Here is a 144,179-nt window from a genome sequence, read left to right as displayed (position 1 = left end):
TTTTCAATAAAATTATATTTAGTATAATTAAATTAATAAATTAATTAAAATTTTTAAAATAATTATTGCTATATCTGTACTGCAACACACACGCCACACTCCTACATACAAATAAAACCTGATCAATGTGTAAAATGTTATGTGTATGGTTTTGATTTCAGTACTGACAACTTGGTATTAGATAACTAATTAGAGGATTCATCCCTAGGGAAGGCTTTCTCATTCACTCTCAGCATATTATGGTGCCCCATTGTTCTTTGTCTCTGGGCAGGCCCCATGAATTGACCCTTCCATATTACCAAGTGTTTTGTTGTTGTGTCTCCTCAGGCCTTGTTTAGGGAGACATTATTATGGAAGGATCATGGGTGAAAGATCTCTGTTGCTCGAGATGACACAATCTTGTTGCAGATTTCCTGGTCCTGCAGCTCTTGCACTTTTAGGTTTTGTTAGGTGCAGAGTTCCCTACCCCTTGGGTATAAGGCTTCTACTGTAGCTGTATTGGTTTGGGTTGAACAACTGCCACAGGGTCAGGGTCAGTTCCTTTTCACCTTACTACAAGGTTTCATGGGCGTTCAATGGAAAAGCATATACCAGAGCTGTTCAATGATACGCTAGGTCATACAATGTATATGTTCTATAGGGCTACTTTGGTTCTTCCCTACACAATTTTACAGTCTTTATTCTATGTTCTTGTCGGTACATAGACAAGTTTTTAAAAAAATCAAATAAAGTTTCTGTTTCTGATAAGAAGCAGATGCATCAGAATGCCTTAATGTGATCAACAATATTACATTGGATAGTACCTACCTCCCAGCTATGGTCATTCCTTATCCTCATATATAATTAGATTTACATATTCAAATAAAGGCATAATCATGAACTAAATATGCTGCACCCCAGGAACCCTCAAATCAAGAGCAACTATAAATCTTGGTTGGCATTGCAAGTATACGTATGTATAGAAATTCTGTATAGAAAGATGACAAACTCAGTCATTTAAATTCAGTAAGTGGGTCCTATGAAAGGCACAGGGGCATGCTAGGTAAAGGAAGAAATGTGTTAAGTGAACCATGCAGGGCTCTTTCTGAGGAAAAAAAAGTACCAAGATGCACTTACGGCTTTAAACCGGGACTGTCTCTTAGTGTGTGGCTCATTCGTGCTGAGAAGGATGGGAGTAAAAATTGGAAGGCTCTAAATTCTACAGCCCTGACTTTTTTGTGCAGGAAACACTCATCCACACATCAGCGAATTGATCACACATTGTTTCTGCCCACTGCTCTGCCGCTGAATTCGTCGCTAGCTGAAGAGCAACCAAGAGCAAATTCACTTGGAATGAATAATAGCGTGGCATCGCTAATTAATGCCGGTTCAATCTGAGCCTCTTAGGCAATCACGACAAATTGTACAGTGCGATCGCGTGATTTTTTTTTTTTTTTAATGTGACAGTGGTGTGTGAGGGATTGATCTGTGAATGGAAAGACGGCATCAGAATGGCAGAACCAGTACTCATTACTCAGCACTTCCGTCCTCAATGAGTTATAGGTTTTTGATCTGGAGAAACTGCCACCACTGTTAACATTCCTAAAATGCTATCATAAAATGGAATTCTATGGAAACAACTAGCCCATCAGTCTCTGGCATCCCATGCTGCTTCCCAGAATCTGAAACAGGGATGCAAATATTTTCAGTCTCCTTGGGTGGAGAAATCCTGTTTAAATACTTCAACTTTAAACAGTTAACAGACACTAGGTCCACAGGGCCAGCCAGGTAAGATGTCCTGTTTTTTAAGGCATTCATATTAATTGAGTGAAATAGTATGAATAAGAAGTATACTAACGTGGGTATTTTCTCATCATTAAGGTTATAAAAACTGGGTAGCATCTATTTTCTACTTACTCATTCTGAGTAAACTTTTTTCTTCCTTTCTAATTTTATGCTAAAACTATACAAATAATTTTCTATTGCTCATGGAAAGGGGACATTCTTTATTGGATGTATATTTCTTTCAACTCAGTTGTATTAGTTTCCTTATTCAGATCCTTACCCATTGATGTATATTTCATCTAAGGAACAATGATATTATATAATTGATTCATATTTTAAAGGTATTATTAGTTTTCATATTTATGGGAATGCCTTGTAGAGGTCAGAGAACAATTTTGTGAAGTTGGCTATTTCCTTTTAGTTTTTGTGGGTTCTACGGTTGACTTGAGAACACTAGGCTTTCATAGCAAGCACTGTTCCCCATTCAGTCATTGTACTAGTCCAAATTATTTTCTCATATATATGAAAAAGATCCATGAAATATTTGGTACCATATATTTTAAAGCATGTTAATAAAGGGTTATTTTCAGACATCATGTCTCATAAAAGTATTCTTCATCCAATAATTTATTAAAACCATCTACTACTTGACTGCAACCTGAGACTATGTTATCATGGACAGATAGCCAACTGAATTAGATCACTTGGCATAAAAACATGAGGACCACATTCAAAATCCCACCAAGCATGGCTGCATAATCACTGGCCCACCAGCCTCAACAGGATAGGAAGCTTCTCTTCCACTGAGAGATGTTGTCTCTAGGCAACAAATCAGAGTAACAGAAGACACAGTCTCCTGCTCTGACCTCCTTATACATGTACACATGTGCAGAGCTGCACATACCTGTGCATGCTCTCCACACACAGATAAACACACACATTCTAACTTTAATATGCTATATTTGTTTGATCTACCACTTTTATTCATTTTGTTTTTAATACTTTAAAGCAATATACACATAAAGTTGTATATATATACAACTTTAACCTTAAAAACAAAAAATAATTACCCTGTAACTACTAATTTTATCCTTTTATACAATTTTTAATCTCAAAATTTTTCTGTCAATATTTCATTGTCTCGTTCAGTTTCTTGGCTGTATAAATTTTGTGAAAACTAGCTCACAGGTAATTGTTCTCCCATTTCCAAAACAATAGAAAAATGACTTTTAGTTACTTTTACACATGAGGTATTTCAACTCCATGTTCTTTTCCTTGGGAATACTGCAAATTTGACTCCAATATAGATGGATTGCTGAAGGAAATCCAAGAATCTCTTATTCATTCATTCATTCATTCATTCATGGCTTTTCTTTTTAGATGACTTGAGATCATATATACATATATACACACACACATATATGATCTACACACATACATGCTTTTGTCATTTTCTTCTTCCCTTTTATAACTCAATAATTTTGTCAGGACATGTTTCTGGTTTGGAATGTTCTCTATTAGCATTTCTGGGAACAAAGTGAACCTTGTCAACGTGTCAATTCAGCTATTTTTTTCATTTCAGAAAGGTATTTTTCTGTTATTTTTTTCCTTACTCTATTTGTTCTGCTTTCTGCGTTGGGGAGGTTCCAATTTTCCATATGTTTTTATGCTGGAAAGCTAGCATTTCCTTTCCAGGCCTCCTTTCCTGCTTTGCTTTTTCTTTCTTCAATCAAAGTCCTAATCTCAGGCCCAATGTCTTCTTACAGAAATCGCTGGCCAGGACTTACATTCTGCTGCTACTCCATCCATGGTCACTGCCTGGCACCGTTCCTACCGTTTCCTCTCTACAACTAATGGTCCTAGAGCCTCCTGAATCCTGCACTCTCTAGTCATCTAGCCATTGGTCATCTATTCTTACCAAGGTCCACCTTTTTTTAAATTTGATATTCACAATATTTATATTTCAAATGGCTATCCCTCTGAAAACTTTCTATACCTTTCCCCCTTCCCCTGCTTACTAACCTCCCCCCCCCTTTCCTGAACTGGCATTCCCCTACACTGGGGCATGAAGCCTTCATAGGAGCAATGTCCTCTCTTCTCATTGCTGTCTGAAATGGCCACACTCTGCTACATACATAGATGGAGCCATGGGTCCCTCCATGTGTACTCTTTGGTTGGTGGTTTAGTCCCTCAATTGTACTGGCTGGTTTTGTGTGTCAACTTGACACAGGCTGGAGTTATTACAGAGAAAGGAGCTTCAGTTGGGGAAGTGCCTCCATGAGATCCAGCTGTGGGGCATTTTCTCAGTTAGTGATCAAGTGGGGAGGGCCCCTTGTGGGTGGCACCATCCCTGGGCTGGTGGTCTTGGGTTCTATAAGAGAGCAGACTGAACAAGCCAGGGGAAGCAAGCCAGTAAGGAACATCCCTCCATGGCTTCTGCATCAGCTCCTGCTCCCTGACCTGCTTGAGTTCCAGTCCTGACTTCCTTTTTTGATGAACAGCAATGCAGAACTGAAAGCTGAATAAACCCTTTCATCCCCAACTTGCTTCTTGGTCATGATGTTTGTGCAGAAATATAAACCCTGACTAAGACAAATTGATCTACAAATATAGCAGAATATCATTAGTAGTGTCAGGGGTGGGCTCTCTCTCTCATGGCATGGGTCCCAATATGTGCCAGACATTAGTTAGCCATTTTCTCAATTTCTGTTCCATCTTTACCCCTAAACATCTTGTAGGCAGGACACATTGTGGGTCTAAGGTTTTGTGGCTGTGTTGGTATTCCCATCCCTCCATTGGAAATCTTGCCTGGTTACAGGAGATGGCCTGATCAGGTTCCATTTTCCTAATATCTAAGATGTCTTAGCTAGGCTTTACCCTCATAGATTTCTGGGAGTTTTCATTGTTTGACATTTCTACCTTGTCTCAGAGATTCCCCAACTCCCCTCCCCCAGATTCCAGTTTACACTCCCAGATTTCAATTTACTCTCCTTCTGTCTTAGACCACACTTGATCATTCTTGATCCCTCCTGGTCTTCTCTCTACCACCTCTTCCATCCAGTTCTCTCCCTCCATCGACCCCCAGTGTCTATTCTATTTCCCCTTCTTAGTGAGATTCAAGTGTCCCCCTTGGGCCCTTGTTGTTACTTAGCTTCTTTCCATCAGTGGATTACAGCCAGGTTATTCTGTGCTTTATGGGTAATATCTATTTATTAGAGAGTACATACCATGCATGTCTTTCTGTGTCTAGGTTACCTCACTCAAAATCATATTTTCTAGTTCCATGCATTTGCCTGCAAATATCATAATGCCATTGTTTTTAATTGCTGATTCATATTCTATTGTATAAATGTATGACATTTTCTTTATCCATATTTTGAGGGACATCTGGGTTGTTTTCTGTTACTGGTTATTACAAATAAAGCTGCTATGAACATAGTTAAGCAAGTATCCTTGTGGTGAACATCTTTTGGGTAGATGCCCAGGAGTGGTATAGCTGGGTTTTGAGGTAGAACTACTGCCAATTTTCTGAGAAACCACCAAATTGATTTCCAAAGTAATTGTATAAGTTTGCACTTCAAGCAGCAATTTAGGAGAGTTTCCTTTGCTCGATATCCTCATCAGCATATGCTGGGGCTTGAGTTTTTGATTTTAGCCATTCTGCCTTGTGTAAGATGAAATCCCAGAGTCATTTTGATTTGCATTTATGTGATGACTAAGGATGTTGAACATTTCTTTAAGTGTTTCTGGGGCCTTATGACTCTTCTATTGAGAATTCTCTATTTAGGTCTGTACCCCACCCTTTTATTTGTCGTATTTGGTTTGTTGATGTCTATTTTCTTTATTTCTTTGCATAGTTTGGACATTAGCCCTTTGTTGAACATAATCAGTTTTCTTTTATTATTATTTTCTTTGTATTAGTCATTGCATTCGTTATGTTTCAAATGATACCTCCCTTCCTGGCTACCCCTCATCCCTTCCACAATCTCCCTCCTCTCCTTTGCCTCTATGAGAGTGCTCCTACACTGACTGACCCACTCCTGCCCCACCTCTCCAGCATCACTCTAATCTGGGGCATAAAACCTCCACAGGACCAAGGGCCTCCCCTCTCATTTATGCCCGACAAGGCCATCCTCTGCTACATATGTATCTGGAGCCAAGGATCCCACACTGTATACTCCTTTGTTAGTGGCCTAGTCCCTGGGAGCACTGGGTGGTTCAGCCAGGCAATATTGTTCTTTCTATAAAGACACATGTTTCACTATGTTCATAGTAGCCATATGTATTACATCCAGAAGATGGAAACAACTCAGATGACCCTCAACAAAGGAAATGATACAGAAAATGTCATATATTTATACAATGGAGTACTAGTCAGCTATTAAAAACAATGACTTCATGAAATTCTTAGGCAAATGGATAGAACAAGAAAATATCATCCTGAGTGAGGTAACTCAAGACACAAAAGGACACACATGGTATGTACTCACTTATAAGTAAGTATTAGCCCACAAGCTCACAATGTCCATGACACAACCCACAGACCAAATGGAGCTTAGGAGGAAGGAAGACCAGGGAGGGTGCCAATGCTTCAGTCCCGCATATAGGGAACAGGATGATTGTGGGAGGTGGAGGAAGGGCGTCATGAGAGGGAGAGAGGACGGGGAGGGAAAAATGGGTGGCAGGTATCAGGTACTAGCGGGGACAGGAGATAGCGGGGACAGAGGGCCAGGAAATCGAATAAAAATATGTAGCAGTGGGGAATGGGGAACTGGGGGTAGCCATTGGAGGGTCCCAGATACCTGGGAAGTGAGAAGCTCCCAGGACCCAATTGGAATGACTTTAGGCAAAATGTGCAATGAACGGGATATAGAACCTGTAGAGACCACCTCCAGTAAATAGGAATAGCCCCCAGTTTAGAAATGGGGCCATCCAACCATCTCAAAGGTTTTATCCCATAAATGTTCCTGTCCAAAGGAAAAACAGGGACAAAAAAATGGAGCAGAATGAGGAAAGGGCTATCCATGGATCGCCCCACCCAGGGATCCATCCTATCTGCAGACACCAAACCCTGACACTGTTGCTGTTGTCGAGAGGCACTTGCTGACCGGAACCTGGTGCTGGGTGTGGCTGTTCCCTGCGAGGTTCTGCCAGCACCTGACCAAGGCAGATGCGGATGCTCACAACCAACCATCAGACTGAGATAGGAGACGCAGGTGGGGCAGCTGGCAGGACTGGAGGGGCAGTTCTCTTAAGAGAAAAATCATCAATCATAAAAATAGGAAAAAAAAAACATGAGTTTACCTTCTCCCTTGGGAAATAATAGCAAGCCAATAACTGTGAGTTTTATAAGATATTAATGAGGTTCATTTAGAATGAATGTCTAGAATCTATAACCTTAAAATTACAAATAACAGCTGCATCACCTTTCTTTACACTCGATTCTAATGTCATTTTTTAAATTTTTATTTTAAAGGAATGGACATGTTGTTTATGTTCTTAATTCATCCTCAGCTGTACTTCCTTTGGTTTTGAATATGCCTTGATTTTTAGACTCTCAAGTATTTAATATTTCTAAAGTGCTTGCTAACAATAGCTCCAAAACTATGACTTTCTCTTTAATGTCTACTTATATAGAGAGGGCTACAGATCCCTTACCTAGGTACACCCCTAAAAATACCCCTCAACTGAATTAATATTCAGCATGCTAAATGACATAAGAAAAGCTAGACCTGTTCTCCAACTTAATTTGTGAAAAGATTAAAATAGCACAATGCTTGGTAAAGCCTTCCAGAGCAGATCTGTGACATCCCTCTGCCTACAATCCATACTGATTGCATTTTGTTTGGCTATTGTTATCGTAGCTCTGAAGCCACAGGTGCATCTAATAGAAAGCTTCATTTTTCTTCTTTTTATTCAGCACCTGCTAAGGTGTATCTATTTTCCTGAATAGCATAAAATGAATCAAAATGAATGTGAATACAATCCTATTTCTACCGTGTAATGCCATGCTCTGTGCTTGAAAATCCTCCGTATAATTTGTATTCCGTCTTTTTACAGATGATTGCTATAATGACACCCTTGTTTTACGTGTGTTTTTATACAATGCTCCTTGGATGCAGGATTACTGTTTCACAAAATCAGTTTTCCACAGCAATAAATTATAGCACAGATATTACAAATGCCAGAATTGATTTTTGGCGAGTAGGGTTCGTCTATATATGCATCAGATTTATGAATACTTGACATTATACCTGTTCAATGGACCATCTATTTATCTCACTGTCATAATTGAACATGTTAGGGACTTCACTTTAGTTAATGAAATGGAACAATGTGTCATGGTCTTTTAACAAGGCAGCAACCTTTTAATAGTTCTCTGAGGAGTCTTAGCTTTTGGGAGTGATTTTGTCAGCAACTGCCTTTACATTATTTTAGTAAGAGTGAATATGTAAACTTTTGTTAAATACCAAATATGTGCATATTTTATTGAAAAGCTCAAGCAGTCTGGACCAAGACAAATACAGGCCTGTGCATGGTAAACATGATACTGCAAGGTTGCCTCTTTCCTTTTCTTCCCTTATGAAACTGTTAGATTGCATTCCTAAAGCTAGCCACCATGGTCAATCTCCTTATCTGGCCACTGAGACTGATCACAAAATATCAAAATCTAGTAATCAAAATTAATTATTTTTTACTAACCTGTTTAAAGTACACAATCAAAACTTATCAACCTGCCCTAGTTCATAGTAACACAGACCTCCTATTTTTGCCTCTTAAGCCATTAGAAACAATGAATTCATGAAATTCTTAGGCAAATGGATGGAGCTAGAGAATATCATACTAAGTGAGGTAACCCAGACTCAAAAGATAAATCATGGTATGCACTCACTAATAAGTGGATATTAACCTAGAAAACTGGAATACCCAAAACATAATCCACACATCAAATGAGGTACAAGAAGAAAGGAGGAGTGGCCCCTGGTTCTGGAAAGACTCAGTGAAACAGTATTCAGCAAAACCAGAACGGGGAAGTGGGAAGGGGTGGGTGGGAGGACAGGGGAAGAGAAGGGGGCTTGCGGGACTTTCGGGGAGTGGGGGGGGCTAGAAAAGGGGAAATCATTTGAAATGTAAATAAATTATATCGAATAATAAAAAAAAAAAATTAAAAAAAAAAAAACCTAACACTTGCACCTCACACCGGTCAGAATGGCTATGATTAAAAACTGAGGAGACAGAAGGTGTTGGCAAGGATTTCGGGAAAGAGGAACACTCCTCCACTGATGGTGGGATTGCAAGCTGGTACAACCACTCTGGAAATCAGTCTGGTGGTTCCTCAGAAAACTGAGTACAGCACTTCTGGAAGACCCTGCTATACCGCTCCTGGGCATATAACCAGAGTATTCCCCCGCATGCAAAAAGGACACATGCTCCACTATGTTCATAGAAGCCTTATTTATAATAGCCAGAAGCTGGAAAGAACCCAGATGTCCCTCAATGGAGGAATGGATACAGAAAATGTGGCATATTTACACAATGGAATACTGCTCAGCAATTAAAAACAATAAATTCATGAAATTCTTAGGCAAATGGTTGGAACTGGAAAATATCATCCTAAGTGAGGTAACTCATTCACAAAAGAACACACATGGAATGCAGTCACTGATAAGTGGATATTAGTCCAGAAGCTCTGAATACCCAAGATACAACTCACATATCAAATGATTCCCAAGAAGATGGAAGGAGAGGGTACTGGTCCTAGAAAGACTTGATGCAGCATTCTAGGGGATTATCAGAACAGAGAAGTGGGAGGGGGTTGATTGGGGAACAGGCAGAGGGAAGAGGGCCTATGGTACTTATGGGGAAGGGGGAACCGGGAAAGGGGAAATCATTTGAAATGTAAACAAAGAATATAGAAAAAAAAATCCCAGCAACCACATGGCGGCTCACAACCATCTGTAACGAGATCTGACGCCCTCTCCTGGAGTGTCTGAAGACAGCTACAGAGTACTTACATATAATAAGTAAATAAATTTAAAAAAAACAAAAAAAAATGAAAAAGAAAAACCTAGCACTTGCAAAGCTATTTGCTGCTGTTTCTTCCTGATTCAGGTTCAGCCACACCATCTCTTTGCAAGGAACTACTTGCTTTTGGCTTGTGCTTAGAAATTGGTGTTTAGGTGTGTCCTGTGCCTACCCAGGGTCCAGAGGGGAGTACTGCGCAGTATGCAGGTCTCTTCACTTACTGTACTTTTTCAACATATCAGCACTATGGTCACACAAAATCTGCTACTCTCTTGTTCAGAGAGGTAGAATATAGATTTCCGTTTAACTTTTACACCGATAGGTTGATCGTGCCTAAAACCCACTATTGCACTGGAAGAGTTTCTCAGTCTCTCTTTTCTTCCCTTGGTTTAATTCTCTAACATCATTTCACTTCATTTGGTTTCACCTGATTTGGATGTTTTTTAGCTTGAAGTGTGCTGTGTGTTGCCTGCAGCTGAGGTAGAATGAGCTGACTCTCTCTGAGATGGAGAAATCCCTCACTTTACCATTTTCTACTCACAATTCACTTTTGATGTTTGTAAATGCAAAAACAATACTGGTTAAAGAAGAATCCATCCTTATATATTTTGTAAAAATCTTTGGTAATCATTTTTAAATCGTTTTATGGTAATCATTCCTTAAAGAGCAATTTAGTTTCTCCATGAACCTGTATTGAAATTTATGTTAAGAATAGAAGCCAAAAGTTATTAAAAAATAGTATATAATAACTCACTTCATTAGCATAAATGTGTTATAAATTAGTTGTAAATGCATCCTATGACTTGAATAGCCAGTTTCTATTTAAATTTAATATAATGGAATATATAGGCAGGATCACTTGTTTCACAACCATAAATCTGCAATCTGTATGTCATTAGGCACATTTTCATTCATAGCTCATTTGAAAGCATTGAAATATAATTATAAAAATATGAAAACACATGCAAGAAAGTAATACTACACACGTTTTGCAATTTTTATTGACAGATACTATACACAGGTTGAAAAAAACATTAAATTTTAAGCTTCCTGGTTAATGTGTTGTTTGAAAATATGTGACCTGCTGTCTTTTTAATAGAATGACAGGTTTCAAAACATAAACTTGGGACTTTTTCTTTTTTCTCTTAGCTGATGATTGGAACACAGTTGACTTCAAAGGAACAATCCAAACAGCTGCAATGAAAAGAGAAACGGGGCTTTCCAAGATGGCTCCCTCACTACCCTTTATATTTGCAGGGTGCTGTCTGCACTTGATAACTAAGAATAGAACAGCTAGAATAAAATAAACCTATTTGAATTCATTTTATGAATATGGAAATACATAAACGTTTCTAAAAGTTGACAAAGCTAATGAACAGCATTTCTCTTTTCCTTTTTTTTTTTTCTGGGACAGTCTAGGTTTTGTTTTAGTTATTCTTTTTTTCTTCAGTTGATGATGTTTGGATACAGCCTAACTTAGTTACTTGACTTTGCACCACTCTAAATAGTAAACATTTCAAGGCTATGCCCTCTCTTTGCTTTATGTTCTGTTCATCGAACAGAGAGCCTTGTGAGTTCTGTTTGTATTAAGAGAAAAATCAAGCAGGTACCTGGTGCTCTGTCTTCTTGTCCTGTGTCCGTTTCACTTTTACTGAATTATAAACAGTCCTGAGTATGAGTGTTTGTACTTGAGAACAAGTTTGTGAAAGTAAATTAATCCACCTGGCGATTGAGTGTATACATTCATTCCTTTACTCTAAAAGAAAGGAACAAGGATACGCTTGTGTTTTCCCTTGTGTCTACATTGATAGTAAGACAAAAATAATAACTTTGATTACCATAATAAATGTTTATCTTTCTATTAACCTCTGTTTGGTCTCAGAATTTAAGCTTTCCTATGACTTTTGGTAATAAATGCCGGTCAGGATAAGTAAATATTAATTATCCAGAGATAAAATTATTTCTCTAGAGAATACCTTCCCTTTTCAACCACTTAGAAAATTTTCATTAATGTCAAAGAGCAATTTTATATAAATTTTAAATTTCTGCTTTGGTTAGCATACTTGTACCCAGCATGTGAAGTAGCATTTACATGCTACTGGAAATATGGATTTATATGTTAAAAATAATTATTCCTGATCAGGACTACTGGCAGCACAGTTATAATTCTCTGTGATTCTGTGGAATTACTGGGATGAGTCTTCACATAGGGTACCAGCTATGGGTCTTATTGATTTCCATTGTAGAACTGCATATGGTTGTGGTTTTTCTGACAGTGTCCCAATATGGTTGAATTAAGTAATATTTCTTGCTGTATAACTGGTACAAATTCAATTTGACTGTCACGACTGAAATTGTGTGCTCCATTAGCAGTTTCCTACAGAAGACTTGCATTGAACCCTGCCTTGATTCACTGCATGTGTTCTGATGTCTTCCAGTGTGGCTTTTAAACAAGACCCATCTCATCTTTTCAGTATGTAGCCTTCTGCTTTGGATCACACTATTCCCAAGAACTTCTGGGGTTTATGTTCCAGTTTTTATCAGATTCAGTAAAGTATGCTTTCTTCTAACTTGCAATTTGGAATTGGAAAATGTGGCAGAAAGCGTATGATAGCAAAGCCCCTCTTCTATGTCAGGTCAAAGAGTCATGGTAAGGTGAGGATACTGTTCAGTGTCAAATGCCATTCATTGCCATATACTGTTGTGTTTTATAACATTTCAAGAAGCTTAGATATTTACATTGTAGATGCTTTAAAAAAATTATGTCCTCCAGTTAACATCCCTTTTGTCTTCATTCTAAGTGTGAAATTTATCACATCCTACGATTTAAATTTCATACCACATATTCAAGCACTTCCATTCTGTTTTCACAATGGCCTCTTGTGGCTAGTTTTATGTCTACTTGGTACAAGCTAGAGTCATCAGGGAAGAGGAAATCGCGACTGAAAAAAAAAAAAAGGGCCATAAGATTGGATGGTAGGTCAGCCTGTAGGGGAATTTATTAATTAGTAAGTGATCAGAGATTGCTCAGCCTTTGTGGGTGATGGCTTCCCTGAGCTGGCTGGTGGTCCTAGGCTCTATAACAAAGCAGGCTGAGTAATCTGTGAAAAACATGCCGGAAACTAGCACTCCTCCACAGCTCTTCACCAACTTGTGTTTCCAGGTTTCTTCCTGGATTGAGTGTCTGTATTCCCTTCCTTGAGTGGGCTATAATTCATGATTTATACACCAAATAATTCCTTTTCTCTCCAAGGAGCTTTTTTGTCATAGTGTTCCATCACAACAATGAAGAAAAAAAGAGTACCTAAAACATAGCCGTTGTTGTTCTTATCATTTCTCTCTGACATTTCCAGACTTCTCATTGTCGCTTCATGCAAAGCCACGAGGAGTGGTCTAGTTAACTGAGGAGTGGTCTAGTTAACTGAGGAGTGGTCTAGTTAACTGATAAACATATGGGTCAATTCCAGTATGGTAATGGGAATGAGAAATGTCTTCCACTGGCTCAGAGGTTTCCATACTTCATGCCAGTTGGTAATGCTATCTGGAAAGGTTAAGGACTCTTGGGGAGGCAGAGCCTCACTTGAGGAAGTACTTAACCAGAACAGGCTTTGAAGTTTTATAGCCTGGCCCCAATTCCCATTCCTCCTGTATGTGAATAGAATGTGAACCCTCTGCTTCCTCAATGGCATGGTTTTCCTGCCATAATAGACTAAATATTGTATGGAAATGTCAGCAAAAGTTAGCCTTGACTTCTATAACTAATTTACTGTTAGAGCATTTTATCAAAACAAAACCAACAAGCAAATGTACATCTAATACACTGTATATTTGATAGTGAGAAAATTCAAACCATAGAAAGCTCATAAAATGTTGAATTATCCATATGAAATTCAGACTTATATACTTTTACTCTTTGTGTGTAACATGTGTAGTATGCACATGTATGCACATGCTCATGTATATGTAGGTAAACATATACATCCAGGAATGTGTGCATATCTATGCCTATGCATGTAATGGTCAAAGGAGGCACCGCAAGTCTTCCTTTACTACTCTCAGCCCTGTTTATTGAGGCAGGGTCTCTCAGTTGAATTCGGAGCTCCCACCTATAACTAGTCTGCTAGTAAGCCCAACTGCTCTGATCCCATGTCTCCTCTCTTTAAGAACAGGAATTACAAGTGGCCCCTAAATCCACAAGCTGGCTTTTATATAGTCCCTAGAGATCTGAATTCTGGGCCTCATAACTGTCTGGCAAAAGCTTTCATTGCTGAGCCATCTTTCCATCCCTGACCTAAAGTCGCTAAGTAGACAAGGTGTGGTGGTTTAAGCCTGATGAACTGAGTTCAATACCTAGGAATAATTTTATTTTCTGATCCTCACATATTCCCACATACATATGAACATATGAAAATATAAGAAATGACTCAGTGAGGGAAAGTGCTTACTGTGTAAGAAGGAGTGCCTGAGCTCAGAATTATAAAAACAAAATAAAAAAAAAAAAAAACAGGGCTGGTGTCATCTGGAAAAAAGCAGGGACAGTTCTGTGATGGTTCGTATATGATTGGCCCAGGGAGTGATCCTATTAGGAGGTGTGGCCTTGTTGGAGTAGGTGTGTCACTGTGGGTGTGGCCTTAAGACTCTCACCCTAGTTGCCTGGAAGTCAGTCTTCTACTAAGCAGCCTTCAGATGAAGATGTAGAACTCTCAGCTCCTCCTGCACCATATCTGCCTCGATGCTGCCATGTTTCTGCATTGATGACATTGTACTGAACCTCTGAGCCTGTAAGCCAACCCCCATTAAATGTTCTCTTTTATAAAACTTGCATTGGTCATGGTGTCTGTTCACAGCAGTAAAACCCTAACTAAGTCAGTTCTGGATAGAGTAAGAGATACTAAATAAAAATTACAGTTTAGAAGAAATTGAAGATAGTATCAAGATACCTTGGCTTCCACATGCTTTATGGGTGAGTGTGCCTGGACTCACGTGCACATATAAATATACTCTGTCCTCACCTCTCTCATGCACACACAGAGAAGAAAAAAGCATACTTCTGAGTTAAGAGTTTAAAAATAATTTTCAATGTGTAGACTCATTGAATTCTTATTTGAGCCATTTAAAACTAATAGAAAATGAACTTGTGTAGAGAGTAAGTTAGTAATTATCTGTGTCTGGCAAGTTCCGTTTGTTAGAACAGAATGCAAAAGTTAATAATGCTTCTTAGCAGCTTAGCTTTAATTTTTATCCGCCTTTGAAGTGTGCACTCTTAATCCTGACCTGGCTTAAGTGCCATTGATCACAAGAGACAGAGATCAAAGAAGGTGGATGGATTCTTTTTAAATCATCATCACTATTGTATCAACAGTGACAATGGCAGTTTCCTCTGCCAGCAGGTCAGCACTGGTGTCTTTATTCTGGAGGAACAGCTTATGAATTAAGCAGTTGACCTTTATGTCAGTCAGTCACTCAGCACTGGGGCACCCAAGGCTGCCAAAAACCATTAACTTTGTTCAATGGCTACTTCAGCAAAGCACAAATGCAATATTTATAAACCTTACATGATCTTCTTGCCAAAATTTCAATGACATTGCCTATTTTTCATTTTGTCCCCATGCATTAAGGAGAAAATAAGAATCAATAGCTTAGAAGTTAAAGGTACACAAAATGTGCACTGTGGTGTATCCATCTCACACTTCTTCCTGCAGGAATAGGTCTAGCATTGTAAGGTATTAAATGCTGCTTCTTTCTGTTTTCCAAGTGCAGAGGAGCATACACAAGATCCTTCACAGCCAAAACATCTCCCTCTAGTCTCTAGGAGTAGTAGACTACTTTGTTTCTTGTTTGCAGGATCCAGTTAAATTTCCTCTGCCTTTTTTAATAGGTCCTAATAAGTTCTGAGTTAGATAATGTTATTTATTTATTTATTTATTTATTTATTTATTTATTTATTTATTTAGTGTGTGTGTTTGTGTGTGTGTGTGTGTGTGTGTGTGTGTGTGTGTGTAAATGTTTTAGCTAGAATATGATGTATAGGAGATATTGCCAGTTTTAAGCTCCTTCTTCTGACTTTTTCCAATAAGGACGTAGTTTGAATTTCGAGGGACTAGGACTAACTAGCATACACACACTCCCAACTCTGCATTTGGGATTCCAATCCCATTCAACAAACAACACTTGAAGAGGATTCTATTGCAGAGGATTTCCTATTAACTGGGACAATTGAGAAAAAAATAGAAGACACATTCAAATTACTCTAAGACTTAAGAAGGGCTATATTGTAGGTAAATCTATTATTAAATTAAGGATGTAGTGGATAAACTAGCCATCTCACAGAGGATGCTAATCAAAGTCTGATCTCCAAAGAATCACTGCAGCCTACGTAAGGAGAACTGAAGTCTCCATTGCATCTCTGTTAAGGCTCAGCTCTTTGTTGATTAATGGTGCATAAACACCCTAGTTAATCTCAAGAGCATTGCTTCATGAATGACCTTCAGAGGGTTTCATTGTCAGTAGTTGGCTTCTTGTGGATCCCAGCAGGAATAGCAGACACTTGAAAATACCTGAGAAAGCCATTCATGGGGAGACTTTGCTGCTGTGTCACTCTATGGCTTGTAGTAGATCCACCCTTGGGAACTGGTAGAGTTATGTATTGGTCCTGACCTCAGACTGTCTGGAAATTGTTAAAGCTTTTACCTAGTATGATATGATGAAAGAAATGAAGATACTTAGCTGATGCGATATGACATATCAGATATCTGAGAAGATGAAGGAAAGGTTGGGTGTAAATGCAATAACTGCATGGGCGTGTTAGGCATTATTGCCTTAGAAAAAGAAAAGGAAACATTCAGAGTAACTCACCAACAGCAAAGCTAACGGAACAATCTGTGTCACTTGTATCAGTTGGACATTTGCAACCTAAAGTCAGACTTAGACTATTCTATGTACTGGGGCTAAGACTTGATCCTAGAAGTCATCAAGATCCCAAGACTCTTTGGCTCTCAGACTAAGCAAATATTCTATGTTTCAACTAAGGCACTATTTAATAAAGAGTGAGCTGACACATGGATAGTGACATCGCAATTCAACTCTGAAACCTCACAACTCTGAATGCTAGAGGTTACATAAAAGGTTTACTTTAATCTGTTTATGTTCCTCCAAATGATTCAATTTGCTCAAGGATTCAGCAAAAGTTTCTGTTTGATCTCAAGTAGAAACTATAATTGATGCCATTACAAATACAGAGGCAGATGCTCACAGTCAACCATTGCACAGAGCACAGGGTCCCCAATGGAGGAGTTACAGAAAGGACTATAGGAACTGAAGGGGTTTGCAACCTCATAAGAAGAAGAGCAATATCAACCAACCAGAGCCCACAGAGCTCCGAGGGACTAAGCCATCAACCAAGTAGTCCACATGGAGGGATCCATGGCTCCAGCTACATACGTAGCAGAGGATTGCTTTGTCAGGAGTGAACGTGGAGGAATCCATGGCTCCAGCTGCATATGTAGCTGAGGATTGCTTTGTCAATGGGAAGAGAGGTCTTTGGTCCTTTGAAAAAGGCTCCCCTACCTCAAGCAGTACTACAGAGCAATTGTGTTAAAAAAAAAAAAGCAGCATGTTATTGGTACAGTGACAGGCAAGTAGATCAATGGAATAGAATTGAAGACCCAGATATAAACCCACAGAATTATGGTCACTTGATCTTTGATAAAGAAGCTACAACCTCCAGTGGAAAAAAAAAGATAGCCTTTTCAACAAATCGTGCTGGTTCAACTGGAGGTCAGCATGCAAAAGAATGCAAACTGATCCATTCTTATTTCCTTGTACTAAGCTCAAGTCCACATGGATAATGAACCTCCACATAAAACCAGACACACTGAAATAGAAAAGAAACTGGGGAAGACCCTTGAGGACATGGGCACGAGGGAAATTTTTCTCAACAAAACACCAATAGTTTATGCTCTAAGATCAAGAATTGACAAATGGGACCTCATAAAACTACAAAGTTTCTGTAAGGCACACGACATTGTCAAAAGGACAAAACATCAACCAACAAATTGGGAAAAGATCTTTACCAACACTACATCTGACAGAGGGCTTATATCCAAGATATACAAAGAACTCAAGAAAGTAGACTCCAAAGAGCCAAATATCTCCCTTAAAAATGGGGTACAGAGGTAAACAAAGAATTTTCACATGAGGAATATAGAATGGATGAGAAGCACCTAAAGAAATGTTCAACATCCTTAGTCATCAGGGAAATGCAAAACAAAACAACCCTGAGATTTCACCTCACACCAGTCAGAATGACTAAGATCAAAAACTCAGGAGAAAATAGATGCTGGCGAGGATGTGGAGAAAGAGGAACACTCCTCCGCTGCTGATAGGGTTGCAAGCTGGTACTACCACTCTGGAAATCAGTCTGGCGGTTCCTCAGAAAACTGGGAATGATACTTCCAGAGGACCCCACTATACCACTCCTGGGCATATACCCAGAGGATTTCACAACATGTAATAAGGATACATGTAACATTATGTTGATAGCAGCCCTATTTATAATAGCCAGAATCTGGAAACAACCCAGATGTCCCTCAACGGTGGAATGGATACAGAAAATGTGGTATATATACACAATGGAGTACTATTTGGCAATTAGAAACAATGAAATCATGAAATTATTAGACAAATGGATGGAACTGGAAAAGATCATCCTAAGTGAGGTAACCCAGTCTCCAAAGAACACTCATGGTATGCAATCACTTATAAATGGATATTAGCCTAAAAGCTTGGAATACCCAAGACACAAATTCACATATCAAAAGTTTCCCTAAGAAGAAGAAAGGAGAGGCTCTTGGTCCTGGAAAAGCCCAGTGTCCATACCAGGACAGGGAAGTGGGAAGGGATGGATTGGGGAACGGGGGAGGGAAGAGAGCTTATGGGACTTTCGGGGAAAGAAAAATGCTCAATAGATGCCCTAGTGTAGAAGAATCAAGGGCAGGAAGGTGGGAATGGGGTGGGTGGAGGAACACCCTCATGGAAGCAAGGTGGTGGGGGGATTAACAGGGATAAGGGATAATATTTGAAATGTAAATATAGAAAATATCCAATAAAAAGATTTAAAAAGGTAAAGCATAAAAAGAAAAAAAAAGAAAGAAAAAAGAAAAAAGAAGCTAATGTTTGTGGCCCCATGATCAGAATAGAGAGAGCCCTGTGATAATTGTGTCACAAACTTATATGAGTTCTTACATGAGCTGTCATGACAGACTGTTTCAGTCTATTTTGGAAACATTAAAATGAATAAAATTAGATACATTTCTTGCAGTTTTCAACATCAGGCATGTAATTTTCACATTCCATTTGTTTTATGTTTTCAGATTTTGTCGACTTCTCATTTAACTCTCATGGTTTTTATTCACTTGACTTTTGACCTAATTTTACTTTCAGTATTTCATAAAAAAAAAAAAAACAGAATGCTTACTTTATAGTTTTCTTTTTAACTTATATATGCATTCAACACTATATGTCCCTTATACATGCCACCATGTCCATATCTTTAGTATAATTTAGTTCAAAATATTTACATTTTTTTTATTTTAAAACTGAATATTTGTTAGACTATGAAATTTCCAGGTTCATTCCTGTTACTTATTTCTGGGTTAATGCCACTGTGGTCTGAGAATATAGTTTGTGTTATTTCTGCTCACTTGGTATCTAAAAGGAAATGTGACGGGGTCTAGGATATAGAAAATACACACTGTTATAAAATGAAATCTGTTGTCAGTGTCAATTAAAAATGTTTGACTGGTTGAAGTTCAACTCTGTAAAACTGTGTCCTAGCTATGTTTGTGCATGATTAATCTGTCCTTTGTAGGTAAAGTTGTATGTATTTCCAAGTCTACAGCAGTGGCTTCTTCTCTATCTCCATGTAGTTCTGTCATATTACTTAAGAGGAATGAATGAGAAGTAGAATAGTTGCAAGCATGGGAGCATGGCTGTGGGTTTATAGCTGAAAATGTTAGACTAGACTAATTCTTGAACCTTATTAACATCACTGCAGACACCAAACCCAGTCACTATTGCTGATGCCAAGAAATGTTCTGTGACAGGGGCCTTGTAGAGCTGTCCCCTGAGAGGTTCTGCCAGAGCCTGACAAAGACAGAGGCAGAAGTTCCAGCCAACCATCTGACTGAGCATATGAAACCCCATAGGAAGAGCAACAATATCAACCAACCAGACCCCCCCCCCAGAGCTCCCAGGGACTGAACCACCAACCAAAGAGTACACACGGAGGGACCCATGACTCCAGCTGCATATGTAGCAGATGGTGGCCTTGTTGAACATCAATGAGGAGAGGCCATTGGTCCTGTGAAGGCTCAATGCTCCAACTCAGGGTAATGCTAGAGCATTGAGGTGGCAGTGGGTGGGTGGATTGGGGTGTACCCTCATAGAAGCAGGGGGAAGGGGATGGGATGGGGGGTTTGGGGAGGGAAAACCTGGAAGGGGGATAACTTTGAAATAAAAATAAATAAAATAACCAATAAAACATATTTTAAAAGAATATATAAGTTGTGCTTTACAGATGTTGTCAGCTGACTGATGTCCTCCTTTAAAGAAGTGTCTAGATCAGACCTCAAGATATGATCTTGTTTAGAATAAGAAAACTCTTCACACATGTATTAAAAAGTAAAGATCATGTTGTTTGAATTAGTGAGGACCCCAAGTACAGTGTTTGATGTTCTTACAGGAGAACTTGGAAAGAACGTTTTTTGAGGATAGCAGCAGAGATGAACAGGATGCTCAACACACTGAGGAATTCTAGTGGTTGTCTATTGCCGCCAGAGCGCCATAAAGGGCGTGCATCTGAATTCCCTCAGAGCCAATGATGAAGCCAACCAGCCAACCCTGCCAAATAGAGCTCCATCCAGACTTCTGGCCTCCAGAACATTGAAGAGACAGTGTGTGAGTGTGGTTTTTTTAATCCATTTTTTGTGGCAGTTTGATGTAGCAGTCCGAACTAAAAAAACAAATTTGTTATAATTTTACAGGTCACGAAGCTTGCTTTTGCAGCAAGGGGTTTCCTTTCTTCATTCCATCCTTCTGTCCTTACCTCCTTCCTTCCTTCTTTCCTTCCTTCCTCCTCTTCTTCTGCCTCCTCCACCTCCTCCTCCTTCTTCCTTTCTCTCTTTCGCCCTCAAACTTTCTCTCTCTTTCTTTCTCTCTCTCCCTACTCTCTGTTTGGAAATTATAACATAATCACATTTTTCCCTTTCTTTCCTCCCGAAATCTTCTTGTTTAGCCTTCTCTGTTTCCCTTCGAATCCATGAGGTTTTTAAAATAATTGTTATTGCACATATATATACATATATATGTGTACATAAATATACATATATCCCCAAATATAATCCATTCAGTCTTATATAATGTTGCTCAAATATACATTTTCAGGATTGACTTCTGACTCAGGACAAGCAATTGATCTGCTCTTTTCTTGAAACTTTTATCTGAAGATACGCTGGAAAAAATCCTGAACTAAAGTGTATCCATGTATAGTTAGACTATAATAAAGTACAAGTACATTCACTTTGCATTTTTGAGGAAAATCCTTAAAACTATATTATAATCCATGGGACCTTGGAGAAGCAACTAAATTCTAATAGACAAAACAGAAATAACTATCATATTCTTCATACTTAAAATTTATTCTCATCCTTTCTGTGTTGGCTTATTGTCAGTGACCTCCACTAAACTTAAGCTCAGTGGTGCAGAGTTGGCATTGGCAATCTTGTTTCTATAACTCAAGCACTAGTGCATATCCTGGAACATAATAAACTTAAGTATTTTTTGAATGAAATAACGATTGGAATATTCAAAAGAGCTTTCTTACAATACAATTATGTGTAAAGATAAGAGTTAGTTCTTCTTCAACAACAAATGCAACCAGGGAAGGCAGCTGTGGGAAGTATACTGGAAGTTATAAGAAAGTTATCCTACCGAGACAGTCATGATTGTGACACTGGAGTTCACACAGCTCTTTCCATCAGATTTGGCTAATTTCTATCAAGTGACATTTCTGCATTGTTGTGCGTCATCCTGTATTAATCTATATTTTTTAAAAGTTTCTCTCTGCCTTGTGTCCTCACTGAAAGAAATATAGCTGAATACAATTGAGCATTCTGATAAAAAAAACAAAAACAAAAAAAAAAACTTATCCCAGAGTTTGGGGGAGTGAAACATTTACTGTTAATATTCATGGGAAAATGAATCATTTGTTTCCCCTCATTTCATGACAGAATTTACCATGACATCGGTGGGAGCTTTTTACAACAATAAATCTGTGCCAAATAATAAGTCACATTCTCTCATATTAAATTAAAATGTGCGCATTGGAGAGGCTTAATTTTAAATTTCCATGACAAATGGGAATTTGGACACTGAAGAAACAAGATTGAAATAAGAAGCAACTACCAAGAGCCCAGGCTATGGCTCTCTAGGGCCCTTTCTCTCATTTCTCTGTGTAAGGTAACACTTATCCCACAGCCTCTAAATAGAGGGCATTTCTGTCAAGACACTGAGGTTTTTTTCTAAAATGCTTCTCATTGCAGGAATGAGCATCTAAATGACTTTCCGAACAGTATTCATGAAATAGTCCCTTCATGCAAACAAAAATAAAAAATGCCATCAATAATAAAAATAGATTGAGCATTCTGAACGACTTCCTCTGAAGGGATGAAGAGAACTCGGAATCCAAAACGATTGTGTTTTCCCCCAGAATATAGGCATAGTATCTGAAATGGCCTAAGGCAGCAAGTTCTGACATTACCGATTGCCAGTTGCAACCAAACCCAACAGATACCTTATAAAAATAAAAAATTCTTGAAAACATGAGAAACTTTTATACTTTTTTAACATCACAAATCACAAAGCATAAGAAATGGCACGTCTCTATTCTTTTATTGGCATGAAGGTTTCAGGATAATCTCCACAGTGCATAGAGCATGATGAAAACAGCAGGCTCTCATTTTATCCCTAATAAGAATGGAACACATCAGGTGTTTCTTAAGTCCTATCTCCAGCCACTGCTGTAGGCATCACTGTGATTGATTTCATCCTGCTGTCTTCCGTTTACAGGAAATCCATATAAATCAATGAGAATATGGAAATTTCATATCTCCCAGGAGGAGCAGATTAACTGATTCTAAATTAGAGCACAAAGACAAGGTCAATAGGAAACCAACTCCAGGCACAGAGCAAATGTGTCCGACACTATGTCGTCTTGGAAAGTCTGCTGTGGCTTCAAGATAGATAGATAGATAGATAGATAGATAGATAGACAGATAGATATAGATAGGCAGGCAGGCAGGCAGACAGACAGACAGGTGGATGGATGGATAGATGGATGGATGGATGGATGAATGGATGGATGGATGGATGGATGGATGCATAGGCAGGCAAGCAAGCAGGCAAGCCGATAGATGATAAATAGATCTATCTATACTTAAAGCTGCAAATGTAGAATATGGCACCAAAATATGCCAATTTGGTAACCAATAAGGTAAATTTTTTGGAAAGAGTCTTCAGGCATTTTTGACTTATAGGCATGTTCATTATATGAGATGAGCCATTGTTTTCTTTCAAAAGTTGTTATGTTTAGATAGCTGTTCGTCCAAATGCAGAGAAAAATCCATTTGTCTTTTGAGTCAAAATAAGGAATTGGGGGCGTGGCAGGGGAGACTACAGATAAAAAAAAAGTCAACCAAACAGATGAGAAAAACTTGAACCAAATTTCTGACTGTCTTCCTTCGAAGTTCAGACGTTTCACCCTTTAGATTACATCTTTGGGTCATAGTGTCTCCCAAATGACTCTTTGCTTGTAAGTACAACCTGAGTGGAAATTTGGAGCACAGTTTCATAATTACTATGCATCTACAAAGCAATTAAATCTTGCTGTTCTTGGCATGATCTGCTATTGATCTTCGGACCTGAACTTAGTAGAATAAGTGATCAAAAGTATCCCAGAAGACATGGTGAGGTGGCTCAGATTTCTTTGGAATTTTTCATTGGCACGTGGCTTATTGGGAAACTAAGATGGCCATTGAGAAAGTAAACTGACAAAAATAAGTCACAAATATTAGAAATATGTTGAGGGAGTTTGTTTTTTAATTTGATGTTACTGAAACTATTTTTATGTTATCAGCCAGGATATTGATTCTCATGAGTTAGAGACTGAATTAACAACTAAACTAGACAGACCACTTGTAGGTACTTTACATGGTTAATGACGGCATAGCTAATATTGTTATTGTATTGTTGTTATTATTATTATTGATGGGAGTAAATTGAGAGATAATGAGTGTCAATATCCTGTCAATATATACCTCTCTGAAATCTGAGGGCATAGAAAACTTTATTTTCAAAGTTATTTAATGTCTGTTCTTTTAAGATGCTCATTCGATAATCCTAACATAACAGGACTTTTTTTTTACTATTCTGTTTTTTCTCTTCCTCCTTTTCTGCCTTTATTTCTATGCTTCTTTCTATTCCTTCTTCATTTTTTCTTTCTTTCCCATGTAAAGCTATAAAATGAAAACATTCACAGCAATAAATCTCCAAGTAGCAAAATTTTATGTAATATGTGAAGGGAGCTATAAGATCTAAATTAGACTAAAATAATAATTTTTTACACATTAACTTAAAATAATATTCCTACTAATTTGAAAATAGAAACTCCATCTAGAAAAATGATCATTTATGAATCTTGCTCATGAGTTAACAAAGAGCCTTTGATTTCTATAGTCATTATATTCTCTTCATCGATATGAAGTATAGTCAAATTTATTAATAAAAATATTAAGAGAGAGAAACTGAAACTCTGTGCCCCTCCATTCTGTGAGTAAAAGGAATGAAAGCAAGTCAAAGCACTAGAGCTCAGCATTCACGATCTAAACATGTATACCTTTCCCCAGAACAGCTGTAGAAGATTATTTAATATGCCATGCGTTCCAAAGTGTTCTTTCCTGAAAGAAATGACCCATCATGGGCCATTGAGGGAGCAATGGTGGATTTAATGTGGTGATTTGAGCAGAGAACTGTTGGTCTTATTGCTGTTCATACCACTGTGCAATCACCTCTCCCTTCTCTTCCAATCTGTGACTAAAGCCTATGAATTAAAAATGGGGGGCACCTGAGAGAATGTCTAACTACCAAGGAATTTTAATAAAATATCAATAATTTCTCTATCATATAACACGTGGGGAAAAGTTTTGCATAGAATAAAACGCTTTCAACTTTGTCTAGTTCCTGTCTATTTAGAGGAATGTCAGTCCAAAAGAGGATCAATGTGTGGTAAAGGAAGAATGAATAGGCACAAGTTTGTATTACTCATTGAAATCAAAGCCAAGATGTTAACCAGGATGCTAAAAACAATGCTGATCATGACAAGATTAGTGACCAGCACTTTTCTTCTCCTCTGACAGCTTACAGATGCCAAATAGATTTATGACTCACTGAGGGATGGGAACTATCAGCCACACTGACATAAGCTTCCCGAACTGCAGAAATCACCAGTTTAGATCATTGGGCCAACCTCAAATAAATTAGAATTCAAACCTTGATTGTGCAGTATCTAGCCATGCAAATGAGGAAACGTGACAGATCTCAAACATGCGTCTGAACTGTAACTCCCCTTACCCACAGTTTGAAAATTGCTCAGATAGGGTGTATTTAAAATGAGAAAATATGGCAAATCTAGCCTGTGAAACTGGGTGAATGAGATGGACTATTGGCACTAAGGTTTCAGGTTAAGTGGTAATACCATTTAATAATAATGAGCACCTCTGCTCACATGAAGACAAAAGCAGCTCTCCTAACCCCAAAGTAGCAGATGTATTTATACAGTGGAGTCCTGCCATGGCCTGCCTGGCAGCATCAGACTGACGGGCAAGCTGTGTTTGAGCTGTCAGCTGCTCAACTATCACTGTCAATTCTGCTCTTGACACCTCCGTTACGTCTGTATTTCCAGAAAGGGCAAAGACTGATAGTTCCTCAATCTGTTCCTGGCCCATGTTTTTATTTTGCATCCAGGGTTTGCAGAGAGAAAGATCTAGGTGAGCCATGCTTAAGTGCTAAGATAATCAGAATTATAATCAGCTGATTTCACTTGCTGCACTTGGCCTGGGTAATCATTAGACTTTGTTAGAGGGATTTATTCAAGGGATATGTAATTTCACATAGTAATTCAGGATGTCATTGTCTCCATTGTGATTGTACACTTCAAACTTAGAACACATATGTTTGGTGCTCTCAAGAAATGATCCATAGAAACATTACAACTGTAAACTTATTTGTCGTATTTATCCTTACTTACCACTGTTCTATGAAAATAGCTGAAATATTTAACATGTGAACTTAATATTTCTCCAACCAAGGTTTATCTTAGCAAAATCAACTGAAGTATGATGAATATCTATGAATTTAGTATTTTAACAAGGCACTAATAGTTATATTACTAACCAGTAACCACTATTTATTGAGAGTCTACTTTGTTCCAGAAATGGTGTTCGATAAAGTAAATAAAAAAACCTAAATTAGAGAAAAAATACCTAAGTAAGCTTTTAGAAAGATTTAAGAAACACTCTTTGTTCCTAAGCTCCATTGTATACTAAATGGAGGTTAAAATTTCTCTATTAGCTTTTATAATAATTCAAATATTCTACAGTCCTGGTGTTCATAATATAATTTCTAATTTTCACTTAGAAAGTGAAAACTATAGAGAGTCTTGTGTTGAGACTTTGTTTATTCTTTCTTTTTGTGGGTTTTTTTGGGGGGAGCTGGTTAGTTGGTTGTTTTGTTTGTTTGTTTGATTTTTGTATACTTGTTTTTTTAATTTTTTGGAGACAGGGTTTCTAGCCATGGCTTTCTTGTAACTCAATCTCAGAGATTCACTTTCTTCTTCATCCTTGTGCTGAAATTATAGTTATTTGCCACCATCACCAGGCTACGTTTACACTTTTAACAAGTATAAAACTTTAAAAAAGTTCAGGGAATAGAAATTTCCTCATTTGCCTCAAGGGATTAAAGCGCAGTGAATACTTACCTGATGTTACCTCTTAGGACTCAAAGCCTTAAAGACAGAGCAACAACTTTCACAAAAATATTAATTCTAGCTCAATGTTTTCTCTCTGTTTTCTTTTTTTTAATTTTTTATTCGATATATTTTTTATTTACATTTCAAATGATTTCCCCTTTTCTAGCCCCCCACTCCCCGAAAGTCCCATAAGCCCCCTTCTCTTCCCCTGTCCTCCCTCCCACCCCTTCCCACTTCCCCATTCTGGTTTTGCTGAATACTGTTTCACTGAGTCTTTCCAGAACCAGGGGCCACTCCTCCTTTCTTCTTGTACCTCATTTGATGTGTGGATTATGTTTTGGGTATTCCCCAAAATTAACCAAGTTTTCTAGGTTAATATCCACTTATTAGTGAGTGCATACCATGATTCACCTTTTGAGTCTGGGTTACCTCACTTAGTATGATATTCTCTAGCTCCATCCATTTGCCTAAGAATTTCATGAATTCATTGTTTCTAATGGCTGAATAGTACTCCATTGTGTATATATACCACATTTTTTGCATCCACTCTTCTGTTGAGGGATACCTGGGTTCTTTCCAGCATCTGGCAATTATAAATAGGGCTGCTATGAACATAGTAGAACATGTATCCTTATTACATGGTGGGGAGTCTTCTGGGTATATGCCCAGGAGTGGTATAGCAGGATCTTCTGGAAGTGAGGTGCCCAGTTTTCGGAGGAACTGCCAGACTGATTTCCAGAGTGGTTGTACCAATTTGCAACCCCACCAGCAGTGGAGGAGTGTTCCTCTTTCTCCACACCCTCTCCAACACGTGCTGTCTCCTGAATTTTTAATCTTAGCCATTCTGACTGGTGTAAGATGAAATCTTAGGGTTGTTTTGATTTGCATTTCCCTAATGACTAATGAAGTTGAACATTTTTTAAGATGCTTCTCCGCCATCCGAAGTTCTTCAGGTGTGAATTCTTTGTTTAACTCTGTACCCCATTTTTTAATAGGGTTGTTTGATTTTCTGGAGTCTAACTTCTTGAGTTCTTTATATATATTGGATATTAGCCCTCTATCTGATGTAGGATTGGTGAAGATCTTTTCCCAATTTGTTGGTTGCCGATTTGTCCTCTTGATGGTGTCCTTTGCCTTACAGAAACTTTGTAATTTTATGAGGTCCCATTTGTCAATTTTTGCTCTTAGAGCATACGCTATTTGTGTTCTGTTCAGAAACTTTCTCCCTGTACCGATGTCCTCAAGGGTCTTCCCCAGTTTCTTTTCTATTAGCTTCAGAGTGTCTGGCTTTATGTGGAGGTCCTTGATCCATTTGGATTTGAGCTTAGTACAAGGAGACAAGGATGGATCAATTCGCATTCTTCTGCATGCTGACCTCCAGTTGAACCAGCACCATTTGTTGAAAAGGCATCTTTTTTCCATTGGATGTTTTCAGCCCCTTTGTCGAGGATCAAGTGGCCATAGGTGTGTGGGTTCATTTCTGGATCTTCAATCCTGTTCCATTGATCCTCCTGCCTGTCACTGTACCAATACCATGCAGTTTTTAACACTATTGCTCTGTAGTATTGCTTGAAGTCAGGGATACTGATTCCCCCAGATTTTCTTTTGTTGCTGAGAATAGTTTTAATAGGGTTGTTTGGTTTTCTGGAGTCTAACTTCTTGAGTTCTTTATATATATTGGATATTAGCCCTCTATCTGATGTAGGATTGGTGAAGATCTTTTCCCAATTTGTTGGTTGCAGATTTGTCCTCTTGATGGTGTCCTTTGCCGTACAGAAACTTTGTAATTTTATGAGGTCCCATTTGTCAATTCTTGATCTTAGAGCATATGCTATTGGTGTTCTGTTCAGAAATTTTCTCCCTGTACCAATGTCCTCAAGGGTCTTCCCCAGTCTCTTTTCTATTAGCTTCAGAGTGTCTGGCTTTATGTGGAGGTCCTTGATCCATTTGGATTTGAGCTTAGTACAAGGAGACAAGGATGGATCAATTTGCATTCTTCTGCATGCTGACCTCCAGTTGAACCAGCACCATTTGTTGAAAAGGCTATCTTTTTTCCATTGGATGTTTTCAGCCCCTTTGTGGAGGATCAAGTGGCCATAGGTGTGTGGGTTCATTTCTGGATCTTCAATCCTGTTCCATTGATCTGCCTGCCTGTCACTGTACCAATACCATGCAGTTTTTAACACTATTGCTCTGTAGTATTGCTTGAGGTCAGGGATACTGATTCCCCCAGAATTTCTTTTGTTGCTGAGAATAGTTTTAGCTATCCTGGGTTTTTTGTTATTCCAGATGAATTTGTTAATTGCTCTTTCTAACTCTGTGAAGAATTGAGTTGGGTTTTCTGTTGGAGTTAAATTAAATCTAAAAGTATCATGAGAAGTGAATGATGACAATATATTTTTTTCCCTTAGTTTGAAAAATTCTTCAGGTTCTGATGTCAGTTTGGGGTGGCTATCATATTTACAGGACCTGCCAATGAACTCAGAAAGTGCTGTGGTCTAGGCTTGCCGTGAATTTTGATAACTCAAGTTCAATCCTTAACTCCATATGGGTTGTGTGTGTGTGTGTGTGTGTGTGTGTGTGTGCATGTGTGTGTCTAAAGAAATTATATTAGATCAAGAATGATTTCTTAACAAACAAAATCCATGTTGTATTATTGTATATTCTCAGCTCCTCTTTGGTCACCTAATTTCTCTTGTATTGATAACTTTGTATTTTCAGCTATCAGATTTTTTTCACATGCTATGTTTTTGACAGTATAGTATATGAACTTATAGGAACTGTAAGAAAATAGAAATAAATAGTGTCAAAGAGAGAAGGCTTATATAATGAAATTATGGAGGGAGGAAGATGTATACCAATTAAATCTTCAATCCAACTGCTAAATCCTGCAAAAATAAAGTTGAGTTCTCATGTAAGTCAACTCAATGTCTGTAAAACCCAAGGTTCATGCTGAAATTTTGAAGGCTTGCTCTTTTTAAATTATTTATTCACTCACTTTACATCCAAATATCTGCTCCCCATCACCTCTCAGTACCCCTTGTTCTTCCCTCCCTTTCTCCTTTGAGAAAGGAGAGCACCTCCTTCTAGGTACCACTGCCCCAAACTCCCTACCCTGGCATATCAAGTAGTTTCAGGACTAGGGATAACCTCTCTCACTGAGGCCAGACAAGAAAGTCCATTTAGGTGAACAGGATCAACAGGCAGACAGGTAACAGACATCTCTTTCCATTGACTCCTGTGTGGAAGTCTCAGCGGACAGTTAAGCTAGGTTCCTATCTGAAAGCATAACACAGTATCATTTGTAGTGTCAGGGATTGGTGTTTGTATATAGGACGTGTCTCCAACTGGGGCAGCCATTGATTGGCCATTCCCTCCTTCTCTGCTCTATCTTTGACCCTGAACATCTTGTAGGTAGGACACATTTGGGTCACAGGTTTTGTGAGTGTGTTCCTATTCTAATCTATCCCCTGGGAGTCCTGCCTAGCTACAAAAAGTAGCCCATTGAGGATTCATATCTTCCACTGGCAGGAGTGTCAGCTAAAGTCACCCCATTGATACCCTAGGGTCTCCTGTATCCCAGGTCTCTGGCATGTCCTAGAAATTTCCCCACCTACCCACCACCTATTTCATTTCTCTCTCCCCTGCTCTCCCTATTCCTATCTGATAACCTGACTATGTTCTCATCCGGAAGCCAGCTTAAAGTACCTATTTCATCCAAATACTCAGGTCCTCCAACCCAAGACTTTGAAAACAACAGAAATCTCCTGAACTCCATTCCTAGGCATGGTTGAGATGTTTTCTGTTTGTTTCTCTTTTTACCTATACACAGTGCTTGGTAAGAATTCAGATCTTCTCCCAGCTTATTAAGGAACCACAGAGAACTTATTGGGGGTAACCCCCTACCTTTGGATAAGAAGGTAGCTTCTGTACCTTTTGCCTCCCTTTCTAAATTGAAACCGTCTGCCATCAAGGAGGTTTTCTTAAGGCCCAGCTGGCTCAAACTGTCCACGCAATGCATAGCTACTACATGAAGTGCGATGTAAGTGAGAGTGTTGGGATCCTGAGTCATAAGAGGTCCTCAGCAACACACTGTCTTGATTTTTCTTTTTCTGAATACAAGGAATGCTGAAAGTCTCTTTGTTATACAAAGCACACAAGTGCACACACTCCGCAAATCACAAAAGTACGTGGAAAAATTGTTATGCAAATGTTCCTCCAAATGGTGTGCTTGAAGCAGGTCATTGCATTTCTTTGCTCTGTTGAATAATCTTAGGACTATAGCAGCCTAACTAACTGCTCCAGAAGGTGAGAACTCTTTCATCAAAAAATGGGTGAAGTAAAAAAAAAAATGTTGTAGAGTGAAAAGTTAGCATATCTACTATTCCTTTATAATGTCTTATCACTTCAAATGAAATGAAAAACGAAATAATCAAATGGAGCATTTGTCTTTTAGAGCAGGTTTCTTGTCCATTTTCCATTTAGGTGTTAAAACAAGGCAGAGCACTTACCGTATTATCCAAAACTTTTTCCTCTAGATACACTGAAAAAAAAGTGCTCTTCTTTTGTTTGTTTGTTTCATTTGGATTTTGGGGGCAGGGTTTCTCTGTATAGCTCTGGCTGTCCTGGAACTCACTCTGTAGACCAGGCTGGTCTCGAACTCAGAAATCTGCCTGCCTCTGCCTCCCAGAGTGCTGGTATTACAGGTGTGTGCCACCTCTGCCCAGCAGGGAAATTGAGGAACTATTTTATGGTTATCTAGTTCCTAATGTCAATGTTTGTTCTAGTATCTATTTCTTTGTGTTTTACTCTAGGTAATTGTCAACATTTACCTGGCTATTACACACTTGTAAGCTCCCATAAGGAAAACCTGGTTTTAGCTTTGCCTACAGTTCCTTACACTTTCATTATTTGCACTTTCTTAGAGAAATACAGGACAATTATAATATGTATATAGAGTCAAGTGTTTAACGCTGGAAGATTTAGGCCCTGAGATATTGAGTCCTGCTTTTTATGAAGTGCCAATTACAATGAGCACAAGACAGAACTTTCAGACAGAAAATGAGCCCCTAACTCATTAGATATTGTTTTAATGCATCAAATGCATAATAGTTGTTGATTTCGTTATGAAATGATTATGTGTGTGTTTGTGTATGTGTGTGTGTGTGTGTGTGTGTAAGCATATGTGTGTAACTGTGATACAATATGATAAACTTGGTCATGATCATATCATGTTAAGTCATTAACAAACTATTAATTTATGAAAGGATTATTAACTTAAAAAATTGAAGCATTTAATTTCAAGGCACAAGATATGGCAAGCATGTAAACATTTTAGTTCCACAACTGGAACTAATGGCATGCACACATTCCATCTCTGAATGGGTTAGAGATCATGTGTCTAGAAAACTATGACATAATGGAAAGGACACTCTCCTATCATGAATCCAAAAATCTTGAATTCATATATATTTTCAAATTCTTTAAAATCATATATTTTTATTTTAAAACTTTTTAAATTAATTTTTTTACACTCCAGATTTTATTCCCCCCACCCTGTCCACCCTCTGACTGTTTCACATCCCATACCTCCTCCCTACCTCCTGTTTCCAGGAAGATGCCCCCCACCTGACCTCTAAACTCCCTGGGGCCTCTAGTCTCTTGAGGGTTAGGTGCATCTTCTCTGACTAAACCCAGACCCAGCAGTTCTCTGTTGTGTACGTGTTGAGGGCCTCATATCAGCAGGTGTGTGCTGCCTGTTTGGTGGTTCAGTGCCCGAGAGATCTCAGGGGTCCAGGTTAATTGAGACTGCTGGTCATCCTACAGGGTTGCCCTCCTCCTCTGCTTCTTTTAGCCATTCCCTAATTCAACCACAGGGCTCAACATCTTCTGTTAATTGATTGGGTGCAAATATGTGCATCTGACTCTTTCAGCTGCTTGTTGTGTCTTCTGGTGTGCAGTCATTTCAGGTCCCTTTTGGTGAGTGTTCCATAGGTTCAGTAATAGTGTCAGGCCTTGGGACCTCCTGGATTCCACTTTGGGCCTGTTGCTGGACCTTCTTTTCATCAGGCTCCTCTCCCAAATTGGCAAAGAAGAAATAAAGGTATCACTATTTGCAGATAATATGATAGTATACATAATTGATCCCAATATCTAATGAGTTAGGGGCTCATTTTCTGTCTGCTACCAGAGAACTTCTCCAGCTAATAAACAACTTCAGCAAAATGGCCAGATATAAAATTAACTCAAATAAATGAGTAGCCTTCCTTTATAGAATGATAAACAGGCTGAAAATCCTTAGTTATCAGGTAAATAAAAATCAAAACCATCCTGAGATTCCACCTTACACCAGTCAGAATGGATAAGACCAAAATTCAGGTGACAGCAGATGCTGGCGAGGATGTGAAGAAAAAGTAACACTCTTCCATTGCTGGTGGGCTTGCAAGTTGGTGAAACTACTCTAGAAATCAGCCTGGTGGTTCCTCAGAAATTTGGACATAGTATTACCTGAGAACCCAGCTATACCACTCCTAGGTATATACTCAAAAGATTCTTCAACATATAACAAGGACACATGCTCCACCATATTCATAGCAGCTTTATTTATAATAGCCAGAAGCTGGAAAGAACCCAGGTCCTGTAATAGAAGAATGGATACAGAAAATATGGCACATGGAATACTACTCAGCTATTAAAAATGATGAATTCATGAAATTCTTAGGCAAATGGATGGAACAAGAAAATATCATCCTGAGTGAGGTAACCCAGTCAGAAAAGAACACACATGGAATGCACTCACTGATAAGTGGATATTAGCCTAAAAGCTCTGGATACCTAAGATACAATTCATCGACTACATGAAGCTCAAGAAGAGGGAAGACCAAAGTATAGGTGTTTTGGTCTTTTTTAGAAAGGGGAACAAAATACTCACAGGAGCAAATATGGAGTCAAAGTGTAGAGCAGAGACTGAAGTATCATCCAGAAAGTGTCCCACCTTGGGATTCATCCCATATACCACCATCACCAAACCACAACACTATTGTGAATGCCAAGAAATGCTTGCTGAAAGGAGCCTGTTATAGAGGTGTCTTGAGAGGCCCTACCAGAGCCTTACAAATACAGAGATAGGTGCTTACAGCCAACTATTGGACTGGGCACAGGTTCCCCAAAAGAGGAGTTAGAGAAAGAACTGAAGGATCTGAAGGGGTTTGCAACCTCATAGGAAGAACAACAATATCAATCAACCGGACACCCCAAACCTCTCAGGGACTAAGCCACCGACCATGGAGTACACACAGCTCCAGGTGCACATGTACCAGAGGATGCCTTCTCAGGCATCAATGGGAAGAGAGGTCCTTGTTACTATGAAGGCTTAATAGAAGCCCCAGTGTAGGGAATCGTGGGTGGGGAGGCTTGAGTGAGTGGGTGGATGGAGGAATACTCTCATAGAAGCAGGGGGAAAGGGGATAGGGGGCTTCTGGGAGAGGGAGAAACCAGGAAAGAGGATAACATTTGAAATGTAAATAAAGAAAATATGCAGCAAAAACACTTTAAAAAAATAAAAGAAATTTGGAAACATCTCCTTTCACAAATATCTTGGGGAAGCTGCAGCCAAACAAGTGAAAGACCTGTATGACAATAACATTAAGTCTCTCAGAAAGAAATCGAAGATCTCAGGAAATGGAAAGATCTCCCATGCTCATGGATTGCCAGAATTAATATAGTAAAAATGGCCATCCTGCAAAAGGCAATCTACAGATTCAATGCGATCCCCATCAAAATCCCAAAACAATTCGTCAAAGTCATGGAAAGAGCAATTCTCAAATTTGTCTGGTAGGCATAGGACCAAGAAAACAATTCTTAAAAATAAAAGAATGGCTAGGGAAATTACCATCCCTGACCTCAAGCTTTACTACAGTAGTGGTAAACAAAAACAAACAAACAAACAAACAAACAAACAAAACAAAAAAAACTTAGTGGTTTTAAAAAAAAAACCAATAGTGGAAAAAAAAAACCTGCATGGTACTGGTACAGAGACAAACACATTGATCAATGGAATAGAATTGAAGACCCAGAAATAAAACAACACACTTATAGACACTTGATCTTTGATAAAGACACCAAAAATATACAGTGGAAAAAAGAAAGCATCTTTAATAAATGGTGCTGATCAAACTGGTTGTCTGTATGTAGAAAAACAAAAATAGACCCATATATGTCACCTTACACAAAGCTCAAGTCCAAGTGGATCAATAACCTCAACATAAAACCAGATACACTGAATATAATAGAAGAAAAAGTGTGAAAGAGTCCTGAATTCATTGGCACAGGGGGGAAATTTCCTAAACAGAACTCCAGTGACTCATGCTCTAAGCTCAAGAATTGATAAATGGGACCTCATGAAACTGGAAAGCTAAGGCAAAGGACAGTCAATAAGACAAATCAGCAACCTACAGATTAGGAAAAAATCTTCACTAACTACACATCTGATAGAGGGCTAATATCCAAAATTTACATACATATATACATATATAAATATATGTATATATATATATATATATATATAGCCTCAAGAAGCTAATCACAAAAATTATATTTTTATGAATTATTTTCTGAATAAAAGATGGAATTCATTCATTCATTCATTTGAGTGTGTGTGTGTGTGTGTGTGTGTGTGTGCATGCGTGTGTGTAGAACATGAGTGGAGGTCAAAAACTATTTACAGAAGAAGAGTTGTTATAACTCTGGGGTCCAGGTACCAAGGTTGGTTCATCAGGCCATGCAGTCAGAGTTATTATCTGCACAGCCCTCTCACTAGCCCAATATGTATAAAGTTTAAATTATGACAGTTTTATTGTTATTTATTTTGTAGTGCAGTATTATTCAATAAGTTTATAGGTATTATTCATTATTGCTTTTTTAACTTTAATTTTTAAAAATGTGTTGGAGATATAATAAATCTTTTTTCAATAAGGTTTACATAAGACTCTAAGATATTTGAACTTAAAAATTTTGTTAGTAAGTGCATTCTTCTCGTTAGGTATGATTCCCATTACATTTGAGCTACCTATAGAAACAAATTGAGTGGCAGTGCGTGCCTCGCGGTCCCTGCTATAAAAACAATTGATTTTATTTACTTGGAATCCACAGTCTCAATTAGATCACTGTATTTGAGTATTTAGAGGGTATTGTAGCACACAGTGCAGAAGAAGTCATGCAAAATTAGTGATTTGCTTGTATGAGACAGGCCCTGCTTAAGAAATGTTACTACTGTCTTTCTAGAGCCATCCTTAAAGATAAGTAATTTAAACTTCCATTTTACAAACATACCCTCATCAAGGTGTCTAAGAGACAGCTTCAGGCAGCCGCTAAATGAAAGTTGCACAACGTCCAACATTAATAAATTACAATTACTTAATAATTATGATTGATAAATGATTAAAAAAATCATTATCTCAAAGTACAATCTAAACCAATAAGTTTCTGTAGTATCTGTGCTGTGGGTTTTGGTATGGCAGAAAACTCAAAAGACTTCTGGATGGTCAAGTCAAGGTAATATGAAATTATGTAAACATAGACCTGTACACATATATGGTCACAGACACAAAATAATTATTCATTGCTTGCATAATTTGTCATCTGTGGCTGTAGGCAAAAGCCATTTATATTTGCCATCACAGTGAGATAGTTTACAAGCCAGTCTTTTGTGGTCTAAAAACATTGATTCAATGAGTCATCTTGGAAATAATACTTATTATTCTACTGACACACAAGAAGCTAGAATTTAAAATGCTTTACAATTCTATTTATGTAATTTTCTTAAAATATTTTCCTTTGGATTGTAAGAATGACAAAGACTAACAACTACTTCATTTTACTACACATGGAACTGTAAAGGATTCTACTGAATAGGAAATACTGCTTACGTACTCTTAACTCCCAGTTTTCACACATAGCACTGGGATTAAGGCAATATTTTCTTGATGAATAAATCGTTTGTTCTAAGGCAAGGCATGTGTTTCTATGTTCACAGGCATGTCCGTGTGTTCACATGCAAGCGAGAGTAACAGTGAGAGTCACAAACATACTAACAGAAAAAAACAACAACGAAGAGGAATGAGGAGTCATATTTTACATTTACTTATTATAAATGGCCTGTTCTCTGTAAAACACTTTCCTTTGGTGGAACACAGCATGGTACTCTTAAGACCTGCTGTTGCTGCAACATCAGGGTTCCCAGGTTATAGCTATTTTCAAGAAACTAAGGTACATGTGTTTTCGTCTATTGGTGCTTACACAGGCATCTTTATGACCAAAGGCATTTATTGATTCCTTAAATAACCAGTTGTGGTCACAGGTGCACTGAATAGAATTTCAGAGTTAATAGCTACAGAGCACTGAGAAAAGGCTTGGCAAAACCGTAAGGCAAATGTTAGTAATTATAATTCTCTCTTTAGAAACCCTACTATTTGTTCAAGAAAAAGTATCATCTCATAACAATAGCAATCATAATATTATGTTCTAGTTTGTTTGGTACTGCATTAAACATACCTCTGTATGCATGTAAGCGTGACAAAACTAACTGATATGGTGACCTATAAGACATGTACCATTTCAAACAGATTTAAAAATAGTGCACAGATGTGTTATGGACAAGGCACAGAAATGGAGTACAATTTTTAGAGCTCACCAAACAAGTAGGTTTATATTATATTGCTTTTAAATTCATATTCATTTAGCTTTTCTGTGCTGCAGTTTGATTTGAATTTTGCAAACGCATTGATCTCTAATCAAACTCTCATGATCTATACATAAAACTCTGCTCACACTTTACCAGTGAATTATTTTCTTCTGCTCACATTTTGACATTAGCAGATTCATTTTATCAGGATATTCTAAGCTTTCTCTGCCCATCATTAGTGGGTGTATTTCCCCGAAATTACTGCTTTCAGATGATTTCGTAAGCCTGTCAAAGAAGTGTAGAATGTCAACCTATGCCTGTTACAGGCAAAACTGAAAATGCACCAGGCATAGAACTTGTGGTCTCATATAGGAAACATATGTCAGAGATGCAGTGATGTTCCCAATGTGTTCCTAATCTATCAATGCAAAATTCAACCTCTGGAAATCCATCATCAGGCAGTTCTCCTGATCACACACAAAAGTTTCATGCACATTTATCTTCATCAGATTATCAAAGTTCTTCAGGTGACAGTTACTGAAAGTGCCTAGGACTTGAGCTGATATAATGGCCCATATTTATGATTGGCTCATGGATGTGGTGGCACAAATGTGAAATGTGAATGCCATAGAGGAGGAGACAAGGGGATCAGGAGCTCAAGGCCAGCTTGGGCTGCATGAATTCCTGTGGTAGAACTAAATCAAGAGCAAAAGAATGCTCAGGTCAATAACTGCACTTTTTCTTCTCACAAAATCATAGAAGTTCTTTTTCGCTTGCCAAAGGATCCTGGCTTGGAATATACACTAGATGTTTCCTTCTTTTGTGAGCCCTGCAGTCTGCAATGACTTGGCATATGACATGCCATTCATTATATCTAAGACACAAAAAATCAGTGGTGATTCCTAAGATTGCAATATAGCTTCCTGCTCGTGTATCACAGTAAGTTAACTACATGTGCATACACGTAATAAAATTCAATGTGTTTGGAGATCCAAACAGCGACTAAACAGCTATAAGCAGACTATTAAACTGTTTCTTTTTTTTTTTTAAGTTTTTTTTTTATTCGATATAATTTATTTACATTTCAAATGATTTCCCCTTTTCTAGCCCCCCCCCCCACTCCCCGAAAGTCCCGTAAGCCCCCTTCTCTTCCCCTGTCCTCCCTCCCACCCCTTCCCAGTTCCCCGTTCTGGTTTTGCCAAATACTGTTTCACTGAGTCTTTCCAGAACCAGGGACCACTCCTGCTTTCTTCTTGTATCTCATTTGATGTGTGGATTATGTTTTGGGTATTCCAGTTTTCTAGGTTAATAACCACTTATTAGTGAGTGCATACCATGATTCACCTTTTGAGTCTGGGTTACCTCACTTAGTATGATGTTCTCTAGCTCCATCCATTTGCCTAAGAATTTCATGAATTCATTGTTTCTAATGGCTGAATAGTACTCCATTGTGTAGATATACCACATTTTTTGTATCCACTCTTCTGTTGAGGGATACCTGGGTTCTTTCCAGCATCTGGCAATTATAAATAGGGCTGCTATGAACATAGTAGAGCATGTATCCTTATTACATGGTGGGGAATCCTCTGGGTATATGCCCAGGAGTGGTATAGCAGGATCTTCTGGAAGTGAGGTGCCCAGTTTTCGGAGGAACCGCCAGACTGCTTTCCAGAGTGGTTGTACCAATTTGCAACCCCACCAGCAGTGGAGGAGTGTTCCTCTTTCTCCGCACCCTCTCCAACACCTGCTGTCTCCTGAATTTTTAATCTTAGCCATTCTGACTGGTGTAAGATGAAATCTTAGGGTTGTTTTGATTTGCATTTCCCTAATGACTAATGAAGTTGAGCATTTTTTAAGATGCTTCTCCGCCATCCGAAGTTCTTCAGGTGAGAATTCTTTGTTTAACTCTGTACCCCATTTTTTAATAGGGTTGTTCGGTTTTCTGGAGTCTAACTTCTTGAGTTCTTTATATATATTGGATATTAGCCCTATATCTGATGTAGGATTGGTGAAGATCTTTTCCCAATTTGTTGGTTGCCGATCTGTCCTCTTGATGGTGTCCTTTGCCTTACAGAAACTCTGTAACCTTATGAGGTCCCATTTGTCAATTCTTGCTCTTAGAGCATACGCTATTGGTGTTCTGTTCAGAAACTTTCTCCCTGTACCGATGTCCTCAAGGGTCTTCCCCAGTTTCTTTTCTATTAGCTTCAGAGTGTCTGGCTTTATATGGAGGTCCTTGATCCATTTGGATTTGAGCTTAGAAATTAGGGAAATGACCCCCTTCACAATAGCCACAAACAGTATAAAGTATCTTGGGGTGACTCTTACCAAACATGCGAAAGATCTGTATGACAAGAACTTCAAGACTCTGAAGAAGGAAATGGAAGAAGACCTCAAAAAATGGGTAAACCTCCCATGCTCATGGATCGGTAGAATCAATATAGTTAAAATGGCCATTTTGCCTAAAGCACTATACAGATTCAATGCAATACCCATCAAAATCCCAACTCAATTCTTCACAGAGTTAGAAAGAGCAATTATCAAATTCATCTGGAACAACAAAAACCCAGGATAGCTAAAACTATTCTCAGCAACAAAAGAAAATCTGGGGGAATCAGTATCCCTGACCTCAAGCAATACTACAGAGCAATAGTGTTAAAAACTGCATGGTATTGGTACAGTGACAGGCAGGAGGATCAATGGAACAGGATTGAAGATCCAGAAATGAACCCACACACCTATGGCCACTTGATCCTCGACAAAGAGGCTGAAAACATCCAATGGAAAAAAGATAGCCTTTTCAACAAATGGTGCTGGTTCAACTGGAGGTCAGCATGCAGAAGAATGCGAATTGATCCATCCTTGTCTCCTTGTATTAAACTGTTTCAAATGCCTTCTATATAAGCACTAACAATATAGCATGTGTTGAAAAACCAGAGTTAGGACTGTTTTATATTTCATACTTTACTTAAAATTTCCTAATTGATATTAACAACTAAAATTCAAAAATAATGAATAGTTTTTAAAGTATATATAATTAATCACTCAGTAAATTCAGGGAAATAAAATAGAAACATTTGACATGGAGATGTTAAAGTTCATCAAATATCTTGCTATAGATTTTCATATTAAATTGCTAATGCAATTAATACAATTTCCAAAAATTGATGCAATTTCCAGTAAAAGTAATTTGATATACTAAACTTGCAATTAGCCTTCTATGTAAATGATTATGTTCAAAGGTACATATGTCCTAGGTAGAATGAATTATAGACAATGTATACTATATACACAAGAAAAGAAGCATGGATTATGTTTTCATGAACTTCTACAGTATCTAGAAATCTTAATTGGAATATATATATATATTTGTCTCTGATTTGTCTCAATCATAATTTCTAAAATCCATGACATTTTATAAGCTTAAATTAATGCTCACAGTGTGGAAGATACAGTTAGATAAAAACTTGAGAAATTGTGATCGAAACTATATTACATACTATTCCTAAAGATTGCTTTTCCACACATGCTTTCAGTATTGTGGGTTTGTTCCTTATAGGGATTCCACAATCCCATAGATATGAACACATATATATTGAACAACCCAAGCATAGATAATGTCACAATCCCCTGTCTTATTTTTCTTTTAGAATTCATTGTGATGCTTGCAATGACACTAATGGCGCCTTGTTTCTGGCCTGTAAGAATATTCAGCTGCCGATATATGTGTTAATTACACTCAAGGGAAATCTGGCTACTGTTAAATTTGTTCAATCCTTTATATTCTCACAAGTATTGAAAATCATTATTGCCATTTCAACTCATTTATTAGCCTATCCCTTAATGTCAACTGGTAAATTTAGGTAGTATGTCTTATATAAATCATGTCTACAATCATTCTGTATATCACATAACCATTGAAGGAACAATTTTATTGACAACAGAGAAGATGTCCATTTAAATAGTTCCTATGAAACTGTGATATCAAAGATACATATAAATAATAAATAGATTTCTAGAAGTTATACCTATTTTGTAAGGTTTAGAAGACATATTAAAATAAATATTAATGATTTTATATAAAACAGTATTTAAATCATAAACACTATATTTTTGCACATATGCTCACCCTATATTCTAGTACTTCTATACATAAGAAAACCAGATACTCAAGTTCATCAAGTAAATAGTAGAGTTTGAATGAATTCAGCATATTTTAACTAGTATATTAATTATCTGTTTACTTTGCTCATATTATTTTAAAAAAATGAAAAATCTATGTCATTAGCTATCTCCTATTTGGCTTAGGATATAAAAAACAGGTTTAATTCCAGATGCAAGGTTTCTGAGTGATTTTTACCAATTGCTAGTTGACACCTGTGAATAAAAAGAACAGATTCTAATCCTGCTATATCTAGAGCTTTATCATTCTTAAACCAAATGATTCTAACACTAAATATCACATAAATATTTTCTGTATACTATATTAATGGGAATCTGTTTAGGAAAGACTCTGAAACGCCTTAAATATAGACTGAGTTGTTTCATTATCCCAACCAGCATGCTTCAGTAGAGCTAAAAATCATGTCTAAAACTTTTTAATGTTCATCTTTTGCAACCAAAGGAGGGAATCTCAAATGTTTCTATTTCCATGAGCTTGTGACGTGCAGGTTCAGTTCTTCATCTTGACTTCAAATCCTTGAATTTGTTCTCTGCTGGTCTCTTGGTGACCTGAGATAACAACTGACACTCTCTGCTTCTCATTTTACCAGAGATTCCTAGATTCAAGGATCATTGGCAGTTATTTAAAGCGGCAGAATTGCATCTCCTGCACACTTTGTCATATTCTCTTTGATGTACGAGATCATTCTCCATACAAATTAGTGCCTAGTTCAATTATAGAGCATACGTAATTAACATTTTCTTTTGTAAAATAAATAATGTTTATACTACTCTTGTGCATGTATCATGGTGTCTTGATCCCATGCTGTAGCATTTATTTTTGCCTGCTGTTACAGGTATACTCTCTGCTTTCTTTACCTCCACAATGGGTATCTCATTATGATATCAACCCTTTTGTGTTTCAGAAACACTGCTTTCTTATAATTATCTGCCACTTCTGAATTTTACAGTCTTTTTGCTTCCTCTTCCACATGGCTCTTTGAGCACTGAGAGGCGGGTTGGGATAAAGACATCCATTTAGGGTAGAGGGCTCCAAAGCCTCCCATGCACTGCACATTTCCCAGTTGTTTGTTTTTATGCTAATAACCATCCACTTTAAGAAGATTCTCTGCTAAGTGCTAAGCAATGAGTTGAATACTTGATTTAGAGATATGCCATTTTATTGTGTTTATCAAGTAGAATAATTTTAGTAAGTCTTTTCCTAGAGCCTATCCAGTTACAGGTTTTTGACACCATTAACAGTAACAAGCTTGGCTTTGATGTCATGGAACTGGACTGAAATCCAATTTTAAATGTCATTGGTTATACCCACCACACCTGTGTCATTATTTGTACCAGTGGTTATATATTCAGGCAGATTGCTATTGTAATTTACAGGATTATAGCTGGGTGAGACTGGTAATCACATTTCTAATCTGGCAGTATTTATAGTACCTTCCAGCACTATGAATACTGATCAGTATGGATGAAGGTTCTAATTGTGCATCATCTTGATTTCGCCATGTTCAAAGACAGGATGTCTTTATGAACTCACAGATACTGTGACAAAACACAAAGTTAAGAACAAGTTCAAACCAGACAAAAGCCAACAGGCTTTCTGTCTCTCCTTAGAAAATAAACATGAATATAAGGAATAATAAAAATATGCAATAAAACAAAACAAAAACACAAGAAAATGAATTTAAAAAGCACAAGAAACACATCTGTTAACTGATAGCTTCTAGAAAAGAGAAAATAATTTTCATCCATGGAATGACATACTAGATATGTCAGTGATACTCTTGGGTAGTTGTCATGCTCAGAAATAGTGGGCCAACACAAAGTGGACTCTATATTTTTCTTTTCTATGTTTCTTATGTACTTCTTAGTTTTTTATTTCATTTTTTAAAGAGAGAAAGAACATGAAACTGGTGGATCTAAGATATGGGAGGCGCTGGGGAAGGGAAAATATAACCAAAACATATTGCATAAACATTTTTTAAAAATATGTCAATGAGAAGAAAAATAATTGTGACAAAAATATAATTTTCTGACAATATGCCAATTTCTCTCCAAGAATTTTCTTACCTAACATATGTCTTTCCATTATATAATAGTTGAACCTCAATAATATGATTCCCATTGAATTAATCTAATGGCTTGACTAACCTTCATTAAGCCTAAAAGAATGGATTCAGAGAAAGCAATAACCATATCTTTTGAATGTTATCAAGGCTCATAAAATCAGTAAGTAATGAGTGTTCCAGGATGAGGGAAATAATATAAAACTGTATGTCATAGATAAATATCACAATAGTTGTGAAAAGATGTAGCTGTACCCTTAATTCCAATGATCTCTGATAAACTGAGAATCAGACAGTATCAATGATTACCTCAGACCATCAAGAGAACACTATGTGATATATTGGTCTTATGTCATCTGACAAATAGCCAGTGATGGCTCCTTCTATATATGACACGTTGGACAGATCACTGTGAAATCTCATGCTTCAAAGGAGTAATTACAAAAATAAAGTTCTACAAGAATTCATGTCAATGTGAGGGAAACTTTGGTAGGCAACAATTTCAACTCTCTAGCTCTTCTGAGAAGATTGAAACTTATTTCTGTTTTGCTTTCCACCATGAAATTAGACTTCTTATATCAAGTGATGGATATAGTTAAGAAATGTTCTGTGGGCTGGAACAATGGCTCAGAGATAAAAAACACTGACTGTTCTTTCAAAGGTCCTGAGTTCAATTCCTAGCAACCACATGGTGACTCACAAGCATCTGTAATGGTGCCTGTTGCCCTCTTCTGGTGTCTCTGAAGACAGCTACAGTGTACTCACATACATAAAATAAATAAATTAATAAATAAATCTTTAGAAAGAAAAAGAAGGCAAAACCAGTTAAAAAAAGAAATGTTCTGCATAAGAAATTTAACTATGCTTTCCCTACCATTTCTCTCATCATTCCTGGAAGGCATGGAGGATAAAATATAGTTGTAATCGAGGAGAATTATGGCTTCTCAAACTAAAAGAACTATAACAAAGTCTTAGCAAGAAGGGCTGCTTGTGACAGACAGAGAAATGTGCATTTACACTGAGGTCACTGAAGAATCTAGTATAACATAATGATGACCCCAGGACTTAGGCTCAGAGCAAATTTGAGGGAAACTCAATAATACAATATATTTATATTAAATAGTTATAAATGAAAGTCAAAGCAATAATTAGAAAAGTTAAAGAATATTTGGATAAAGGGCCTGAAAATGGAAGTATAGATACTAAGTGAAAATTGGCATGTATAATTTTTCTTGGATCAAATACTTAATACTGGGCAAGAAAAATTGTGTTGCTACTAGACCAAATGGGTATCTTATAGTATATTTCCTTAGTACATATATAATTAAATTTGATTGCCTAATTGATTGACATTTTACACAGCATACAGTTTTATTGAATACAGATATGAAATGCTGAACAGAAATATAGTGTGCGCTAACAATGTAAGACAATTCAGTGCATGTAGTGCAGGCCTAGCATCCAGAGTGGTTGGTGTTGTATTGTAATGACCAAAAGTACACTAAGGCAATAAAAAACGTAAGGTTGTAGTTTTGAGTTTATCTGTACTAAATGGAATCTCTATGCTCACCTATACTGAATTCTTCTAATTGATAAAATAAGAGCTCTGGATATTTTTTTTCTCTGTGTAACTTGGAAGACATCATGATATTCTCTAAGATCTCATGGATGAGAAATGGTCATTTTGAAGAGATGACCATGTCCCAATCTCCAGAATTTAGGAATATCACGTGCACGATCATCGAGACAAGTATCTTATATATAAGAGAGACACCTGAGTAACAATGTAAGGCTGGAAGGGCTTATTTTAGTTGAGTTTCAGGGTATAGTCTGTTGTAGCAGGCAAGGCATGGAGGCTGGAACATGAGGCAGCTGCTGTGATGCATCTGCACAGTCAGGACAAAGAGCAATGCAGGAGACTGGATGATACACAGAAGATCAGGAATTTGAACAAAGGTATGCAACTGTGGGAGATGGGGAACTGGGGGTAGCCACGAGCAAGTCCCAGATGCCAGGAAAGCAAGAAAGAGGCTCCCAGGACCCAACAGGGATGAGATTAGCTGAAATGCCCAACAAAGGGAGGGAGAACCTGCAGAGACCATATGCGGAGGCTAGGCAAGGCCCTGGTTGGGTGACATGTTTGTTAGCACCTCCAGGGGGAATTTCCTTAACATTTAGCTTCCGAAACATTTGACTAAATTTCTGCTGTTTTAAGATAAAAGACTCAGTGCAACAGTATAGGGGAATACCAGAACAGGGAAGTGGGAAGGGTTAGATGGAGGAACAGGGGGAGGGAAGAGGGCTTATGGGACTTTCAGGGAGTGGACCCAGAAAAAGGGAAATCATTTGAAATGTAAATAAAAAATATATCAATAAAGAAAAAGAAGATACTTAGTTCCTGATGAATTCTTACATGACCATTATAAAATTCATATGGAAAAGAAATGACCCCCTTTACCTCTGAACATTTTAAGACAGAAATAAATGATTTTGTTAAATGTTACATAAATATTTTCATGGCCTACTATTAATACTCATCATTGGTCTACTATGCAATAATGCTACAAAACATTTGGTGTAAAATTAGCCTCACAGGGCAGGATAATTCCAGGGGTGCATAACTTTCACATCTCCTATTATGAGTGGCTGTAGAAAATGCCTACCTGTTTCTAGGTATTTCAAATCGTGAAGTGATTAGAATGGAAGTTTAAAATATGATAATGCTACATAAAACAGATATTGACAGCATTTGTCGCCTACATGAGACTTTCTTAGGAAGCCTGAGCACACTTTCCATATTGCTCTACATTTCCTTCAGAGAAGAAATTATTTTGGGGTTCTATGCTGACTAGCAAGGAGGCTTGATTTAATGCTTTTATGTGGGAAAGCTTTTCTTGTTTCATAATACCCTGGCATCACTGAGAACGGAAGAATGGTGTCTTCTTATCAGCTGGCCAGTTGAGGAAGAGAGAGGCTATGCTTTTAACATGTTCTATATAACATATCAAAAACTGACCAGACTACAACAATCTACAAAATATTAACTACCACTCATAATAGAGACTGATTAGGGTACTCATTGTGTTCTTTGTCTAATGTAGCTTCCTTTTCCTTCTTCCTAGTTTGTCCGACAGTCTGTGCTCTAAACTGTTGTCCTCAAACTTTGGGTGACATCCTTTATAACCATGATAATTTGAGTAAGCACAACTGAAGGAGACCATGACTTTGCTCAGATGCTTAGAACTGCCCTCCCCCCTGGAGTCTCAGACCATTTTTACCTTTCTCATGTTTACATATGAAAGTCTGTAGGAAGATGTGTGCACTTATCAAACACACAGGCAATATGCAATTACCCGGCCGACTGGAGCATTCTGTCCTATCTGGAAAATAAATGTTGTAGGGAAGCATAAATGTGTGCCTGATCAAGTGAGAGGTCCCTGGGGTGTGGACTCCAATTTTGTGTAATGATGTTCAGCTCCTATCTGATGACACTCTGTGTGTTATCAGCCTCAAAAGATAGCCCAGCTACTCTGCTATCTTTTCTAACAGCTGTCCTATCAGACAAATGATGTTATCTCCCCGGCAAAGTAGAAATGAAGGAAATCACTCTTAGTCCTTCACAATTCTTAATTGTCTACTATAGACAATGCTAGGTGGTCAGGCTATCTTGCGCACTAGAGCAATACTGCAAGGAGGACTTTCCACTACAACTTCCCGAGGAGAAATGAATTAAAAACATTGTTTATTATACAATAATTTCAAAAATTACATGATGTGCATATCAAAGCTGGTTTATACACAGCATTGCATATCACTACTCTTGTTCTTGTAAAAACGTTTATTAACCTAAAAGCAAATAACTGACATTTTAATGTCCAATATCAGACTCAAATGACATTTATAATAATACCCAGTAAATCTATAAAACACTTCACTATGCTAACATAATTAAATTGGAAGGCAGCAGCTACAATGTAATACAAGATGCCTGTGTGCTTCATCTAATTAGCCATAAGGAAATTGTTCAATTTTAAAAATGGAGCCCCAGGAAATAAAAGTACACATTAAGTACTATATTAATTTACATATATTTCCTTACATTATCCTACATTTTTACTAAAGATATATGCAAATATACTTAATATTCAGAAAAAAGACACCACAAAATACAGCTGTTAATTTTCTCCCTAAGAAGCTGCATATCTTTCCTTTTGATAAAGAATATTCAATATAGATGCAAAACATGTACAGATTTTCTCCCACTGTTATATATATACTATTCTTTTATCTGAGAACTTTTATATACTAATATTCATAACTCTTAAAGATCATTTCTGGAGCTTTCTGTCACACAGAGGAGAAATTAGTAGAAAAACAAAGGTATCTGTAGTTAATATTTAAAAGTCTTACTCATATATAGCAAGAAAAATGACATAAAAGTCACATATAATTTTGGTGAAGGAATAATAGACAATGAACATGTGCATATTAAATGCTATATTAAAATATGGCAAGTCAAATCATTTAGACAATTACATAGAAAATTTGCCATTTTTATATTTAAGATTTCCCCCATTTCTTAACTTCTTTCTAATAGGATTCTAAGTGTTAATGTAAGTTTAGTTCAAAGCTAGCTAAATTATGCTTAAAAGCCTGTGTGTTAGGATATATTATGTTGGGGTAGGAAACATTAAGGCTTTACATATGTGTGTGGGTACATACATGTGTATGTACATATATACATATAGACCCATTAACGCACACACACAAGCACACACACACATATATATACACACATATACATAACTTGAATTTTAAAGTTAGAAAGGTGTTAACAATAATCAATAATTTAGGCAAACTGATGAATTCACAACAGATGTAGTGACTCAATCAATGTCAAGATTGTTTTAGTTGCTCAATGAGGTCTTGAATACTTGAATTTTGTGATAAGAGTTTAAAAACTTGTTTAAATTCTGTCTTAATACATTTTATTCATCAATGTAATAAAGTCCTAAGACTCTCTACATACACCAATATTTGCTGAAGGTAGCTGAAATAAATCTGAATTCAGAATGCCTTATGGGTGACTAATAAAGCTGACAAGCACACAGAATTCAGTTCAAGAACAGAATATTAATTTTACCATTAATTTACTTTTCTAACATATATATTAGAAATATATTGTCTATTATATGTAATTATATATCTACACATGCATATATTATATATAATTCATAAATAAATTATATATAACACATTATATATTTATATATAAAATACAAATATTATATTTTAGATATTAGATATTTAAATAATTTGAAAAGTCAAATTTATATATATATATATATATATATGTGCACATATGCACATTACATAGCAGATTTTTTTCTTGACTTAAATAAAAAGATATGTGACTTAGAATGTGATTCTTTTGCTCATGAATTGCAGCACATATATTGAATGTAAGAATTAAAAGGAGTAATTTCCTTAGGGTCTTGTAATAAATGAAAACAAGAGGGGTAAAGTTAGAAGGTGAAAGAGAATTGTAGTCCAATAGATATTTAGCAGTGCGCTCTATCTCACTGAAGTGCAATGTTATCAATGGTTTTGATATAAGCTTTCAAAACCACAAACAAGTTACAGCTACAAAAGTCATCATTCAACACAGCACAGGCTGGATGAGATGGCTGCAAGTGATTTTCACTTTAACAACTATATGTAGTTGTCTATATTAAATATCAATCAGTCTGAGAGAGCAAACATCCTATAAAAATGTGTATTTGTTATTGTAATTTAAAAATTGTAGATGCTCTTCTTTTATTTATGACCATATTTAGTAAAACAAGTGTATCAGTATTAAGAATTGGAATTTTTCACAAAATTCCTCTTTTATTTTTTCTCTAAAAGGCATAATAATTGAAAATATTTCAGGCAGGAAGTTAGTATGTTCTCTGTCTTCCTGTGGTCACTATGTGATCAATTTTTACTTTGTATTAGACATACTTTGGTCATATTTTCTTTCAAGAACAAGAACAAAAAAACAAAACAGCGTGACAACAATAAAACAACCACCAACAAAAATACAAAAACTCTATCTTGGTCTCCTGAGCTTTTAGCTGTGTTCTGATCCATTCATGTGCACTTGAGTCTGGTCACATAGGTCTGTGATTCTGTGACATCTAGTTTGGAGTACCTTTTACATAACAGAGGACAACAACACTTGCTTAGTATGAACATTGGGAGATTTAAATGGACTCAGTGAGCTATTGCCTCACAACAAAATCTTAAATAAATATGGAATTCTGCTAGCTAGAGATTTATTCTTCTAATTTAACATTACCTGCCTATTTAATTGTGAATGCTAGTGGGAAAATAGTGCTTAGATTTCAATAATTTAACACTAACATTAAAATGAGCAATGAGTTTTGTACTTCATTCAATTATGTTATCCGGCACTTACTGCTTTGTCAATACCTTTTTGCTATTTTTCCTCCTTTCTTCCTTCCTTCCTTTGTTCTTTCTTTCCTTCTTTCTTTTCCTTTTCTTCCTATCTGTCTTTCTGTCTATCTATCATTTGGGCAAGGAGGTGAGATGGCTCCTGTATGTATGGATTCACAATTCAGCATGATGTTGACCTTGATGCCATCGGCAGTCTTCAGATTTCAATTGTGATGAAATGTGCATCTCCGCTTAGATATGAAAGGATAATAGCATCTCCAGCAAGCTGATTACCTGCCATGAATGGTATTCTCCCTAAGAAGGAATATTGGAAGAGAAATGCAAAGTTGTCTCAAGAACTGGAAATCCACCTTCCTCTGCTCCCTAAGCTTCTGACTGCTGGCACTGAAGGCTTACATCACCATTCCTGGCTTCTGTTCATTTTCAATAAGCTAGGTTCTCTTTTTTTCAGACCCAGGATATTAATTAATATCATTAGATCATAATTTCTTTGTATCCCTTAATTCAACTTCCCTCCTCCTAGAAGTCATTTTGAAGTAGGGCCTTCTCAAGAAGACACAAACTGAACAAGATGTCTGTTGTAGACATCAACCTCCAGTTGAAAAATTAGCCATTTCTTTCACTTCATCCTGCTCCTGATTCTTTGATCCTTTTACTTCTTTTTTATACAAGGGTTCCTTTACTGATGAGATGATATGCTACTATTGTAAGACAACAAATCCAATTAACATTCTAACTAGAAGAATGTCATTTGTTTCCTGTTTGAATCATATGGCTGACTGGGAACCGTGTCTTGCTTTCTTTATACAGAATAGCAAGACATGATGAAATTCACAAATTTGGGAAAAAATTAAGGTGTTTTTAATGAATAAGTTTGGGTTTTTGCAATATTCTAATGTTGCAACAACTTTTGTAAAACTCTTGGTGGTCTGAGTCTCCTAAAATGGTCAGAAGAAGTAGAAAATTGAATACATAGAAAACACAATCTTTCATAGAAAACAGATATATTTTGTTACATTCATTCTGCCAAACATGCTGTACATTCTCTCTGGGGCTATATATACAATTTTTATATGAATGTTCCTACTTGCCAGTTCCCATCAGTTGCTAAGAGATGGACTCTAACACTCTACAAACTTGTGGAGTAGAAGCAGGTATATTGGAAATCAGAAGGACACCATTAAAAAGGCAGAGAAAGGAATGTTCAAAAAGAAAAATGTATAAAATTTTCTGTCTCAGGAAGAGGAACATAATAACATTTATGTAAACCTTAAAATAAGCTTAAATACCAAAGACAAACTTTCCATCTGTGCAAAATACTGTCACAAATAGCAACGTGATAGTTTTACATCACCTACTTACAACTCCAGTTCTTGAAACAACTTTACATTTCTTTTTTGTTTGTTTGTTTGTTTTTTTGTTTTTTTTTACTTCTTTTTTTTTCTTTTTCTTTTTTTTTAATTTTTTTATTCGATATAATTTATTTACATTTCAAATGATTTCCCCTTTTCTAGCCCCCCCACTCCCCGAAAGTCCCATAAGCCCCCTTCTCTTCCCCTGTCCTCCCACCCACCCCTTCCCACTTCCCCGTTCTGGTTTTGCTGAATACTGTTTCACTGAGTCTTTCCAGAACCAGGGGCCACTCCTCCTTTCTTCTTGTACCTCATTTGATGTGTGGATTATGTTTTGGGTATTCCAGTTTTCTAGGTTAATATCCACTTATTAGTGAGTGCATACCATGATTCACCTTTTGAGTCTGGGTTATCTCACTGAGTATGATATTCTCTAGCTCCATCCATTTGCCTAAGGATTTCATGAATTCGTTGTTTCTAATGGCTGAATAGTACTCCATTGTGTAGATATACCACATTTTTTGCATCCACTCTTCTGTTGAGGGATACCTGGGTTCTTTCCAACATCTGGCAATTATAAATAGGGCTGCTATGAACATAGTAGAACATGTATCCTTATTACATGGTGGGGAGTCTTCTGGGTATATGCCCAGGAGTGGTATAGCAGGATCTTCTGGAAGTGAGGTGCCCAGTTTTCGGAGGAACCGCCAGACTGATTTCCAGAGTGGTTGTACCAATTTGCAACCCCACCAGCAGTGGAGGAGTGTTCCTCTTTCTCCACACCCTCTCCAACACCTGCTGTCTCCTGAATTTTTAATCTTAGCCATTCTGACTGGTGTAAGATGAAATCTTAGTGTTGTTTTGATTTGCATTTCCCTAATGACTAATGAAGTTGAGCATTTTTTAAGATGCTTCTCCGCCATCCGAAGTTCTTCAGGTGAGAATTCTTTGTTTAACTCTGTACCCCATTTTTTAATAGGGTTGTTTGGTTTTCTGGAGTCTAACTTCTTGAGTTCTTTATATATATTGGATATTAGCCCTCTATCTGATGTAGGATTGGTGAAGATCTTTTCCCAATTTGTTGGTTGCCGATCTGTCCTCTTGATGGTGTCCTTTGCCTTACAGAAACTCTGTAACCTTATGAGGTCCCATTTGTCAATTCTTGCTCTTAGAGCATACGCTATTGGTGTTCTGTTCAGAAACTTTCTCCCTGTACTGATGTCCTCAAGGGTCTTCCCCAGTTTCTTTTCTATTAGCTTCAGAGTGTCTGGCTTTATGTGGAGGTCCTTGATCCATTTGGAGTTGAGCTTAGTACAAGGAGACAAGGATGGATCAATTCGCATTCTTCTGCATGCTGACCTCCAGTTGAACCAGCACCATTTGTTGAAAAGGCTATCTTTTTTCCATTGGATGTTTTCAGCCTCTTTATTTCTATTCCACTAATCCTCCTTAGGAAAAATGTCATTCACTGTAGATCATCAGATTGCTGGAGATTCTATCATCCTTTCATATCTAAGTGGAGATGCACATTTCACCACAATTGAAATGTGAAGGCTACCAATGGCTAGATCCTGGCATTTTCTACGTGTGGAGCCATAAAACAAGACTACCATAGAACTCTTCCCCACGTGTGTATTGGTTTAGAAGAAATGCATGTTTCAGTAACAATAACCGAAATAAAACCATTGGGGTTATGCTTTTGTGCTGTTATTGTCAGGGATTTAAGCAAAACTTTCTCATATGTAGGAGTCATATCCATCATAGCGGTAAACCACCTCATATAGAAGTCACTTGGTATTAGAAACAGTTAATGTTACTTCCATAAAACCAGCAATTTGGGCTACTATGGATGATTCAGTTCTCAATCTGACATTAGTGTGTTCAGAAAAGAAGTATGACTGATTAAGCTCATTTGATGTTGGCTTAAACTCTTAATTGGCTTTCTCACTGTCATGATGGGAAGGAACTGTCATTTAAAAGAACTTGAATAATACTGCAGCTTTTACTTATTTTAAGATATTAAATCATATTTATATTACCTTTTATCATTCCAAACTACCAAACCTGAGGTTAGCAATTTCCTTTATTGTAAAATGTATTATGTGAAGATGATGAAGTCTTAAATGCATACAAAGATGCTCAATGTTATGCTGAAAAAATAAAAACACTGCATTTTGCCATATAATTACTCTTTCAAAAGACATTAGGACAATAGTTTGCTATTATATGTCTTTCTGCAAGCATGTTTTTACTTAAATTTATTTGTGCATGTTTGTGTGCACATGTGTGTGCTTGTGTGAGTGTGTAGATGTGTGTGCAGTTGTGTGTGAGAGTGTTGTATATGTGAGAGAGTGTGTTTGTGAGTGTGAGAGTGTGTGTGTACTTGTGTGTATTTGTCTTTGATATGTCTGTGTCTGAATACTCATATACCTACCTGTGGACATCAGAGAAAAAGTAGCCAGATCTCTCCTCGCACCAGGTGTTCTATGGATGGCTACAACTCAAGTCCTCACTTAAATGTTTTCTGGTTGAAACATCTTAGCAGCCTATAATCACACACTTGTTCTGGTAGCTGTGCAACTGCATCTTTATTCAGCCACAGTTTCTATTTCACTTAGAGTTATTTCACTGTTATCCCACCAGCTTGATATATGTTTATATTACCAGCACTTGGGAACGTAGAGGCAGGAGGATTGCAAATGTGAAATAAAACAATGTTACAGAATTTGGAGCCAGTCAGACCTGGACTCTTAACAAACAAAAAATAGGTTGGGTGGGAAAACAGGGGGAGGGAAGGGGACTGATGGGACTTTTGGGGAGTGGGGGTCCAGAAAAGGGGAAATCATTTGAAAAGTAAATAAATATATCAATAAAAAAGAAAGAAAAAATACAAAAAAATAAATAAAACAAGTGATTTTATTGTTTCCTTTTCCCTTTATTTTAATTTTTACAAATATACAATTTATGAGTCATAATGCATTTCCCTTTGTCATCACATATTAAAACTTTGTTTTAAATTCCTGAAATAAAATTTCACCAATTTTTTCCATATCTAACGCATAGACGATCAAAGTAAGCACTTTATTCACAAAATGTAAAACTTTACATTTTCTGCTGTTAAGCTAAAAAGCATCTCTAAAATCTGTAGATCTTTAAAGATTGAAAAAGCATTTTTATATGTTAGTTCTCTCCAATATTAATCTCTGTTCTGGAAAAGTTAGACCAATACTTTAAATAGTATTTCTCTAGTCTCATAGTTCATAGTACATATAGGTGCCAGATACGCATTATGGTCAAAAGAACACATGCCTGTTTAAACTTCAACCACCACACTATTGCACAGTTTAATAAATTATAAATTATGTGTAGATCACTAATACCTATCACTTATTTCATTGCTTCAGTACATAATTAGATTTGAATGTTTAGTAGTAAAATTTTCCTACATTTCCATAGTAAAAATGACTAAATTAGGACTGCAAAACTAAGGAAGAAATTAATCATGACAGGGACTGATTCTCCAAAGATTCCTCAGGTGCCTGTTAAACAATCATCTTTGTGAGCTATTCTTAACATCTACCTGTCAAGTATCTGTTTATAAGTACATTTGTATATATTATTGAACCAATTTATTCTATTATTACTAGATTCTTCGAAAATTTACAAATTTGAGGAAACCTGGCCTTTACAATATAGAAAAGAAAGAACTTGACAATGTTTGGCAGTAGAAACACTTCCTTATTTGTCTATTTTGCCATCAGAAATAATATTAAAATATATATCTACAGATAAGCATAGCAATAATGCTTGAGTCTTATCAGGTATCTAATGCTAAAATGATCAAGTAGAAAAAGGGGAGGAGAACATCCTCACGAACCAGACTCATCTGCCATTAATAAGCCCCATCTGCCATTTTATGGCAAATACACAAACTGCTAGAAGAAGATGCCAAGACAATTTAGAATTTCCTTCTACAAGGTCTGAGCCAGAACTAATTTCATTCAAAGGATAAATGAGCAAAGTATTTCTTTGCCAACTGACAAAACATAATGATTCATGATTAATGGGTCCTTGGGTTTTTTTTTTTCCTTCGAATACCTCTCCTTTAAGCATGGCAGTACTGTAATCAGGGAAGGGGGAGACCCAAAGCCTTTGAATGAGAGGGCAGCAAATCTGATCTATATTTTATGGTTAGAAATGGCTCATTATTAACAAAGAAAATGATTGATGATAGAAAAAGGCTGTCTTCTGAACCTTGTGGGGAGTATGCTAAAAATATTTTAGAACATTTATTTGCCCTTGGAAAGAAGCTGTTGCTGCTGATATCCTTTAGTACTAACAATCTAATCTAATTACTTGAAATATCATTAAATTTCATTGATTTGATATTTTTGTTTTGCTCTTTGTTTAATCTGCTTTCTCTGAAAAAAAATTAACTAACGGCCATTTGCTGCTTTCTGTAGACTAAAATAGTAGCATATATTTATAGACAATAAAACATACAAATGTGTATTCAAATTGTATGTTTTCACTAATAAAAATAATAAAGAAAAGAAAAATAGTGATAGACAAATCTTAATCGACATTCATGTCTTTATTGTGCTTATTATCAAAGATATTACTTTCACAGTATGGGAACTCATTTACCTATACTCCATCAGGTCAACAGAGAATTCTCACTTCTAACTATTGTTTTCCACTTACTCTTGACATTTGTTTAATGCCGTAAATGCCCCGTCTGATTATAAGCAGAATAATGATTGAAGCTGGACCTGGCAACCCAATAGGAAGGAAAGAGTCCCAAGAGCAGGCTTCGCCCAGATTCAGTATGAATGTTGCCTTGTCTTATTGTGTCATCTTTGTGGCATTGATTGTCATCTCTTGTAAGCTTGCTCCTTTCATAAGAGAAAGAGTTAAAAAGCAGATATGGCAGGAAGGGGAGTTGGGGCTGGGGGAGCTGGTAGGAGTGAAGAGAGGGAAAACTGTGATCAGGATATATTATATAAGAGAAGAATCTATTTTCAATAAAAAAGAAGCAGAATAATTTGCTTCTAAATTGCAATGATAGTTGTTAAACAGATCAATAAAATTTTGAGACTGTGCTGATCACATTGTGAAAGGATGATCATTGATTGAACACAAGTCCTATTAATAGACAGTATATACAAGGTGATTAAAAGTCAATAAAATTTCTGTATTAAAGAGCTCAAGAAACCAAATCATAAGATATAAAGACTTTATTTAGAACTCTTGACTCAATAATTTTTTAAGGTTAAAATAATTGATAAACCACCCCCCACACATACACATAAATACACATGTATATAATACATATAAAAGAAGAAGTTATCAATTTGCAATTAAGCAATATATATTAGTGTCTCATGAAGCAAATCACATACACACAAGAACATGTAAATCTGTATTTTGGGTAGATTGGATATGCATTAAACATTAAAACCCTTCCTTTTCCTTTCTTTTCTTACCCGTCAATGACTTCCTCTACATCAATACTTAACAATATTTAACACATATTCAAATGTACATATATATACATATATCTCTGTATATGTATATATATATATACATATATACATATATATGCATGTTTGTATGTACCTACTATATTCCTAAATGTCATTATGTTTAAATGCCAGAGAAAGCCAATGCATGTTGTATACTAACGAAAACCATCTGAAATTGACTGATTTCCAAGATAAAAGTGACCAGCTGATTTATGCAAATTACAAAGGGGTTCATAAGATTTCCATATTTCTGTTCAAGAGGAAGATTGTTTATTCAACCAGCATATACTCCTCTCAATAAAATGGCCCAAAATACACATTAGTATTTAATATTTTACCATCATGATATTCATTAAAGATTCAATAAAAGTATGTTGCAGGATTTCCTCAGCAAAGAGCCTTGAGACTGATGAAAACATTCTGATCAGGGGGAAAATTGATTAAGCACATATGACAGCTTCAGAGAGAAATATGAAAATGAAAGTTTAGTTAATTTTCAGCACTATTTACTCTTGAATTTCTCACACATAACAAAAATTACATATAAAACAGTTCATGGTAGCATCAAACATGCAATGAACTCTAAGAAAGGTGACTTGTTCATTTTCTTAATAAAAGCATCTTTTATCAATGATATTCACTGTTTCCCTTTTATTCCAGGACACAAAACTTGGTCTGATTTGTTTACAAATAACATACAAAAATTACTTGAAACATTTTTCTATTAAAAGCAAATTTATTAGAGAACAAGGTGAAAAGGGCGTTTATTAGAATGACAATTTTGCCTGAATTTGCGAGCGCTGATAATCATCCATATACTGATGGCAGCAGGGTTTTTTGTTCTTAGAGAAAAGCTTTGTAACTATTCACAAGCTAAAATAGTCTGAGTGGGAAGATGAATCCAATTCAAATTCATCTTCTTGTGTTAGAATAGTTAAAGTTTTTGGATGAAGTTGTGAACAAATATGCCTTCAGCAATTGTTTCCAGGGGGTACTCAAACTCTGGCTTCTGGTTTTCCAAAAGTGTAGTTGCTACTGTCCATTTATTATACCTGAAAGGAAAAGCTAACAGTTTGCAATTAAGCAATGTATACTGAGTACCTCATGAAGCAAAACACATGAACACAGACAACTGTTTTGGGTAGATTTACTCATTCAACAATAAAAGCTTTTCCTTTTCCTTCCCTTTCTGTCCTCCACTTCAGTATTTAACACATAGAGAAATGCAAATCAAAACAACCCTGAGATTTCACCTTACACCAGTCAGAATGGCTAAAATTAAAAATTCAGGAGACAGCAGGTGTTGGTGAGGATGTGGGGAAAAAGGAACACTCCTCCACTGCTGGTGGGGTTGCAAACTGGTACAACCACTCTGGAAATCAGTCTGGTGGTTCCTCAGAAAACTGGGCACGTCACTTCCGGAGGATCCTGCTATAGCACTCCTTGGCATATACCCAGAAGACTCCCCAGCATGTAATAAGAATACATTCTCCACTATGTTCATAGCAGCCCTATTTATAATAGCCAGAAGCTGGCAAGAACCCAGGTATCCCTCAATGGAAGAATGGATGCAAAAAAAAAATGTCTTAGTACACAATGGAGTACTATTCAGCCATTAGAAACAATGAATTCATGAAATTCGTAGACAAATGGATGAAGCAGGAGAACATCATACTAAGTGAGGTAACCCAGTCTCAAAAGATCAGTCATGGTAGGCACTCACTAATAAGTGGATATTAGCTTAGAAAATTGTAATACCCAATACATAATCCACACATCAAATGAGGTACAAGAAGAACGGAGGAGTGGCCCCTGGTTCTGAAAAGACTCAGTGGAGCAGTATAGGGCAAAACCAGAGCAGGGAAGTGGGAAGGGGTAGATGGAAGAACAGGGAGAGGAAAGGGGGCTTATGTGACTCTCGGGGAGTGGGGGTGGGAGCCTGAAAAGGGGAAATCATTTGAAATGTAAATAAAAAATATATCGAATAAAAAAAAGAGAGAAAAAAGAAATGGTACATTTCGAATCAAACATCAAAGTTTGTCTGTATTCCTCTGACAAAACGAGTATTAATCATTTTAAACTGCTTGTTGACTCCAAAGCATTTTAATTGTTCTGTCTATAATATCTCACATTTTCAAGGGTGATCTGTAGAATTTTCAAGATCGTGCTGTTGAGCAATGTGTTTCTTTTGAATGTGAGAAGAACTTCAAAATCAAAGACGTGCAAACATTAGCTTGAATATTACATTTAGGTATCAAACTCCACTTTGTACTTCCATTTAGTTCATGATACCAGTAAATGAAATTAGTCTTTCAATACTGAATGTATTGGTTAACTGATAATCTATTTAGAATTTTTTGTTATCAATTACTGTTATATATGTATATATGCAATACTCTATATACTATGTATTATAGTATATACGTATTATATATAATAGTAATTTGACTATATTCTACATAGTTAACTGTTTTCCAAGTTTCAGCAGTTCAAACATCAACTATGGTATCCCGTACACAAACGTCCTCCGAGTAGGTAATGTTTTTCACTTTTTCAAAGTTCTTCATAAAACTTTTACATAGGAATTTGAATTGGATGGGTTTTTTTTAATGTGTTTGTTTCCATTCAATGCTTTTGCACCTTTTTCAACATTTTTTATAAGGGTATTTTTCCAATTCCTTCAGGAACTGGAGGCAAAATAACAACCCAGCTCGGTGCATGCTTGGGACTCTTCATTGAGATGCCATGCCCAGTAGCTGGAAGAAGAGCTAGACTGTTTATTCTTGTGGAAATGCAGCATACTATCATATGCGAGGAAAGTGTCCAACGTCCCCACGGAACTGCAGGCCAAATAATTAACATCCAAGAATATCTTCCCCTTAAAACATTTTAGCTTCCCAGAAAATAACTCCAACCTGTGTTCAAAAGTAAAGCCTCCCCAGGGACTCTTCTTTCCCACAGGCATCAAAAATATATAAAACTTTCTTTTAGAAGAGGTGCTAGGGTAGAGACTAATGCATTCTGAAAAGGAAGGGCGGAGATTAAGAAGGAAAGAATTACTGCAAAGAGCATGGGGGCATCAACCCGTTTAGCAAAACCCACAGGGCTCTCACAACCACCTTCTTGCTTTATTTCTCAAACTATTATCCTTTTTGCCTCTGTGGTTTCCACCAGAAACCCTTCCTCTCTTCTGAGAATGCATCTTTTGTTCACATGCGTGGCTGGTCATGTAACTGAGATTCAAACTGAAGCCCCGCTCCAGTGCTGGAAGTGCGGTTCTCCACCTTATGTTTTCTAGCCTTTGTCAGTTCTTTGATATCTGAAGATTTTGGTCAGCGAAATTAACTGTCCTCAGTACCTAATTATTTTATTTTTCACACCAAAGGAAAAATACGAAGGTTTGCTTTGTTTTGTTTTTAAGAAGAACTATGACTATGGACATAAGATTAAACCACAGTGCCTGACAAGAAATTTTATCTGTGCCCAACCCTAGTAGAGATTTATATACTTTGTAATCTTGAGCACCTGAACATTAGCACTTGATTTTTTGGTCTTAGCATATGCAAGACACATTTGTTAACTCCAAATTTGATACTAAACATCCTGAAGAATGAATAATAATACTCAAGAAGTAGTTGATTCGTTGATTGTCAGAATTTCACACCCACAATTATGAAAACCAAGGCTATTTATTATAATTTTAAAAACACTGTGCTAATTATTATTAATTCAAATAGGAATTTTGTTTATTTCAAAGTAGGTTACTTTACAAAAAGCACTTGAGTGGATTTAGGACCTTTAAGATTATACTCTCTGAAGCTTTGGAGAGAGAAATTTACATTTTTACTTTTAAAATTAATTTGTACTAAAAAAGCAATGTATTTCCTAAGTTGGTCTTTGATGAATAATAAAAATTATCTTAAATATTTATTTTTCTTTAACCCTTTATTTACTCAATTGACATGTGTAGAGTAGCCACAGAGTGTGTATTGTGCTTGAGATGCTAGCCAAATTACGTAAATTTTTCTTTTCTTTAAAAAAAAAACTACATTCGGCATTCTACCATAAGATAGTGAAGACTGCTTATACTGGTCAGGAATAATACTAATGTCCTTTTCTTTAGTCAGTTTAGCTTAGGAGGAAAGCATGGCTACTTGAACTCAGAAAGATAACAATACTGTTAAGGCTAGTGAGATACTGTCATGATATCTGCATATGCCAAACAAATAGCCAACATCACACCAACTAGATAAACCCCCCCCCCTTTTTTTTAACTAGGGTCAGGAACGAAATATGAATGTTTCCCTTTTCAATTCCTATTGAATAAAAATAGTATAACCTAAACTGAAGCAATAGAATACAGGAAAAACAGGAATACAATTTTGAAAATAAGCCAGTCTCCCTACTTACATATGAAATCATTTATGAATAAGATACTTTAAAGACTCCTGCAAAAAACAATTCTTAAAGCTGATACACATACTTTTGGCAAAGTAGTAGGATAAAAATTGATAAACAAAAAATTGAGTAGTTTCCCTATTTTCCAATGATAAAATACAACTTTCTGAAGAAAGAAAAACAAAGAATCAATGACATTCACAATAGACATATACTAAAATAAACACATAATAAAATACCTAAGAATTAACCTAACCAAATAAATGAAAGACCTCTACAAACACTGTAAGACATTGAAGAAAGAAACTGAGGAAAACACTAGAAGACATTTTAAAAAATAATCATTAGAGAAGCACAGCAGCAGCATCAAATGGCTCTGCAAATTTGGATAAGAGTGAGAGATCTTTTTTCTATTGATATATTTTTTATTAACATTTCAAATGATAAAATAAAAATAAAATAAAATAAATAACAAAACCAAAAAAAAAAGAGTGAGAGATCTTTAACTTTCATCTTGTACAAAACTCAGATTGAAATGGATAATGGAAATCAACTAAGAATCAATACTCTGAATCTATTGGCTTTGGTAACTTAGAGGCATTATATATTCAATATTTCTGATTCTTTAATGTTCCTGGCCAACAAATAATGTATACCTAAAGTAGACAGCTTGTAGGCAATGTTAAAGAAACGATGCATCAGCTAGTAATTAAGCCTTGTTGAAATGCTGAGACTTTTCAAATGCTGATTGATAATAATCATGATTTTTCACATGTATTTTATATTTCTAATTCAAACAATGAGATGATAGATGATAAAAGGTTGAAGACAAATGATAAATAGTAAATAGATAAATAGATGATGGTGATAGATAGATAGATAGATAGATAGATAGATAGATAGATAGATAGGCAGGCAGGCAGACAGATAGACAGAAAGATGGATGGATGTACAAACAGAGACAGATAGACAGACAGATTTGGATATAGACTGACATAACAGTAGATATAATTCAGTAATGAATCCAAACCTTGTAAAAGCAATAAACCTGGAACATATAACACACTCTGCACAAGAGTCGGGAGAGATTGCACATCAGTAACAAGCACTGGCTCAATGACTGCTCTTTCAGAGGACCTCTGTTTGATTACCATCATTTCCAAAGCTACCCCTGACTCCAATTACAATGCATCTAAGCCCCTCTTCTGTTGAAAATAGATGTATGTGATGTACAGACAAACATGTAGGCAACATACCTCAATACATAAAATAAAGATAAATATTTAGAAGCAAAAAGAACCTGTGTAAATATTTTTGGAGAAAATGCTGAAGAAAACTCTCAGAAGCTTTTGTGCTTTTGAAGGTAATATTAGATATCAGTAGTTATTCTTTCAAAGGAAAAAAGAAACCATATAGACTAAGTTAAGCATTTTCTACTATTCACAAATATTTGTAATCAAAATACCATCATAGCTACAATGTCCATACAATGAAATCAAACATTCATTATCCCTTTTAGTTATAAGGTATAGAGAAGTATGATAATTTTTACACTTAATTCATGTGGTTAATGTTCTCAAACCTACATTATTTCATTATTTAAAACTATGACACGGGCTTTTGTAGATCATTTTTATATAATGAATTGTTCATTCCTTACTAGAAGAAATTATTCTTGAAATATATGTCACCAAATTGTTGGAATTGAATATCAGAGATTGACTAGCTTATTTTATTTAAGTTAGCAATGTGGTAGAGGTTGTGATGGTGGTGGTGATGGTAGTAGTGGTAATGGTGATGATGGTGATGGTGGTGGTAATGGTGGTGGCGGTGATGGTGATGGTGCTGGTGGTGCTGGTGGTGGTGGTGGTGGAGTTGATGGTGGTGGTAATGGTAGTGATGGTGATGGTGGTGGTGATGGTGGTCCTGGTAGTGGTGGTGGTGGTGGTTATGGTGGTGGTAATGGTGGTGGTGGTGATGGTGGTGGTGGTGATAGTGGTGGTGGTAGTAATGATGGTGGTGGTAGTGGTGGTGGTAGAGGTTGTGATGGTGGTGGTGATGGTGGTAGTGGTAATGGTGATGATGGTGATGGTGGTGGTGTTGATAGTGGTGGTGTTGATGGTAGTGGTGTTGATGGTGGTGGTGGCGATGGTGGTGGTGGTAGTGGTGGTGGTCGTGTTGATGGTGGTGGAGGTGGTGTGTGTTTATACATGAGCATTCCTTTTACAGTTGAGCAGTTTTTGAAATGTTCTCTTTGCTTTAAGGTATTGTAGGCAGTCATTTTTATTTACACTGTTCTCTTCACAAAGTGCAATGTACTTCTTAAGTGAAAATTCAAAGCAAATGTAACTAGATAAATAATTCAGCCAGAAAAACCTCACAACATACTAACAAGTATAACAAACACTTTCCATGTGCTACTTTACCTCCTTATATCCATTGCTTTCTTTTGTGTAGTGTCCCTTTCTGTAAAGCTAGATAGGTTTTAACCAAAACCTCATACTCTCATCCCATATTTCCATAAAACACAAAACTTAAACATTAATGCATTGTACTTGGAGTTTAATTAATTCTTAAGTGACAAAAAATTTACAAAAAGCTTATGTGATTCTTCTTTTTTGGAAATAAATGATGTATTTGTTCCTATTTTTAATGTTCCTAAATTAATTTCTATGTGAAGAAACTAATTAGACTTTTAGGTTACCAAATTTGTGTTACCAAATTTCTAAAGACCTAAAGATTCTTTAGTATATTTTATATAGGATATTTTATTTCTGCTTGGTATTTGGATAGTCTTCTCATAGCTGAAAAACTGATCACTTAATTTTACTGTTCTAATGTAGGCTAGAATCATAACACGCAATTGATATAACTATTTTAGGCTAAAATAAATACATTTAAAATCAAGGAGCTCATTATTTATTTTCTAGAACAATATCAGAAGGATAGTAGCTCCTTCCAAACCAATTGTTCTCAATTTCTACTTTGAGCATCAGTCAGCTGGTACCAACCCGCATTTCCACTTGGCTCTCAAGTCCACAAAATTACAAAGATGCGTGACCACTCTGTGGTCCACATCTGTGGGACACTTGAAACAGGATCTTTGTAATTCTGAGTCCTTAGTTCTACCGAGCATGGCTGACTTACTAGATGAATGAAATATGGTCGCACCCCCTTCCTGTTCAGTTCTCAGGCTCCACAATGCTCAGCAGGCAGTAGTCAATTTAGTAAGGTTTTATCCATCACAACTGAAAAGATGCGAGGCATTGCCTTGATGAATGGGAGATAAATCATGAGAGGGTTATCCATTCAGGCCAAGCTGAATGACGCTGACAGAGCCCTGCGTGAAAGCTCATTTTGTGTTTGCCTGTACAATATCTCATTTGTCGTGAGCTTCACTTGCCAATGATATCGGTGGCTTCCCCTGTATGAAGCCTTCTCTCTTTATTCCCTTCAACAAGTCACCCAGTTGGTAAAATGAAAGAAACAGCAAAGATAGAGAATACTATTATGATCTGAAAAAAAAAAATCAAGTTCAGAAACATATCTCACCTTTTATCTTTGCTATAACAAAAACTAAATGCACACTTTGGTAGTGCCCTGTGAGGACAGAAGAGACAGCCAGAATCAATAAAAGAGACTTAGAAATATTAATGGGGCCATGATAACTTCCTCCACAAGCCATAAATATCTCACAAGTGTAGGTTTGATTGCAATGTTGCACTATTTGGGAATGACATAGTAGCACCTCTTAGATATCTTGACTGCTTGGAAATCTTAGAGGAATGTGGTACTCTCTTATGGTTCATGACAGTTAAGTATTGAAAATTAGTGGATGCTCTGAGCATATGAACACTAAAACTGGGGTCCAAATTCAAATCACTTTTCTACAGGTAGCCTAACTTGAACCTAAAGTCTTTGTAGATAATGGGACAGACATTTTTCACGACCCCACAAAAAATTCCAAAATTAATCAGGCTAAACAAACCCTTAGCCTCTTTTCCTCATCCTTGAAAATTGTCAAGATCCCAGATCCTCAAATGAAGTTAAATAGCAATTTCCTCTTCTATTTCTTGCTGCTGTAGATGGAGAATGTGAGTTCTCTCGGGTTATTAGTTATTGTTTCACTTTCTTTGACAATGTGAGGAGAATAATGCTCTCTAAATTTTAATAAAATTAGAAAAACCATTCCTTGCTATTGTTGCTATTTTGATTCTAACAAACCAATATCTAATGGAGTATTCAAAACATTTGGATGGTTAAGCTTCAAGATAGAGTTTAATAATTCTGCTATACCTATTAAACAGAAAAAGGAAGCTTTAAAATAAAATATGTAAACTAGGCAAATGTACACTATTTTCTGATCACTTTTCTCTTATAAATAACCTACTCAGCTCCAATAGTTAAGTTTAGTATCTTTATTGTTAAGGGAAATGCAATACATTTCACAGCTTAGACTTTAACAAGGAAAATGAATCATTTAACTAATATTCTTCTCTGAACGGATGTTACAGTGTGGGAAAGAATAAAATATGATCCTCAAGCTTCATCATAAAATATCTCAGAAATTACTTAAATATGAAAAGTAAAATTTCTAACCTTGTACTAATTTTGACAATTTCTTTATATGCAACATCCTGAATAACAGGTTTAAAATGGTAGCTTTTCAGTGAAATTCCCAGAAATAAGAAGTTTTATTAAAGAAACCATCAAAAATATATTTCACTTTCCACATGGAACACTTGAGGTAAATCAGTCTGTCTCATAGATTGCTATTCCCATAATGCCATCAATTTAGTTTTAATATCAAGATTACTCTTTACTACACATTGTACAATCTGGTTTATTATTGTAGAAAATGTCATAGCCCATAATGTGTCAGATTAGAAATGCCATTTAGAAGTCAAAAATCACATGAAGAGAAATTGAAAACATCTTCCCTTAGCATACAGAAACTTTCATCTGCCTTTTAATCTGAGAACAATAAATATTACATTTTTATTTTTAAAATACTAGCATTGATACACATTGGTCAATATGATATGATAGTTTGCATCTCATATTAAAAATGATCATTTTATTTAAAGACGTTTATTTTTATTATTTGGTGAGGAAAACTCAGTATTTTTGATATACTAAGACAAAACAGTTATAAGTACCAAAACAATATATTTATAAGTACCTTTCTGTTGCATTTATTAATTCAGAAATCCTTTTTTCTATGTGTGTCCAAGTCATTCAGTAATAATTTAGTGTTAAATATGAAAGAAATCAATTAGGTATTCTTGGGAAATAATGATGCATGTATTTTAATAAAGATTAGACTTGTTTGAAGAAAGGATGTTAAGGCTCCAGAAAGTGAGATCGAGGCAGATGTCAGAATAGAAGTCATATTTTTATAATTTGGTGAGGAGAGAAACCAGGGGGAGAACGGATGTTCACTGTCATGAAATTCATACATGGTCCACAATCATGGCATAAGGCACCGAACAACACCCACTGTAGCAAAGACATTGCTATGTACAGGCAATAAAATAGGACTACGTTGGGAACTGATCTTGGTTTTGATTTCTAAAAGCTTTCATCAGGACTGCCCATGTTTCCAAAGACAATAAAGAAATCCGTAGGATACTGAACATGATTTTAGAACAAGTGTCACTTAAGGTGGCACAGGCAGTCGAAAGAGGAAAAGCCCATTGCGAGGTTGCATCAATGCTCAGAGAAAGGAGGAATGGTAGTAAGTGTGTTAAGAGGAACAAGAGGGAGGACTTGTAGAAGAGAGAAGACTGGTAATGAAAGACTCAAACGTCACTTTCAAAATTGGCCACCATAGTAACATACTATGTAGAAGTAAAACATGAAAACGATTTGATTGTCTGTGCTACTAAGGACTTCAGCGTGTGCACGTTTTCATTCATCAGTCTCATTTAATGATTACAGCTCTCAAATTATATGTAAAGCATTATATAATATACATATAAAAGAGTTGTTTGTATTAGTATTATTTAACACACAACTTTATAAATAAAAACCTAGAAACACAGTTTGCAGAATAAGCATGTGATTTTAGTGTCCACATATCATTCATAAGCTGATATTTCCCTTAATGCTCTGGCATACACTTCAATATAATAGCACATGGTTTAAGGGCTATGATAAGCCATCACATCTGTTGATATGTCTTAAAAGCAGTTGTTATATTCTAGCATTAACTTTATGTTTGTTCTCCATTTAACGTGTTATTAGAGGACTGAAAAGACTTCTTTTCAAAAACTATCTTCAACAGAAGTTTTCCCTTGATATAGTAAAATGCTATGAACTGCTGTCGGGTAATAACATACACAACACATATATATATCTCCTTAAACATATGAAGCAATGAGAATGTTAATCTACTAATTGCTTTTCATTGTTATAATACTTTATAATGTATATGCTTATCAGAGAGATCAAGTGATATACCCTAAACCCATACAGCTTTTACTTGGCAAGTATATATCAGCAAAGTGGCAGAAGGGCATCACTAACATGGCAACAGGCTTTTGTTGTGCATTATGCTGTAGAGAACTAAGAATGTCCAGGAAATAGAATCTAGAGCTGGTGAGAGACTGCACTTGGTCTTCTATCACTCCTTCTCCTTCTCCACGGCTCTCAACCATATGGTTCTCACATCTACCAGCCATTATTCACTTCTGTCTCCTTCAAGGCTAGGACTTCTGTCTCTTTCTCATTTCATCTCTCCCTTTTTGCATATTTGTTTAATATTGCCTGTGAAATGCCACACTTTTTTAACATGCACAATCTTATTTTGCTTTTAAAGATATTGCACTTACAATTTTTCTCACTAAGTGGAGAACAGTCCTAAAAATCAGTTCTGTGTTTACCATATATAATGAATATAAGAAGTTATTTGATGAAATGTATCAACTATCATGATGGAAATGGCTAAAGAGTTCTCAGTATATAGAATAATTTAAAAGTGCATGGTCATAAAATATAATTAAACAAACATCTTAGTAAAAGAAAACAAGTTTTATTTTCAGCATGTAAATAGAATAATTATTACAGAGTAACTATTTCAATCTAAGCATAAGTTGTAAATTATGAATGACTTTTTCAATTATCCAGAGTTAATTTCAATTTTTTAATGCACAACTTTAATTTCCTGGCTATTTAACTCATATATGATATAGTCTTGATACAGGAAGAGGAAATATTGTGATCTATGTATAGAACTTTCAAACTTTACCTCCTCTGTTCCAATTGCAAAGTGAATTGTTATACTTCTTTGCAATCTTAGTTCTTCAGGTGTTATCAATAAATATTTTGTCTACAAGTGGCATTGTACATTGAAACCCTGTAATCATAAAGCAACAGTATTAAAGCTAGGCATGTACATTTTGAAATTAACCAATAGAAAATTATGTGACTGTTTTGCTTTACTACCTTTATAAAATATTTAAATGCATTTTAAAGATTATTTTTTACAAAGTCAATGTGTGAAAATGGAGACCATGTCTATAGAATTTTATTACACTGTTAGGATTGTATAACATGCCTTAATATTACTTTGTGCCCAATCTATGTTATAGAAAATCAAATTTTTGAATGTATAAAAATAATGCACTTAAGCATGAACTAAAGGTGTTTTTAAGTAGTGTAAGTCAGGTTACGAAGTTAAAAATGTTCTCAGTTTGCAACATGGACAAAACTTGCACAAGATCAAGCCAGACAAAATCCTAATGGTAAGGAACAGAGGAAGAAAGGAAGTCCTAACCACAAATGGGGAAGCGCGGGCATTCAGGTGCTACTGAGGGTGAGAAAGTCAGTTTTCTTCCACGAAGTGATGCATGGTATGTCAGCTAAATTCCCTGGCGTGTCGTCCTTCATCTAGAAGTAGTCATGTTACACAAACTGGACTCAGTGAGTTTTTAAAATAGAGAAAGAGATGAGAGTGGGAGGCACTGAGCAGATAGGCAGGTGAGGAAATCTGGGCAGAGTCAGAGGAAGGGGCATAAATGTGATCAAAACATAGTATATAAAATTCTCAAAGACTAAATAGAAGCATTATTTTTAAACGTTGTTACATTTGCACACTATTAAGCCAAAAGTAGCCCATATTTTTGTTTCACTAATATTAATGTTTTTGCATGTAAAATACTCATAATTCGCTGCATAGTAAAAGTATTATCTGTATCTCAGTTTCTGCTATAAAATTTAAAACTATGAGAATGTATAAATATTGTGGATATATCTGAGAACTATAACAGAATTCGATTCAAAACACTGAATTAAGCATTTACTTTCATGGTATTATTGCAGAACACTTGAAATATTTCTACTTTACCTATTGCTAGTATCTATGTAGGGAAGAGTAGGATCCTTTCTCTAGGTAGTTCATAAAGTAATAAACGACATATATTTTTGGGACTTATTTCACTTTTCTATTTATTATAACTCAGGACTTGTAATTTTTCTCTCAAAATACAGTATCTTTTTTCACAGTAAATGTGGCACATAGCATATCAGTCAAAGTCTAAGGCAGGTCCTCATCTTAGTCAACCTAGACCCAAATTGTATATGGTCCCCCTCTCATGGTGTTCCAAGAAGATTAAAACTGATGAAGCTGATATTATTATTTCAAACCACAGGATATTTAATAAGACATTAAAGAGACAACCTGAATAACCCGTGGTGGTTTTTATATAACAAATATTTGCTTGATGAATGAAAGTCTTCCCCGGGAAGAAAATGTTTGCAAGTTATCTGTTGGCTACCAAGTAAGAAAAAGTCTCCCAGCGATCTTTAGCATGGAGTAGACCAGGTCCCCACAATATTTTGTTTGGCAGCAAGAGTGCATGTTTAGGAAACCAGAGATGCTCGTGATTACAGTTGCTTGGGATTAGCGAAGCCAGCTGAATAAAATTTAAGGCGGATTTTAAATATTGCAGCACCATTTTTCTGTTTTCGTGAATAATTGGTAACACTAGATTACATGATGTGCAAAGCCCCCAAGTTGCTGTATTTTCATAGGGAAAGGTCCCTTTCATTCAGGCTTAATAAGCTTGGCCTATATCAGCTTTTCTCACATCAACCCAAGTGTCACATTTGGGCTGGGCGAAGCTTGTTAGCAGTAATTACCAGCAGTAGGTTCTATTATTTGCCAAAGTAATTTTCACTGCTAAGTACCACCAAAACTGCCTCAAGCCTTTAATTTTTTTTCCCTTTCCTCTTGCCTTCCTTGGCGTTCTTTTAAGTGAATGCATTTTCCCATGATACTGCTCTCTGTAGTGTGGGACAAGGCGCAGGCGAGGTGCCGGGTATCAATGTGCTCCTGAGACACCGGGTCAGGCCTAGGGAAAGCCTTTCACAAACAGAGCCTGAACTCTATTACAGATGCAAATCCACTCTGTGAGTGAGGATTGTTTCAGGCACATAATGGGGCCTGCAGAATACCACAGCAGCTCCCTTTCAGCGCGGGCCCTTTGTCTGAGTCTTAGCAAATTTCAGCAGCCTGTTTAAACTCCCGCTATTGTCCCCATGCCTTCGCTGATTTCTCTGCCTGCCACCATCTCACAATGGGCTGATATGAACATCTTTGTTACTGCTTTTGTACTGTATATCAGAGTAATGTTTCAGCAGATTGAGGCCTAGGAGGAAGAATTAAAACCCCCCGTACTACACAGAGCATGGTGAATTGCAGGATTTACATATCATTTTGAGACTTTGGGGATGAGGCTCAATGATGAATGCTTTTGGTGTCTCAAAGGATGTTGTCCGAAGACTGACAGAAAAGGAAGTGATTTAGATAGTCCCTGACAGCTTAATACACAAAATACAAAGTGTGGAGATTCACAGGAATCCAACTCTTTTCACACACAGAGCATATTTGACTCTGAATCTCAGGATGGAGCCTGATTATCTAACTTTATAATTGGCGAAGTTAAGGTAAGAACTTATGCTATGGATGGGTCTCTTGGATTCCATTACTTGGGACAGACATAAAATCTTCCATTGTTTGGGAATTTCTTGCTGGAAGAATGATGTCAGGGTGTACAGTGATGATTACTTCTAGAATATATCATTTTCATGTAAAAGCAAGTGATCCTAATTCAGTATTAATATATGGTTTTTTTACCCAATATATCTAGCTGACTTGGAAATGCAGAATCACTTTTCTGTCAGTATTGAAAAATAATCATAAAGATAATTGAAGAACATTTCACAGTAGGTTTTTAATATTCTTAAGAGAAGATAAGTTCAAATGTGTTGAATCTGCAGAGTTCCAAGGTAAGATACTTTCTACCATTATGAACTTCAAGTTACCAATCAGATTTCTGAATATTCAGTTAGGAAAGAGATGAGCCCAAACTGTTCAGGATTACTAAGCGTAACTGTGTGTGTGTGCATGTGTGTGCATATATACGCACACACACACATATATATGTATATATGCTCTTTGAAAATAAATATCATAATTGCATGAGCTTGTTTGAAGGATTATATACAGATGCATGAACAGCATACAATGATGCAGAACACATTGTAATTACAGTGGCCTATCATCTAAAAAATAATGTTGGTATGGATGATATAGTTTAGGTTTTGACTATGTTGGCCTTCCTTTATTTTAGCAGTGTCTCTGCTTTTTTATGGTATGTGGTCAGCATCAAAATGAAGGTGTAGAAGCAAATGAATAGAGCCATTCCAAAAATCTCTGAGGGATGGGCAGTAGAGACACAAGGATTTTATTTTTTAATTAACATTATTTCCTTCTTAAAAGAACAGTTATTTAGTTATGATTAAGAACTATTGGTGCATCCTCTGACATGCACATTAAGATAAGTCCCCACTTGAATGTTTATTTGTAAAGCATTATCAGGTTATTTTTTTAATAAGCTGTCACATCACTTACATTCCAAACATTAATGAATTGAATTGCTTATGACTGAATACACAGGACAGTTTCACACTTCCTTCCCACTGTATCTGCTGCCTTTTCTGCATCAAATTCCTATTACATGTGCAAATTCATAAATGAGTGGTCACATTTTTGTGATACAAAGTATACTTTGCCATATATTGTTTATTATTTGAACACACATTTTACTGATCTAATAAGAGTCCCAAGAGACAACTCCAATGCAATATTGAGTTTTCTATTGTCAAAAAAAATGTCAAACTATTTAACAAGTACTGACTAAACTAGAATTAGGTGACTTCATGCCTAAGCCTCTTCTTCCTGTCTGTGCCATTGTAATCTTTACATTGAGTTGTGGCTTAATATCAAGTTCCTTTCCTCCTTACATTTTCAATAAGCATTCACAGCAGTTCACTGCCAACATGCTGTTGTCTAAATGAACCTGAACAAGATGAAGCTCCCTGTCCAAATTTGTGAATTTTCCTTTCTAAAGAGGGTTTTTCTGTCTCTGAGAATTTACTATTATGAAGAAAGTATGACAAACATGTATAGAAGTTGCCTACATGTGCATACATTAAAAATCCCATGCAGAGTCATTCATTGAAAAATTCTCATAAAACATCTTAAATAATTAAAAAACATAGGATTAAAAACACTAAGAATCTAGAATAGTATATAAATCAAATGATGGTAATAACACACCATGACATGAAACTGTTTGCAAAAGAGAGCTGCAGCATCTGGGAGAGAGAAAATTGGAGATACTGGGTATGTCAACCATACCCCGGGCATACATGTGGATGTTCATGAAGAAGACATCGAAACATGTCAGTTCCCTCCGAACTGGAACTGCGGGTATTTTTAGGGTATCTAGTTATTACTTAGGCGCTGAAATTCAAACTCTAGTCCTCATGATTGTGCAGCGAGTGATCTAACTCTTGTGTTTCTTTCAGATTCCTAATTCTGTCAGGTAATTTCCTTTTGCAGAGGCACTTGGTGCCTATAAAAGCAGTTTTCCTAATGTCTTCATAATAGTGTCTTTAACTCTGTGTCTGTTTGAATTCTCTGGCAATACTTTTGTATATTTTGTACAGTTTAACAGATACAGTAAAAATATTCAAAACAGGTACATTTATGTAGAAGTCTAATTGTTTTATTTTTATCTTCTTTTAATTTATAAGGTTTAGTGAGAAAATGACATAAAATCCATGGTAAATTCAGCACGTGCTGTCCATGCCTAGCTATGGAAAGACCTTTACAAGGATCTTATAGCCACGATTCAATAACATTAAATGTGGTTCATTTCTTATCTCCTCAATTAGTTTTAGAAGTGCCACTGCCAATCAACAACTTGCTACCTATGTTCTATCATATGCTGTTTATAGTTCATCCTACCAATAACCTAAAAAGACCTTAAACATTAAACACAACCTATTGTGTGGAATCACATATAATAGCTATCTAGCATCTAAACAAAAACTTATGAGATGATCTATATAGCTCTGGGCATGGGGATAAGTTCCTAGATAAAACATTGAAAGTGTTTCCATGAAATTAAAAATAGACTTTAGGCTCTATGAAAATTTGTAAGTTTTGTTGAAATAAACATTTGTTGAATGAATGAAAAGATTAACACCTACAGGAGAAAATAAAATCTGTGAAGAAATTTTCATGTGAAATAAGCATACGGAAGTAGCCTCATAATGTCTGGGTTTGGTAATTGTATATGGGATGGATTCCCCAGGTGAGGCAGTCTCTGAATGGCCTTTCCTTCAGTCTCTGCTCCACACTTTGTCTCTGAATCTGTTCCCATAGGTATTTTGAACCCTCTTTTAAGAAGGACCTAAGTAACAATTACTAGCTGACAGGAGCCTGATATAGCTCTCTCCTGAGAGGCTCTGTCAGTGCCTGACAAACACAGAAGTTGATGCTCACAGCCAACCAATGGACTGAACACAGGGTTCCCAATGGAAGAGTTAGAGAAATGACCCAAGGAACTGAAGGAGTCTGCAGCCCCATAGGAGGACCAACAATATGGACCAACCAGTACCCCCAGAGCTTCCAGGGACTAACGCCCAACCAAAGAGTACTCATGGAGGGACCTATGGCTCCAGCCACATATGTCATAGAGGATGGCCTTTTCGGACATCAATGAGAAGAGAGCCATTGGTCCTGTGAAGGCTCGGTGCCTCAGTGTAGGGGAATGCCAAGACAGGAAAGTGTGAGTGCGTGAGTTGGGAAGCAGGGCTAAGGGGAATGGGATCGGGGGTTTTGGGAGGGAAAACCAGGAAAGGGGATAACATTTGAAATGGAAATAAAGCAAATATCTAATAAAAAAGAAAAAAAATAAGGAAGCAAATGATTAAAGCATAAACTTTCCAAGGAATGACTCATTGCCACGGCATATAAGCATATAACTGCAAATGCAATGGCTTTTATAATTAAGTAAACAAAAAAGCAAGTTAAAATAGTACAAGATGTCAATCTTGGTACCTATACATACATTTAAACTTCTAATGATAATGGTCAATGAAACCACAAATCACTGGTGAGGGAGTAGTCAATAGGGACTCATTGTCATTGCTGGAAGACTTGAAGAATTGAATACTCACTCTCAAAGACATGGAACCAATTTTATCCAGGCCTGACATAGCCTTTCCCTGCATACTACAACAAAGATAGGACTACATACTTACCAACTCATTGAAATTCTCTTGTACATACACAAACCCAGACAAATAGAATACAAAATTTACATACGATATATTTATGATAGACCCAAACTGAAAGTAATAAATGCATATTTAATAAATATATGTAAAAATAATACTAACAAGATAAATATATTATATAAATATACAGCACTTATTAGTAAATGTGCATGTAATTTTAGTTAAAAAAGCACAAAATAGATACATATATAATAAGTATATTAATAAATAGTTAATATTTATATAACCAGATGATACTACAATGGAATACTATATAGTTGTAAGAATATCTGGCCAGAGAATAATATAGATAAATTTTCAATGCTTCCTGCAGTGGTAGGCACAACTCTAAAAAGACTACAGTTTGCATGATTATAATTGCAAACCATTCTGACAACTGAGGTTGTGGGTGCAGATTAACATATCTCAAATGGAGGTAGAAAAAATATTAATACATCATATCATAAAAACATTTATGTTTTTAAAATCAGATAAAATAGAAATACATAGCATTATGAATACTCATTATTCCATGAATTTAAAAATCTGTATGATTTTTTGCAATATATGTCTTTGTCTGTCCTTCGGCCTTGAGTAACACCTTATGTGGTTAACCATAGTGAGATGCATACATCGGCTATATCAAATTGTGTTGTGATTACATAGATTACTGCTTTTAGAATGTAAAACAAAAAATTCTAGGTACTTGAAACAGAATGTAATTTGCAAGCATATTCTCTTGAAGTGAGGAAAAGAAAGTTTCCCATTACCTTGGGCTTCCTATCATTTTAAACAATGTGAACACCCTTCAAAACTTAGATCTGTGGATACTGCAAATGTTTGCTTTGCTTGATGTCTTAATGCAAATCTCTCCACTCTTTGTCTTGAGTTCATTCTCCTCACAGTTTGCATTCCCCAAAGCAGCCTATTTAGCAGTGTTTTATGTGACTGTCTTGGCATCTACTCAGAAGAGGAAGGCATAAAATTCATATAATTCTCCGACCATGTTCTCATTCCACTGACAGATCTCCCCTTAAGGACCAATTTCTGAGAATCTAGACACCTGATTCCTTGAAGAGTAACCCAGAGGAGAACTCCTAATCGCCTTAGTATTCACATAAAAATACAATGTGGTTTTAAACTTTAAAGATGACATCAGCTTAAGGATTCTTTATACCATGATATATATGTAGTGCATATCATATATATTTAGGCTGGAGAGATACTTCAGCTTCATGCTTGCCATGGAAACTAGAGGACCCGAGTCTGATCTCAGCAGTTACGCTAAATGTGAGGATAGTGACACAAGTTTATAATCTCTGAGGTTGGGAGCCAGGGACTGACAAATTCCTGGAGATGGCTGGTGACTCAGCATAGCCTATCCCTGACCTCCGGGTTCAGTGAGAGAGAGAGACCCTGTGTCAGAACATGTGGTAGACTGTAGCTAAAGAAACACACTTCTGGTTTGCCTCTGGCTTCACACCAGTGCACGTATACGTGTATACACATAATCTACACGTTCTTAGTGGAGCATTTGACGCTTTTAGAACTTAAAAAATGCAAATGCTTCCTGCCATAAAATTTAGAACTTTTAAGTTGCTTCTGCGTCAGAACAAAATAGAGCATGTGTACATAGATTTATATCAGATAACTTTGTGAACCACAACACCACAGGATCGTGACTCCATCATCTACAGAGCAGCTTATGCGTGGCAGGAAGTAAGAGACATGAGTCTCCTTTTTGTGTGCACACAAAAATTAAAATGACTAAACTAAAATGGATATCCAGATCATTCCTTCAAGGAAATTGTTGAACTTTGCAATGTTTTACAGTTTGAAAGGGAATGCCCTTGATGATGGGTTAAACTTAAGTGCATGCTTTTGGATTTTATATGGGAAAACTTGTCAAAATGGCCAGTAATTGTCCCTCAGCCCATAATTGTCCCTGTTTAGGGTAAAATACTCTATGACTTCTGACCTACTATACTGAAACTGAAAGTACACAAACTTTGAATAGAGTTCTGTCTTGATATTATTTAATTGACCAGTTATCATTTCTACAATATTTCCCCCCTCATTTTTCTCACAACCTTCCCAGGCAGCAAATAACTCAGGGTGGAAAAACTGATGCAATCTGGCATATTGATGCAGATTTAGATTCTCGTGGTGTAGTTGATTTTTACTTAAGACATATAGAACAGTCTGAGATGATTTTAATTCTGAGGCTTTTACCCCTTCATTTGTATGCACCATTCATCTCTTCAGAGTTGTCAAGCATCTTCTTAACTCTTCAGGCAGAAAACTCAACAGCAAATTGTGAGGTAAGAGGACCGCCTTTGTCTTTGACATGAACACACAGGCTTCGTGTCTTGCTTTTCTCTGAATGAAAGTATTCCCTGTAATTCTTACTACAATAAATGATTTAGCTATAATTTGTAAATATCTTTTATCTCTTCAGATAACCACTACTAAATATAGGCCCTCTGACTGTAATTTGCACAACTTTAATCATATTGCAATTATATAAATGGCGAGGTAAAAATGAATAAACTGTTTTAAATGCAAGACATTTAAATGCACTTGAATCCATTGTGAATAATATTAATGTACTACTCTAGCTTTCCACGATGAGGGTCACATTCAATTAAAGGCGTGAATATATTTATTCACCAGTTCACCCAAAGCTCCTAGAGAGGTTAGGCAGTAAATGACACTTCCTTTCTTGCCATATGTAAGTAAGCTCTCAAAAAAGATCTACACAATGCTCCATGATGAATTCCCTTGTCAGCCCACAGCTGTATCATCATCTTTTTGTGAAACTGATGTATGCACATTACACTACGATTGAAGACTCATTCTTTGTCATGACAGCTATTGGACAAGTTGGCCTTACTCATTTCTTAGCTATAGAACTTTCACTTTGAAATTCAAAAATAAAGAAAATCTATCTCCTGGTAAATATTATATAAGGAAATAGTTCCTATGCATTATCTCTAAGACTTGGACAAAATGTGAATAGCATTATGGTCCTGAAAAATGAAATTTTATGAAACCAGTCTCTTTACTGTGTAATCCATAATCAACTGGAAGTTATGGCAAGGAAATCTCTTTTTTGTATGTTATAATTCATAATGGCTGCATATCTACCTCCTATGTTTCCACAAATTTCCTCCCCCATTTATTTATTATCTGATTTTAATTTACCTGTGATAAAAGTGTTCATTTACTCTGTACACTACTAAGGTAAAAATTATTACCAATTACATTATATCTCATAGAGGTCATTGCTTAAGTCTTGATCCTACCTGTACCAAATTAATTATTGTCCCTTTGAATCCCCCTTCTAATTTCTCATTTGATCATTGCCATCAAATAAGAGCATTCTCCTTTCTTTCCAACTTCTGGATAAAGGACATGAAATTGAAAAACAATTCATTAGAAATCTAATTTGTCATTAGATTCTCTCCTCTTCCTTCTATAATTTTTGTGATTATATTTACATGAGAAGTTTCTTATTTTCCTCAGGTTTTTAATTTAAAAATGTGCAAGAAAAATCATTTAAGTAATCTAAGAACATATAAAACTAACTTGTATTTTTAATCATGTAAAGATGTAAACAATCTAAGGAATGTTTAATAAAGTCAGATATAACATTTTAATAGCAGTATTATAAACCTCAGTCATTTTTTCATTGATTATTATTCATGGATATTTTATAATTTTAAGTTAAACATTAGGTGTAGTGACAAGTACTTTATTAACCAGATTTGAAAGTTGAATATATATTGGACTATCATGTAATGTGAAAATAATATTTTAATATTGAACAAACATATCTTCATATTTTATCAATACAACAGACATTAAAGGACCTTAGAAATATTTAATGGTTTATACAAATATCATTGCAAGTGATGGTTCTGCTTAGAAAAATTGATAAAGGTTGCTTATTAATAGAAATCCATCTCAGAGAGGAAGTACTCTTAATATAAGCTATGAAACTGAATGAACCTATAGAAGGGGTTCTATATAGAAAACTGCTGCTTTGTGGGTGAATAGTAGATCTCAGAATGTTCCTCCACACTTCCCTATTATTACATAGACTGAAAACCAAAGATCCTAAGTATTGCATAGCATTTATGCTCTTAGTTAATATTAAGTAATCAAGGCAAGGCTATATTTATGTCATGTAACTGCCTTGTGATTAATATTTCTTAATCATTGTAACAATCAATACCTTAGCAAAAACAAGTTTATGTAAGGCTAAGGTGTAGGGCTTAGCTCCTAATTTTACAAATCTATAAATAGTGTGTGCTATAAAATTTGTGATGCCCAACAGAGATGAACACGCAAATGCCCTTATTTTAAAAGTTGGAAATTATTTTTTCTTTTGTTATTTATCTTTCAATGGTTTCTTTTCTTAAACAGGGCCAAGGAGAAGGCTCAGCCTACAAAGACACTTGATGCCAAGCTTGATTATTTGAGTTTAGTCCCAAGATCCACACTCTGCAAGGAGACAACCAACTCTTGGAGATAGTTCTATGACCTCCATGTCTGCCACAACACAAGATACCCTAGAACCCCACACACAAAGGAAATGCAGTTTAATATTTTTTTTCTTTTTTTTTATTTATTTATTTATTTTTATTTACATTGCAAATGATTTCCCCTTTTCTGGGTCCCCACTCCCCACAAGCCCCATAAGCCCTCTTCCGTCCCCCTATTCTTCCATCTACCCCTTCCCACTTCCCTTGTTCTGGAATACCCCTATACTCTTGCACTGAATATTTCCAGAACCAGGGCCCACTCCTCCATTCTTTTATGTCCTGGGTATTCAAAGTTTCTAGGCTAATATCCACTTTTTTTTTCTTTTTTTTTTTATTCGATATAATTTATTTACATTTCAAATGATTTCCCCTTTTCTAGCCCCCCCAGGAAATGCAGTTTAAAAAAATGTTGGCATTTTGATACATTTGATTCTCATCTCTAGTCCCTTCTCATATCGCTTCATCTTTCCCTTGAAATCATCATGTTCATTATGCCCCTTTATTATATTCGGATCTCCTTTTTGTGTATGACTCAAGGAGTTTAGAGTTTCTTGTTTCTTCATGGGTAGGAAGTCATTGACTGAAGTAATGGCAACTCACATGCTGTCAGCAGTGAAGAAAATGTCACTATCCCCCCAGCTGCCATTTATAGCACACAGAGGAGGGGTCTCATGGATGCTCCCTATTGATGGTGTAAAACTGTTGGGCATAGTATGCATGTCTTGTGCTGATGTTCACAGCTGTATAATTTTGTGAGTACACTAGATAAACCATCTCTAGAAAACATCTCTTTGCTCAGTCATCTGTCATGATGCATTTATTTGTAACTTGTCATTAGCTTCTGCTAGGCATAGGCAATAATGTCCCTTATGTTTATTTTTTTATTCTGTTAAGTTCCTCTGTAGAAGATATCCATAATAAAACATGGATCCATTTCATTTTAATGAGAATTCTGACTTTTACCACTTTTTAAAAATCTGAGTTAAAGAACATCTCTGTGGTTAAGGGTTTTGGCATATTTCCTTTTATTGACACATTTCCTCCCTGGTGGCTAATGCCGGTATTCTCTAGTTAAGATAATGAGTCTCAGAATGTCAGCTCAGAAGACTGGCTTGAGCCACTTGTAGAGACGACACTGATTTCCAATTTGGTTAAATGAGTGGGTAACCTTCAAATATAAATCATGTCACCTTCAAATATAGATCATGTCACACTACTCTCCTATTCAGAGAAACACAATATTTTTTTCTTACATAAAATGATTTTTATCTTATACAGTACATACTGACCACAGCTTCTTTTCCCTCCGTTCCACCTAGATCCTGCCAACTCCCCTTTCTCCAAGATACACTTCTCATGGGGTGACACTATGTTCATACTTCCTTTCTTTGTCCAACAAACTCCACAGTTCACTTCTCTTTAACTTTCAACCAAACTAAACTCCCCCAAGCCTTTAAGCTCTGTCTACAATTTTATTCAATATAATATTCTTGGCCAATCATATTATTGCTTGTGTATTTGAAATTATTTGTATCTTGAAAATCATACAAAGGAATTCCTCACTGTGGTTGTCCAAAGGAATGTGTCCTGGTGAGCAAGAATGTCCACAATAAACATTTGAATATTTGAACATTTGTTTGCACTAGGTAAGGCTGTTTCAGAATTCATAGGAAGCATCACCTTGCTGGAACAAATATGGTACTGGGAGCAGGCTTTAAAGTCTCAGAGCCAAGCCAAGTTTACTGTTTTGATTTCCGGCATATTCTGATACATCATTTTACTATTTTAAAGGACTCAGAAACTGAGATTTACATGAGTTCTTGCCTAACAAGCTGTGGTAATTTGAATGACAATGTACCTCATAGGCTCATGTATTTTAATGCTTAGTCCTCAGTTGATAGAACTCTTTGGGAAGGATTAGGAGGTGTGTCCTTGTTTGAGGAAGTGAGTCATGGGGAATGCCCCTTGAGGTTTCAAAAAAAAATCCTTCACCATTCTCAGATACCTCCTTCTGCTTTGTGCTAAGGTATCAATACATTGACTTCAAGCTACTATCTTAGCACCATGCCAGTGTCATACAAGATGGTAGTAGACACTCTCACCTTTTAGAATATAATCCCTAATAATCTGTTTTTTATAAGTTGCCTGATCATGATATGACAGTAATAGTAAAGTAAGATAAAAGAGATAAAAGTAATTTAATAAAGTTTCACTAATAAAAAATAAATATTTTGAGAAGACATCACAGTTCACATAAAAGTTATACAATTATATAAGTTTGCCCTGCCATCCATTTTTATGAAGAAATATGTAAGATGGTATTTTGAATCTCAGGGTAAGAATGATACCAAGATTCACACCTGAAGAATGAGTAAAAATAATAATGTAGAAAAGAAAAGGAAAGAAGAAAGACAAGACAAGAAAGGCAAGCATGTTTTTATGGAGCAGTTTGTTCTGAAATAAAATGTATATTTTCCTCAAAATATTTCATCTCTCTTGGAGGTTACCATTTGGCACTTAAGGTCTTCTGTTGTTGGTTTTCCATCTGTTATGTACTGCTGACTGAGCTCAGTCTACACTATTATATCCAGAATGACTTATTTCTGCATATTTTGTAAGGGATAAAGAAAACCCCGAGTGAGCAAAGTACGAAGAGCATGTGTATTTTGACATGAACACAACCTGCCAAGGTCTCTGAGACCAATTGGCCCATGGTACATTGGCAAAATGATTACCCATAAGGACCAATCGCAAGATGGGTGACAACACTTTCCTTGGGAACTGAGTATGTATGTTTAGGAATGCTTAATCAATATGTGCAAAGACTAGTCACTACAGCTTCCTCTGCCTGGATGTTGATAGCATGTTATATCTCACCTACAGAGACTGCCTACCAGGATTAGCTGATCCCTTGCCTGAAGTTGCAGGCAGTGACTATAGTGGTTAGAAAATTCCACCTTCACCAGGCAGTCGTCGCGCGCCTTTAATCCTAGCACTTGGGAGGCAGAGCCAGGCAGATTTCTGAGTTCGAGGCCAGCCTGGTCTACAGAGTGAGTTCCAGGACATCCAAGGCTACACAGAGAAACCCTGTCTCGAAAAACCAAACCAACCAAACAAACAAACAAAAACGGAAAATTCCATCTTCATTATATGTGTATCTGTGTTTATGTATTTTCTTCATCCTCTTACCAGCACTAGTTAGGTTTTTCAGATTCAAACAACTAACTGTTACATGCCTGCTTTAAAATGATACATAAAGTCAATCATTTTAAACTTAATTGCAATATAGATGCTCACACTTGTTTCCTAAAATAAATTTTAAATTCTCACTTGTATACTCTTGTATCTGTTTTCCTAATACAGACATCAGACTATACAATAACATTCAGAAACCACTGCTGCTATTACTAGCGACTGTTAAGCTAGAATGGATGAGAGACTTGCCTAGTTTGCCTAACACTAGGAGTACCAGTGCTTTATATGGAAGATTAATGATATAACTTTCCCCATGTGCTCTGCAATTTTCTTTTAAATTCTTTTATCTGTTATTCCACAGTGACATTCTTAATGCTACAAATACAAAATGACACAAAAATGGAATATATAATTTCATTATAAAAATAAATCTTTGAAATATTTAAATGGACCTTCTAAAAAGGCTCTAAACAGAGTAAGCTTAAATACCATGGTGGTTGATTATTGGTTTTGCCCTACGGATGATGAGCTTGCTTTGAGGAAAGATGTAATCCTCTTAATGTGCTTGCTACATGGAGTTCTAAATGCGTTCAAATGAAATGATCTTAAGCTAGATAGCCACTGAGAGCCTGAGTAGAATTTGTTCTACTGTCTTACCTCTAAATAATAAGACTGAGAGATGACATTGTACAAGCCCTCAGTAGGAATAGAAAAGAAAAAGAAATAAAAAGGGCATAGTTAGATACCTCTTTGAGCAATTAGTGCCCTTCAAATGTTTCCCTTTAAAGGAGAATGTTAGTGTGATTTTGATTATTTTTCTTAAATAGAAGACATAATTATACCTATGAAAAGTCAGCAAATCATTGAATTTCTTCAGCAGCATCTATGTAAATCTTAGAATGATTAAAAAACAAACACTTGCAGTGTTCATTTGCCTTCCTACATTGGAAGGCATTCAACAATCCTGTATGAGTCAGTAAGTGTTCAACAGAGAAAGAAAACATGCCTGGAATACATGTAGGGACTGTATGCTGATTTTATTAGATATTTGCAAACCTATTTAATTCACAAATACCTACACATGGATCCATATTTAGAATGGTTTGAATTAAAATTTTCTTGACCTTAATACAAAACTGTTAAACATTCAATAGAAACTGGGTTTGTATTTTAGCCTTTTCCAGACTTGCTGCATCTACAAGAACAGAGTAGTGAAATCTTCAACCCCAGACAGATCTCTCATAAAAGAGAGCAGCCAATCTTAATCAACTATCAATCATGAAGTTATGCAGAAGAAATAAAACTGCAGCTTTCTTTTGGAGCAATAAAATTATTTCAGAAAAATGCAACTAAAATAAAACAGCATACTACTAGATAGGAGAACGCTTAGTCAAAACTGACATGCAGGAAGAAAAAAGTATTATCTTAAGGTTTAACATTTTATAAATAGGAGATTACTGCTCTCTTTAGTATACTATCTTGCTAAGCAAAAGCATTCACTAGGTTGGTGTATTAGGACATTTTTTTGCTTATGATACTATAGTTTATATTTGTGTTTTGATTTATCAGGACATTACCAATTAGAAATCAAAGGACATCTGTATATGAATGAAAATGTATCTTTTGTGGGAATGTTAATTATAGGGAAACAGCAAAAGGAGAAGAAAGCATTTGGCCTTCAGAAGCAAACTTTATGTTGTGGTATTTGTATTTAGTATTGATAATATGGGCATTTAGAGATATAGAGACTATTGGGTATTCTTGCAAGGAATGTAACTGAAGAACGAGATAGGGTAGGACATAAACTACAACAGTACTAGTCTTCTACTTCTTGAACTTAGAATGAGAACATCTAACTTGGAATTAGTATGGACTTCAAAGACAGAAGAGGTCATTTGAAATGTGGACTGAAGAGGAGCTGGAGGGGCAGTTCTACAAGCTGTTAACAAACAGACAGGCTGGACTTATTCACCAAGAATATTAATTAGTGATGGGGAAAGGGGTGCAAAGAGGAGGCATATCTTCTGATAAACTGACCGTGTTCGACAGCGGCGGCGGCGGCGGCGGTAGCAGTGGCTGCTCCAGCTGAAGGGCCATCAGCGGTGGAACCAAGGCGACACAGGGTCCAGTTAGGCCCTGCGCCCACGACCACTGACCTTCGCTGACCAGCCGGGCGGCAAGCAACTGCGGTTCTGCGGAGCCTTTCGCTGCACGGAAGCCACTTCAGAACTCGGCTGCCCGCCAGTCAGGAGAGACTCACCGCCATCTTGATCCCGGGCTCCAGAGATCGGTCAGACCGAGGTACACAAACATAATCCTAGGCCCAACACCGCAGGGGTCGGAGCCAGACGGGCGTTGGCCTGCACCCAGGCCCTGGGCTGTTCGAGTGGCCATCGGGGCGCCAACCCAGCCAGGAGTTTTTTTTTTGCCCCGGCCGGTGCACGCACCGCCATTTTGCCTACAGGAGCCAGAGTGCTCGGGAGGGCAGAGACTGCTAACAAGCGTAGCCTGAGGCTAACAAAACGGGGGTCTAGGCCCCAAAAGGCACAGGACTGACCCCAAGAACTGGGCGGCTTGGTGGGCCATCTGTGTGTCAACCAGCCCAGGAGGTTATTAGCACAACAGACTCTCCCGGTGCTTTCGCGGAGCGCGGACGCGCACGCCCGCCATCCGGGTCACCTGGCGGACCCAAATAACAGACATAGCCCTAGGGGAACTTTGCTCGGACCTTGGCCTCCCAGGCGTTTGCCTGGACTCAGGGCCCAGGCGACAAGGCTAACCTAGTGTGCGCCAGCCCGGTTGGGGAAATTGGCTGCCCAGCGGAGTGAGCGGAGCACAGGGGAGGTCACAGCAACATTCACCTTCGGAGCTCCCTGGGGGTGCACACGGGTTCCACCTGGTCCACAGACACAATCTGGGGCAAGGCCTCAGGCAGAAGCCCCCAGCCCAACTCTCTCCGCTTCAGATCAGCCTGGGTGGCCGCCACATCTCCAGGTCCCTCAAGAGGCTAGTGGGGGCTTCCGGGCGGCCAGCTGGGAGAAGTCGGTGTGCTCCAATAAATCCTGCGGGCCCCAGCGGGAGCCTTCAGGTGCCTGCTTCGGGATCTGAACAGCCTGGACAACAGCACCCTGTCTATAGGCAGTGCAGAGTGTAAGCTGTGCACCAGAGGCCAACGGGGAAGGGGCAGCTTGCACTGGTGAGTCCAGCACTGACAAGACCAAGTAACACCAGTGAGAGCTAGATGGCAAAAGGCAAACGCAGAAACGTCACTAACAGAAATCAAGGCAATATGGCAACATCTGAACCAAATTCTCCTCTACCAGCAAGTCCTGGATACCCCATCACACCAGTAAAACAAGATTTGGATTTAAAATCACTGGTCATGATGCTGGTACAGGAACACATGAAGGCCATTGAGGAGAAAATGGATCAAAAGTTAGAAGCCCTTGCAAGGGAAACACAAAAATCATTGAAAGAAATCCAGGAGAATACAAAAGCCAACAAGGAGGAAATGCAAAAAACACTTAAAGAAATACAGGAGAACTTTGCTCAACAGGCTGAGGTCATGAAAGACGAAACACAAAAATCTCTTAAAGAAATACAGGAGAACTTTGGTCAACAGGCTGAGCTCATGAAAGAGGAAACACAAAAATCTCTTAAAGAATTACAGGAAAACACAAACATGCAAGGGAAGGAGCTAAGCAAAACCATCCAGGATCTAAAATCAGAAGTAGAAACAACTAAGAAAACTCAAAGGGAGACAACTTTGGAGATAGAAAGCCTTGGGAAGAAATCAGGGGACAGAGATGCAAATATCAACAACAGAATACAAGAGATAGAAGAAAGAATCTCAGATGCTGAAGATTCCATAGAAACCATGGACTCAACAGTTAAAGAAAATGCAAAGTGCAAAAAGCTTGTAACCCAAAATATCCAGGAAATCCAGGACACAATGAGAAGACCAAACCTAAGGATTATAGGCATAGATGAGAGTGAAGATTTACAACTTAAAGGGCCAGCAAATATCTTCAATAAAATTATGGAAGAAAACTTCCCTAACCTAAAGAGAGAGATGCCCATGAATATACAAGAAGCCTACAGAACTCCAAACAGACTGGACCAGAACAGAAATACTTCCCGTCACATAATAATCAAAACACCAAATGTTCTAAACAAAGAAAGAATACTAAAGGCAGTAAGAGAAAAAGGCCAAGTAACATATAAAGGAAGACCTATCAGAATCACAGCAGACTTTTCACCTGAGACTATGAAGGCTAGAAGGTCCTGGGCAGATCTCATGCAGACTCTAAGAGAACACAAATGCCAACCAAAACTACTATATCCAGCAAAACTCTCAATCACCATAGATGGAGAAACTAAGATATTTCACGACAAAACCAAGTTCACCCAATATCTATCCACAAACCCAGCCCTAAAAAGGATAATAGGAGGACAACACCAATACAAGGAGGGAAACTCCACCCTGAAAAAAGCAAGATAGTAACCTTTCATCAAACCCAAAAGAAGTTAAGCAATCAAATTTAAAAAATAACGTCAAAAATGATAGGAAGTAACAATCACTATTCCTTAATATCTCTTAACATCAATGGACTCAATGCCCCAATAAAAAGACACAGACTAACTGACTGGATACGTAAACAGGACCCTACATTTTGCTGCTTACAGGAAACACACCTCAGGGTCAAAGACAAACACTACCTTAGAGTAAAAGGCTGGAAGACAATTTTACAAGCAAATGGTCTCAGGAAACAAGCTGGAGTAGCCATTTTAATATCAGATAAAATTGACTTTCAACCCAAAGTCATCAAAAGAGACTCTGAGGGACACTTCTTGCTGGTCAAAGGAAAAATACAACAAGAAGAACTCTCAATCCTGAACATCTATGCTCCAAATGCAAGGGCACCCTCTTTCATAAAAGAAACTCTATTAAAACTCAAAGCACACATTACACCTAACACAATAATTGTGGGTGACTTCAACACTGCACTTTCCTCAATGGACCGATCAGGAAAACAGAAACTAAACAAGGACACAATGAAACTAATTGAAGCTTTGGACCAATTAGACTTAACTGATATATATAGAACATTCTATCCTAAAACAAAAGAATATACCTTTTTTTCAGCACCTCATGGTACCTTCTCCAAAATCGACCATATAATTGGTCACAAGACAGACCTCAACAAATATAAAAAGATAGAACTAATCCCATGCCTCCTATCTGATCACTATGGAATAAAAGTGGTCTTCAATAGCAACAGAAACAACAGAAAACCCACATACACGTGGAAATTGAACAATATTCTACTCAATGACACCTTGGTCAAGGAAGAAATAAAGAAAGAAATTAAAGACTTTTTAGAACACAATGAAAATGAAAACACAACATACCCAAATCTATGGGACACAATGAAAGCAGTGCTAAGAGGAAAACTCATAGCCCTGAGTGCCTCCAAAAAGAAAATGGAGAGAGCATACATTACCAACTTAATGACACACCTGAAAGCCCTAGAACAAAAAGAAGCTATTTCACCCAGGAGGAGTAGAAGGCAGGAAATCATCAAACTCAGGGCCGAAATCAATCAAGTAGAAACAAAGAGAACCATACAAAAAATCAACAAAACTAGGAGCTGGTTCTTTGAGAAAATCAACAAGATAGATAAACCCTTAGCCAGACTGACCAAAGGGCACAGAGAAAGTATCCAAATTAACAAACTTAGAAATGAAAAGGGAGACATAACAACGGAAACTGAGGAAATCCAAAAAATCATCAGATCCTACTACAAGAGCCTGTACTCAACACAACTGGAGAATCTGGAGGAAATGGACAATTTCCTTGACAGATACCAAATACCAAAATTAAATCAGGACCAACTAGACCATCTAAACAGTCCCATAAAGCCTAAAGAAATAGAAGGAGTCATAGAAAGTCTTCCAACCAAAAAAAGCACAGGACCAGATGGTTTCAGTGCAGAATTCTACCAGACCTTCAAAGAAGAGTTAACACCAATACTCTTCAAACTATTCCACAAAATAGAAACAGAAGGAACACTACCCAATTCCTTCTACGAAGCCACAATTACGCTGATACCAAAGCCACACAAAGATCCAACAAAGAAAGAGAACTTCAGACCAATTTCCCTTATGAACATCGATGCAAAAATACTCAACAAAATTCTTGCCAACCGAATCCAAGAACACATCAAAACGATCATCCACCATGATCAAGTAGGCTTTATCCCGGGAATGCAGGGTTGGTTCAATATACGGAAATCCATCAATACAATCCACTACATAAACAAACTCAAAGAACAAAACCACATGGTCATTTCATTGGATGCTGAAAAAGCATTTGACAAAATTCAGCATCCTTTCATGCTTAAAGTCTTGGAGAGAACAGGAATTCAAGGCCCATACCTAAACATAGTAAAAGCAATATACAGCAAACCGGTAGCCAGCATCAAACTAAACGGAGAGAAACTTGAAGCAATCCCACTGAAATCAGGGACCAGACAAGGCTGCCCCCTTTCTCCTTATCTTTTCAATATTGTACTTGAGGTACTAGCTCGGGCAATTCGACAACATAAGGAGGTCAAAGGGATACAAATTGGAAAGGAGGAAGTCAAACTATCATTATTTGCAGACGACATGATCGTCTACCTAAGTGACCCAAAGAACTCCACTAGAGAGCTCCTACAGCTGATAAACAACTTCAGCAAAGTGGCAGGTTACAAAATCAACTCAAGCAAATCAGTGGCCTTCCTATACTCAAAGGATAAACAGGCTGAGAAAGAAATTAGGGAAATGACCCCCTTCACAATAGCCACAAACAGTATAAAGTATCTTGGGGTGACTCTTACCAAACATGCGAAAGATCTGTATGGCAAGAACTTCAAGACTCTGAAGAAGGAAATGGAAGAAGACCTCAAAAAATGGGAAAACCTCCCATGCTCATGGATCGGTAGAATCAATATAGTTAAAATGGCCATTTTGCCTAAAGCACTATACAGATTCAATGCAATACCCATCAAAATCCCAACTCAATTCTTCACAGAGTTAGAAAGAGCAATTATCAAATTCATCTGGAACAACAAAAAACCCAGGATAGCTAAAACTATTCTCAGCAACAAAAGAAAATCTGGGGGAATCAGTATCCCTGACCTCAAGCAATACTACAGAGCAATAGTGTTAAAAACTGCATGGTATTGGTACAGTGACAGGCAGGAGGATCAATGGAACAGGATTGAAGATCCAGAAATGAACCCACACACCTATGGCCACTTGATCCTCGACAAAGAGGCTGAAAACATCCAATGGAAAAAAGATAGCCTTTTCAACAAATGGTGCTGGTTCAACTGGAGGTCAGCATGCAGAAGAATGCGAATTGATCCATCCTTGTCTCCTTGTACTAAGCTCAAATCCAAATGGATCAAGGACCTCCACATAAAGCCAGACACTCTGAAGCTAATAGAAAAGAAACTGGGGAAGACCCTTGAGGACATCGGTACAGGGAGAAAGTTTCTGAACAGAACACCAATAGCGTATGCTCTAAGAGCAAGAATTGACAAATGGGACCTCATAAGGTTACAGAGTTTCTGTAAGGCAAAGGACACCATCAAGAGGACAGATCGGCAACCAACAAATTGGGAAAAGATCTTCACCAATCCTACATCAGATAGAGGGCTAATATCCAATATATATAAAGAACTCAAGAAGTTAGACTCCAGAAAACCGAACAACCCTATTAAAAAATGGGGTACAGAGTTAAACAAAGAATTCTCACCTGAAGAACTTCGGATGGCGGAGAAGCATCTTAAAAAATGCTCCACTTCATTAGTCATTAGGGAAATGCAAATCAAAACAACCCTAAGATTTCATCTTACACCAGTCAGAATGGCTAAGATTAAAAATTCAGGAGACAGCAGGTGTTGGAGAGGGTGCGAAGAAAGAGGAACACTCCTCCACTGCTGGTGGGGTTGCAAATTGGTACAACCACTCTGGAAAGCAGTCTGGCGGTTCCTCCGAAAACTGGGCACCTCACTTCCAGAAGATCCTGCTATACCACTCCTGGGCATATACCCAGAGGATTCCCCACCATGTAATAAGGATACATGCTCTACTATGTTCATAGCAGCCCTATTTATAATTGCCAGATGCTGGAAAGAACCCAGGTATCCCTCAACAGAAGAGTGGATACAAAAAATGTGGTATATCTACACAATGGAGTACTATTCAGCCATTAGAAACAATGAATTCATGAAATTCTTAGGCAAATGGATGGAGCTAGAGAACATCATACTAAGTGAGGTAACCCAGACTCAAAAGGTGAATCATGGTATGCACTCACTAATAAGTGGTTATTAACCTAGAAAACTGGAATACCCAAAACATAATCCACACATTAAATGAGATACAAGAAGAAAGCAGGATTGGTCCCTGGTTCTGGAAAGACTCAGTGAAACAGTATTTGGCAAAACCAGAACGGGGAACTGGGAAGGGGTGGGAGGGAGGACAGGGGAAGAGAAGGGGGCTTACGGGACTTTCGGGGAGTGGGGGGGGGCTAGAAAAGGGGAAATCATTTGAAATGTAAATAAATTATATCAAATAAAAAAAAATAAAATAAAATAAAAAAAAAAAAAAAAAAAAAAAAAACTGACCGTGTTCCAGTAGAAGACTAGGAATATTTGGATAGCACAAATTGGGTGGATGGAACACAAAATTAGGTGGAAATAGCAGGAAGGGGTGGATCTCAGAAGACCTGGAGGAGGAAGGGTGAACATGTCCAAACCAGTTTTTAGAAAATTCTTTTGAAAAAACTAATAAAAATGATAATAAATTTGATCATTGTTAAGGAAAATGTATAAACACAGTGTTTTGTTATGTTTGGAAGAGAAATTGGAATAACATATTATACATAAAGCATGAAGTTATGCAGAAGAAATAAAACTGCAGCTTTCTTTTAGAGCAATAAAATTCTTTCAGAAAAAAATGCAACTAAAATAAAACAGCATAGTACTAGATAGGAGAACGCTTAGTCAAAACTGACATGCAGGAAGAAAGAAGTATTATCTTAAAGGTTTAACATTTTATAAATAGGAGAATACTACTCTCTTTAATATTGTGTAAACAAATAAGGGCTTTTTAGAAGAGAAAGGATGGTATGTTTTAAATGAATCTCTCTTCATTTGCTCTGCCATACAGCAGCCATCATAGATGAATAAAGGAATGAGAAAGATTTCATTAATTTTACTCTAAGACACATGAAGGCATGATAAGAACAATTTCCTCCAGAATGAAACATTTTTTTCATATGAAAGAGAGAGGCTCATGGGACTGTGAGTGAACTGTTGCAGTTATAGACAGATTTTTGTTGTTGGGTAGTGCTATGTGAATGAACAGAAGCCATGTAATGTGTGCATATTGGCACAGGAGACTTAGATTGGCTTGCGTGATAGAGACTGGGTAGTTCAACCACTCCCATCTCCTATGCTTTGGCAGAGAATTTGGAAGTTGCTCAGTTGAGGAAGCCATGTACATCATCACTCCTGATCCAGAATCGACTGCCTAGAGCATCTTTAGAAAGAGGCTGGTAATGAGTTTGTTGGAAAGCCAAAGACACTGCTCTATTATGTTAGATCTACTCACACTGACTGGGAAAGAAAGGAATGTGTCAAAGTTCACATTGTGCCTTTTTATACACGTTGGAACATGCCCACCCTCTTCTTGTCTCAGTTAATGTTCCAGAGCTGTATTTCCTAGATGATCTTCAATATTGTAAAGTAGATCAATAAGATCATTCATTCCACTTGCCAAAGAGAAATTTACAAATATTTCACTATCAAAGGCAGGATGGGGCAAGATAAGAAATTATTTATTCAGTGTTTCAGTTTAGAATTTCCATTAAAATTACCCTCATGTTATGTATTGAGTATCCACTATGTGGCAAAGCATGTGTTCATTGTTTAATGTGCTACTACATAAGTATGTTAATAAGCAATAAAGTGTTGTTCCTAGGCTATTGAGGACTCACTTTAGAGACTATAACTCAAGAGTGCTCCATCAATCTCCTGGCCCAGCAGGCTGAGACTTCTCACCCCGTCTACCTTTCTAATCTCCATATCTTCCTCACAGAGGTCAGATTAGGATGATCACTTAATGACACTCCAGTTTCTACAACACTGTTTTTGCACATCCCTAATCTCTGTTTCTCTGAACAGGAGGAATGGCATACACTTCCTGAATGTATTCCATCACCCACTGGCTCTCTCCCTTTTGTGCTCATACTGTATACAGAGAAAAAGTAAAAATATCACTACTATGAGGACCATATCTTTCCAAATCTTTCTTCCTAAGATACAAAACTATAAAAGATCATCCACATCTCAGTGTAAAAACTGGTGTCCACTAACTCCAGCTCAAACTGCCTCTGTTCTACCTACTCTGACTTTCTTTGTTGTGCAGACAGTACATATTTGCTGAATCCATAAAAGTCTGGGATTACTCTCCTGCTTACCAAGAGTTCCAACCAGATTTTCACAGTTTTTGACTCACTTGAGGCAGGTAATTCCCTTTTAGTCTCTTCACTTTCATATTTAAACCTACTGTGACTGGTTTCTTCTTCATTAACATTCAGCTCCTTGTTATCTGTTTCCAGCTTTTTTTCTGAAACAGTCACACATTCACTAACATGATAACTTCAGGGAATTTTTGTTTCAGTTAAAAATCTAGTATCTGTGTGGTTTTGTAAACTTGACACAAGGTAGAGTCAATGAAGAAAAGAGAGTTTTAATTGGGAAAAGGACTCCTTAAGATTGACCTATAAAACACATATAGGCATCCCTGCATTCACACTTTCATTGCACATGAGCATGTATGCACACTTGCACACACATGCTTGTGTGTGTCTGTACACATACACACATTTGCACACATACACATTTCATAAATACATGAAACACATGAAATTGTAATATATAAGCAGAAGATTTGTAAGGGGATAAAAATCTAAATCTCTCTCCGTCTGTCTGTTTCTCTCTCTCTCTCTCTCTCTCTCTCTCTCTCTCTCTCTCTCTCTCCCTCTCCCTCTCCATCTCCTTCTTTCTCTCCCTCTCTCTCTCCCCGATCTCTTGGTCTTCTGTTTGCTTGATTGGTGTTTTCTATTTTATCTTTTTTTGATTTTTCAAATTCTCCTTTATTATTTTTCCTGCCTATTTTCTAACAAGAGAAAGAGAGAATGTGGATTTGGACTGGAAACCATAATCAAAATATGTTGACTGAAAAAAATCTATTTTCAACTTAAAAATTGGCCTTAAAAAGAATAAGATGTCAAGTATATTCTTGATCCATATTGATAGGGGAGGCCTGAGCCACTGAGTTTATGGTGTAATCCCTGGGCGGATAGTCTTGAATTGTAGGAGAACATAGCTGAGCGAGCCAGTAAGGAATAAACCAATAAGCAGCTTTCCTTCTTGACTTCTACTTCAGTTTCTGCATAAAGGTTCCTGCCTTGAGTACCTTCCTGGACCTATCTCAGTGATAGAGAATGACCTAGGTCCTACTCCCTCTATCTCCAAGAATTGTAGATTGAAATGAACACATTCATCTCCAAGTTGGTTTTGTCTTGGTGGGTTTTTCTTTTAATTTTATATATTTTTGTTTCCATTCCAAATGATTTTTCCTTTCCCAGTTCCCCCCTCCCCATAAGCCCCATAGGCCCTCTTCCCTCTGCCCATTTCCAATCAACCCCCTCCCACTTCTCTGTCCTGGTAATCCCCTATATTGCTGCATAAAGCCTTTCCAGGAACAGGGCCCTCTCCTTCCTTCTTGGGAATCATTTGATATGTGAATTGTGTCTTGGGTATTCAGAGCTTCTGGGCTAATATCCACTTATAAGTGACTGCATTACATGTTTTGTTTGTTTGTTTGTTTGTTTTGTTTTGTTTTTTGTGATTGGGTTACCTCACTTAGGATGATATTTTCCAGTTCTGATCATTTGCCTAAGAATTTCATGAATTCATTATTTTTAATTGCTCAGTAGTATCCGACAGAGGGCTAATATCCAATATATACAAAGAACTAAAGATGTTAGACTCCAGAGAGCCAAAAAACTCTATTAAAAATGGGGTACAGAGCTAAACAAAGAATTTTCACCAGAAGAACTTTGAGGGGTTGAGAAGCACCTTAAGAAATGTTCATCATCAGTAGTCATTAGGGAAATGCAAGCCAAAATAACCCTGAGATTTCACCTCACACCAGTCAGAATGGCTAAGGTTAAAAACTCAGGAGACAGCAGGTGTTGGTGGAGAGGATGTGGAGAAAGAGGAACACTCCTCCATTGATGGTGGGGTTGCAAGCTGGTACAACCACTCTGGAAATCAGTCTGGTGGTTTCTCAGAAAACTGGGCATGACACTTCCAGAGGACCCTGTTATATCACTCCTGGGCATATACTCAGAGGATTCCCTGGCATGCAATAAGGACACATGCTCCACTATGTTCATAGCAGCCTTATTTATAATAGCCAGAAGCTGGAAAGAAACCAGATGTCCCTCAATGGAAAAATGGATACAGAAAATGTGGTATATTTACACAATGGAATACTACTCAGCAATTCAAAACAATGAATTCATGTCTAGGTGTTTTACCATAGCAAGAGATACCTCAGGAAAATAGCATGGATCTGAAAGGAGGATCAATAGAAATTGCTCTAGCAGACATGGAGTAATATATCTGGGTTCAACTCTGAGCAAGAAAAACAAATCCACCAAACACTCAGAAAGAAAGTTACCAGGTACGGCAACATAAGAATATTTATAGATGCAGTTTGTTATTATTTGAGAAACAGATTGGTGAATGAAATGGATTTCAGGTTCCTGCGCATTATTGGGCCAGTTGCCTGGCAAGAAGAGATACTGTTTTATAATGTTCCCTGTTTATAAATGAAAACCACAGGAACAATTGCCTAACAACCATTTGATTATTTTTTAAGATCATCTTCACATTAGAAATTGGTTTTAAATTATTTCTTTAAGGTTAGTGTAGAAAGTTTTTATTAATGATTTTAATATACTTACCCTATTTCTACATTTTTAAAATTCCCTTATCCTTTCTACAGCATAAGGAAAATATGTGTGGGAAGACCATGACAAACACACATGAGATTGTGCCTCTTTTTCTTTGCTAGAATAAATATAATTGATGTCTCTACATTATTAAAGAAAACTAAGCACTCTAATGTTCTTTTATCAGCATGCCATGTTCCTCGTGTGTTTATGATGGGTGAGATTAATACTTTATTGCAGGAAGGGCTTCTTATCAATGTCATTTAAAAATGACAATTCATGGGATGTAAAACAATGAGATATTTCCTGTCCCCTTCTTTTATTAGTAAGCTGATTCTAAAATGAGCAATTTCAGTAAGAGATAGATTTTTGCTCATAAATTTTATATTACTTTTCCCTTCTGTTGAAAAGCCTCTAATATTTGCCAAGTAAATGAAAACTTAAAAATGAAGCTTGTCTTAGAGTTTAAATGAATCACTCCCCTGTGATATATCTAATTATAAGATATTTATGTACATAGCTCTGAAAACGTGAATCCACTGATCAGTGACTGATTAAAGGCACAAAAGTGCTCAAAGTTGCTGAAATGTAAAACAGCAAGAAAAAGTTCCCTGTGAGGGAGCTTGTCTCAAGAATGATTATAATACAAGTCAGTTGGCGTGGAAACAAATGGCATAGTAGACAGGCATGTCTTGTCATGTACTAATGGCATTCACAGTGCCACACCTACTTGAAAGTTTGAATAGTAGCCCATGTCAGCGAAATGTATAGAAGGTATGTCACTTTGCTCAGTATGGCTGTTCTACATGTTTCAATATCGTCTTCAGGAAGATCCATTTCCAGGAAAATTAATAGTTATAAAGAAGTGGTGAATGCTGAGTTTATTCAGCTCTCTGAGAGACCAAGCTGACAAGGGTAAAGTGCTGGTGTAGGACACTCACAGGTTTTCTACGTGTTATTTTTATATAATTTTCCTAAAGAGCATATCAAAGCCTTTAAGACTGGTTAGACAAGACTCTCATACGCCTTTCAAAAGTGAGCGCCTCCCTGAAAGGGATAGATAATTTCAAAGAACAGTTCCAAAGAGCTTTTGACAATTATGTGTAGTAATCTCATTCTGAAGTCAGCAAACATACATACAAGTAGCATTATACAAACTATATAGGTTGTTTCTAAGTGTATCTGTATCTGTGTATATATATATATATACACAGAACACAACAATTAATGGGGAAAAAGGGTGTACATTTGAAGGGGAGAATAATGAGGAGGAATAAAAGGGAATGGAGAAATGTGTCTACATAATAATCTAAAAGTAATGTGTAGAGAAAAAGAACTCTCCTAGCTACCTGGTGGAAGAAACTGTCAAGACAATAGCTTTAATTTCCATTTTATTTGTGTTATATGATCCCAGCTACTAATAGGGAAAGGGAGCAAATATGAAAAATAACAGTATCCAGTACAGTATCAAGAAAAGGATATCAATGTATCGAGGAAACACTGTAAGGTGATACAAAGACTGTGTATTTGTGTATTCAGTACATACTCAAATACCAAGACAGCCCATACTTCTTGTTGAGCTGTCTAGTCTTCTTATAGCAAATCTGAAGACAAAATGTAAAGAAGGGATGGTATAAATTCATTCAGAAAGAAACAGCCATTCTGTCAGGACCCTTTCAGGGCTTCTAGAAGCAAGTGGAAAAGCTACTTCAAATATTGCCATGAAAATTGGGCAGCATAACCTCTTATTTCATTCCCTATGACCAACAAATAAATATTTATAGTTCTGTACAGCGGTGAAATGGCTAATAGAAGTTTTTCATTATAAGTGACCTTAAGAATGACCAAAACTCAGTTATGATTTGGGAGAAAATGAAGGTCAGAAAGATCAAATGAGTTGCTCAAGTTCATCACACAGCTATTTAGAAGTGAAAAAATGCAGAAAATATGTCTTAACTTACAGTCTTGTAATGCTATTTATACTGGTATACTAAATTTCAATCTCCAAGGAAAAAAATGATTTTGTCCCTTTCATAGAGTATAAGACATATTGACATAAACACATAGCTATGCACTTACTTAAATTGGATACAATATAAAAATATTTAAACCAAAATTTAAGAATATATTTTGAAAAGAAAATGTCCAAATACTTGGCGGAGCAGTTGTATTTCCTTTGGCTCATGATAATTAGATTATATAGCAACAAGCAATGTGAAATATTCATAGAAGATGTTTTAAATTTTTCATTATTTTTAATTACATTTCACTTTATGAAGTGGGAGCATGTCATAATAATGTGTGAAGGTCAGAAAACTACTAGGTGGAAATCAGTTCTCTCCTATCATGTGGGACACAGGAATAAGATTCACATTGTCAGGTGTGGAGGAAGGTGCCTTTTTCTGCTAAGCCACATCCTTCAGGACCTAATAATTCTAATTTTGATTATCTGTGTACTGTCTTTTTCATATTTTGGTGTTAATTGGACCTATGCTAGTGTTTTGATTTTTCTTATCTAGACATGAATAATGTATATCATATATTAAGAACTGCACATGACCATAGTTACTGATGACATGCTACAAAAATATACTGCTATTTATAGAACATCCGAATATATATAAATTAGTCATACAGTCCTTTTCTCAAGAATGTCAACATTTGGCTTTGAAGGATAAAACTCTTGGGGTCGAGGTCACAAGCTGAGGAACATGGGAGAAATTCCAAAGCAGCTGCTTGCCATAAGCAAGCATGTGGAAAATAAGCAGATGACTTCAATTTCCTCTGTCATTACTCACTCTATTCCTGACACTGTCATTATACACACACATAGGCACACAAATACACACATACAGACACACACACACACAGAGACACACACATAGAAGAGATGCATACAGACACAGACACACACACACACACACATACACCCAAAGAAGTACACAGTTATATATGACTTATATTGAAAACACAATATGTCAATGTCAAAACAGATTTGCAGAAGAAGGTGTTAGTTGATAGACTGCATACACACATTCTCAATAAATATGTGTAAGTATTCACCTTGGTTTCCCCTAGGCAGATGGACATCCCTAGCTGCTGCTTTGCCATTTTTTTTTAAAGAAAAACATCTAAAGTATGGAATATTAAAGCTGTTATTACTAAGCTTCAAACATGCGGATGACTTGACAAGGAAAAGTCACATTTTATTACTTTTCTATTTTTCTCATACCATTTGTGTTTCATTAACAAATAGTAGCCTTATATTTAGTAAATAGTGATATTTTGATAAAGGAACACACTGTACAAATAACATAGTTAATTGATGTGTCCAACAAATCTTAAATTTGTATGTATGGTGATGTTAGAAATATGTTCTTATGGAATTCTAAAGAGCTAAATTTAGTATCACCATCCAGTTGAAATGAATGTTTGAATATTTGCACAATAACCAGGACATAAAAGTAATTTAAGTATTCAATACTAGACAAAGAAAAAGTATTATACATAATGAATTTTTATACCACTTTAATAATAGTTATTTTGCATAAAAAGTATGGATATTGTGGAATTCTTCATAATATATAGAAGAAAGGAATATAGACTTGAAACATGTTTTATGTACTTCAGTTTTTGATTACATAATAGAAAATATTCGATGAGTGCATGTTTTTCCTTCTAAACATTAAAAATAGTGTTATAAAATATGAAATAATATCCATCTCTCAGGTTAGTACTAGGGTTGTCGATAGCATTTATTCTAATATATACTGATATTTTATGAAGTTATGAAGGGGGTCCCATATAGTACACAAAAGTACTATTTTCATAGAAGCAGATGCTTTTATTTCTACCACCTAATGAGTTTAAAGGAGTAATTTTAAAATAATTGTTATATGTTTTCTACTAAAAACATCAGCTTTGTGAATATAATTTAGGATTTTGGCAAATATAGATAGATATGGAACAACTCTCATCAATGAAATATTGATGACTTTGATTCAGTCAGTTACTCATATTCTTAATCATAGTCTTCAGATTTGCAGAATATGATGCATTCTTATTCAGCTACTTTTAAGCACAATCAGACAAACCATCGAGATTCATCTATATCCCATGAATCTAGACATAGAGTGTAATTGTTAATAATTATTCATAATTATTCATCCTTAATATACCTGCAATGTTTACTATATATGAGGCATAAAAGTAAAAGTTCTTAGAGATAGTGGAATAAATAGAAGGAAGGCCTAGTCTGCTTTCATTACTATTGGTATGTGTGAACAGTGGTCTCGTGCATGAACAGTTCAGAAACTGACATTGGATTTCTCTCTTTAAAGCTATCTACCTTAAATTTAGAGTGTGAGTCTCTCAACAAACTTGGAGCTCAGGGATTAACTCGTCTTAAGGATCAGTGACATCTGAAGATCCTGCCTTCTCAGGATTCTAAGATTTGGCTTATATGCAGGCTTTAATACACCTAGTAGTACTTGGTGTACACTTTTTGCTTGGATACAGAGGTCTGAACACAGTATTTAAGCCATATTGTAGCCCCAGAATCCCAAATTTAGTAACAAACAAAAATATCAATTCATAGCTGAGAAACATTTTAATAAATCTACCATTTCATTGGATATTTCATTAGCAGAATGTTCATGCATACATGTTACAGTCCAAGAGAATTAAAAGTAATTGAAGTTAAAGACCAAATCAGACATAAGTAATCTTTAATAAACATTTTTTAAGAGTTCCTGCCAACAAATATACAGGTCTTCCTAAAGAGTTCTTAATCTCTAGAGTACCACCATTCACATTGATTTCTGAACAGAAAAAACGTATAGTTTGATCAGACTTTTTCCACATAAAACTCAAAGTAAATCATCTTGTATTTAAAGTAGAAATTCGGTATAATTTAATAATGAGAGTGCAGCTATTTCAAAGAAGTGCTTCTGCCAGGTGATGCTAAGAGTAATTTTCATTTTCATGTCAATAAATAAATAAAATAGGGGACAAAAACTGAGCAAAAATGACCTTCTACCAAAGTAGGTTTGTGTTGTGACAATATTTTCTTTAAACGTGTATTCTACAATATTAATATATATTACAAATAAATGTATAATTTGAACCAATGAGAAAAAATGATGTGTAATCATAAGAATATGCTTCCTTTCTTTTCTTGATAACCTTTGTGCATTCAGTTTAAATGTATGAACATCTGTATTCATAGATCTAGACAATAAGACATCCCAGTGTCCTCAGTCTCACTATTACTGTTTATTCTGTTGTCTTCTTTTGGCTTTAACAGAAGAATTCACTCTGCTCTGTATTTGAAGCCTATGTGTGGTTTTAGTTAGAAGAATTTTAAAATTCAATTTCCTGATCATTAGGATCATTATTGTATCTTTATTATATCACATTATTATATAATAAGGCATACCAAGACTGTAATCAGAAGTATGGGTTAACTGATGCTACCTGTTAAAAATTCTGTTGTAATTTATAGTCATGAATCTTAGGAGGTTTTAATCTTATGCACAATAGTCTATTTCTGGGTTTGTAATAAGTGTTGATTACATAGAATAGTTTTCTTATAGTTCTTGGTATCTATAGTAACACTAAATACTGTCTAATACAGTGAAGTCCAAAATTTAAAAATAATCACTAGTTTTAATTACCCTTAGGTAGCATAAAGCAAACAATGGTTGTAACTATACAGAAATTAGAATTAAGTGTTCATATAAATAAGGTAAAATATTGACAAATAGGGTCATTATAACTTTAAAAACTTTTAAAATATCTATTTGTTTTGAATATCAATATATTTAGAAAGAAACATATTTTTCTTTTATATAAATATACATAAATTAGAGCAATATTTATATTGTTTGTAGAAAGATGGCTTATAATGAAAACATCGCCTTGATTGTTCTAAAGTTCTCAAGCAAATTGAGTTTGTAGCTTCACTGAAATAACATGAAAATTTTGTACGCCAGATAGAAATTGACTAATAGAGTCATTGATGTTTCAGATATATATCTTGACTGTTTTACATATTTGGAAAGGAATGTTTTCTCTTTTTATGTAAATATAGATAAAATAGAGTAATACTTCATGTTGTTTAGAAAGATTACTGATGATAAAAATATTGGCCTGAGATCTCCTCAACCAGTTTAAAGCAAATAGCATTTATATCTCCACTCAAATCACGTGAAGTTAGTGTTCAGTAGATAAAAATTGATTAATAGAGTCATTATATCCTTGAAATAATTGAATACTTATCTTGAGTAAGTTGTATATTTTGAAAACATGTTTTCTCCTTAATAAAAATAGAGTAATACTCTGGATTGTTTGAAAAGATGGCTCATAAAGAAAAAATTCCAAAATATTTGAATTTTTTTGAGTTAACAATCAGGAATAAAAATGGGGCATATGGAACTGATTCTCTTTGTCCCTAGGAAATGACACAGTGGGAATAACTATGATAAAAAGTTGATTGTACAAAGTCTGGTTTCTTTCCATCTTTGTGAGATAAGTGTCCTTGTCTTCAGGGAAGAGAGTATCTACATAATTAGCTCCAGTCCTGCTCCAACTGCTGTCCTTTCTCAAGGCAGGGGAGGATGTGGTGCTTGTCAATGAATGTAGATGCTTAATAGGGCTAGAAACTATTACAGTGGATTTTCAATCAGAGTGTTGTTTCCTTCACTATCTTTCTTTGCCCTTATAGTTGCTTCAGTCTTTGTGTTAGAGATACCCTAGCTAGAAGAATGACATAAGGCCATAATGAAAGATGTTGATCAAATCTACTAGGCATCTTGATGAATGATTTAAAATGCAGATATTTTTACATTCTTGTATAATTTAATTATAACATTTCTCCATTCTCTTTACTCCTTCAGATATTTGTAAAATTTAGAATTGTTTCATATCAATCCAAACATTAAGATTAATGACCTGGCTTGGCTTAGTTAGTCCATCTTAGCAATGGGAAGTACAATTAATGATCTTTTTTATTCTGGATCACAAAAATTAGAATTTTTCCAGCTGAAACCAATAATACATATTTTTGTATAGCTCAACAAAATTTAATTCATGTTTCCGGTAAGTACTGAGAGTAATATGTGAATTCTATAATTGTCACATTTTGAATGAAAGTGTGGTGTATATCTTGTGGTGTTAAAGACAGTGGAGTCCAGTACTTTTTAAATGTGGTTACAAATCAGAGTAGCCTTGATTGATTTTAAAAGATTATGATATAGCACTGGGAGTTTGAGGCCAGCTTGTTCTATATAGCAAGTTTCAGGACATTCAGGGTACATAGAAAGACTGTCTCCAAAAGGAAAAAAAGAAAAAGAAAATAAAAGAAACAGGTGACAGCACATGTTGGTGAGGATTTGGAGAAAAAAAAGAACACTCCTCCATTGCTACTGGTATTGCAAACTGGCACAACCACTCTGGAAATCAATCTAGAGGTTCCTCAGAAAATTGAAAATAGATCTAACTGAAGAACCAGCTATACCACTTTTGGGCATATACCCTAAAGATGTCCCATCATGATACAGGAGCACATGTTCTACTATGTTTATAGCAGCCTTGTTTGTGAGAGCCAGAACTGGAAACAACTTAGATTTCCCACAACAGAAGAATGGATACAGAAAATGTGGTTCATTTACACAGTGGTATACTACTCAGCTATTATGAATGGGGACATCATGAGTTTTGCAGGCAAATGGATGGAACTAAAAAATACCATCCTGAGCGAAGTAACTCTGACCCAAAAGGAAATGCATGGTATGTAATCACTAATAAATGGATATTAGCCAGAAAATTACAGAATACCCAGAATACAATCTACAGAACTCAAGAAGGCTAACAAGCCGAAGGGCCAAAGTGAGGATATCTCAATCCCACTTTAGAGGAAGAAGAACTCAATTATGGGAGTGGGGGGTTTAGAGGGAGCCAATGGCCTGGATGGGAGAGGGGACAGGAAGGGGGAAGGGGGAACATTACTAGGGGGAAGCAGGACTGAAGCCCCGAGGGCAAGCAGAAAGAATGGAAACAGGCAACTTCTGGAGGTAGGAGATCAGTAGACCCTCTAGAATACACCAGAGTCCTTGAGGTGAGAGACCTCAGGAAACAAAGGGAGGGACCATAAATGAAATTCCCAACAGTGGTGAGAGGGAACTTGTGGAGTCCACATCCAGTAGAAAGATGGAGTATCAAGTGGAGTGATGGGGTTGCCATCCCACAGTCAAAAATTCACACCCAGAATTGTTCCTGTCTAAAAGAACTGCTGGGACGAAAATGGAGAGGGGATTGAGGGAATGGAGGTTCATTGACTGACCCAAATTGGGATCCAGCTCAAGAGGCTCCAAGGTCTGACACTATTGCTGATGCTACGATCTGCTTACAGACAGAAGCCTAGCATGGCTGCCTTCTGAGAGGCCCAACAAGCAGTTGAAAGGGTCAGATGCAGATACTTACACCTAACCAATGGAGAGAAGCCAGGGACCTTTATGGTTGAGTTAGGAAAAAGCTGGAAGAAGCTAATGAGGAGGGCAATCCCATAGGAAGACCAGTAATCTCAACTGACCTGTATCTTTGAGATCTCTGGGACACTGAGCCACCAGCCAGGCAGCAGCCTACACTAGTAGATATGAGGTCCAGATATCTGTACAAGAGAGGACTGTCTAGTTTGGCCTCAGTGAAAGATAACACATCAAATTCTCTAGAAACTTGAGGCCCCAGGGAGTAGGAAGGTCTGCTGAGGTAGAGGTGGAGATGCAGGGACATCCTCTAGGAGGTGGATGTGCTGGAGGGGTTGGGGAGGAGAACTGGGATGTTGAATGGTTGGAGGGCAGTAGACCTGGAGGGGAATGACAACTAGTCTGTTAAAACAGACTAAAAATTCATAAAAAGAAAAACTAAAAGAAAAAAATAGTTACAGCCCATGTATTGAAACATTTTTGCTAACTGGGATCTAATGTGGAGCTAAATTTGAGACATCTAACATAGAAAAAAAAACATGTATTTCTCACACATTGAAAAATTTAGCTATTTTTTCCTCACTAGGTAATTCTACTTATCCATGATATCTAAGTAAATCTAGTTATTTGTGAATATCAGCATTTATGCCTTTACTGCTTTCACAGCTAAATATATAATATCCATAACATTTGCTCATATTTCTTTGATTAAAGCGATTCATAATAGCTTTAAAAATATTAAGACAAATATTAAAATACAAAGACATGTGTATATATTTTTCCATCTCACTTAAATTAAATTAAAATTGTTGCTTCTTGCACTTTTCTACAGATATTCCATACTTTTTCCAGCCTTTATGTTTTATATATATATATATATATATATATATATATATATATATATATATATATATAAACACTCTTCCTTAACCTTCTCAAAGTCTTATTGATTTCTCTCTACCCATCTGGTTTGATGAGTGGGTGATATATATGAATAGATTATATGTAGTTAGGTTCCACTATTCCGTCAGTAGACTTCTTGTTGGAGATGTTGCCATTGTAGCTTCCAGGGTCCACACATGAGTAAGACCATTATTTTTTTTCCCTTTTAGTCTTACAAACAAGGTAGTATTTTCTGGCACTATGAACATATTTACATAGCCAGGAGACTTCCAGCTCAGTTCCAGCCTAATTTCTCTGTGTTTTATACCCAAAACATTTGATCCCTTCTATGATAGGATCTTATTATCTAGTGATGCAAAAACTAAATAGCACATATTGTTTCAGATCCTATGCTGGCTTTATGGCCCACAACTCATACATTGGCACCTCATAACATGGCACTAGGATTGTGTTTAAAATTCTATGGCTTCAGGGAACAGTATTGTTTATTCCTGAAGGAAACTTCAGTTTAAGCTGTTATCTTTTACATTGTCTTTTATTTTGTTTAGTTATATTATGCAGTAGTAGGATTCCATGTGGATTTAGATCACTCTTAGTCATGCTTGACTCCTATTCCTCTGTCTTTATCCCAGATTAAGTCTTTATTCTCCTAGTATTCCCTGCACTTATTTTCATATTACGTCCATTTTGCTCTCCCCATATCCACCCAGCATGCATCTTTTATATACACAGACATCTGATGTTACATTTCCTATTCTTCTTGGCCTTGATAAGTATCCATTTCAACTTAAATACATAAATCACAAATTTTAGGATTTTTATGAGACAGAACATGCAGTGTTTTTTTCTTTTTAGTTCTGTCTTATCTAACTATGCATATTCCATTCATATATATCACCCATTCCTAAGGTAATGGTCACCAAACTAATTCTGTAACATGGCTATTATAAATAAAGCAGCAAAGAATATGATGATGTAGATATTACCTAAAATAGCATCATTTGGATAAATATCTAGGAGTGACATAGTTGCGTTAATGATAGCTCTACTTACAGTTTTTGAGAAATCATCATCTTATTCCTTAACTATTTTTTTTTACTGGAAATTAAACCAAGACATGTACTCTATTTTCTAGTTATATCCTCAATTTCTTTTGTCTTTTTATTTTGAAACAGTATCTCAATAAATTGTCAATGCTACCTGAATTGAGTCTGTTGCCAAAAGCGCATCTTGTACTTGAAATATTTCTACCACAGTTTTTTGAGTAGCTGGTATTATATACCTGACACACAATGTTATTTTAGGCCATTTTTTGTACATGAACAGTTACAATATGTGCTATCTGTTGTTATGATCATGTCTAAAATATTTAAAGGTTTAAATAACTAATTTTATCTACTTATGATTGAGTAGTAAGTGGGCCTGAAATTTACAGTCTGTTAGCGTGTACTTGGAAATCATGATTAATGAGAATGGTACTGTCTTCCAAATGGAATTTATAGGTCTGACAGTGAGATATTCTATATCTAAAAGAAAAAACGCTTGGGAAGACTATGGAAGTCAGGTAAATGTGAATATCATTTTCAGTCACATGATAGAATTGTTGAGCATGTCTTACAAACTGAATAAAACATAATCCTTCTGTATTGTAAGAAATAATCTACCAAATGTTGAAACTGTAGTCATACACTTCATCTTTCATCATTCCTAATAGAAGACGATCTTCAACTCCTTCTTGGTTTTGTACTCAATATGTTATGAAGTATCTCTGCTTTGTTCACTCTTTATGAACTAAATGTCTTTCCATAGAAAAGCTACCTGCTCACACCCTAACACATATCTAATAATGATTGAGGAGATGTGATTAGTTGTAATGGCTATTCCTGGTTGTCAACTTGACTATATCTGAAATGAACTACAATCCAGAATTGGAAGGCTCACCTGTAATCCAGATCTTGAAGCTGGGATATATACGTTTCTGACCTGGATCTTGGCAGGGAGATCTTGAGGAATAGTGGCTATGAATCCCAGGAGACTAAGGAAAGGAGATCTCTAAGTTCAAGGTCAGCATGGGACCAAACAAGTAGTGACAGTACACATCTTTAATCCCAGGTGACAAGTCTACAGATCTCTAAATTTAATGCCAATCTACAGAGAAAGATCCAGGATAGCCAAGCTTAGGCAGTGAAGCAGTTGGAAAACAGAAAGTTAGTGCTAATATAACAGAAGTAGGGGACATGTTCCAACTCCTGCAAGCAACAGAACTTGGCAGCTTCGGCCATGTGCCTCGGGCTTTATAGTCAAGAGGCAAAGGAGCCTATGGGGATAATTGATTCTGGTTAGCTGGAGCTAAGAAATTAGTGGTGATTAAGAAGAGATCAGCATCACTGAGGTGAAATATTCTGGGAAGTATTTTCTGAGGGCATAAAGAAGATGCATTCCAGAAATGGCCAAGGTTGTACCTCATGTTGCAGTTGTACTTAGTACTGTGTAAGACTCACCCAGGTGGTACTGGTTTTGAAGACATGAATGGGTCATGAAGAACACAGTGAGAAGCCCCAGAAGTCTGTCCATTGGAGAAGGTACAGCCTCAGTTGCAGTTCATGGCCCAGAATTGAATGGGTCATGGAAAGGAGTTGAGGCTTGGCACCATAAAGAGAGCGTATGAGAGGCTACTGGTAAAGCCTAGTTGCAGTGGAAGACCACAGTATACTGAGATGCCAGTACCATGGGATGGTCACCAAGAACAGCAGTGGCAGTGGAATGGATCAACCTGACCTTAGAGTGCAGATTTCAGAGATGGAGAAATAACACAAGCCTTTTGGAGGAACCCAGAAGATCATGTGTGAACATTGAAATAAGAAGTTGTAACATTGAAGTTGCCTTTGAGATCCCAAGAATATTGAGAGGCCAGAGACATAGGATATCTTCTCAGGAATGCTGCTAACAGGGACTGGAATGAGCCTAGGAGAAAGAAGTTTGTTGCAGTCAACAAAGATTGAAAAGGAATTGGAGCCCTAAAGACTGTTTTGACATCAGATATGGAGATGCACAGTTTGGAGTTTGCCCAGCTGGTTTCCTGTCTTGCTTTGGAGATTACAGTTAAATGATTAGATGGGTCTCAGAAGAGAACTTGAACTTTGGACTTTTTAACATTGTTGAGACTGCTATGGACTGGGGGCCTTTTGAAGTTGCACTGAATGTATATTTTTATTATGCTATGGCAAGATATAGCCCTCATAAACTCATGTGCTTGCACAAGCCGATGGGGGCCAGAGAGTGGAATGTGATGGTTTGTACATGTTTAGTGTAGGGAGTGGCACTATTAGGAGGTGTGGCCTTGTTGGAGTACATGTATCGTCGTGTGCTTGGGCTTAACAACCTCATTCTGGCTGCCTGGGAGTCAGTATTCTGCTAGCAGTCTTCAGATGAAGATGTGGAACTCTCAGCTCTGCCTGTACCATGCCTGCCTAGATGTCCCATGTTCCCACTTTGATGATAAAGGATTGAACCTCTGAACCTGTAAGCCAGCCCCAATTAAATGTTGTCCTTATAAGAGTTGCCTTGGTCATAGTGTCTCTTCAGAGCAATAAAACCCTAACTAAGACACAAGTGTAAGTGTAATAAGCATTTACAGTCACAAAAAGAAGATGGGGAAAATATAATAGTCACTAGGCCATAACAATGAAGAAGTGATGTTTGTATTCTATTGTTATATTCATAAAAAGAGAAAGTGGTTTTGGAGAATATAGTATACAGCAGCGTGGGGAAGGGGGTGCCTAGGCGGGCTCATGCCCAGCCATCGCTTCCCCTGAGGGACCAGACACACAAAGACATGGTATAGAATAGAGTTTATTCAGGGCAGAGGATGGGGGTTAATGGGGTAGTGGAGGCAGAGAAAGGCAGAGAGTAGAGAGTAGAGAAGTAGAGATGGGCCATGAACACGTGGAGAGAGGGGGGAGGGGAGTAGAGCCCAAGAGGGCAGAGAGATAAGAGAGGTGAAGAGAAGCAACAGGAATAAGAAATAAGAAGAAGAGGAGGGGCCTAGCACCCTCTTTTATAGGTCAGGCTTACCTGACTATTGCCAGGGAACTGTAGGGAGGGGCATATCTGGCTGTTGCCTGATAATTGTGGGGTGGAGCTTAAACAGAATCCTAACACCTATGACTTGTGAGTTTGTATAAACACACATCTCTGTGTATGTATGCTTCTGTTAAATACACATATCAAAGAGCTTTTAAATGCTTTTCTTTTCCTTGTTTTTTTTAAATTAGTTATTTTATTTATTTACATTTCAAATGTTAATTCCCTTTTCCAGTTTCCCCTGCACAAATGCCCTAATCCAAGTCCATTCTCCTGCCTCTATGAGTCTGCTCCCCACTGGCCTACCCACTTCTATCTCAGGGCCCTTGTATTTCCTTATGCTGGGTCATTGAGCCTCCTCAGGACCAAAGTCCTCCCCTCCCAATTATGCCTGACAAGGCCATCCTCTCCTACATATCCAGCTGGAGTCATGGGTACCCCCATGTGTAGTCTTTGGTTGGTGGTTTAGGTCTTGGGAGCTTTGGGGGTTCTGATTGGTTCTAAGCAATAATAGCTTTAGAGTGACCAAAGGAATGAACCTGTGATTGGTGAGTAAAAATATAAATTTCTTTAGTAAAATATTTTCACTTTTTAACCCATGAAATTTGGAAAAATATTAAAAAATTTTGTATTTTGTATGTTTGATATTATAATTTACTACATTTCTCTCTTTTCCCACCAACACTTTCCCATATGTCCTCTCATTTTCCGTAAAATTCACAGCGTCTTTTTGTACTGATTATTATTGGAAGCATATAGAAACATGCATATATATTCATAAATATAACACTTCACTCTATATAATGCTACCTGTATATGTTTTCAGAGCTGACCAGGCTCTGAACGAATGCTAACTTCTCCTTTTCCAAGCTTTCCGTTGTTACCTATAGTTCTGCTTATGGTTACAGCCTCATGGGCTTTTCTCATCCAGTTTGACATAAGTATTGGTGTCGCCCTTGTTCAGTTAGCTCCTGTTTGGGAAGTTATGCTGGTGAGACTTTGTTGGTATAATTGCTGATATTACTTGGAGACAAAACATCAGAGATATCAGATATTTGGGCTCCAATACTGCTTCTGCCTCCTCTTCTACAATATCCCTAAGCCCAAGGTATAGAAGGGTTTTACAGATATATCCAGTGAGAATGGGCTCCACAGCTCTGAGCTTTGATTGGTGGTAGTTTGTCATAATGGTCTCCATCTGTTGCAAAGAGAAATATTTTTCTTTTAATCAAATTCTCTTTCTCAGACTTCTGCTCCTATCTACCATATTCTAGAACAAAGCATCTTTAAATGATGCCAAAGTGTTTGTCAAAAGAGTGTTTATTTCAACTACTACTCCAGTTGATGAATGAAATTTTAGTAAAGCTCTTTACTATTATTTGAGCATCTCCAATTGCATTCTTACTTTTATAAAAATTATAAGATTTTTAAAAATATTATTTTATTCTATAATCATGAAAATTCATTCTTGAAGTTCTTTCAAATAATTTGCATCAGGTTTTAAAATGAAATGCGTAAATGCTTTTTAGTAATAAGGTCATATTTTGCATAAATTAAAAATAATTGTTTCCTGTTTAAACAATTTTAATCCCCTAATAAGCAATAGTCTCTACTTAGCACCTTTAATATACTTTAAATAAATTTTTATTGATGCAATGAAAATTAATGAAAAATAATTTTGAGATAGATTATATGCTATGGCTTTGAAAAACTCGAACTATTATTCCTATAAGTCCCAGGGACTCAAAAGTTCTCAAGTTTTAATGTCTAAGGGAAGGAGAAATATGTCTCAGTCCACGATGAGGAATGAAAAAGGGAAGGACTACGAAAGGAAGGAGAGGGCTAGGACAGAAAGAATGATAGAGAAGAGATTAACTATTTCTTTGCCCTATTTTTACACTTAGAATCCAAGCCTTTTGGATGGTACCTGTAATACTAACAGTAGATTATCACCATTCTGGCCACTCACTGATTCATATCTTTATTTCTTTCAGAAACATGATTTCTATTTAGTTTCTTGTTTGAGTTTTCAATACCTGCATACCATGTTTTTGACCCAGCCCATTTCCTAGTCTCCCTGCTCCAATTCTTCCTCCATTCCTCCAATACCATTACCTCCCAACTTCATTTGTTTGTTTTCTTATGGTTTTTCCCTCTACTGAGTCCACTCAGCAGTGCTAGTATGTAAATAAGCATAAGGCCATCTACTTAAAGAAGGATTTATTCTCTGGAGCTATATCCTTGAAAAAATGACTATTTTTCTCCTAACTGCCATCAGTTGCCAATATTTACTCAGATACATGTGAGACTTCATGAACATCTTGCTGCTTCATGCATGGATTTTGCCTGCCTTCCTCTTGTACAGGTTTTCTGCATGTTGTGACAATCTCTGAGAGTTCATATGCTAAACTATTGTTGCATTAGGAAAATACCTTTCTATGGTAGTTATCTATGGCCTTTGACTCTTATGACTCATATAATTTCTCTCCACTCTTTTCCACATGATGCTACTTGAGGTTTGAAAGGAAGCAGTGTGATTTAGGTACCCTAATAGGGCTGAATATTCCACATATTGTTTTTCTCTGCATAGTGATTACTTTTAAGTCTTTTTAAATAATCACCATCTACCATTAAAAGATGTTTCTTTGATGAGTGTTGAAAGATTATCTATTCATTTCATTTCTGTTTGTGTTCATTTTAATGATTTTATTTTAAGCTAGAATCCATCAGTCCCATATAGTAAATGAAAATATCCCCCAAGGTCAGAGTGAGAATGTCCTTGGTATACTTACTTCAAAGTGAAAAATGATCGTCATTCCATCAGTATTTACCATTGCCGTAAGACTACATTCTGACTGGTACTCAATTCTTGTTATTGTGTTTATAGGAAGGACAACAGTCAGATTGAAAAGGTCAGGCAAAATGACAGTAACTAATTCAGAAATGAGATGTCAGGAATTGGAATTATAAAGCCAAGATTAACCTATAAGCAATTCAAGTAGATTTATACCGAGAGACACATATGCACATGGACACAGAATCTAGTTAAAACAGTATTCAAATTAAATTGACAAGGTCACCAAAACAAGCAAAGTATGTGAACTGCAAAGTAAACTTTTAAGAAAAGGGAAAGCCAATGTGAATTCTAAGACTGAAGGTACACATGAAATATGGACACAACATAATTGAACTATATTTAGAGAAAGAAATGTTTCTATAATTAACATAAATGGATGGGAAACTTATTGATTGTATGAGTAATTTGTTAGTTTCTCTTTGTATGATAATTTCAGGTTTGAGTATTTGAATATGTTACAAGTTTGACTTTTAAATATCACACTGTAAAGATCTTTTAGAATATTGTCAATATTTTAATAGCATCTGAATAAATATTTTAAAAATTTGACAGAGCTAAAAAGGAAGCCACAATGTTATATCTTGAAGTGACTATCATAATCATAATATACTTGTCATCATCATCTCTGTACCCAGATTAATGTCAACTATTTTCTCTTGTGATTTGAATTTTCCTCAGTACTATTTCACATTCTACATATACATAAAGTCAATAAGGTATAATGAAGTCAAATACACATAGCTCAAATTTACATGTTATTAAACATTAGATTTGATATTCTAGCCCATTTATTTAGCTTTATGTCATAACCTAAACATTGAAGAGACACTAAAAATTATATTGTTTGGTCTCCTGCCTAAATCAAGAACTCACTAATCTGAAAAAGTTTATCATTAGACAGATTCCTATAGTCCCCTTTTTCATCAGTGACTGTAATTACTAATCAATATCTTAGCTAAATGCACATTCTGGCCAAATTTCTTTCTTTTTTTTTTTTTTCTTTCAAGTTCCAACTCTTTTTTTTCCTTTTTTTTTAATTCGATATAATTTATTTACATTTCAAATGATTTCCCTTTTCTAGCCCCCCCCACTCCCAGAAAGTCCCATAAGCCCCCTTCTCTTCCCCTGTCCTCCCACCCACCCCTTCCCACTTCCCCGTTCTGGTTTTGCCGAATACTGTTTCACTGAGTCTTTCCAGAACCAGGGGCCACTCCTCCTTTCTTCTTGTATCTCATTTGATGTGTGGATTATGTTTTGGGTATTCCAGTTTTCTAGGTTAATATCCACTTATTAGTGAGTGCATACCATGATTCACCTTTTGAGTCTGGGTTACCTCACTTAGTATGATATTCTCTAGCTCCATCCATTTGCCTAAGAATTTCATGAATTCATTGTTTCTAATGGCTGAATAGTACTCCATTGTGTAGATATACCACATTTTTTGCATCCACTCTTCTGTTGAGGGATACCTGGGTTGTTTCCAGCATCTGGCAATTATAAATAGGGCTGCTATGAACATAGTAGAACATGTATCCTTATTACATGGTGGGGAGTCTTCTGGGTATATGCCCAGGAGTGGTATAGCAGGATCTTCTGGAAGTGAGGTGCCCAGTTTTCGGAGGAATCGCCAGACTGCTTTCCAGAGTGGTTGTACCAATTTGCAACCCCACCAGCAGTGGAGGAGTGTTCCTCTTTCTCCACACCCTCTCCAACACCTGCTGTCTCCTGAATTTTTAATCTTAGCCATTCTGACTGGTGTAAGATGAAATCTTAGGGTTGTTTTGATTTGCATTTCCCTAATGACTAAAGAATTGAGCATTTTTTAAGATGCTTCTCCGCCATCCGAAGTTCTTCAGGTGAGAATTCTTTGTTTAACTCTGTACCCCATTTTTTAATAGGGTTGTTTGGTTTTCTGGAGTCTAACTTCTTGAGTTCTTTATATATATTGGATATTAGCCCTCTATCTGATGTAGGATTGGTGAAGATCTTTTCCCAATTTGTTGGTTGCCGATTTGTCCTCTTGATGGTGTTCTTTGCCTTACAGAAACTTTGTAATTTTATGAGGTCCCATTTGTCAATTCTTGCTCTTAGAGCATACGCTATTGGTGTTCTGTTCAGAAACTTTCTCCCTGTACCGATGTCCTCAAGGGTCTTCCCCAGTTTCTTTTCTATTAGCTTCAGAGTGTCTGGCTTTATGTGGAGGTCCTTGATCCATTTGGATTTGAGCTTAGTACAAGGAGACAAGGATGGATCAATTCGCATTCTTCTGCATGCTGACCTCCAGTTGAACCAGCACCATTTGTTGAAAAGGCTATCTTTTTTCCATTGGATGTTTTCAGCCTCTTTGTCGAGGATCAAGTGTCTGGCCAAATTTCTACCTCCAAAGTGCATCTTAGAATTTGGGAGCCACCATTTGCATGGGCGGTAACTTGTGATAAATTCTTCATTTAACTATGCCCCTAAAACGATGTAATGTTATTGTAAAGTTTTTTTCACTCTTGTATTGTGAACTGATATGTCTATAATCACTGTTCTATATGAATATCTGTTGCTGCGATAAACACTCCCATACAAAAGCAATTTGTTTGCAGGGCAAGGGTTTACTTCGCTTACAAATCCTGATCACAATTCTTGTTAAAAGAATGTCATGCAAGGACTGAAGCAGGAACTTGGGAACAGAAACTAAAGCAGAGACTATGGAGGAAAGCTGCTTTCTGACTTGTACCACATAGCTTGTTCAGTTTGCTTTCTTAAAGGACACAAGACCACTTTCTTAGGGGTGGTAACACTCAGTGTGATAGGCTCTCCCGTAACAATAATTTGTCAGAACATGCCCCAAGGACATAACCACAGGCCAATCCAACAAGCAATTTCTAAGCTGAGGTTACCTCTTCTCAGGTGATACTAATTTGTGGTAAGTTGCCAAGAGCTACCAAGCAGTCATTAAACTCAACAGCTATGTTACAGACAAGAAACTACTATGTACAGAAAATTAATCAATGTAAGACCTGTGGGAAATACACTGTGTAAAGCTATGCCATTGCAACTAGAAATTATGATAAAAATCCACACACATATAATATATATATGTATTATATATTATAAATGTATATAAATAAATGTATATAAACACACACATATATAAATGTAACATGGGTGCCTTAAGAGGTTTATCCAGACATCCCATGGTTTTGTCTAGTGGTAGCAACAAATGTGGACATGGATCTCATCTTAGATTCTTTGATTTATTGCCACAGTGCCTAATATCTAAACAGTGGATGTTCTGACTCTTGCTGTGGGTGCTTCACACAGGCTGTGAGGGGTTGAGACTTGGAATCCAGCTTCTCAGTATTCCATTATTCTTCTTTCATGTCTGTCCAGTTCCTTAAGGTTTTGTGGTAGAAAGCAGCATTTAGTAAGTGTGTATATTTTTAAAAGCATCTTTGCTTTCAAGCCACTTATTTTGTATTTCCCTTGCCCAGAAACCTAAGGTAAAAGTGTTTATTCAAATGTTTGATATTTTTAACTAAAGTCTGTTAATAATAATCAAAAGACTATCAAATGTTGGAAAGCCAATACTGCAGGATTGAAAAGGGAGAGGGCATTAGACTCAATAGTTGTTCAAGCAGTGGTAAGAATTGTAAATAGTTTGTGCTATTAGGTTTGAGTCTCATTGCTAACTAAAGCTCACATAATAAACCATATAATATTCTTTTTTAATGATTTTAGTGAACCTGATAAGTAACTTAGAGGAGTTCGAATCATACACAAAAGGGAAGTTCTACACATTAATGAATTACCATATAGTATTTGATACACGGGTATGTAACATGTTTATGTAGAGCTAAACACATTCTTTTCCTCAGACATTTATCTTATTTATACTGAAAACTTCCAAAGCCCCTTCTTGTACATTTTTTATAAAATTTTATGATTGTTATCCATGGTCATATCATCACACTACTCAAGACTTTTGACCTTATCACCTCCCTGCTTCTCCTCAGACTCTGTTAATTGCTCTTCATTCTCAGAATTTTTGAGATTAGCACTTAAGATATTACACTGAGTGGAATGGGGTTTGCCTTTCTATGTCTGGCTTGCTTCACTAAAAGCACTGATTTCTACATCCATTCATATTGTCACAAATGCTAGACTTTCATTATTTTTATGAATGGTGTTCCACTACATATTTCTAATTCATTTTGTTTATTTATTGTGTGGTATTGAATATAAAACCTCTTCCCATTCTTGGATTTTGTGAAATGTTCTGCAATAAGACATGGGAGTAAAGAGGTTTATTACACATTTAATTTAATTTAATTTTGTATTGAGATGTGGTAGTGGGTTAATATATCAAATCAAAATCTTCAAATATTTGAGATTTCTCAATAACAATTCCCATAATTCTTTTATGACAAATTACATGTCAAATCAAGTGTGCAGGGATCCCCTTAACTGATTACACCTTTCCCTATATTTTGCCCTTTTAATAACCATTCTTTCTGAAGCAAGACAAAATTTCACAGTGGTTTTGATTTTCATTCTATAATGATCTCTTGTGTAGGTCATTGTAGAAACATGCCCCTTTGGTATGTCTTCTTTGGAAAACTGTGTCTATCAGGCAATTGAGCATTTTTTATTGGAATCATTTTATTATCCTTTGAGAATTATATGCAGAATATTATTTTCATACTGTTTCCCATTTCCCAAGTCCTCCTACATTAACCCCCTGCTTACCCACACAACTTGACATTTATTTCGCTTGTTTAAAATAAAGAAAAGAATAAAAAGAACTCTCCCTATTTTTTGTTGGTTAACCATTCCTAGTCTAGACTGTGGATGATATATGCCCTGTCTCTCCACTGAAGAACACTGAGTTTCTATACTTGGCCTCAACCTAACTCTGGCAATCTGTTCTAATCTTCTGGCTCCTTCTCATTCTCTGGCTCATTGTGTCTTCACCTATGTCTTGTTTATTTTTTCTCTCTCTTTTAAGTTATTTTATTCATTTATATCCCATCCATTGCCACCCCCAGTTCCATATCCAATTCCGTCTCCTCCTTTGTTCCCTGTTTACCTGCTTTTGTTGGCAAACTGCTCTAGGTAGAACTTTATGTGCTCTATGAATAGATAGGGAGAGAGTGGGCAACGTGTCTTGTCCTGGATTCTAGTGGGATTCCATCTAGTTTCTCTCCATTTAATTTGATGTTGGCTGTTGGTTTGCTATATATTGTTTTTATTATGTTTAGGTATGTGCCATAAATTCCTGATCTCCCCACGACTTTTTACATGAAGGGATGTTGCATTTTGTCAAAGGCTTTTCAGCATCTAATGATCATGTGGCTTTTTTTCTCGAGTTTGTTTATATAGTCTATTACTTTGATGAATTTTCATACATTGAATCATCCCTGCATTCCTGGAATGAAGCCTACTTGATTGTGTTGAATAAGTTTTGATGTGTTCTTAGATTTGGCTTGTAAGAATTCTACTGAGTATTTTTTGGATTGATATTTATAAATGAAATTGGTCTGAAGTTCTCTTTCTTTGTTGGATCTCTTAAACCTGTCCCTGTAAAACTCATCTGGAAAACCAGCGGCTTCTTCCTTTACTTTCTGAGCCTCTCCTGTAAGTTGCCTCTCTTTCCTCTCTTCTCCTGTAAAAGTTGGATATATTCTATTGTGCTAAATCTTTCTCTGATTTGTTACTTTGTTGGCCCCTCAATTAGACATTACTTTCAAACATTTCAAACCACTAAGTTTACCTTCATTGTTTGGGATTAAAGGTATGTACTAAGGGCCTGTCTGCATTCCATCTAGAGGAATTAAAATGTATGTTAAGACTGAGCTACACCCCAACTCAAACCAGGTTTTCCAGTAAACTACAAAATCTTAGGGTTCCCTATGTAGTAAAATATTCTGTAACACCAAGGTAGGTTTGGTTTTGTTTCATTTTACTGCCAGTGCTTTTCTTCCTGTTACAGATAATTCACATAAAGTAACACTGTTGACATTTACTTGGTAACTGCATCATTACTCTTCTTTCTTCTATGACCAAACACCCAAAAAAAAAAAAAAAAAAAAAACAGCTTAAAGGGAGAAGGGTTTCTATTGGCTCACTATCAAAGTACAAGACATAGTTTTGGATGTGAAGCATCTGGTTATTTTGTGGCCATAGTAAGGAAGCTCAGAAAGGAATGGTTGTTCTAAGCTCACTGTGTTCATAAGTCCAGCAACCTAGTCCATGGACTGGCACCACCCATGATGGGTTTGTGTCTTCCCTACTCGGTTAAATATTTCAGAACACACCTCACCTACATACCAAGAGCTGCCCTTCTGGAGTGTATCTAATAGAGTCAACTTGACAATGAAGATTAAGAGTCATGGTGATTTTGATTCTTTAATTTTGCTTAGTTCATTTATAAATCTAGTTTGGAGGCAGTTTTTAAGGTTCTTAAATGTAAACCTGTGTCATCTGAAAACACTGGCAAATTTTATTTCCTATCTACTTTAATTATCTTTATTGCCCTTTCTACTAGGAAGTTACTAAGATTTCTGTAGCTGTATTTCGTAGAAGTAGTTAGCACAGCCATTTTTGTCTTTTTCCACATTATAACAAGAAAGGCTTCCTATCTTGTCCATGGAGTATATGAGCTGTTGCCATTTATAAATGGGCCTTCTTATTTTGTAGTGTATTCCCTGTATGCCTAATTTGTTTAGGATTGTATTATGAAAGGGACATTGCATTTTATTGAATATCTTTACTGTATTCATTCAAATAGATCCATTTTAACGTCATTCTGCTGATACGGTACATTACATTTATTAATATATATTATTAAAACCTATTCACATCTTTGGCATGGCTCACAATTGACTGTAGGTGAGTGAATAATCTTATCTGAAAACTGCTGTGTCTCTATACAATAAGGATATTGGCCTGTCAGTTTTCTTTATCAAGGCCCTATCTGGTTTTGATATTAGTATAATGGTATCTTAGTACAATATGTTTGGAAGAAATCCTTATTCATCTCGACAATGTAATATCAGAACGGAGATTAGGATTTTTAAATTTTATTTATTTACTAACTTTTCAACCCAATATGAGCTCCTCCTATCCTTCCAGAACCTCCTATGGAAGGCCTCCCTCATTCCACCTTTCACTTCTCTTTTGAGAGGAGGAAAGCCCCTCTATGTGTTCCCCCTAAAAGATCCCCACTTCCCCAACCTAATTTACCCTCTACCCCCTCCCCTGTACAGAGGGTATCCTAGCCACATCTTCTCTCTCTGAGATCACATGGGATTCACAGGGAGGCAGGGAGGCTCAGGAACAGACCCTGCTCCAGTTGTTAGGGAACCAGCATGAAGACCAAGTTGCTAATCTGCTACATATGTTCATGGTCCAAACTATGCTTACTTGTATGTGGGTGATTCAGTCTCTGCCAGCCCTCAAGGATTCAGGTTAGTTTACTTTGTTAGTCTTCCTGTGGAATCCCTGTCTTATTCAGGTAACTCAATCCTTCTCCCAACTCCTCTGTAAGACTCCCTAAGCTATACTCCCCCACACTCATTGCCGGCCAATCTCACTTCTCTCTCCTCTGCTATCTTAATATATGATATCCCTGCCCTTGCCCTGCTCCCCTCCCTATACCCTCTTCCATCTAGTTCTTTACTTCTATTGAGTTCTAGATATAATTGGTTACCCCTTCTGTGAAAGATTTAACCATCTTCCCTTGGTTTCTTCTTGTTACTTGGCCTCTTTGTGTCTGTTGATTACATCATGACTATAATCCTATACTTTATGGCTAATTTCCATTTATCACTGAGTATATACAATGCATGTTCCTTTGGGTCTGGGTTACTTCACTCAGGATAATACTTTCTACTTCCATCAATTTGCCTGAGAAGCTCATGATATCCTTGTTTTTAATGACCTAGAAGTATTTCATTGTGTAGCTATATCACATGTTCTGTATCCATTGTTCAGTTAAGAGACACCAAGGTTGTTTCCAGTTTCTGGCTATTACAAATAAAACTGCTATAAACATAGTTGAGTATAGGAGGAACTTAGACAAGCAGGCCCAGCCGCAATGCATATGCAATGGTGATACTTCCTCCGTGACCCAACCTAGTCTGCCAACAAGGCTAGACACTGCTGTCACTGGATCAGGCAAAGACTCAAGCCATTGAGAAAAAGATAGCACTATCTGTGGCTATTTGAAAACCAACGAGATGCTAGGAGGGTGGTACAAATCTTTGCTCAATTTCTGCACTAAAGTAGTCTGTTATTGCTCCTTGCCCCATAGTCTGTGTCATTGACTATGCACCTTCTTAATACCAATCCCAAGAGTCTTGGTCAACATCACAAGCAACAGTTGACCAAGTGTTCTTGTGGGATGGGGGAGTATCTTCTGAGTATATACCCAGGAGTATTATAGCTGGGTCTTTTAGAAGAACAATTCCCAATCTTCTGAGGAACTACTAAATATATTTCCAGAGAGGTTGTGTAAGTTTGTCCTCAACAGGAGTAGAACAATGTTCCCCTTGCTCCACAACCTCACCAGCATGTGCTGTCCTGTGAGTTTTTGATCTTATCCATTCTGATTGGTGTAAAGTAGAATCTCAGAGTATTTTTTTTTAATTTTCCTGATGACTAAAGGCACTGAACATTTCTTTAGTTGCTTCTCGGACATTTGAGGATCCTTTGTTGAGAATTCTCTACTTAGCTTTGTATACCATTTCTTTAAATTTTTTATTATCTATTTTGCTTATTTACATTTTAAATGTTATCCCCCTTACCTATTTCCTCTCTGAAAACCCCTCATCCCACCCTACTTCCAATCTGCCTCCATGACGGTGCTCCTCCACCTACCAACCCACTCCTGCCACACCACACTAGCATTCCCCTTCCTAGGACCTTTCTAGGACCGCCTTCCTAGGACCAAGGACCTTTCCTCCCTTTGTTGCCAGACAGGGCCATCCTCTGCTACATATGCATCTAGAGTCATGGGTCCCCCCATGTGTATTCTTTGGTTGATTATTTAGTCCCTGGGAACTCTGGGCAGTCTGGTTGATTGATATTGTTCTTCCTATGGGGTTGCAAACACCTCCAACTCCTTCTGACCTTCCCCTAACTCCTTCACTGGGGTCCTCCTACTCAGTCCTGCTGATTGTTGGTGTCTTACTTCTTGAGTTCTTCATATATTTTAGATATTAGGCCACTGGCAGATCCAAGGTTAGTGAAGACCTTGTCCTAATCTATATATGGTTGGTTTTCCTAACGATAGTGCCCTTTGACTTACAGAAGCTTTTCAGTTTCATGAGATTCCATTTATTAACTCTTGATCTTAGTGTCTGAGTCACTGATGCTCTATTCAGGAAGCTGATTCCTGTACCATTGAGTTCAAGGTTATTCTCCACTTTCTGTTCTAGCAGATAAGTGTATCTGCTTTTATATTGAGGCCTTTGATACATTTGGACTTGAATTATGTGCAAAGTAGTAAACATTCATCTATTTGGATTCTACATGCAGACATCTAGTTAGACTTGTACCATTTATTGAAGATGTTCTCCCTTTTTATTGTATGTCTTTGGATTCTTTGTTTAAAGTCAAGGGTACATAAGGTACATGGGTATATTTCTGTGTCTTCTATTTTGATTCCATTGATTTTCCTGTCTCCTTCAATGGCAGTACTGTATTTTAATAGTTTTAATAGTTTTTATTACTATTGCTTTATAGTACAGATTGTTGTCAAGGATAGTGATACTCCAAAAGTTCTTTTATTGCTCAGGACCATTTCAGTTATCCTGATTTGTTTGTTTGTTTGTTTGATTGATTGATTGATTGGTTGGTGGTTGTTGTTGTTATTATTTTTGTTTTTTTCCTATATAAAGTTGAGAATTGTTCTCTTAAGATCTCTAAAGCATTGTGTTGCAATTTGATAGGGAATTCAGTGAATCTGTTGATTGCTTTTGGTAAGATGTCTATTTTCACTCTTAATCCCACTGATCCATGAGTATGGGAGATCTATTCATCTTCTGAATCTTCCTCAATTTCCTTCTTCAGAGACTTGAAGTTCTTCTCATAGAGTCGTTCACATACTTGTTTAGCATTACACCAATGTATTTTAAACTACTTGAAGCTACTGTGAAAGGTGCTGATCCCTAAGTTCTTTCTCAACCTAATTATCAGTTATGTAGAGAACTCAAAGAACTGAATTCTACATTTCTGAAGGTGTTTATCAGCTGCAGGAGTTTCCTGGTAGAATTTTTGCAGTTATTTATGTACACTATCATATCATCTGTGACGAATTTGTATTCCCTTTCATCTACTTTAGTTGACTTCTTGCTCCAGCTAGAAATTCATGGACTTTTCTGGACCCCCACTCCCTGAAAGTCCCATCAGTCCCCTTCCCTCCCCCTGTTTTCCCACCCAACCCTTCCCACTTCCCTGTTCCAGAAAAGGGGAAATCATTTGAAATGTAAATAAATATATCAATAAATTAAAAAAAAGAAATTCATGGACTATATTAAAGATACAGAGGGAAAGTGGACAGCCTTATCTCATCCCTTATTTTAATGGAATGCTTTTAAGTGTCTCTCCATTTAAATTTGATGGTGGTTATTGACTTGGTGTATATTGTTTTAGTTGTGCTTAGGCATTTACCTGTGTCCCTGCTGTCTCTATGACTTTTAACAGGAAAGGATGTTGGATTTTGTCCAATTATTTTTCACCATCTAGTAAGATGGTTATGTTTTTTCTTTGTTTTTATGGTTGATAATGTTGATGGATTTTCATATATTGAAACACCCTTGTATCCCTGTCATGAAGTCTACTTGATGATAGTGTATGAGCTCTTTAATCTGTTCTTGAATTCAGTTTATAAGTGTTTTATTGAATATTGTGCACCAATGTTGATAAGGGAAATTGATCTGAAAGTCTTTTTTTTCAGTCTTTGTGTGGTTTAGGTATCAGGGTGACTGTGGCCTCATAGAATGAGTTTGGCAATGTTTTTATATTCTGGTGAAATGTTCCATCAATATCTGTTAGGTCCCTTTGAGTCATAACTTCTGTTAGTTTCATTTTTTTCTCTGTGTGGTTTATGTCTCAACCATTGATGACAGTGGGGTGTTGAACTATTTCACTATTAAGGTGTGGGGTTTAATGTTAATTTAAGTTTATGTAATGTTTCCCTTATGAATATGGGTGGCATAGATGTTCAGGATTGAGATGTCTTCTCAATAGATTCTTTGTCTTTGATGAAGTGTCTTTCCATGTCTCTTTTGATTATTCTCACTTGAAAGTCTATTTTATTAGATATTAGAATGGCTACTCCAGCTGGTTTTGGGGTCCATTTGCTTGGAGAACCTTTTTATAGTTTTTTGCTACTGTAATAACTATCTTTGTTACTGAGATATATTTTTCTTTTTGGTGTATATACAGGATGATAGAATTTGGCATATGCATCTATTCCTTTAGACTGTGTCTTTATATTGGGAGATTGAGTCCTCAGATGTTGAGAGATATTAATGACCAAGGATGTTTACTTTCTTTTATTTTGATATTGTTGGTCATGTGTGTGTGTGTGTGTGTGTGTGTGTGTGTGTGTGTGTGTGTGTGTGTGTGCACGTGCGCATGCATGTGCATGCATGTGTCTCTCTTCTTTTTGTTTTAGTTGTGTGAAATTATTTATTTGTGCTTTCTTGAGTATAGTTAGCCTCATAACAATGGAGTTTTTCTTCTAGAATACTCTATAGGGCTGGTTAGTTGATGGGTGTTTAAATTTGGTTTTGCCATGGAGTATCTTGGTGTCATCATCTATGGTGATTGAAAGTTTTGCTGGATATATTAATCTACGCTCACATCTATGGTCTCTAAGGGTCTGAATGATATCTGCCCAGGCCCTTCTAATTTTTAGACTCTGAGTTGAGAAATCATAAGTTTGATAGATGTGCCTTTATGTGTTATGTAGCCTTTTCCACCTGCTGCTTTTAAAGTTCTTTCTTTGTTCTATATATTTAGTCTTTTGATTATTATGTAAAGGGATCATTTTCTTTTCTGGTCCAGTCTGTTTGGTGTTCTATAACCTTCTTGTAACTTTATAGCCATATCTTTATATAAGTTAGAGAAATTTTCTTCTATGATTTTGTTGAAGATGTTTTCTGTGCCTTTGACCTGGGAATCTTTTACTTCTATTTCTATCATTCTTAGGTTTAGACTCTCAATGGGTCACAAATTTCCTGGATGTTTTGTGTCATGAATTATTTTATTTTCTGAATAAAAATGGATTTGCCATCATCTTTGACTAATAGATTGATTTATTCTATTGTATCTTCTACAGCTGAGATTCTCTCTTCCATCTCCTGAATTCATCTGCAATTCCTCCTCTCCTTCCTAGGTTTTCCATCTTCAGATGGTTTGCCTCAGTTTGTGATCTTTTTATTGCGTCTACTTCGCTTTCCAGGTCTTGGACAGCATTATTCATGTCCTTCACCTGTTTGATTGTATTTTTCTATCATTCTTTATAATTATTTGCTTCAGCTTTTAGTGTCTCAAACACATAATATGTTTGAATGCATTCCCTTTATTATTGTCCTCTTCAAAGGCCTCTATCATCTTTCTAAGATTAGATTTAAGAATCCTTTCTTGTGCTTCAGGTTCATTAGGACATACAGAATTTGTTACAGTAGAATCACTGGGACCTGGTCATGCCGCATTGCCTTAGGCCTTGTTGACTGTGTTCTTATGCTGTCCTTTAGGCATCTTGTTTTCCCGGGCGTTGCCTGGATAATCCTGGTGGCAGCATACTTCTTGGTAACATCAGAATACCCAACTCTGTTGTCTGTGTCTCAGACAGACCCCACTATGCATGTTGTGTCCCAGGCAGACCCTACTCTACAGACTCTCTCCCAGTAAGACCGAACTGTGATGGCAGACAGATCTACCTGGGATATGATTGGTGGAGCAGGGTTCCAAGCTGATTAGTCTAAGGACTCAAAAGATTTCCACATGGAAGCCGATGCTTCTGGGGTCAGTCGGGTTTCCACAAAGAAGCCTTAAGTTCTTCCTGTCTCTTACATGTCTTCAGGACCAGATAGTGAGCCCAGAGTTAGACTATGGGGCTCAGGGGTCTAAGCACCTTTTTCTTTTCTTTTCTTTTTTCTTTCTTTTTTCTTTTTTCTTTTTTCTTTTTTTAAAGATTTATTTATTTTATATGTAAGTATACTATTGCTGTCTTTAAATACACCAGAAGAGGGCATCAGAACCCATTACAGATGGTTGTGAGCCACCATGTGGTTGCTGGGATTTGAACTCAGGACCTCTGGAAGATCAGTCAGTGCTCTTAACCTCTGAGTCATCTCTCCAGCCCTCTTTTTTTCTTTTTTCTTTTTTCTTTTTTCTTTTTTCTGTTCTGTTCTGTTCTTGTTTGTTAGCTTTTAAGAATTGAAGAGAAAAACTATTTGATCTCAGGCTTTTCTTTGCTAGGAGTAGTTTACTACTGATTCATCATCATTATTGATAGTTTTCTACATTTTCTTTTGGTTAGTGATTGTGTTTTGTAAGAAATTTGACTAGAAAATATTCTATGCCTTCTAGAAATAGAAAATTTATTTATTGACACATTATTGATCACATTAATGTTCACTATATCTCTCTGTTGTCACTTGTGATGTTTTTCTCATTCTGATTTTAAGTATTTTCCCTATATTTCTGAGTGGAGATGAGGGTTTATTCTTTTTCTTTTCTTTTCTTGGAGAATCAGTTTATTGTTTACTGATCCTATAAAGTGTTTAGTTTTTATTTCAGATATATCAACTCTGGGTCTTCATTATTTCATTCATTCTCCTAATTTGGGCTTTATCATCTCCTTGTTTTTCTACATATTTTATATGTAATGGTAGATTGTTGATTTGAGATCTTTCAATCATTCAGTGTGGACATTTGTATGAAATTTCCTCTTACAGGAATCTTTTGGCATATTGTGTTCTTTTTATGTTTTACAAAGATTTTAATTTCTATCATTTCACCTTCTGTTTGTTCAAATAAACTTTGGTTAATTTTTTTATGTTTCTATTGTTTCCAAAGGTTTTCTTGTTATGAATGTTTTTACTATAGGCAGTCAGTAAAGAAAGCAAATGTTATTTCAACATTTAATCATGTGTTAAAGATTGTAGATACTAGCTTTGTATTGTATACGTTTAATCACAGAATGTGGGATCCACAGGTAGGCAAATCTGTCTGAGTTTGAAACCATCCTGGCTTGGTCCAGGGCACCCTGAGCTATATAGAAAGACCTTGTTTCAAAGGGGAAAGAGAGTTGAAAAATAATCTATTAAATGACCTGTCCTAGGACTATTTCATGTACTTATGAGAAAAACTGTGCATGTTTGATAAAATATTGTAAATATCTATCTAGTAATCTAGTCTAGGAAGCAATTGTATTCTGCTATTTTTTGACTGTGTGTCTGGGTGGCCTATATATTAAGAATTACTCAGCTTGCAATTTCACCAGCTATGGAGGGGTGCTCCTCTTTCTCCATCCACATCCTGTCTAGCATCTGCTGTCCCTGGAGTTTTTGTTCTTAGCCATTCTGACTAGTGTGAGGTGGAATCTCAGAGTTGTTTTGATTTGTATTTCCTTGATGATTAAGGATGTTGAACATATCATTAGGTATGTCTCAGCTGTTGGGTATTCCTCACTTGAGAATTCTTTGTTTAGATCTGCACCCAATTTATAATAATGTTATTTGACTCTCTGGAGTCTGACTTCTTCTGTTCTTTGCATATATTGGATATTAGCCCTCTATCAGGCATAGAATTGGTAAAGATCTTTTCCCAATCTATTGGTTGCCGTTTTGTCCTAGTGACAGTGTCCTCTGCCTTACAGAAGCTTTGTAATTTTATGAGGTCCCATTTGTCAATTCTTGATCTTAAAGCATAAGTTATTGGTGTTCTGTCCAGGAAATTTTCTCCTGTGCCCATGTGCTCCAGGTTCTTCCCCACTTTCTATTCTTTTAATTCAGTGTATCTGGTTTTATGTGTAGGTCCTTGATCCACTTGGACTTGAGCTTTGTACAGGGAGATAAGAATGGATCAATTTGCATTCTTCTACATGTTGACTGCCAGCTGAACCAGCAACTCTTGTTGAAAATGCTGTCTTTTTTTTCCACTGGATGGTTTTACTTCCTTTGTCAAAGACTAAGTGACCATGGGTATGTGAGTTCATTTCTGGGTCTTCAATTTTACTCCATTGATTTACCTGCCCATCATTGTATTGTACATGCAGTTTTATCACTATTCTTCTGTAGTATAGCTTGAGTTCAGGGTTAGTGATTCTTCCAGAGGTTCTTTTATTGTTGAGAATTGTTCATAGTACTACCTGAGGACCTAGAAATGAACCCACACACCTATGATGGTCACTTAATATTTGACAAAGGAGCTAAAAACATCCAGCTGAAGAAAAACAGCATTTTTAACAAATTGTGCTGAATCAACTGGAGGTCAGCATGTAGATAAAGGCAAATCAACCCATTCTTATCTCCTTGTGCAAAGCTCAAGCCCAAGTGGATCAAGGATCTACACAAAAAAACAGATACCCTGAAGCTTATAGAGGAAAAAAGTGGAGAAGATCCTTGAACACATGGGCACAAAGGAAAATTTCCTGAACAGAACACCAGTGGCTTATGCTCTAAGAACAAGAATCAACAATTGGGAATTCATAAAATTTCAAAGCTTCCGTAAGGCAAAGGACACTGTCAATAGGCCATGTTGCTTTGGTTTCTATTGGTAGTGATCTTGAGTTTGCCTTTTGCATTTGGTTATCTCTGGTGTTATCTGGTCTTGTTGTCTTTGACTGTAGCTTATCTGTCCTACAAGCCTGTGTATCTGTACTCCTAGGATTCCTGTTTTCTCTGTGTTCACAGATATGTAGGCACTCCTGGGAGTCCAGCTGTCTTGTGGTGATATTTGTGTATGTAGCTCTGTGGCTCAGGATTAGCTCTTCTGCCTCTCCATAGTCCTGGGGGGATAGCTATGTCCCTTTGCCACCTGGATATGGCACACTCTGGCAGAGGATGGCCCCTAGCCCAAGACAGAAGCCAGAAGGTTCCTTCCTAGGGGTTCCTGATGGTTCTTCGAAGCAGCAGGGGTGGTCCTATCTGTGCTCTCAGGCCTCTCTGCACTTTGACTGCTCTGAGTGCAGTGGTTCTTGACTGTTCAGAGTGCAGCAGGTTCTATAGGATAGATCAGGAGATGGTGTATTCTCTGTAGCAGACCTGCCAAGATTCTGCTGCAGCAGAAAGGCTAGGTGCTAGAAGTGGAGGAAGGAACGGTAGAGGAGTGATATTCAGGAGGGCAGTGGGTCGTGGTGGCTGCTGGGTACTGAGTCCTTCTGGACAGCGCCCTGAATATCAGCTCTGGGACTCCAGAGGTTGGAGGAAGATCTTACCGACTGCTCTGAGTACAGCGGGTTCTCTAGGATGGATCAGGAGATGGTGTCTTCTCTGTAGCAGACCTGCCAAAAGTTTGCTGCAGCAGAAAGGCCAGGCCCTACTATGCCTTTTGATTAAATAATTGAATCCATTTGTAAAGAGTAATTCTTGAAAAATAAGTTCTTGCTACAAGCATTCTCTACTTGTTTTTTCCTTCCATTGTATTTCCTTTATTTTTCTTCTACCATAATTTTTCTTTCCAGTTAAGAAATGGTGTGTTTTAATTTCTTACACATTGTTTCGGTTTGTTTAACATACATGTTTAGTTTGTGGACTTTATGCAACTTTTCATTATAGCAAACCACAGCAGTTTAACATGATGGAAGAGATAAGGAAAGAAACAAGCAAATGAAGAAAAAATAAGGAAATTGTAATGATACACTTTCCCCACTGTGCTTCCTTCTTCCCCATATTTTGAACTGCTTTTCTATTTTAAAACTTGCTATATGGCCTATATCTTAATACATTAATGTAGCTGTCATTATTGTAATTGATTACTTTGTGATGTTTTACACAAGCTCAGTTTTTGCTGATCTCCATATTTGCTTTTATAATTACTCTTATGACAAATATTCTACCAATCATGTATTTGCTACTTATTTGCTTATGTCCATTTTACTTTGAAGAACTAACTTTAGCATTTGTTTACATGAAAGATCTTGTATATGAATTTTCTCTCAGTTTTGTTTGTCTGTGAAAATGCTTATGCTTTCATATTTAACCCATACTTTGTGATAACTAAAGTAGTCCCAATTTACAAGGATTGTTTTATTATTCTTTCTTTTCTTGTAAAACAATGATAGTATCATACACTGTTTTCCTGACATGGAATATTGCAAACTAAGCAATCCTAAGGGAACAGGAGAGTAATCAATGTTCTCTGCTTAGTATTTCCAACTCCTGCTTCAAATATCTGCCTTGACTTCTCTTAACAATGAACTCTAATCTGCATGCCTTAAAACTCTTGCTTCCCTAAGTAGCTTTGTTTCAGAATATTTTCTAGCATAGAAAATGGAACCTAACTAAAATGCCAAATACTAATTGTACAAATGAAGTGGGTTTCTTTACAGAATTTTCACGTTTGTACAAGATGTTGTTAGATCATGTTCACCTACCTCTCTTATCTTCTCTTGTACCTTTCTTCTACTTCAACTAGCTCCTCTTCTCTTTATTGAGTTCCCAGGTTTCTACTCTGATTCTGTAATTGTTTTTGCTACAGGTTGTTACCCATTTTGTAAATCTTCCCTATTTTGGTTAGACAATAAGCTCACAAACTAAAGGAATATGCTTCTTGGAGTTAAAGCATCCCATGTTTCTCCATCCTTGCCTGACTTTCCTGCCTTCTCTGACTTATGAACTTCTAAACCTTATGCACAACTGACCACTAGAAGCATTTACTTACCTTCTGACTACTCACCATTTTCTTTAGCTATCCTTATTCCCTAGATAGTCCCTAGATATTCTTAGTAGAAGCTTTTTCCTTCTCATATATTCTTCTTCTTTTCTGTCCAAGCCTGAGTCTCTCAGTCATTTGTATGCCAGCTCGACATACTTGATAAAGGCTCATAATGCTTCCTCCTGGGTATTATCCTCTATCTGGGAAAGAACAAAAGAACAGGTATTCCTTTTAACTCTCTTGATCTGGTTGTGTTTAAATTTTCCTATCCAGGAAAATCTAGCCACACAGACTATCGTCTTTGAGGCTATAGTCAGTCAATGACTTCTGTACTAAGCAAGTATCAGAGTCTGGAATTGTCAGGAAATGATGTTGTCATGTTGTCACTGTTCTTGTATTCCAGGGCAATCTACTAAATCTGAGCTAAATACTCTATTGTTCTGTTGTTCCAAATGAGTCATGAGAATATTAGAAGAGAGGCCTGTGCTTTCATATTTTTCCCTAGGACAAAGTAAGCCTCCATAATATAGTCATAGTTAATGATCAGTAATTAGTGGAAGATTCTGAATATCTCTGGGTCACCAAGGATAGACAAGATCCTAGTTTCTTTGTCACACATGGAGTACCAAAGCCATATCAGGTCCATTACTCTTTGATGTCAGAATCCAACACGATCAGCTCGATAGTAGGTTAGGACTGAGACCCACAGTTCTTTAAGCCTTCTACTTAGAAATATTCCTGGCAACTACAGGAATTCCATGAAAAACTGCTAACCATGGCCACCCTGGAATCAGGTAGCTGATTTTTATTCTTCTGCTTGTCCTTTAATTCCAGTTCCAAAGATTTAGCATGATCTTTGTCGTGGGCCACTTGATGGGGCCTCTTCTTCCTCTCTTTCCCTATTCCCAGGTTTCTACTCTGATTCTGGTGGTGCACTCAACATTCCTTGCTCTTGTGGACACTGCCAATCCCCCACTTCTAGTTCATCTCCACTTCATAGTATCAGCTCTTAATATATAGAACCACATTCTACCTGAGACCCATAGTGGCCACACCTGGAAGTCACAGAAACATTCCCTACCTTGCAACTCACACTAGCTATATTCTCCTAAGAATGAAAGAGATAACAAAACCAAAGACTGGAATAGGCACAGGAAAAGACAGCATATCAACATCTAGAATTACAAGCATCCCAACTTAGAATCCTATATGCTAGCAAAACAAACAAACACAGCCAGGGAGAACAACACACTGCTATGTCTCTACTAAATCTAAGCAACCCTAGCTTTATATCAAAATACTAATGTGATCAAGAAACTTAAAGAGAAAATAAATCAGTCCATTAATTAATTTTATGAAAACACAAGCAAAGTCAGAAGTGAAACAGAAGAAAGTTCTAGACATGAAACTTAAAATAAAATCACTAAAAAAATCACAAACTGGGGAAAATTTTGAAATGGAAATTTAGGAATGTAAACAGAAACCTCAGATTAAAGTTTCAACAGAATAAAAGAAATAGAAGAGAGTCAGGCAGAAAAAAGGCAGATAGAAGAAATGGATATTTCAATAAAAGGAAACATTATTCTAAACATAAAAAAGAAAGAAATCAATGCATGAAGCATCCAAAAAAACTGCGACATCTGTTAAAGAGCAAATCTAAGAAAAATAGGGATAGAGGAAATAAGCAATGTCAAAGGCACAAACAATATTTTCAAAACAATCATGGAAGAAAACTTCCCTAAAGAAGGAGGTGGATAGCAAGATACAAGAAGCATACAGAACACCAAATGGACAGAAAAGGAAAATAAATTGCTTATGACACATACCAATTAAAACATGAAGTGTCTACAACAAAATTATAATGTTATAAGTTACAATTAGGAAAGACCAAATAGCATATAAAGGCAGACATACTAGAATGATATCTAAACTTACAATGTGTACTCTAAATTTAGAATCACCTGAACAGATGTTCTACAAACTCTGGGTTACTACAGGTGTCAGTCCATCCTACTATTCCTAGGAAAAGCTTAATAATAATAGATGTGGAAAGACACACATTCCATGCTAATATTTAAGCAGTGTGCATCTACAGATCTAGCTCTAAAGAGGCATTTTAAAAAATATTTCACCCTGAAAACTTTACCCACACCTAAGAGAAAACAAACGATAAGGAGTATCAGACAAGTAAATCAAAAGGGGTAGGGATGACAAACACATACAACAACAACAACAAAATGGGAATCAACAGTGTCCATTGATAACTCTCAACATTAATAGTCTCAATTCTGTAACAACAACAAAACTATATACTAAGTGATTAGAATAAAAAGCAGGTTCATCTTTCTGCTACAAATAAAAACCAACAACCTCAGTGATAAATATCACCTCCGATTAAAAAAATGGTGAAAAGAGATATGCCAAGCAAAGGGATTGAAAGCAAGGTGATGCACCCATTTTAATGACAAAATAGACTACAAACCAAAGCTAATCAGACAAAAAAGTAGGGAGGAGAAGAGGAGAGGGAATTGAGAATGGTTGTGGGAAAGGATTATGGGGAAGGAACAGTAAGTGGGATTGTAAAGTTACACTGATAGTGGAAAATTTCACTATGCAACTCATTCCAGTAGAGCTCACCCCTAATAAAAAATTCAACAAAGAAATGCTGAAGTTAACATCATCACCATATTTACAGAACATTTCATGAAAATACAAAGGCATATACCGTTGTCTCTGTAACTCACAGAATTTTCTATATATTGTCAATATATTCAAAACAAAGCAGAGCTTAACAGATACAAAGAAAACTAAAATAACACCCTCTATCCTCTCTGAACTCCACAGATTAAATATATATCAACATCAGAAACAACTCTCATGAAAACTAAAGAACTCTCTATGTTGTGAAAAATGAGTCAATAAAGAAATTTAAAACTGTTTAGAATAGAATAAGAATGAAAACATACCAAAGATATATGGAACAAACCAAAACATTTAGAAAGCTGTTCTAGAAGGCAAGGTCATAGCACTAAGTACCTACATTAAAAAAAAATTAGAAAGGTATCATCCTACCGACGTGACACCACATCTGAAAGCTCTGAAACAACAACAACCAACAACAACAACAACAAACAACAAAGAAACACCCAAGCAGAGTAGATGGCCAGAGATTACCAAACTTGAGCTGAAATCAATAATATAAAAACAAACAAAAAAATCAATACAAAGAATCAATGAGACAAAGAATTAGTTCATTTAGAAATCAATAAGATTGACAAAACTTTAGCCAAATTAACTAAAAGGTTGAGAGAGAGCTTCCAAATTAACAAAATTAGGTAAGAAAAGAGGGACATAATTAAAGACACTGAGGAAATCCAGAGAAGAATATGGATATACTTTAAAAGTCTATACCCAATCAAATTGGTAAATCTAAAAGAAATTAATAATGTTTACAAAATACACTACCTACCAAAGTTATATCAATATAAGACAAGTAATTTAAACAGACTTATAACCCATAGTGAAATAGAAAGTCATTGTCTACAAGACTTTCAAAGAAAAATTAAGGCTAATACTCCTCAAATTATTCCTCAGAATAGAATCAGAAGAAATATTGTTCAATTCTTTTTACGAAGTTACAGTCACACTGATACAAAACAACATAAAGCCTTAGCAAAGTAAGAAACACAGAACAATTTCCCATATGATCACAGATGTAAAAGTTTTCAAACAAAACAAAACAACAACTACACAACAAAACAACAACAAAAACACTTGCAAACCCAATCTACGAACACATTAAACAAAAAGAATCTACCATGACAAAGTTGGCTTTATCCCAGGGATACAGGGCATATTTAACACATGTAAATTAATATGTGTAATTTACTATATAAACAGACTGTCAGACAAAAAACACATGATTATCTCATCAGATGTAGACATAGCCTTTGACATGATCATGATAAAAACTCCTGGAGATTTAAAGAATACAAGGCATATACCTCAACATAAAAAAATGCAATTTGTAGCAAGTTCATAGCCAACATTAAACCAAATACAAGAAACTGAAAGCATTTCCACTAAAATCAGTAAGAAGTCAAGGTTGTACACTTGTTGCATATCTCTTAAATATGTACTTGAAGTATTAGCTGGAAAAATAAGACAACTTCAGGAGTTCAAGGGACTACAAATATGAAAGGAAGAAGTCAAAGTATCTTTATTTGCAGATGATATAATTGTATGCATATGTGACCATACACTTTTATCAGAAAACTCATGCAGTTGAAAAACACTTTCTGCAAAGTATCCAGATAAAAAATTAATACACAAAAATCAGTAGACTTTCTATATACAAATAAGAAACAGAATGAGTAGGAAATCAAAGGAACATTTCAGAACAGCAAATATAAAATATAACCAAGCATAAACAAAATATAACCAAAACATAAAATATAATCAACCAAGTGAAAGATTTGTATAATAAAAATTGTAATAAACAGAAGTGCTGCAGATATCAGCATTAGTCATATAGTCAGAGGACACTTCCTCCTATTACAGAGGCACTTGATCAACTCTTTTTATTGCTGCCTTCTTGCTTTATTCACAATGGCCAGAAACTGAAAACACATATCACACAATCAAATATAATCCAGCCATTAAAATATGATCACATGAGTTTCTCAGGTAAATGGATGTTCCTAGAAAAAAATATTCTAATAATCTCAAATAATACTATAGAGCTACATCAAGAAAAACTCCATAGTAATGTCACAAAAGCAGGCAGCATTGACCTTTGGAATGGAATGGAATACTGTGACATCAGTCCACATTTTGTTTTGACAAAGAAACCAGAAATACTCTATGGAAATAGCATCAAAACTGGATGACTACATATAGAAGAATGCAAATAGATCCATTCTTCTCATCCTACACAAATGCCAGCTCCAAATGGATCAAAGACCTCAACATAAAGTCAGATCTACTAAATCTGATAAAACACATAGTAATTAATAATGTTATAGTCACTGACACAAGAAAAAATTTTGTGACCACTGTTAAGACAGGCACTAATTAACATTAATAAATGGGTCCTCATGAAACTAAAATCTTTTGTATGGTAAAGAACACTATCTTCAGACAAAGAAGCAGAATTGGAAAATGTTTTTAAGCAATCACACATACAGTAGAGGGCTAATAACTAAAATATACAAATAACTCAAAACCTGGACTTCAATAAAGTAATTAACCTACTTAAAAATGGGTTACTTACCCAAACTGATAATTTTCAAATAAGGAAACATAGAAAGACTGACAACCACTTAAAGAAATGTTCTGTGTTCTTAGTCACCATAGAAATGCAAATCAAAACTACTTCAAGATTTCATCTTACACAAGTCAGAATAGCTAAGATAAATAAAAGAAATGACATCTCATACTGATGAGAATGTGAAATACAGGGATCACTCATCTTATTCATGGCCTCTGAGACTACAATGTGGAAATCATGTTATGGTTCCCCAGGAGGCCAGGAATTGATCTGCATCCAGATCTAGCTGTATCCCTAGTGGTCATATAGTCAGAGGACACTTCCTCCTATTACAGAGGCACTTGATCAACTCTTTTTATTGCTGCCTTCTTGCTTTATTCACAATGGCCAGAAACTGAAAACACATATCACACAATCAAATATAATTCAGCCATTAAAATATGATCACATGAGTTTCTCAGGTAAATGGATGTTCCTAGAAAAAAATATTCTAAATGAGGTAACTTAGGCCCAGAAAGGCAAATACACTGTGTATTTACTCCTCTGTGGATGTTAACTGTGAAGTCATTGATGATCATGATACAATCTGCAGAACCACGGGAATTAGGTATAGAATGAGGGACCAGGGGAGAAGGACTAAACTCCTTAGGGAGCTGAAATAGAATATGGATAGACATGGCTGGTGAAGGGGCTAACTGAGATGACCAGACAGGAAGGAGAACGGAATAGGTAGATAAAGGAACGAATTGAGAGAAGGCAATTTTAGGGGGTCATATGGAAGCCTAAAACATTAGACTCTTCCTATATAATGTCTACATATCATATTTATATGAATCTTCTATATATTATAGACATGTGAATTTTCCTATTATGTACATATGCAATGTACACATGAAGGTGATATTAATGAAATTGCCAAATAATGGGGGAGACAGAGACTCAACTGGACATCACTTGCCAACAAATGAAGTTTCTGTGAATGAGTTACATTTAGTCAAGTTGTTGTCCAAAGGGGGATCTGTGAGGACGTCCCCCCAAAAACTGATGCTAATGCCAATTCTGTAGGTCACTCTCCATAAGTTTAAGATAAAGATATATTGTTGAAGAAAATACACAACTCGCTGAACATGAAGAAGTTGATCTGTTGTCTCTTGAGAGCTTTGACTCATGGTTTAGTGTTCACAGAACTGCAAAGTACTCTTCATGATACCAAAGATGAAAGTTAAAGTCCAGCCCCGGTACACATCCTTCAAACTATAATGGTGTCCTGTCTGCCAGATGCACTGATGCAATAGTGGCACCAATCTTGTGGCAGTAACCAATCAATATATGATGCTATCTATCTCCTATTGATAACCCCTCAAATAAATAAATAGTTTTTTCCAACAAAGTCTCACTGGGGATAAGCTCACTCTTTTTTTTTTATTTGATATAATTTATTTACATTTCAAATGATTTCCCTTTTCTAGCTCACTCTTAAGGTTAGACCCCATGTCCAGTTGTTTACGGCCTACCCAAAGCTGAACTCAATGTAATCTTTGGGACGTTCTTTCTCTCATAATGTTTTGTTAACGCATTTTTTTTCTTTTTTAATGTTATGCATAGTTTGCATATATATTATGGTTTCTAGAGACCTGTTTCAGCTTTGCTACCTGACGCTGAGTGAGATTTGATGGTGGAGGCCCTCTCTTTGTTGTCTGGTTTAGGGCCTACCCTAAATTGAAATCAATGTAATCTTTGGGACATTCTTTCTCTCATAATGTTTTGTTAAGGCATTTTTTTTCTTTTTTAACGTTACGTATAGTTTGCATATATATTATGGTTTCTGGATTTGTGTATTTTAGGATTCCCATGTGTGTGGATATGTGTGCCTTTGCATCCAATGAGTTTCCTGTGGTTTATCTTTGACCGTGTCTTCTGTTTATTTTTGTCTTATCCCAGTATATCTGATTTTGTTTGTTTGTTCATTTTAATTTATTGTGATTCTCTAAATGTCTATTCCCTAACAAGAGAAAGAAATGGTATAGGTTCAGATGGAAAGGGAGGTAGGAAGAATCTTTGAGGTGTTGTGTGAGGGAAAAACAACATCAGAATATAGCTCATAAAGAAAAAAAAAAGAACTACAACTTGAATTCTTGTAGAGGGTTCATAATCATGGAATCATTGGGAAATGTAAGGATCAACTTATCGACCCCCAGCTAATTTATAAGACAGTTATACTAATTATACTAATTATAAGACAAAGGAGTAAGTTTAGTACACAATCTTAGTAGCCCCAGTGAATAGTGTCTTACATATTATGCAAGCAGCCTGAAGTTGGTGCTGTTAGTAGAGGTAGAACTTGGGTCATTGTTCAGAACATGCTAAGGTGGCTTATTACCTAGTCTCACAGCCACAAGAACTGTACAGTGCTAGGAGTGTTCATTTACCCACAAAGCTAATGATAACATAGGCAAAATACAAGTGAGTTCCATTAGAGTACAGAACTAAAGCCCTATCTTTGGCTAGATGATTGCTGTGCTTCCTGCAACTACAGCACAGTAGAGACAGTGTGTTGGCAGCTGAGCTGGAAGTTGATAATTTATAACTGAGTTCCTCAGCTCCTGGGGGCTGTATATCCTTTGTAAATGACCAAAGTGTTGTCTGGATATACTGCAAAGCTGAAACTGATAGGGTTTCCTTAATCCTGTGCTGCAGAGGCACATCACTCTGCCTAATTAACATTGGAGTAGACAAGAACGCTGCCTGTGAATGCTAGCCTATCTACAGGGCCTTCAGTTCTTCTGATTGCTTGAGTACACCTACTGGAGTTGTTGCCCTGGACTATGAGACAAAACCTGCAGTCGCTTTCATACCCTGCTCTTTAAGGGGTGGAAACCTGTTTCAACTTTGCGACCTGAGGTTGAGTGAAATTTGATGGTGGAGGCCCTCTCTTTGTTGTCTGGTTTAGACTAATTCTGGAGGCCCAGGTTGCAGGTTGAGGTCTTTAGGTACTAAGATTCAAGTCTGGGGTCTACATTTAGCACCCCCTCCTTCCCACAAGCACGAGGCATCCTACAGCTACATTACTTAGAAGTGAAAGATGGTATGACAGGCCCATCTCCCATTCCTCTCTTCTTCACACTGTCTTTTTGTTTTGTTGTGTCAAAAAACAAGCCTCTTGTCACTCACCAGACTTTTACAGTTCAGTTGCTCAGAGGTTCATATATGATAACTTGGTTTATCAATATCTTCAGAGAGACGTCTCCAGAGGATCCTATTTAGCCATCATATTGCTCCAATATACTGAGAAGTCTAAACAATATATTTGCCAAGGCTCCTTTAGGATGATACATTATTGATTCGCGTAAATAACTGATTAAGTATATAAAGTAATAAACACATGTAAGTAATGGCAGTAGCCATGCTGTGCAGCTGGAAGGTCCTCTATAGGTTACATTCACTTTCAGAATTTAATCCTGCATCATTTACCTCTTCCTTTAGTCTTTTGATTTATTTTGGGTTTTTTTGTTTGTTTTTTTATTTTTTTAATTCTAATTCTCAGTGACATTCAATTCAAAATAGAGAAAATATTCAGCGTCTTTTTTTATGTTTCTTTGTTTTTTTGCAATTTCTTCAGGTGCTGATTTAACAACTCCATTTTTTTTTTTTTTTTTTTGCAAATGATACATTTAGGATGATGACATCAGTTAATTATTCAAACCTAATTTCTTAAATCGATCCCCAAGCTTGCATTCAAAGTGATCTCATTTAGAATTCTAGATTCTGGGTGGGAAATATTTACTTCTGTGATTTCTATTTTACAACTGCAAGAGAACCCCAATTCCCACAGCATCCCCTTGGAAGACAAGTAGGCAATCTTCCTGCTGTAAGGAACATCTGGAAATCATTGCAATACTGTTATTAGTTAATCATTTGAAGATCCCCTGGTAGGAAAATGAGAGAACACATTTTACTACCAAGCTAGGTATAGTGTCCCAACCTATGGGAACAAGGAACAAAATTCATAATAATGAGAAACAGGTCATTGTTTTACTGAAAGGTTATGTAATTTAATTGAGTCTACTTATCAATAAGAGAGCAGTCTCTCTCCACTTGGCTTTTTGTCTCCAGAAAATATAAATACTAATAATTAAAAGTCTTTGAAACATACATATCTATTTTTAAGTTATTCAATGCTTAGTCAATATTGTTCTGTTGATTTTAAGGTTAATGTTAGATAGCAGAGAAGCAATAGTTAGAAATTCAGTTGATAAAAAGATAAGCTTGATCATTTTAGCTATGAGTTTCACAGAGTAAGCGAATGTGTCTCTCAGTGTTCCATTTTTACTGTGTATTGATTTAATCCATGTTTCTACCTAATGAGACACAGTGTGATTGCTAAGGCTTTGTGGTTTTGCCTCTGACTCATAAATCAAAACCATCAATCTTTTGATAATGTGTGCTTTCATTTTTTGTAGCAGTGACAGTTTTATTAAACTTTAAAACTTACTATCAGAGTTGAAGCTTCACAACCTAAGTAGGCCAAAGTGAAATAACAACCACAGATACATTAAGACTCTGTGTCATGAATATGAGTATGTGTGTCCTTTCTTAGGTGAGAGTATCTAGGATCATTACAATCCATTCTTCATAAGCTTTAAGAAATACAACTTAATTAGTGTGGGAAATTACCCCACTTAACAAAATGAACATTTTTTATATAAGTGGCTGATTTTGTAAATCAGTGATGCCAAGGGCACATAAATATTTTGACTTTGTGAACGTTTTTAAACGTAAGTATCAGAATGGAAAGCTACAAAATTTTCCACCTTTTAAACTGAAATATTACAGTATAATAGCTATATCTGGAAGATAGTCATTTTTTTACATACTAAGCATAGCAACAGACAGTTCTAATATGCCATAACTCATACAACAACTAGAAAAGTGGCAAATAAAGAAAGTTTGACAATCAGCCAAGTACTCATTAAACTTAATGATCAGGAGCAGACTGTTTAACGTAATGATAATTCTTAAATTGCCAGATATCATTTAGGGTGTAAATAATTATATAAAAGCTATTTCTTGTAACTAGTGTGCTTATGTAATGTCACTGCAAGCACATTTACTGAGCAGTTGATGGGAGTGATTGCTTTGGAAGTAGCTGCTGCATAATGGTTTAGAACCATAGCCAGTAGGGAGATAGGGATTTCTTTAGATGATGTCTAGAATATGCTGAGTGAATGTATTACACAAGCATCGATATGCCCATGTTTGTGAGTATGTTCTTTCCAGAGATAGTCTTTGGGGCCTTTCATCTTCCCGAAAATGAAATGTTCCCTGTCCCATTCAACTTGGGACAGGAAACTTGTTTTTGGTTAGTTGTAATCACATTTGTTTGTTTTGTTCTGTTCTGTTTTGTTGTCTCTTCTATCTTGCTTTGACCTAAGCTGCCTTGTCCTAACATCATTGGGAAAATAAATGATCAAAGTTCAGAAGATCCTGGTTTATACTCTGTTTAGCCTTGTCTGGAATGAAATCCTTCATAGACATTATAGTGCTGTGTTATTAAAGAAGTTGTTCCTTGTATTTCTGCAAATATTAAACAAAGAACAATTAAAATAACTGCAGATGTGTGATTTCTATATTTACTAATTTGAGCATCACTTGAGGAAAAGCTGCTGTATATCGTCCTAGTCTTACTTAGTGATTCCACTGAAAACTCATGATCCATTTACACTGTTAGCCTCTAGGATTATCTCTAGGATTTTCTGTTTTTGAGATTTTCTGTTTCACATTCTTAACATGCTCTAAAATGAACCTCATTGGTTTTTACCTGTACATGAAACTCAAGTATTTTTCCTTTGCTCATGTTCTTTTCCCTTCCAAATCTCTCTCTCTCTTTTTTTTTTTAGTTTATTGATTTGGATTCAATAAATTGAACCATTTTCCATCCTGTTGCTCATGAAGTAAAGTTAAGTATTTTTAGTAACTTCTTCCCAGCCTTCACTATTTACCATGAGATTTACATTGTTTTTCTACTATGTTTTGGAAACTTATTCTTAAAGCCTATCTTTTCTTTCCTATTACCACTCACCATCATTGAACAACGTATAGAAAAAGATTGATATATTTTTTCTAGTTGATGGTTTCTCTTTCTACTTGTGTTCTATTTACTTTTAAAATACATACTTGATCATTGGCATTTCTATAATTATTTATTTCTTGTCTTTCTAAATGACAAATTATAGGATTATTAATACATTAAATGGTTATTAAAGATTCCAGCTCTGATTTAGGAATGTAAATATATAATTTTGTTTCACAAGAATATCTTTTCTTAGAGAATCTAAATTTCTCAGGATCATTTCAATGTTATTTGTCTGAAATTTATATGTATTTATAAGTTACATATAATCTGTAGATATATTTCATATACAAATATAAATATTTTCAATCTTAATAGACTAAATGCAGCTGCCATGTAAAATTTTTCTTCAAGGAGATGATATAAAATGGTTTATAGACTTCTGTGCAAACTAGTAACCCATGAATAGCTGGAAGAAGTAAATATGTACATATCTTATATAGATATAAGAATAGTTGTGAAACTTCATCTACTTTTTAAAAGAAATTGTATTGCTATACAAAAGTTCTGTTTTCATCTAAAGAACTAATATTTGTATCATCATTCAAGCAATATGTATTTATTTGAACCCAATTTAATTGACTCTAAGTATATAGAACAATTTATCAAGCTACAGGGATCTTGTCTTTGGGGAGATCATCTCCAACTGAGATCAGTAAGCATTTCACTGAAAAATGCAGTATCTAAGTTCATCTCTAGAATGTGTCAGTTAGATGAATAGGTATCGAACAAATGCAATTTGTATTTTTAAGAAAGTGGGAACAGGACAACACCTCCAACACACAGAAAGGCTAGTGAACAGTTAAAAATGTCAAAGCCAGACAAGGTAACTGACACTTAAAAACTAAGCTCTTCTGAAGTTGAAAGAAGATTGCTATGAGTACAAGGTTATCTTGTGGTACATGCTGAGTCCTGGTCTAGCCAGGGCTACTGAAAGAGCCTGGGTTATAAAGCTGCTTCTTCCAAATTGAAGAGTCTATTTATGGAGCGAGAAAAGGGAGGGTTTAAGATGCAGGAAGTAAATAATATATACAATACTTGGGAAATAAACCTCAGGAGGCCTGAGGAGCGCCTGAACGTTACAAGATTGATAAAGTGTCTTCAAGGGGTTAAAGAAACAATTTTAATTGGAGAGAGGATGCTTATCAGCCTCAATACAGCAGTCTCTTCCTGGTCCAGCCTCTCTCTGACTTGCACAATCCAATAAGGAGAGACACTCTTTCTAATCCCTACAGATTTCATTCTATTGGAAAGCTCCCTTCTTCTATCCTTTAATAACAACCTATACTAGGATCCATGCATTCCTCAATCATCAGTTAGCACTCAACATCATGGTGCTTACCAAGGCAAAATATATTAAAAGGAGTCAAGGTTATGCTGTGCCCCTAAAATCTACTATGTCTTCAAACTCACACCAAATTCTGAAGACCTATTCTCATGGATCTAGTGATATATGAAGATATGTAAATTAGCACATCAAAACTTCTTATAAACTCATGTAGGTTTACAAAATATGCATCTCCTGTGATTAATTTTTTTATCTACATACATATGTGTGATTTCATAACCTTGATATTCCCCTATAAACTATATTCTTAAAGCTAAACTATAAACTAAAAGCTAAGCCTTTGCTCTCTTTCTAGCAGACAGAGCCCATGGGAAACCATAAAATGATCACACATACAGAAGGTGCCAAAGAATATTTGCTTAGAGATTTCAGGAAACAGTGAACAACTTAGAGACTGGACACAAGGAGAAGACTAGAGACATGATGAGCTCAGACAGTAGCCACCTTGAGATATCAATATTTGTCAAGAGGTACTCACATCTATGAGACCAGAAGAACTACCACAAAGAAAAACACATTTGCCTATAATCAGAATCAAATAGTCTTATAATTAACGATATTAAAGGTTAAAAAAAATACTGTAATTTACATTGTACTTAAAGCAAAAATGCAGACAGAATTTTAACAAATTCAAACTCTTTATCATTCAATAACAACAGCAAGATAAGATGAAAGAAAATTAAATAAAAACACACTAAAGAGTATAGCAAAATTATAAACATACTAAGCAATTTGGCAGTTCATTAAATGTATTAAATAAATACATAATATCTAATTAAAGGGCCTTAAAAATTAACAATAAATGATACATTAACTGAGAATAAAAGCAAAGATTGCTGATATAAATGGACTTCAAAGAGTGAAAGACTGTTACATCCAAAGAGAGAGAAGTTTTTCACACCATAAAAGAGTTGGTATGCTCACCACACACCCAGTTTTGGCCTATGTACACCCAAGTGTTCACATGTTGTTTTGTTTTAATTCAGTGGGGCTATGTGGTTTTGTTTATTTGTTTGATTGTTACTTTACATAACTATTGTGGGGAAACCACACAGAAGCAGATACAATGTCTGAAAGTTATTCAAATTGTTTCTTAATACAGTAATTTTCACTTAGAAAACATTCCAACTCTTACAAAGAGCATGGTGGCAGAATGGACTGAGGATGGTGAGAAAACCTGGTGATGCGAATGGATTGAAAATATCTGAGAAGGGTGAAGATGTCAAAGGAATGAGTGAG

The sequence above is a fragment of the Apodemus sylvaticus genome, chromosome 15 (assembly GCF_947179515.1).
Source record: "Apodemus sylvaticus chromosome 15, mApoSyl1.1, whole genome shotgun sequence".
Lineage (NCBI taxonomy): Eukaryota > Metazoa > Chordata > Mammalia > Rodentia > Muridae > Apodemus > Apodemus sylvaticus.
The sequence above is the reverse complement of the archived record's forward strand: the minus strand, read 5'-3'. Positions refer to the sequence as shown.